This window comes from Balaenoptera ricei, chromosome 3, assembly GCF_028023285.1.
Source record: "Balaenoptera ricei isolate mBalRic1 chromosome 3, mBalRic1.hap2, whole genome shotgun sequence".
Taxonomy (NCBI): domain Eukaryota; kingdom Metazoa; phylum Chordata; class Mammalia; order Artiodactyla; family Balaenopteridae; genus Balaenoptera; species Balaenoptera ricei.
Genome location: NC_082641.1, coordinates 167,841,191 through 167,985,369, shown reverse-complemented (window position 1 = coordinate 167,985,369; position 144,179 = coordinate 167,841,191). Strand labels below are relative to the sequence as shown.

Genomic DNA, 144,179 nt, shown 5'->3' with positions numbered 1-144,179 from the left:
CACTTTCTTCTCAAGTGCTCATGGAACATTCTCCAGGATAGATCATATCTTGGGTCACAAATCAAGCCTTGGTAAATTTAAGAAAATTGAAATCGTATCAAGTATCTTTTCCGACTACAACGCTATGAGACTACATATCGATTACAGGAAAAAATCTGTAAAAAAATACAAACACATGGAAGCTAAACAATACACTATTAAATAACCAAGACATCACTGAAGAAATCAAAGAGGAAATCAAAAAATACCTAGAAACAAATGACAATGAATACACGATGACCCAAAACCTATGGGATGTAGCAAAAGCGGTTCTAAGAGGGAAGTTTATAGCAGTACAATCCTACCTTAAGAAACAAGAAACATCTCAAATAAACAACCTAACCTTACACCTAAAGCAATTGGAGAAAGAAGAACAAAAACCCCCAAAGTTAGAAGGAAAGGAATCATAAAGATCAGATCGGAAACAAATGAAAAAGAAATGAAGGAAACGATAGCAAAGATCAATAAAACTTAAAGCTGGTTCTTTGAGAAGATAAACAAAATTGATAAACCATTAGCCAGACTCATCAAGAAAAAAATGGAGAAGACTCAAATCAATAGAATTAGAAATGAAAAAGGAGAAGTAACAACTGACACTGAAGAAATACAAAGGATCATGAGAGATTACTGCAAGCAACTATATGCCAATAAAATGGAAAACCTGGTAGAAATGGACAAATTCTTAGAAAAGCACAATGTTCCGAGACTGAACCAGGAAGGAATAGAAGACATAAACAGACAAGTCACAAGCACTGAAATTGAAACTGTGATTAAAAATCTTCCAACAGGGACTTCCCTGGTGGCTCATTGGTTAAGAATCCGCCTGCCAATGTAGGGGACATGGGTTCAAGCCCTGGTCCAGGAAGATCCCACATGCCACGGAACAGCTAAGCCTGTGCGCCATAGCTGCTGAGCCTGTGCTCTAGAGCCCGTGAGCCACGGTAGCTGAGCCCATGTGCCACAACTGCTGAGGCCCACATGCCTAGAGTCCATGCTCCGCAGCAGGAGAGGCCACTGCAGTGAGAGGCCTGCGCACTGCAGCGAAGAGTGGGCCACGCTCGCCACAACTAGAGAAAGCCCACGCAGCAACAAAGACCCAATGCAGCCAAAAATAAATAAATTAATTAATTAAAAAAAAATCTTCCAACAAACAAAAGCCCAGGACCAGATGGCTTCACAGGCGAATTCTATCAAATATTTAGAGAAGAGATAACACCTATCCTTCTCAAATTCTTCCAAAATATAGCAGAGGGAGGAACACCCCCAAACTCATTCTACGAGGCCAGCATCATCCTGATACCAAAACCAGACAAAGATGTCACAAAGAAAGAAAACTACAGGCCAATATCACTGATGAACATAGATGCAAAAATCCTCAACAGAGCACTAGCAAATAGAATCCAACAGCACATTAAAAGGATCATACACCATGATCAAGTGGGGTTTATCCCAGGAATGCAAGGATTCTTCAATATATGCAAATCAATGTGATAAACCATATTAAGAAAAGGAAGGAGAAAAACCATATGATTGTCTCAATAGATGCAGAAAAAGCTTTTGACAAAATTCAACACCATTTATGATAAAAACCCTCCAGAAAGTAGGCATAGAGGGAACTTACCTCAACATAATAAAGGCCATATATGACAAACACACAGCCAACATCATCCTCAATGGTGAAAAACTGAAACCATTTCCACTAAGATCAGGAACAAGACAAGATTTGCCCACTCTCACTACTATTATACAAAATAGTTTTGGAAATTTTAGCCACAGCAATCAGAGAAGAAAAAGAAATAAAAGGGATCCAAATTGGAAAAGAAGAACTAAAGCTGTCATTGTTTGCCGATGACATGGTAATATACATAGAGAATCCTAAAGATGCTACCAGAAAACTACTAGAGCTAATCAATGAATTTGGTAAAGTAGCAGGATACAAAATTAATGCTCAGAAATCCCTTGCATTCCTATACACTGATGATGAAAAATCTGAAAGAGAAATTAAGGAAACACTCCCATTTACCACTGAAACAAAAAGAATAAAATACCTGGGAATAAACCTACCTAAGGACATAAAAAACCTGTACGCAGAAAACTATGACACTGATGAACGAAATTAAAAATGATACGAACACATGGAGAGATATACCATGTTCTTGGATTGGAAGAATCAACATTGTGAAAATGACTGTACTACCCAAAGCAATCTACAGATTCATTGCAATCCCTATCAAACTACCACTGGCATTTTTCACAGAACTAGAACAAAAAAATTTCACAATTTGTATGGAAACACAAAAGACCCTGAATAGCCAAAGCAATCTTGAGAAAGAAAAATGAAGCTGGAGCAATCAGGCTCCCTGACTTCAGACTATACTACAAAGCTACTGTAATCAAGAGAGTATGGTACTGGCACAAAACAGGAATATAGATCAATGGAATAGGATAGAAAGCCCAGAGATAAACCCACACACATATGGTCACCTTATCTTTGATAAAGGAGGCAAGAATATACAATGGAGAAAAGACAGCCTCTTCAATAAGTGGTGCTGGGAAAACTGGACAGCTACATGTAAAAAAATGAAATTAGACCACTCCTTAACACCATACACAAAAATAAAGTCAAAATGGATTAAAGCCCTAAAGGTAAGGCCAGACACTATCAAACTCTTAGAGGAAAACCTAGGCAGAACACTCTATGACATAAATCACAGTAAGATCCTTTTTGACCCGTCTCCAAGAGAAATGGAAATAAAAACAAAAATAAGCAAATGGGACCTAATGAAACTTAAAAGCTTTTGCATAGCAAAAGAAACCATAAACAAGACAAAAAGACAAACCTCAGAATCGAGAAAATATTTGCTAATGAAGCATCTGACAAAGGATTAATCTCCAAAATATACAAACAGCTCATGCAGCTCAATATCAAAAAATTAAACAACCTAATCCAAAAATGGGCAGAAGACCTAAATAGACATTTCTCCAAAGAAGATATACACATTGCCAATAAACACATGAAAGGATGCCCAACATCACTAATCATTACAGAAATGCAAATCAAAACTACAATGAGGTATCACCCCACACCAGTCAGAATCCCCATCATCAAAATATCTACAAGCAATAAATGTGAAAGTGAGTGTGGAGAAAAGGGAACCCCCTTGCACTATTAGTGGGAATGTAAATTGATACAGCCATTATGGAGAACATTATGGAGGTTTCTCAAAAAACTAAAAATAGAACTAACATATGACCCAGCAATCCCACTACTGGTCATATACCCTGAGAAAACCATAATTCAAAAAGAGTCATGTACCACAATGTCCATTGCAGCTCTATTTACAATAGCCAGGACATGGAAGCAACCTAAGTGTCCATCAACTAATGAATGGTTAAAGATGTGGCACATATGTACAATGGAATATTACTCAACCATAAAAAGAAATGAAATTGAGTTATTTGTAGTGAGGTGGATGGACCTAGAGACTGTCATACAGAATGAAGTAAGTCAGAAAGAGAAAAACAATACCATATGCTAACACATATATATAGAATCTAAAAAAAAAATAAAGGTTCTGAAGAACCTAGGAGCAGGACAGTATAAAGACGCAGACATAGAGAATGGACTTGAGGACAGGGGGAGGGGGAAGGGTAAGCTGGGATGAAGTGAGAAGTGGCATGGACATATATACACTACCAAGTGTAAAATAGATAGCTAGTGGGAAGCAGCCACATAGCTCAGGGAGATCAACTTGGGGGAGATCAGCTTGGTGCTTTGTGACCACCTAGAGGAGTGGGATAGGGAGGGTAGGAGGGAGATGCAAGAGGGAGGAGATATGGGGATATATGTATATGTATAGCTGATTCACTTTGTTATACAGCAGAAACTAACACACACACACCATTGGAAAGCAATTATACTCCAATAAAAATGTTAAAAAATACCAATTAAATCATCTGTTCTACTGTGTCATTTAAAGCTTGTGTTTCCTTATTAATTTTCTGTCTTGATGATCTGTACATTGGTGAAAGTGAGGGTTAAAGTCCCCCACTATTATTGTGTTACTGTCGATTTCCTCTTTTATAGCTGTTAGCATTTGCCTTATGTATTGAGGTACTCCTATGTTGGGTGCATATATATTTATAATTGTTATATCTTCTTCTTGGATTGATCCTTGTTCATTATGTAGTGTCCTTCCTTTTCTCTTGTAACATTCTTCATTTTAAAGTCTATTTTATCTGAAATGAGTATTTCTAATCCAGCTTTCTTTTGATTTCCATCTGCATGAAATATTTTTTCCATCCTCTCACTTTCAGTCTGTATGTGTTCCTAGGTCTGAAGTTGGTGCCTTGTAGACAGCATATATATGAGTCTTGTTTTTATATCCATTCAGCAAACCTATGTCTTTTGGTTGGAGCCTTTAATCCATTCACATTTAAGGTAATTATCAATATGCATGTTTCTATTACCATTTTCTTAATTGTTTTGGGTTTGTTTTTGTAGGTCCTTTTCTTCTCTGTGTTTCCCGCCTATAGAATTCCTTTAGAATTTGTTGTAGAGCTGGTTTGGTGGCTTTTAGTTTTTGCTTGTCTGTAAAGCTTTTGATTTCTTTGTCAAATCTGAATGAGATCCTTGCCGGGTAGAGTAGTCTTGGTTGTAGGTTCTTCCCTTTCATCACTTTAAATATATTGTGCCACTCCCTTCTGGCTTGTAGAGTTTCTGCTGAGAAATTAGCTGTTAACTTTATGGGAGTTCCCTTGTATGGTATTTGTTGCTTTTCCCTTGTTGATTTTAAGAATTTCTCTTTGTCTTTAAGTTTTGTCAGTTTGATTACTATATGTCTCAGTGTGTTTCTCCTTGGGTTTATCCTGCCTGGGTCTCTCTGCGTTTTCTGGACTTGGGTGGCTATTTTCTTTCCCATGTTAGGGAAGTTTTCAACTATAATCTCTTCAAATATTTTCTCAGGTCCTTTCTCTCTCTCTTCTCCTTCTGGGATCCCTATAATGTGAATGTTGTTGCGTTTAATGTTGTCCCAGAGGTCTCTTAGGCTGTCTTCATTTCTTTTCATTCTTTCTTCTTTATTCTGTTCTGTGGCAGTGAATTCTACGATTCTGTCTTCCAGGTCACTTATCCTTTCTTCTGCCTCAGTTTTTCTGCCATTGATTCCTTCTAGTGTATTTTTCATTTCAGTTATTGTATTGTTCATCTCTGTTTGTTTGTTCTTTAATCCTTCTAGGTGTTTGTTCTTTAATTCTTCTAGATCTTTGTTAATCATTTCTTGTATCTTCTTGATCTTTGCCTCCATTCTTTTTCTGAGGTCCTGGATCATTTTCACTATCATTATTCTGAATTCTTTTTCTGGAAGGTTGCTTATCTCCACTTCATTTAGTTTTTCTGGGCTTTTATCTTGTTCCTTCATCTGCTACATAGTCCTCTGTCTTTTCATTTTGTTTATCTTTCTGTGAATGTGGTTTTTATTCCACAGGCTGCAGGATTGCAGTTCTTGTTTCTACTGTCTGCTCTCTGGTGGATGAGGCTCTCTAAGAGGTTTGTGCAAGCTTCTTGATGGGCGGGACTGGTGGTGGGTAGAGCTGGGTGTTGCTCTGGTAGACAGAGCTCCGTAAAACTTTAATCCACTTTTCTGCTGATGGGAGGGGCTGAGTTCCCTCCCTCTTGGTTGTTTGGCCTGAGGCAACCCAGCACTGGAACCCACAGGCTCCTCAGTGGGGCTAATGGCAGACTCCAGGAGGGCTCACACCAAGGAGTACTTCCCAGCACTTCCGCTGCCAGTGTCCTTGTGCCTGTGGTGAGCCACAGCCGCCCCCGCCCACCTCTGCAGAAGACCCTCCAACACTAGCAGGTAAGTCCGGTTCAGTCTCCTATGGGGTCACTGCTCCTTCCCCCTGGGTCCTGAGGTGCACACTACTTTGTGTGTGCCATCCAAGAGTGGAGTCTCTGTTTCCCCTAGTCCTGTCAAAGTCCTGCAATCAAATCCCACTAGCCTTCAAAATCTGATTCTCTGGGAATTCCTCCTCCTATTGCTGGACCCACAGGTTGGGAAGCCTGATGTGAGGCTCAGAACCTTCACTCCAGTGGGTGGACTTCTGTGGTATAATTTTTCTCCAGTTTGTGAGTCACCCATCCAGCAGATATGATATTTGATTTTAAGGTGATTCTGCCCCTCCTACCATCTCATTGTGGCTTCTCCTTTTATAATAACATATAATGGAAAATAACCTGAAAAAATATGTATAAAACCAAATCACTTTGTTATACACCTGAAACTAATACAATGTTGAAAATCAACTATACTTCAATTGAAAAAAAGCTAAAAAAATGCACAAAATATAAATCTTTAATGTTCTCACCATAACAACAACAAAATTGTAAATATGTGAGGTGCATGATTTGTTGACTTACCTTATTGAGGTAAACATTTTGCAATATATATGTGTATCAAATTATCATATTGTACACATTAAATACACACAATGTTATATGTCAATTATATCTCAATAATGCTTGAAAAAATATTATTGAATACACTTAAAACACTAATGTACACGTATATAGCAATGCTGGGGACACTGTTAATTTTTCCATAATACAGATTTTTATTATAACATTCCCCCCCAAACGTCGTGTTCTTCTCCCAAAATTTCTTCTGGGGATCCTTCTAATTATCTAGAATATTTTTTACTCATTCTTTATAGTAGCTGTGCAGTTTCCATGATATGGATGTACCACAATTTATTCAGTCATTATCACATTTGTTGTTGCTAATCTTTGAGAAAATAATTCCACAAAAAACATGAAAGCACATATTTTAAGTTTTGATACTTTTATTTCATTTATTTTGGAAAGTTCCTAAAAGGAGAATTCCTGAAAAGAACACAATTTAATTTTAATAAATTGGATTCCAAAAAAGCCATAACAGTGCACATTTATACCTGCGAAGCACATAAATGCCCTTTTCTACACATCATACCCACCAATAGATTTTAGAGTGCTTTTTGGCTTCTGATGAGCTGAAGGTTGTTAAATAATATATATCACAATTTAATTTTTTTCTTTGTGGGGCATAACTGGTTATTGTTGACACTGGATTTTGCAATTTATTTCAATCACAAAGTTTTATTATGATTCATATGGCGTGCTATCAAGGACAATTTCCTTAGTCACAGAAAACTAAATAAAATCTTTCTACATCAAGAGAATCTTGACTTGGACCTTATTACTGAGACTCACAATTCCAACAAAACTTTATCCTCTTTTGTCATGTGAAATGTGGGATTGCCCCAGATGGCACTTTCACAATGTCAGAGAAGAGCCTTACCTGGATGCCTTTCACAGCCCTTGTTCTCTGTAGCAGCTGGTCAGCCTTCCTGCTTGTATTCTGTGTTCTAAGCAATAGAGGCATCATCCACTCTGGCCTTAGGTGGCCATCTGGGTTTGCATGTGTTTCCACATGCAGTCATGGATCTCCTCTTGGGAGTCCAATACAACACCTCTCTAATATTCGTATAACAAACTGTGAAATGTTGTTTATCTCTATTGGTTACTTCAGCCTTATTCATAGTTCAATCTGTTTCATTTTTTGATGAACCTTATAATTACTTTACATAGACTACCAAACTCAAAAACACTCCAATTATTTTTATCTCTGTGCATCAAATTTCACCATTTATGCATTCATTATAGATAAATGACAGTGACTCCTAAGAGCTTAAAAGTATCCCATAAGGAAAAAGACAGCTATGAATATGCATTGATTCCAGAGAATCTGGGGAATATTTGGCATGGGCAGAGGGTACCTTCTCTAAATAGGTGACAGGTAGATGTAGCTTTTTGAGACCCTTATTTCCACTTTCTATCTTGAGTTACCAGTGCACTTACTGGATGAAGGATCTGAAGCTAGACCAAAAAAAGCTTCTATCCAAGACAGGCAGGGAGAATAGAGCCTAGTTTCTCTAGGGTATTTAAGAGAAAAAAATATTGTTTTTATTGTCCATGATAAAACCAATTCTTTTTTTACATTGTCAGTCACATATGTCTTTCACAGGAACTTGGTACTTCTAACAGTGGAAATTAACAAGACTGGAAGCACCAATAATACCAAATAAAGCTGAGCCTCAAGGACACTGAAAAATGTCTAAATATTTCAGATATAAAAAGAGAAGATTGGAACTTTGTGTTTATGAACTGGTTTGATGAATAGCAATTGAAATGATCCATTTTGAAAACACATTATTAGAAACTGATTGAGAAAAAGCTCCTTACAAACTATTTATGATTGAATTAATATTGCCAATCGAATTCAACCATGTGGTTTGCCTATAGGGCTACAGCAAAATACCTCATGCTGGAAAATGCGAATGTGATGCTCCTGGAGTCTTTGTTCTTGTCCCTCTAGATAACTGTTTTCCACCTTGATATGTATGTGTTCCATTTAGAGACTGGATGTTTCCTCAGGACCTTCTGGAAAGCTCCTAACACATCTTTGTTTCTCAAGCTGTAGATGAGTGAATTGAGCATGGGTGTGAGGACAGTACAAAATACAGACACAGCCTGCTTCTGATCAGGGGTATGAGAGGAACCAGTTGTCATGTACATATAAACATATGGTCCTAGATAAAAGCTTACCACTGTTAAGATGGGAGAAGCAGGTGGCCAAGGCTTTGTTCCTGCCTTGGGGGGATTTCATATGCAGGACAGTGAGGAAGATGAAGGTGTATGAAGCCATAATAAATCCAAAAGGGATGATGATAAATGTGATGCCCATCACAGAGACCACTACTTCATAGGTGGAAGTGTCTTTGCATGAGATCTTCATGATTGCTGGGATCTCACAGAAGAAATGGTGGATTTCTCTGGAGCCACAGATAGGCAGATTCATAGTATAGAATGTGTGGGCTGTAGAAGCTAAAATGCCCCCAGTCCAAGACACTATGACCATTTGCACAGACCCCTTGGTTTGTAATGACTGCATATCTCAAGGGGTTACAAACAGCTACATATCAGTCATAGGCCATGAGGGTCAAGAGGATATATTCAGCACCCCCAAGAGTAAAAAAGAAAAATAGCTGGGTTCCACAGCCAACACGAGTGATGTCCTTCCTTCCAGAGAAAAAGTTTACCATCATCTTTGCAACAGTGCCGCTGATGAGGGCCAGGTCTATGAGAGAATGGTGGCTGAGCAGAAAGTGCATTGGAGTGTGGAGCCTCAAGTCCTTCCATATCAGGAGGAGCAGGATGAAGTTCCCAATTACTGCAGCAAGGTAGATCAGGATGATAAGGTAGATAAGAATACTGACATACTTCATATTGGGGAAGAGTCCTGAGAGAACAACACCTGTTGTTAATGTCTCATTTTCTTCCTCAATGGCTATGACTGATCTGGTTGAACCAAAAGAAGAAGGAAAGGGGAACAAAAGTCAAATTAAATGCTTTAAATCCTTTAAAAATATTTTTACGGGTCAAGTATTGCTGCAATAATGTGAGATAAAAAATGACTCCACAAATGTCAATGGCTTATGACAATAAACATGTATTTTCTTGCTGCCATGTCTGTAAGTCAGGTGGAGCATTTTGCTTTAGGTTGCCAATCAAGTACAGATATATTCCACCAATACTTCTCTCATTCTGGGGCTTGCTCTTCTTAAGGAAGATGGCAGAAACCAAAAATGGGCAAGAAAAACTACATGATTCCCCCTAATGCCTGAACTTAGAACTGACTCTGTTACTTGCTACCACATTCCCCTGACTAAAGCAAGTCACACGTAGAAGCCCAACATCAATGTGGTGGGGAAATAAACTCCACCCACAGTGAACCACAAAAGGATGAGGCATGAAGAGAGAAACGGAAACAACTAACATGATCTACTATATTTCTCATAGTTCCTACCTCCACCATCATCAATTTCATGATTTTGATGCTGGGTTTTCAGATGTTTCATAATTTAATTTTTAGTCTTCTGTTTAATGTGTTCTGTTAAGCCTCAGTAATAAAGATCTATGGGTTTCCTATGATCACAAACTATTTTCACTATGGAGAATGCCTTGAGATCATAGGCAGCCATTTCTTATAGCCACGGCTAGATATGCAACAGGTAAACACACAAACTTTTTTTCTTAGCAGTCCCCTACCTATGGATCTGGTTACATAAATCCATGAAAGAAACCATAGATAAATGTGAAATAGAGTGCAGCAAAATGAATCTGTTGTCCTTGTACTTGAATCTAGGAGGTCATTTTCTAAAACAACACACATCAGCCAAGGAATGAACCGATATAGTCAGTGGTGTGTTTTCCTTTAGATTTATTCATAGAAACTTACATAAACCACATCAGGATAAATTCAGAAATAATAACTAAATCAGATTTCATAAGCTCTAAATGAGAAATAAGATTGTGCCTGCATTCAAGAGGAAACATATTCCTCCCTAAAAGTTTGTGGAAATAGAAATGGAGAATTTTCTACTCTAAGCAGCTTGAAACAGGCTAGAAGCAACTAAGCATGAAATGTAATTTTTATGACCATGTCACTAGTTACGCAGATTGTATTTAGGCATTAAGAAAACGTCAATCTACAACAAATCTGTAGGGTAGGAAAATACAGTTAAGGGGTGGGGTAAGGGACAAATTTCAAAAGGAAAACTCTGATTGGTACATGAAAAGTTCATTAAAATTTCCCGCTTTCCCAACCAACATTGCCAAGTGGTACCACCTGGTGGCAACAGTGGTGATGTGTAAATTCCCACTGAAAAATGAAGATGACACTGAGGATTTACTCTTAATGCTGCTTCATTGATGTTTACTAGGTTTACTTACTTCTGGGACCCAATAATTATGTTTTCCCATGAGCTGACTACTAAATTTCCAGATAGAGGTTATGGAAAGCTCTTAAGAACAGTGGGACAAGGAGGTGAAAGTTGAAGAAAGAACCAGATCCAAAAGGTGATTTAATTTAGTAAAAATGTTCTTAACATTTGTCCTGTATCCTTAAAGTTGCACCAGGTTAATTGAACTAAATATTCCCCCTTGGCTTTTCAAGTTGCTACAAAGGACTCTATTAAGGGGAAATATTACCCCGAAGAGAGGCAAAACAGTAGATATAATTATTGGAAGCCAGGCCAGTCTCTTCATCATTTTACCTGCGCTTGTTTACCTATACACACTGGATTTTCCTCAAAAAAACATGCTTTCCCAAAGTAGTGATGTTCCTGGTTGCTTCCTGAAGAAGGCTTGGTGTTAGGAGACTGGAGCATTTTGTTTTCCACCTGCAAGTGGTATTTCTGAGATCATATAGACAATTACATGTACACATGACAACAGCAAGTGCCCCAGAGGATCCTTGAGGCAAATAGGAAACCACAGAGGGAGTGAGTCCTTAGATACCCATTAAGTGATATGTTTTTCTCTATTGCATTGGGTTTTCCTTAAAACAAGACTCTGGGGTGGGGAGGATTACCGTGTTTATCCGGGATTTTATTCTCCTGTGTTGCTTAAATACGTCCCACATTTTGGCTTCTCATGAAGCCTCATTTATTTGGGATGGATTTTCTGACTCATCAACAAGAAATTATGTTCTGGTAAATCATTACTGAATTTACCTGAAGATGGTAAATTTTACTTTCTCCAGTAGCAGTCACATACAGAAGGGATTTTTCTCTCTCGCAGATTCAAAACACGTTGTCGCTCAGGACAAACATAGCTCTTCATCATCATGAAAACTGGCCATCTTCGCTTTCAAATAATTTCTTTCCTAATGGTTTTCCACAAGTAATATATAAATATATTATCAGTGATAAAGCTTTTTAAAAATACACAGTTATAAGAAGTAACTAGTGAAATCTACTTATTCTCCTATCTCTTCCCATACCCTCCCTGGAGGTAGTTATTGATAACAAATTGTTGTGCATCTTTCCAACCATATATGAGATTTCTCTCTGTTTCATTTCTAGCTTTTTAAAATAAATTTTTATTTTGAAATGATTTTAGATTTACAGAAAAGATGCAAGAATAATACAGAGAGTTCCCATATACCAGCTTCACTTAATGTTAATGTGTTTGTTAAAACTAAGAAATTAACATTGGTATATTACTATTAACTAAACTCCAGACCTCATTTGGGTTTCACCAATTTTTCCACTAATGTTATCTTTTTCCCTTCCAGGATTCAATCCACGATACCATGTTTCATTTAGTCATCATGCTTCCTCATCACCTCCTATCTGTGACATTTTCTGTGTTCCCATTTTTAAAGACTTTGAAAATTTAAAGAGTATTGGTCAGATATTATGTACAATATCCCTCAATTTGAGTTTCTCAGATGTTTTGCTATGACTAGATTAGAGTTATGTCTTTAGAGAAGATTATCACATAGATAATATTATGTCTTATCAGGGGATACGTGACGTCAACATGAGTTATTGGTGGCTTGTTAACATTCATCACTTAGTTAAGGTAGTGTTAGCCAGGACGTTTCCATTTTAAAGCTACTATTTTTCCCCTTCTGTACTCTATTTTTGGAAGTGAATCTTTTAAATCCAGTTCACACTTAAGACTTAAGCTCCACTTTCAGGGAGTGAGTATCCACATATTTATTACTTGGAATCTTGTAAGGAAGTTTTATCCCTTCTTCCCCATTTGTTTATTAAACCATTTATTTTTATCAGTATGCTCTCACGTATATGTATATTCAACTTTGTGTTATAATCCAACACCATGTTATTTATTATTCACTGTGTAAATACCTAGAAGGAGAATTGTTGGCTTTTAGCAAGTCTGTATTTAACTTGATAAACATTTGTGAAAATGCTTTTGAAAGTGCTGTACCATTTTGTATTCCCACTCTGGCCAGCAGTTGGTATTGTCAGTTATTTGAATTTTAGCTGTTCTAACAGATACGTAGGGCTATGCTATGTGATTTAAATGTCATTTGTATTACTAACAGATTTGATCATCTTTTAATTGATTTTGGGTAAAGTTTCAGGTCAAATCTTTTATATATATATTCTAATTATTGATAATTCAGAGTTTAAAATTTTTTATAATTTTTAAATTTTGATTTATTTATTTATTTGGCTGTGCTGCAGAGCTTGCAGGATTTTTTTTTTCCTTAACTTTTTTTTTTTTAACATCTATATTGGAGTATAACTGCTTTACAATGGTGTGTTAGTTTCTGCTTTATAGCAAAGTGAATCAGTTATACATATACATATGTCCCCATATCTCTTCCCTCTTCCTTCTCCCTTCCTCCCACACTCCCTATCCCACCCCTCTAGGTGGTCACAAAGCACCGAGCTGATATCCCTGTGCTATGTGGCTGCTTCCCACTAGCTATCTATTTTACGTTTGGTAGTGTATACATGTCCATGCCACTCTCTCACTTTGTCCCAGCTTACACTTCCCCCTCCCTGTATCCTCAAGTCCATTCTCTAGTAGGTCTGTGTCTTTATTCCCATCTTCTGCCTAGGTTTGTCATGACCTTTTTTTTTTTTTTTTTTTAGATTCCATATATATGTGTTAGCATACAGTGTTTGCTTTTCTCTTTCTGACTTACTTCACTCTGTATGACAGTCTCTAGGTCCATCCACCTCACTACAAATAACTCAATTCCATTTCCTTTTATGGCTGAGTAATATTCCATTGTATATATGTGCCAAATCTTCTTTATCTATTCATCTGTTGATGGACACTTAGGTTGCTTCCATGTCCTGGCTATTGTAAATAGTGCTGCAATGAACATTGTGGTACATGACTCTTTTTGAATTATGGTTTTCTCAGGGTATATGCCCAGTAGTGAGATTGCTGGGTCGTATGGTAGTTCTAGTTTTAGTTTTTTAAGGAACCTCCATAGTGTTCTCCATAGTGGCTGTATCAATTTACATTCCCACCAACAGTGCAAGAGGGTTCCCTTTTCTCCACACCCTCTCCAGAATTTATTGTTTGTAGATCTTTTGATGATGGACATTCTGACTGGTGTGAGATGATATCTCATTGCAGTTTTGATTTGCATTTCTCTAATGATTAATGATGTTGAGCATTCTTTCATGTGCTAGTTGGTAATGTGTATATCTTCTTTGGAGAAATGTCTGTTTAGGTCTTCTGCCCATTTTTGGATTGGGTTGCTTGTTTTTTTGTTATTGAGGTGCATAAGCTGCTTGTAAATTTTGGAGATTAATCCTTTGTCAGTTGCTTCATTTGCAAATATTTTCTCCCATTCTGAGGGTTGTCTTTTCATCTTGTTTATGGTTTCCTTTGCTCTGCAAAAGCTATTAAGTTTCATTAGGTCCCATTTGTTTATTTATTTTTTATTTCCATTTCTCTAGGAGGTGGGTCAAAAAGGATCTTGCTGTGATTTATGTAATAGAGTGTTCTGCCTAGGTTTTCCTCTAAGAGTTTTATAGTGTCTGACCTTACATTTAGGTCTTTAATCCATTTTGAGTTTATTTTTGTGTATGGTGTAAGGGAGTGTTCTAATTTCATTCTTTTACATGTAGCTGTCCAGTTTTCCCAGCACCATTTATTGAAGAGGCTGTCTTTTCTCCATTGTATATTCTTGCCTCCTTTATCAAAGATAAGGTGACCATAGGTGCATGAGTTTATCTCTGGGGTTTCTATCCTGTTCCATTGATCTATATTTCTGTTTTTTGCCAGTAGCATGCTGTCTTGATTACTGTAGCTTTGTAGTATAGTCTGAAGTCAGGGAGCCTGATTGCTCCAGCCCCGTTTTTCTTTCTCAAGATCGCTTTGGGTATTTGGGGTCTTTTGTGTTTCCATACAAATTGTGAAATTTTTTGTTCTAGTTCTGTGAAAAATGTCAGTGGTAATTTGATAGGGATTGCATTGAAGCTGTAGATTGCTTTGGGTAGTGTAGTCATTTTCACAATTTTGATTCTTCCAATCCAAGAAAATGGTATATTTCTCCATCTATTTGTATCATCTTTAATTTCTTTCATCAGTGTCTTATAATTGTCTGCATACAGGTCTTTGTCCCCTTAGGTAGGTTTATTCCTAGATATTTTATTCTTTTTGTTGCAATGGTAAATGGGAGTGTTTTCTTAATTTCTCTTTCAGATTTTTCATCATTAGTGTATAGGAATGCAAGAGATTTCTGTACATTAATTTTGTATCCTGCTACTTTACCAAATTCATTGATTAGCTCTAGTAGTTTTCTGGTAGCATATTTAGGATTCTCTATGTATAGTATCATGTCATCTGCAAACAGTGACAGCTTTACTTCTTCTTTTCTGATTTGGATTCCTTTTATTTCTTTTTCTTCTCTGATTGCTGTGGCTAAAACTTCCAAAACTATGTTGAATCATAGTGGTGAGAGTGGGCAACTTTGTCTTGTTCCTGATCTTAGTGGAAATGGTTTCAGTTTTTCATCATTGAGGATGATGTTGGCTGTGGGTTTGTCATATATGGTCTTTATTAGGTTGAGGTAAGTTCCCTCTATGCCTACTTTCTGGAGTGTGTTTATCATAAATGGGTGTTGAATTTTGTCAAAAGCTTTTTCTGCATCTATTGAGGTGATCATATGGTTTTTCTCCTTCAGTTTGTTAATATGGTGTATCACATTGATTGATTTGCATTTATTGAAGAATCCTTGCATTCTTGGGATAAACCCCACTTGATCAAGGTGTATGATCCTTTTAATGTGCTGTTGGATTCTGTTTGCTAGTATTTTGTTGAGGATTTTTGCATCTATGTTCATCAGTGATATTGGCCTGTAGTTTTCCTTCTTTGTGACATCTCTGTCTGGTTTTGGTATCAGGATGATGATGGCCTCGTAGAATGAGTTTGGGAGTGTTCCTCCTTCTGCTATATTTTGGAAGAGTTTGAGAAGGATAGGTGTTATCTCTTCTCTAAATGTTTGATAGAATTCGCCTGTGAAGCCATCTGGTCCTGGGCTTTTGTTTGTTGGAAGGTTTTTAAACACAGTTTCAATTTCAGTGCTTGTGATTGGTCTGTTCATATTTTCTATTTCTTCCTGGTTCACTCTCGGAAGGTTGTGCATTTCTAAGAATTTGTCCATTCCTCCAGGTTTTCCATTTTATTGGCATATAGTTGCTTGTAGTAATCTCTCATGAGCCTTTGTATTTTTGCAGTGTCAGTTGTTATTTCTCCTTTTTCATTTCTAATTCTATTGATTTGAGTCTTCTCCCTTTTTTTCTTGATGAGTCTGGCTAATGGTTTATCAATTTTGTTTATCTTCTCAAAGAACCAGCTTTTAGTTTTATTGATCTTTACTATCGTTTCCTTCATTTATTTTTCATTTATTTCTGCTCTGATCTTTATGATTTCTTTCCTTCTGCTAACTTTGGGGTTTTTTGTTCTTCTTTCTCTAATTGCTTTAGGTGTAAGGTTAGGTTGTTTATTTGAGATGTTTCTTGTTTCTTAAGGTAGGATTGTACTGTTATAAGCTTCCCTCTTAGAACTGCTTTTGCTGCATCCCATAGGTTTTGGGTCATCATGTTTTCATTGTCATTTGTTTCTAGGTATTTTTTGATTTCCTCTTTGATTTCTTCAATGATGTCTTGGTTATTTAGTAGTGTATTGTTTGACCTCCATGTGTTTGTGGGTTTTTTTACAGATTTTTTCCTGTAATTGATATCTAGTCTCATAGCGTTAGGGTCAGAAAAGGTATTTGACAAGATTTCAATTTTCTTAAATCTACCAAGGCTTGATTTGTGACCCAAGATATGATCTATCCTGGAGAATGTTCCATGAGCACTTGAGAAGAAAGTGTATTCTGTTGCTTTTGGATGGAATGTCCTATAAATATCAATTAAGTCCCTCTTGTTTAAGGTATCATTTAGAGCTTGTGTTTCCTTATTTATTTTCATTTTAGATGATCTGTCCATTGGTGAAAGTGGGGTGTTAAAGTCCCCTACTATGATTGTGTTACTGTTTATTTCCCCTTTAATGGCTGTTAGCATTTGCCTTATGTATTGAGGTGCTCCTATGTTGGGTGCATAAATATTTACAATTGTTATATCTTCTTCTTGGATTGATCCCTTGATCATTATGTAGTGTCCTTCTTTGTCTCTTGTAATAGTCTTTATTTTAAAGTCTATTTTGTCTGTTATGAGAATTGCTACTCCAGCTTTCTTTTGATTTCCATTTGCATGGAATATCTTTTTCCATCCCCTCAATTTCAGTCTGTATGTGTCCCTAGGTCTGAAGTGGGTCTCTTGTAGACAGCATATATATGGGTCTTGTTTTTGTATCCATTCAGCCAGTGTCTGTCTTTTGGTTGGAGCATTTAATCCATTTACATTTAAAGTAATTATCGATATGTATGTTCCTATTACCATTTTCTTAATTTGGGGGGCTTTGTTATGGTAGGTCTTTTCCTTCTCTTGTGTTTCCTGCCTAGAGAAGTTCCTTTAACATTTGTTGTAAAGCTGGTTTGGTGGTGCTGAATTCTTTTAGCTTTTGCTTGTCTGTAAAGGTTTTAATTTCTCTGTCAAATCTGAATAAGATCCTTGCTGGGTAGAGTAATCTTGGTTGTAGGTATTCCCCTTCATCACTTTAAATATGTCCAGCTTGCAGGATCTTAGTTCCCCAGCCAGGGAGCGAACCTAGGCCCCAGCAATGAATGCACTGAGTCCTAACCACTGGAACACCAGGGAATAACCTTTTATATGTTTTCTGCATACAAGTTCTTTATCAGCTATATGTTTTGAAATACAGTTTTCCCAGTTTATGGCTTGTAATTTTCTTAATCATGAATTTTAAAAAACATTTTTATAGATATATAATTCAAATATTGTAAATTCACCTATGTAAAATATATACAATTAAATTGTTTTTAGTAATTTAGAGTTGTACAACTATCATCACAATCTAATGTTAGAGCATTTCATCATTGCAAAAAGAAACACTATACCGAGTAATAGTCAATCTTCATCCTCCCTTTCCCCAGCCATAAGCCCTCACTAATTTACTTTGTTTCCATACATTTGCCTAATCTGGAAAATTCATAGAAATTAAATCATATAATGTGCGGTTTTTTGTAGTTTGCTTTTTTCACTTAGCACAATGTTTTCAGCGTTTATGTATGTTATAGCACAAATCAGTACTTCATTCCTTTTTAATGCTAAATAATAATCTATTTTATTGATATAATAGTTTGTTATACATTCATCAGATTATGTGTATTTGGTTTTCATTTTTGTCTATTATAAATAATTTGTTATGAAAAAATTTGTGCTCAAGTTTTTGTGTGGACATATAAGTCTATTTATCTCAGGTATATAACTAAAAGTAAAATTGCTTGATCGAATGATAACTCTATGTTAAACATTTTGAGAAAGTGATACACACTTTTTAAAAGTGACCACACCATTTTACACTCCCACCAGCAATGTATGAGGGTTATAATTACTCTACATCTTTGCATACACTTGTTGTCTGTTTTTTCTGTCTTAGACACCCTAGCAGGCATGAAGTAATATTTTATTGTGGTTTTGATTTGCATTTCCGTAATGACTACTGATGTCAACCATCATTTCAGTGCTTGTGTAGCCTTTGTATATCTTCTTTAGAGAAATGTCTATTCAAATCCTGTGCACATTTCAATGGGGTTTTTCATCTTTTTATTATTATTTTCCAGGTTTAATGAGGAATAATTGGCAAATATAATCATATATATTTAAAGTGCACAATGTGATGATTTGTTTAACATATAGATTATGAAAATATTATCAAGATCAAGATAATTAACATGCCCATCACCTCACATAGTTAAATCCTGTGTGTGTGTGTTTTGTGTGTGTATGTTCATATGTGTGTGTGTGGTGATAATGCTTAATATCTACTCTCAGCAATTTTCAAATATTCAGTTCCATATTATTAACTATAATCGCTATGCTGTACACTGTCCTCAGAATGAGTCGTCTCAAACTCTTCCCAGAGGAAGAAACACTCCCATACTCATTCTATGAGGCCACCATCACCCTGATACTAAAACCAGACAAAGATATCACAAAAAAAGAAAATTACAGACCAATATCACTGATGAATATAGACACAAAAATCCTCAACAAAATACTAGCAAACAGAATTCAACAACAAATTAAAAGGATCATACACCATGATCAAGAGGGATTTATCCCAGGGATGCAAGGATTCTTTGATATATGCAAATCATTCAATGGGATATACCATATTAACAAACTGAAGAATAAAAAACAAATGATCATCTCAAATGATGCAGAAAAAGCTTTTGAGAAAATTCAACACCAATTTAGGATAAAAAGTCTCCAGAAAGTGGGCAGAGAGGGAACCTACCTCAACATAATAAAGGCCATATGTGACAAACTCACAGCAAACATCATTCTCAATGGTGGAAAACTGAAACCATTTCCTCTAAGATCAGGAACAAGACGAGGATGCCCACTCTCACCACTATTATTCAACATAGTTTTGGAAGTCCTGGCCACAGCAATCAGAGAAGAAATAGAAATAAAAGGAATCAAAATTGGAAAAGAAGAAGTAAAGCTGTCACTGTTTGCAGATGACATGATACTATACATAGAAAATCCTAAAGATGCCACCAGAAAACTACTAGAGCTAATCAACGAATCTGGTAAAGTTGCAGGATACAAAATTAATGCACAGAAATCTCTTGCATTTCTATACACTAACAACGAAAGATTAGAAAGAGAAATTAAGGAAACACTCCCATTTACCACTGCAACAAAAAGAATAAAATACCTAGGAGTAAACCTACCTAAGGAGGCAAAAGACCTGTACTCAGAAAACTATAAGACACTAATAAAAGAAATCAAAGATGACACAAACAGATGAAGAGATATACCATGTTCTTGGATTGGAAGAATCAATATTGTGAAAATGATTATACTATCCAAAGCAATCTACAGATTCAATGCAGTCCCTATCAAATTACCAATGGCATTTTCCACAGAACTAGAACAAAATATCTTAACATTTGTATAGAGACAATAAGACCATGAATAACCAAAGCAATCTTGAGGAAAAAAAAAATAACAACAAAAAAAATGGAGTTGGAGAAAACAGGCTCCCTGACTTCAGACTATACTACAAAGGTACAGTAATCAAGAAACTATGGTACTGGCACAAAAACAGAAATATAGATGAATGGAACAGGATAGAAAGCCCAGAGATATATTCACGCACCCATGCACCTATGGTCAACTAATCTATGAAAAAGTAGACAAGAATATACAATGGAGAAAAGACGGTCTCTTTAATAAGTTGTGCTGGGAAAACTGGACAGCTACATGTAAAAGAATGATATTAGAACACTCCCTAACTCCATACACAAAAATAAACTCAAAATGGATGAAAGACCTAAATGTAAGATTGGACACTATAAAACTGTTAGAGGAAAACATAAGAAGAACACTCTTTGACATAAATCACAACAAGATCTTTTTTGACCCACCTCCTAGAGTAATGGAAATAAAAACAAAAATAAACAAATGGGACATAATGAAACTTAAAAGCTTTTGCACAACAAAGGAAACCATAAACAAGATGAAAAGACATCTCTCAAAATGGAAGAGAATATTTGCCAACAAAGCAACTGACAAAGGATTAATCTCCAAAATATACAAAGAGCTCAGTCAGCTCAACATCAAAAAACCAAACAACCCAATAAAAAATGGGCAGAAGACCTAAATACACATTTCTCCAAAGGAGATATACACATGGTCAACAAACATGTGAAAAGATGCTCAATAACACTAATTATTAGAGAATTGCAAATCAAAACTACAATGAGGTATCACCTTACACTGGTCAGAATGGCCATCATCAAAAATTCTACAAACAATAAATGCTGGACAGGGTGTGAAGAAAAGGGAACCCTCTTGCACTGTTGGTGGGAATGTAAATTGATACAGCCACTATGGAGAACAGTATGGAGGTTCCTTAAAAAACTAAAAATAGAACTACTATATGACCCTTCAATCCCACCAATGGGCACATACCCAGAGAAAACCATAATTCAAAATGACACATGCACCCCAATGTTCATTGCAGCACTATTTACAGTAGCCAGGTCATGGAAGCAACCTAAATGCCCATTGACAGACGAATGGATAAAGAACATGTGGTACATATATACAATGGAATATTACTCAGCCATAAAAAGGAATGAAATTAGCTCATTTTTAGGGACGTGGATGGACTTATAGACTGTCATACAGAGTGAAGTAAGTCAGAAAGAGAAAAACAAATATCATATATTAACACATATGTGTGGAATGTAGAAAAATGGTACAGATGAACCTGTCTGCAAGGCAGAAATAGGGACACAGACTTAGAGAACAAACATATGGACACCAAGGCAGGAAAGAGAGGCTGGGATGAATTGGGAGATTGGGGTTGACATATAAACACTAATATGTATAAAATAGGTAACTAATGAAAACCTGCTGTATAGCACAGGGAACTCTACTTCACTTCGCTATACTGTAGAAATTAACACAACATTGTAAACAACTATACCTCCCCCCTCCCAAAAGAACTAGTTTATCTTATAACTGAAAGTTTTTGTGCTTTGTCCTACATCTCCCCATTTTCCCTACCCACAGCCCCTCACTATTATACACCTTGTTTTCATAAAATCAGCTTTTTAAATTACTTTTAAGTAACATCAAATAGCATTTGTCATTCTCTTTCTGGCTTATTTCACTTAGCATAATGCCCTCCATATTCATCAATGTTGTCACAAATGACAAGATTTTCTTCTTTTTTGAATAATATTTCTCTGTGTGTGTTTGTATGTATCATCACATTTTCTTTATCCATTCATGTGTTGAAGAGCACTTCACCTTTGAACACTTTAAACCACTTTTTTAACCCATTTCAATTTTTTCCCCGTATCTTAGCTATGTGAAAAATGCCACAATGAACATGGGATTACAGATATTTCTTCAAGATACTGATTTTGTTTCCTTTGGACAATACCAGGAGTGGGATTGCTTGATCATATGATAGTTCTAATTTTAATTTTTTAAAGGAACATATGTATCAATATATTGCCATAATGGTTTTACTGACACAGTCCCACCAAGAGTCCGCAAGTATTCTCTTTTCTTCACATTCTCTCCAATACTTTTTATCTCTTGTCAGTTTGACAAGAGATATCCTAACATATGTGGGTTGATACCTCATTGAGGTTTTAACTTGCAGTTCCCTGACAGTTAGTAAAATTGAGCATTTTTTCAAGTACTGGTTGGATATTTGGATTTCTATTTTAGAAAAACGTCTATTCAAGTCCTTTGCCCATTTTTAGTTGGATTATGTTGGTGGTTGCTATTGGGTTATATATGTTCTTTATATTTTTTGATATTAACCTGTTATCAGATATATGGTTTGAAAATATTTTCATCCATTCTGTAGGTTACCTTTTCAATTTGTTGGTTGTTTTCTTTGCTGTACAGAAGCTTTTTAGTTTGATGAATTCCCACTTGTTTATTTTAGTTATTGTTGTCTGTACTTAGGGCATCCTATCAAAAAAAATTTATTGCCAAGACCAATGTCAAAGAGATTTTTTCCCTGTGTTTTCTTCTAGGAGTTTTACAATTTCTGGTCTTATATTTAAGTCCTTAATCCATTTCGAGTTAACTTTTCTGAGTTATGTAAGATAGGGGTCTAGTTTTATTCATTTGCATGTGGATATCCAATTTTTCAACATCATTTATTAAAGGGGATATCATTTCGCCATTGAGTGTTTTTTGAACCACTGTCAAAGATTAGCTGAACATGTATGTGTAGGTTTACTGCTGGGCTCTCAATCTGTTCCATAGGTCTAAGTGTCTGCTTTTATTCCAGTACCATACTGTTTTGATTACTATAGCTTTCTAATACAGTTTGAAAAAGGGAATTGTGATGTCTCCAGTTTTGTTCTTCTTGCTTAAGATGGCTTTACCTATTTGTATTCTTTTGTGCTTTCATACAAATTTTAAGATAGTTTTTTTTCTATTTCTGTTTAAAATGCCATTGGGATTTTGATAGGAATTTTACTGAACCTGTGGATTGCTTCGGGTAGTATGAACATTTTAGCAATATTAATTCTTCCAACCCAAGAATGTGGGATTTTTTTTCCATTTGTCTTTGTCCCCTTCAATTTCTTTTGTAAAAGTCTTATAGTTTTGGTGTACAGATCTTTCAACTCCTTGGTTAAATTCATTTCTATATATCTTAATGTTTTGATGCAATTGTAAATGGTATTGATTTTTAAATTTCTCTTTCAGATAGTTCATTGTTAGTTTACAGAAATGCAACTGCTTTTTGTATATTGATTTTTTTTCCTGCCACTTTACTGAATTCATTTTTTAGTCCTAAGAGTTTTTTTGGTGAAGTCTTTAGTATTTTCTAGATACAAGATCATGTCATCTACAAAGACAATTTTACTTCTTCCTCTCGAGTGTGAATGTCTTTTATTTCTTTTTCTTGGCTGATTATTCTGGCTAGGACATCGAGTACTATGCTGAATAGAAGTGGTAAGAGTAAGCATTCTTATTTCTGACCTAAGAGAAAAAGTTTATAATCCTTCATCACTGAGTATGATATTAGCAGTCAGTTTGTCATATATGACCTTTATTATGTTTAGTTATGTTTCTTCTATACTCAATTTATTGAGAGTTTTGTAATAAAAGGGTGTTAAATATTGTCAAATACTTTTTCTGCACCTACTGAGATGATCATATGAATTTATCCTTTATTCTGTTAATGATGTATATCACAACTTGATTTTTGTGTATTGAAGCCTCACTGCATTTGAAGCATAAATCTCAATTGATCATGGTGTATAATGCATTTAATATGCTCTTGAATTAGGTTTTCTAGTATTTTGTTGAAGATTTTAGCATCTCTTGTCATCAGGGAATAAATATTGGCCTATAATTTTACTTCTTATGTGTCCTTATCTAGTTTTGCATCCGGATAATATTGACCTTATAAAATAAGTTTGGAACTGCCTCCACCTTCAAGTTTGTGGAAAAGTTTCAGAAGGAATACATTTTCCATCCCTTCACTTTCAGCAGATGTGTGTCCGTAAATCTTATGTGAGTGTCTTGTAGACAATAGATAATTGAATCTTTTTTTTTTCTATTCACCATTCTATGTCTCTTGAGAAATTTAAACTATTTCCATTTAGAGTAATTATTGATAAGTAAGGGTTTACAATTACCATTTTTAAATTGTTTTCTGATTATTTTTTAGTTGGCTTTGTCCTTTTTATTCACTCTTGCTGATCTTCCAATGAAGATCTCTTTTAGTTGAGTCTGTTTGGGGATCTTTGAGCTTCATGTACATGGATATCCATATATCACCGAAGATTTTTGAAGTTTTCCACATTAGTTCTTAAATAAGCTTTCTGCCTCTTCTCCCTCTCTCCCTTCTCCTTCCGGGACTCCCATAATGCAAACATTATTTCACTTACTGATGTCCCACAATTCACATAGACTGTCTCCACTTTTCTCATTCTTATTTCGTTTTTCTCCTCTGACTAGATAATTTCAAAAGATCTGTATTCAAGTTCACAGATTCTGCATGAGTAAGCCTGCTGTTAAATCTCCTTACTGTATTTTTCATTTCAATATATTGTTTTCCTGAGTTATTGAGTTGTCTGTGTTTTCTTGAATCTCATTGCACCTCCTTAATATAATCATTTGGAATTTTTTTTTTTTTTTTAGGTAACTCACAGATCTAAATTTCTTTGGGGTTGTTTACTTAAAAATTATTCTGTTCCTTTGGTGATGTCATGTTTCCTTGTTTTTTCATGTTTCTAATGCCTTTGCATTGATATCTGTGCATTTGAGTGAGCAGTCACCTCTTACAGTATTTATGGACTGACTTCAGTTTGGAAAGACCTTCAGTTGAAGGTGGCTGTGAGGGCACCTGTGAGGTGGGGTGTAACATCTCTGGTTCCAGGGAGGGTGCAATGTTATGGTCTCCTTGAATCTCCATCAGCTGAGGTCAACTTTGGGAAAGACTCTAGGGTTCCATGGTGACCAAGACTAAGGTAATACTGCAGGTGTGTGTGGTGACAGTGGAGGCTAAATCTATTGAGGTTGTCAGTGCAAAAAGCTACTGGGGTCCTCTTGTTCTCCTTTTTGCCCATTGGGAAAGTTCCAGCTGAGTAAATTCCTCTTAGTACCAGGTCTGGGACACAGGTACTCAGAACATCAGCAGATTCATGTCCTGGACTCAAGGTTTTGCAGAGCTATAGTGACACCTGGGACCTGTGGCACAGGAGCACTTGCTGTGGTAGTGGTGGTGGTGTGTGAAATGTAGACATGTGAAAGTCACTATGGAATGAGAGTCTGAGTTACTGGAGCTCGTAGTAGTGACTCGGTCCTTGGGGGGAAGCAGGATGAAGCAGCATGGGACCAGGGATTAAAAGGCATAGCAATGGCCTGGACCAGCTGTGGGGTGCAAAGGAAGCATGCCCTGGGGATGGTAGGTCAGAGTCCTGAATCAGGCCCCAGGGTGTAGGACACAGAGCAACAACATTATAGCTCAGTGATGGTGGCTTAAAGACCCAACTCAGGACCCTGCGGGCAGGGCATAGAGAAACAATAGTGTGGCTTCTGTGATAGTGGGTCGAAGCTGTAACTTAGAACACTGGGGGCAGTGTGAAGCACAGTGGCAAGGCATTTTGGCATCCAAATAACTAAGAGAGAGGTGCATCAGGAACTTGGATCCCTGGAGCCATATCCAGCCCCAGAGAAGAGACAGGGCAGAGGCAGTGTCATGATAAGCAGGGTTTCCACACAAGAAGGACATTCTCAGGAGGTACATGCAGTACCCCTGGAAACAAAGAGTTTACAATGTTAGGGCACCTCAAAAAGGCATGTATTAGTCAATCAGGTTAACAAGGCTCCCAGTGTGGTCTCCTATCCTAGGGAGTTCTACCCTGGGGTGGTCAGTGCAGCCTGAATAAATTAGTTTAGTCCTTAGTTTCTCAGGGCCTGATCAAGGCAGTTAGATTCAAATGATATTGTTTGTCTATGACATCAGTTTATCCTTCTCATGAGTGTGGGTGATATCCAGAGATGTTTTGGGTAGAAAGTGCAGGAGCTCAAGGCTTCCTGTGCTGTCTCATAGTCAATAATGTCTGGTATGTCTCAGTTATTAATTAAAACTTTACATTTTCTAAGGCATTGCTTATTTTTATTCAGATCTTTTATCCAAAAAGGTTGTATGCAAGGAAAAAAAGTTTTATTTAACCTAACCAGAAACACACATTGTGTTTAAGAATTGGTTAGCATAAAATCTTGAATTTTTAAACGATTTTTAAATGAATTTACATAATCTCCCACCCATTGATGATTAATAGCCATCTTAACTTTTCATCTTTTCAAGCCTTTGGAAAAGAGGTTGATGATGATGGAAGGCCTTTTCAGGGTACCCCATGGAGACAGAAGTATCAATGAATATGAGAAGAATGTACAGTTGAAGGAAATGAAGATAAACTTGCGTACCTTACAATGCCCTGTTCAGCAAAATTATTTTTATAAAGAGGATACTGGTACATGACACGTTTGGACAATGGTAACTAATATTATCAGAGAATATCACACACTGTAGGAAAATTGAATTTCTAAAATGTTTGCCTATCTAACAAAGTTGCTTCTTAGTTCTGTTAAAATGAGCACTCTTCTTATATGCAACACATTTCTCTGTTGCCCAAACAGAAGAAGGTAAGGAAGTATGCGACTTGTTCTGACCAATCAAAGACCTCATTGTTTTCTCAACAGTGACCAGATCAATAGTGTGCTCCTGACCAGAATAGGGCAGACCTTGATGACCACATGAGTCTTTTTGCTAAAATTATTAAGATGGATTCTTTGCTGATGGCATTCCCTGACCACCTGTAGGGTGAGTGTCTTAAGTGTGTGACACATAACGTTCCTCTAAAAAGTCAGTTCAGCTAAGCTGGTTTCTATTATAACTGGAAAAAAACATCTTAAAGCACAAGCTTGGCTGATATAGTTCTTTAGAAGATAAGTTCTTTGAAAACATTATATCTGTGACTTTAGTGTTACTGGTTAGAAGAGTGGCAAGAGAGAGACTTTTTCAGGAGGATACAAGACAAGGCAATGCCTGGATTCAATCAGCCTTAGAGCTGGGGCCCTGGACTAATATCCAGAACTATCTAAAAAGCACAAGTCACCAGTTCCACTCAGAAACAGCCCTAGTGTAGAAGTGATGTCACCAAGATGATAAAGTAGGAAACCCCAACCTCTATCTCTCCACAAAGGTCAGCAATTAGACGGCTATCCATAAGCAAAACAGCTCTGGGAGAGCTCAGGACTCCACTTAAGAAAGTTCAGCAACACAGTGAAACAAACAAACAAAAAAAAACCCTGGGAATAACTGTATAAAAATAGAAAGAACAGTTTTATTTTGCCTGCATCATCCCAACCCCAGACTGGCACTGCTCATTGCCAAGAGAAAACTCCTCATCTGGAAAGAGTTTCTTTCACTGACAAGGGAAGAGTGGAGGAAGCAACCAGCTTCCCAAGCTGGCACCACATTAGGTCTCACTTAGGTTACATCCCACCCACAGAATGACAAAGTTGAGATGTATAAGGATGGCTAGAAACAAGAATGAATATCAGGGATACCAATAACAGCCATTCAACAAGAGTAACCACAATTCCTAGGGACCTGCTCTGCAGAGAAACCCATCAACTTTTGCCACTGAAGAAACCAATGGCCAGCAGAGCTGCTGTGGTCCACCTTCAGATTTAACTGGCTTTCACCCCACAAATACCAGTCACTGAGTCTCTTCCCACTCTCTCTCCCACACCCACACCCAACAGTTGCTTGTAGGCCTGGATCTGGCTCTGTCTCCTGTCACTGGTCTGCACCACAGGGCTCACCTGCATCTAGCATCTTCAGCTGTATATCTGCATGATCAGGTTCAACTTCAGTCACTGACACCCACTGCCATGCACACATGGCAAGAACTTGCAGTCACAGGAATGCACGCTGACAGCTAGGGCCCCCACAACTGCCAGTGTGCCCACAGTTGGACCAGGCCCTTGTTATTGGCCACTGCCTACCACTATGTGTACATTAGAAGTCGGCCACTGTTACTCATAGGCACTTAGAGCTGGCATCCACAAATGAGTATGTGCACACCACTATTCTGACAACCACTGCCTACTCTGGTCCTAGCCACTAGACTGGGAGCAAAGTTGAGGATCACAAACACCCTTGCAGCCACTGCAGACCCCTGGCAGTGCTTGCCAAGGACCACAGAGTTGTTGATGCTGTGGATCACAGCAGCCTGACCCAACAAAATATTACACACGTCCCAGACTCAGAGCCACAACACACCAAACTGCACTTGGTGATGTGCACCACTAAACCTAGGGTCACTGGTTGCTCCAGCATGTTCCAACATGCAGGTAAAAGTTTTTCATCACAGAAATAAGTCCATAAATTCAGAGGTGACTGCTTTGTCAAATACGTAGGTAACTATACAAGGTGACAAGAAGTTTAAAAATCAGAGAAAATGACACCATAAAAGGAACACAGTAAACTTACAATAACTGACCCAAAGAAATGGAGGTACATAAATAGCCCAACAAAGTATTCAAAATAATTTTTCTAAAGATGTTCAGAAAGCTACAAGAAAACACAGATGCACAAGTTAACAAAGTCAGGAAAACAATACAAAAACAAACTGAGAAGTCAATAATGAGATAGAAAACATTAAAAAGCACTAAAAAGAAATTTTGGAGCTGAAGAATACAATGACTGGCTTGGAGAATTTAATAGAGTGATTCAACATCAGATAGGACAAAGCAGAAGGAAGAATAAGTCAGCTGATGCTTTTGAAATTATCCAGTCAGAGAAGCAAAAAGAAAAATGAAAACAAATGAAAAAAGTCTATAGGACTTATGGGACACCATTAGTACAACTAATCTAGGTATCCGTGGAATCCCAGAAGGAGCAGAGAGGGAGATTAATAATTTAAAGAAATAATGGTGGAAAACTTCGCAAACCTAGGGAGAGATCTGAACATCAAAGTTTGTAAACTAATAAGTGACCCCAAAATACAATCCCAAACAATATTCTCAGGTGACTTCAGCATCATGTTGGTATGTGTCATTCCTCTTTTCTCTCCCCTTTGATTAACAACTAAATGAAGATCCATAACCAAACATAAATGCCTCTACACATTACACCAGGGCACCTGGAAGATTTCTATCCCCCTGTGCAACCTAAAGTGGGAGGATAGGACCTTGGTGGGAGCTACAGAACCAAGGGAGTTGGTGAGCCTGCCCCACTCCCACTTGCTGCAATCAGAAAAAAGGGAAGCTAGAGAGTACAAAATTGGGTGAATACCTACAGGCAATAGAGAATTCGTAGAGGTCCAGCCTGCCTGAGAGGAGAATTTGGCATGCCATCAGAGCAGAATAGAGATAAGTTTGGAGGCAGAGGAGAGGGTGGACACTTGCCAAGTGTCACCCAGGGTGACACTGCAAGGGGCTAAGCTTTTAGCAGCAGCTTCTCCAGCAGAGGTGGTGGGAAGCAGCAGCCTCTCCTACAGAGCAAGAAGAAAGCAAAATTGGTGAGCTGCAACAGTTGTGTGAGTTGCAGGTAGAAGGACCTATTTTTCTCCAGCAGCACCCATATTTCTGAGGAAAAAATTCCGTGGCTGAGGGGAGTGAGAGAAAAAGAAGGAAAGCAGATAAAAATAGCAAAGGATATTGAAGGAAGACATTTCCTTCAGATGCATTTCCTCCTGTCTGCTTTGGGACTTCAACAGGAGGTCTGCCCATGGACTTCTAGATTTGCCCCACTCAACGATCCCCCCACCAGTCCATGTGCACCCACAAAGCTTCAGGTTCTAAGCCCACACCTCCCCACACTCTGCTGCTGGCTCTGTGTGTGCGCTCAAGGGCATCCACAAGAGCCAGTTCTGGAAAAAGGAACAACAAACTTGCACATATAGCACCACCACCTGGAATAGAAAAGAAAAGTCTCTAATAGCCAATCTGTTGAATTGTAAGAACAAAAGAAGACATTAAAAAATCTTAAGGAGTTGTCTACTACTTCACTTGTGAAAGCAGAAGGACATACCTTCAAAAAGAATTTTTAAAATCAAGGAAACATGGTATCACAAAAGGAAAATGATCATTCTCCAGCAACCAAACTCAAGGCATGAAATATTTTGATCTAACTGATAAAGAATTCAAAATAGCCATTATGAAGAAATTCAGTGAGCTACAAGAAAACTCAGAAAGACATTTTAGTAAACTCAGGAATAAAATTAATAAAATTAATGAAGGGGAGTTTTACTAAAGGTATTGAAATTATTAAGAAAAAAAAAAAAGGACCAAACAGAAATTCTGAAGCTGAAGAATTCAATGCTGAGATAAAGATTGAAATAGAGAATATTGCTAACAGGGCAGAACAGATCAAACAAAGAATAAGTGAGTTGGAGGATAGGAATATAGAAATAATTCAATTATAAGAGGAGAGAAAACTCAGATTTTTAAAAAGTAAAGAAATTCTGTGAGAGCTATTGGATTTAATCAGAAGAGCAAATATAAGAATAATTGGTGTACCAGAAGAGAAGTAGAAAGAGACAGAAAGTTTATTTAAAGAAATAATAGCTGAGAACTTCCCAAACATGGAGAAGGACTTGGATATCCAAGCCCATGAAGCTAATAGAACACCTTATTATCTCAATGCAAAAAGATCTTCTCCAAGGCATATTATAATAAAACTGTCAAAAATCAATGATTAAGAAAGGATCTTTACCCAGAAATTCTAGTTCTGGGTATTTATCCGAAGAAAACAAAAACACTAGCTCAAAAAGATATATGCACCCCCATGTTCACTGCAGCATCATTTACAATAATCAAACCATGAAAACCTAAATTTCCATTTGACAGATGAATGGGTAAGGAAAATGTGATACATAGACATATAGACATAAATATTTTTCAGCCATTTAAAAAGATGAAATCTTGTCATTTGTGGCAACATGGATAGACCTCAAGGACATTATGCTAAGTGAAATAAGTCAAACAAACAGAGAAAGACAAAACCATATGATTTCTCTTATATGTGGAGTTTAAAAAAAAAAACTCATAGATACAGAAAACAGATAGGTAATTGCCATAAGCTAGAGTAGGGGAGTAGTATGGGGGAGGGAATTGATGAAAGGAATCAAAAGGTTAAAAAAAAGAAAAAGAATCTTAAATGCAGTGAAAGAAAAAAAGAAAGTAACTGACAAAGGAATTCCCATTAGGCTATCAGTGGATTTCTCAACAGAAATCCTACAAGCCAGGAGAGAGTGAAATGACATATTCAGAGTGTTAAAAGATAAAAATTTCCTGTCAAGAATATTTTATCCAGAAAAGTTATCCTTCAGATATGAAAAAGAAATAAAGGCTTCCCATATAAACAAAAGTTGAGGGAGTTCACCACCACTAGATATGCCTTGAAAGAAATGCTAAAAGGAGTTCTATAAGCTGAAGTGAAAAGACATCAATCAGCAACATAAAGACATATGACAGTACAAAACACTCTGGTAATGGTGAAAATAGACAGTCATAATTAGAAAACTATAACTCTCTATTAGAATGGCATGTCAACCACCTACTTATAGTATAAATGTTAAATGATAAGATCATTATAAATAACTATGAATACTATAATTTGTTAATGAATACACAGTATAAAACGAGGTAAATTTTTACATCAAAAATATATAAGGGGAGCAGTAAAAGGGTGGAACCTTTATTAGATAAACAAATATATGTTGCTATCAGCATAAAATGGGCAGTTTTATGTATGAGATGTTTTATGTAAGCCTTATGGTAACCACAAAGCAAAATTCTAGAGTAGATTCACTAGACATAAAAAAGAGGAGATAGAGTGTACCATCATAGAAAACCACCAATTTACAAAGGTAGGCAGAAACACAGGGGGAAAAAAAAACCACTGGAGATACAAAACAAAGGAGAAGGCAAACAATAAGATGGCAGTGGTAGGTCCTTACATATCAATAATTACTCTAAGTGAAAATGGATTTAATTCAATCCAAAGGCACAGAGTGGCTGGATGGATAAGAAAAGCAAGACCCAAGTATGTATTGCCTACAGGAGACCTATTTCATCTGGGGAAATGAGTTGATAATATTTCCCAAAAAAGGGATGGAAGATAATATTCCAAATAAGTGGCAACCAAAAATGGTGACAAGAGACAAAGAAGGTCATTATATAATGATAAATGGGTCAATACATCAAAAAGATACAAGAGTTATGAATATATACACACCCTATCTGAAGGGAGAAATGGACAATACAGTAATAGCAGGGGGTTTCAATACCCCACTATCAACAATGGATAGAACATGAGACAGAAAATCAACAAGGAAACATTGGAATTGAACTCTCCTTTGGACGAAATAGGATCAACAGACATATACAGAATATTCCATCCAACAGCAATAGAATATACATTCTTATCAAGTCCACATGGAATATTCTCCAGGATAGATTGTATGACAGGACATAAAACAAGACTCAGCAAATTTAAGAAAATTGAAGTCATACCAACAATCTTTTCTGACCACAATAGTATGAAGCTAGACATCAAAAACAAGAGGAAAGATGGAAAAATCTACAAATATATGGAAATTAAACAGCACAATATTGAACAACGTATGAGTCAAAGAAGAATTCAAACAGAAAAATTTTAAACATCTTGGAAAAACACAAAGGAAGCACAATATACCAAAATATATGGGATGCAGCAAAAGCAATTCTAAGAGGAAAGTTCATAGTGATAAAGATCTTCCTTAAGAAAAAAGAAAGATCTCAAATAACCTAACTTTACACTTCAAGGAACTAGAAAAAGAAGAAAAAGTAAGACCAAAGTTAGCTTAAGGAAAGAGATAACAAAGATCAAAGCAGAAATAAATGAAAAGAGGGGAGAAAGCAATAGAAAATATCAATCTAATTATGAGTTGGGGTTTTTTGAAAAGAAAGTATCAGAACTTAGCTAGACTTACCAAGAAGAAAAAAGAGAGAGAGAGAAGACTCAAATGAAATCAGAAACGAGAGAGGAGACATTCCAACTGATACCAAAGAAATACAAAGGATCACAAGAAACTACTATAAACAATTATACACCAACAACAGGACAACCTAGAAGAACTGGATAAATTCCTAGAATCATACAACCTACCAAGACGTAAGCATGATTTTTAAAGTTGGGTATTCATAAACAGACACAGCATAGTTAATAGGAACACCAATGTTTAGAGAAAAAATGAATTTAGGCAAAACAGAGGGAAGCAAGCTACCTAAAAAAATATCATGAGTTTCAGTACAATTTACAAAATCTCTAATGGAAGCCAAGAGAAAAGAAAATATTATCTTAAAACTTTAAGAAATTTTAAACATAAAACTATATATAGCAAACCTCTTTAACTGTGTATTCATATTTGTAGTTTTACTTATTAAAATTTATTTGTAACCCCCAAAACAATATTCACAGTATTTCCATAATGATTCAGAAATGTGCATAGAAAAGCAAAAAACTTGAGCTATCTGATATGCACATTCCCCACAAAAGTCAACAAGGCAATGCTCCATCTTCTTGTTTCAGCTTTTATACAGTAAACAAGGTCATTTTTGTGAAATATTTAGAGCCACAATTTTGCGTTTTGGTGATTTTCCTGTTTAAGATCGCCCCCAAGTGTAGTGCTGATGTGCTGCTGTCTAGTGTGACTAAGCATGGATGTCTGTGATGTGCCTTACCAAAAACATTATATGTTACACTCACCTTGAGGCATGAGTTACAGTGCTGTTGGCCATGAGTTCAATGTTAATTAATAATAAATATTAAATAATAAATAAAAATAAATACAAAAAAATAAACATATTAAAGACAATAAATTGTCTTTAAACAGAAATACACATAAAACACGATTATGTATTAATCAATTGATAAAAATGTTGTGACCCCAGGGCCACATTAACCTAACCTTGCATTTCTTCTATGAACAATGAATCAGTATCTGCTAATTCAGTGTTTTAAAGAACATTGTAGAACATAACTCCCACAAATAATGAGAATCAAATATACTTTTTGACTTTAAGAAATCAAGAAAAGGGACTTCCCTGGAGGTCCAGTGTTTAAGACTCTGCACTTTCACTGCAGGGGGCACGGGCTCAACCCCTGGTTGGGGAAATAAGCTCCTGCATGTTGCAGTTCCCCATGCTGTGTGGCATGGACAAACAAACGAAAAAACAAAACAAGAAAAGTTAGACACTTTAGATCAAGAGGGAGCATTTATCTATAATCAATGTTTAATAAAATACTTTCCAATAATTTAATTGAAGAAAAAGACAAAGATTCCAGAAGTCTAGTCTGAGATGCAAAAACGAATGGAAAGCAAAAAATTAAAAGCTTATAGATATAACTGGTGTGTACAATTGACTCAAATGTATTTGCCAACAACATTACAAAGGTTAATATAACAAATACAACAGAGAATTTGTAATAACTCTCAATGAATTTATTCAGAAAAATAACCTGTAAAATTATTTGGAGACTGTCAAATTATATTAGTTGTAAATTTCCATTAATTTTTTTTGAACTTTATTACTTCTTCCCCCAAAGACTTTGCACAATCTTTTTTTTTAATTTTATTTTTTTATACAGCTGGTTCTTATTAGTCATCAATTTTATACACATCAGTGTATACATGTCAATCCCAATCGCCCAATTCATCACACACACCCCCTGTGGCTTTCCCCTCTTGGTGTCCATACGTTTGTTCTCTACATCTGTGTCTCAATTTCTGCCCTGAAAACCGGTTCATCTGTACCATTTTTCTAGGTTCCACATATATGCGTTAATATATGATATTTATTTTTCTCTTTCTGGCTTACTTCAGTCTGTATGACAGTCTCTAGATCCATCCACGTCTCAAAAAAAGACCCAATTTCATTCCTTTTTATGGCTGAGTAATATTCCATTGCATATATGTACCACATCTTCTTTATCCATTCGTCTGTCGATGGGCATTTAGGTTGCTTCCATGACCTGGCTATTGTAAATAATGTTGCAATGAACATTTGGGTGCATGTGTCTTTTTGAATTGTGGTTTTCTCTGGGTATATGCCCAGCAGTGGGATTGCTGGATCATGTGGTAATTCTATTGTTCATTTTTTAAGGAACCTCCATACTGTTCTCCATAGTGGCTGTATCAGTTTACATTCCCACCAACAGTGCAAGAGGGTTCCCTTTTCTCCACACCTTCTCCAGCATTTGTTGTTTGTAGATTTTCTGATGAAGCCCATTCTAACTGGTGTGAGGTGATACCTCATTGTAGTTTTGATCTGTATTTCTCTAATAATTAGTAATGTTGAGCAGCTTTTCATGTGTTTCTTGGCCATCTGTATGTCTTCTTTGGAGAAATGTCTATTTAGGTCTTCTGTCCATTTTCGGATTGGGTTGTTTGTTTTTTTAATATTGAGCTGCATGAGCTGTTAATATATTTTGGAGATTAATCCTTTTTCCATTGATTCGCTTGTAAATATTTTCTCCCATTCTGAGGGTTGCCTTTTCATTTTGTTTATGGTTTCCTTTGCTGTGTAAAAGCTTTTAAGTGTCATTAGGTCCCATTTGTTTATTTTTGTTTTTATTTCCATTACTCTATGAGGTAAGTCAAAAAAGATCTTGCTGGGATTTATGTCAAAGAGTGTTCTTCCTATGTTTCCTCTAAGAGTTTTATAGTGTCCAGTCTTACATTTAGGTCTCGAATCCATTTTGAGTTTATTTTTGTGTATGGTGTTAGGGAGTGTTCTAATTTCATTCTTTTACATGTAGCTGTCCAGTTTTCCCAGCACCACTTATTGAAGAGACTGTCTTTTCTCCATTGTATATCTTTGCCTCCTTTGTCATAGATTAGTTGACCATAGGTGTGTGGGTTTACCTCTGGGCTTTCTATCTTGTTCCATTGATCTATTTCTGTTTCTGTGCCAGTACCATATTGTCTTGATTACTGTAGCTTTGTAGTATAGTCTGAAGTCAGGGAGTCTGATTCCTCCAGCTCCGTTTTTTTCCCTCAAGACTGCTTTGGCTATTCAGGGTATTTCGTGTCTCCATACAGATTTTAAGATTTTTTGTCCTAGTTCTGTAAAAAATGCCATTGGTAATTTGATAGGGATTGCATTGAATCTGTAGATTGCTTTGGGTAGTATAGTCATTTTCACAATATTGATTCTTCCAATCCAAGAACATGGTATATCTCTCCATCTGTTGGTATCATCTTTAATTTCTTTCATCAGTGTCTTATAGTTTTCTGCATACAGGTCTTTTGTCTCCCTAGGTAGGTTTATTCCTAGGTATTTTATTCTTTTTGTTGCAATGGTAAATGGGAGTGTTTCCATAATTTCTCTTTCAGATTTTTCATCATTAGTGTATAGGAATGCAAGAGATTTCTGTGCATTAATTTTGTATCCTGCAACTTTACCAGATTCATTGATTAGCTCTAGTAGTTTTCTGGTGGCATCTTTAGGATTTTCTATGTATAGTATCATGTCATCTGCAAACAGTGACAGCTTTACTTCTTCTTTTCCAATTTTGATTCCTTTTATTTCTATTTCTTCTCTGATTGCTGTGGCCAGGACTTCCAAAACTATGTTGAATAATAGTGGTGAGAGTGGACATCCTTGTCTTGTTCCTGATCTTAGAGGAAATGGTTTCAGTTTTCCGCCATTGAGAATGATGTTTGCTATGGGTTTGTGGTATATGGCCTTTATTATGTTGAGGTAGGTTCCCTCTATGTCCACTTTCAGGGGAGTTTTTATGATAAATGTGTGTTGAATTTTGTCAAAAGCTTTTTCTGCATCTATTGAGATGATCATATAGTTTTTATTCTTCAATTTGTTAATATGGTGTATCACATTGATTGATTTATGTATATTGAAGAATCCTTGTATCCCTGGGATAAATCCCACTTTCTCATGGTGTATGATCCTTTTAATGTGCTGTTGGATTCTGTTTGCTAGTATTTTGTTGAGGATTTTTGCATCTATATTCATCAGTGATATTGGTCTGTAATTTTCTTTTTTTGTAGTATCTTTGTCTGGTTTTGGTATCAGGGTGATGGTGGCCTCATAGAATGAGTTTGGGAGTGTTCCTTCCTCTGCAATTTTTTGGAAGAGTTTGAGAAGGATAGGTGTTAGCTCTTCTCTAAATGTTTGATAGAATTCACCTGTGAAGCCATCTGGTCCTGGACTTTTGTTTGTTGGAAGATTTTTAATCACAACTTCAATTTCATTACTTGTGATTGGTCTGTTCATATTTTCTATTTCTTCCTGGTTCCATCTTGGAAGGTTATACCTTTCTAAGAATTTGTCCATTTCTTCCAGGTTGTCCATTTTATTGGCATAGAGTTGCTTGCAGTAGTCTCTTAGGATGCTTTGTATTTCTGTGGTGTCTGTTGTAACTTCTCCTTTTTCATTTCTAATTTTAGTGATTTGAGTCCTCTCCCTCTTTTTCTTGATGAGTCTGGCTAATGGTTTATCAATTTTGTTTATCTTCTCAAAGAACCAACTTTTAGTTTTATTGATATTTGCTATTTTTTTTTGTTTCTATTTCATTTATTTCTGCTCTGATCTTTATGATTTCTTTCCTTCTGCTAACTTTGGGTTTTGTTTGTTCTTCTTTCTTTAGTTCCTTTAGGTGTAAGGTTTGATTGTTTATTTGAGATTTTTCTTGTTTCTTTAGGTAGGCTTGTATAGCTATAAACTTCCCTCTTAGAACTGCTTTAGCTGCATCCCATAGGTTTTGGGTCATCGTGTTTTCATTGTCATTTGTCTCTATGTATTTTTTGATTCTTCTTTGATTTCCTCAGTGATCTCTTGTGTATTTAGTAACGTAGAGTTTAGCTTCCATGTGTTTGTGTTTTTTACATTTTCCCCCTGTAATTCATTTCTAATCTCAGAGCGTTGTGGTCAGAAAAGATGCTTGATATGATTTCAATTTTCTTAAATTTACTGAGGCTTGATTTGTAACCCAAGATGTGATCTATCCTGGAAAATGTTCCATGCGCACTTGAGAAGAAAGCGTAATCTGCAGTTTTTGGATGGAATGTCCTGTAAATATCAGTTAAATCTATCTAGTCTATTGTGCCATTTAAAGCTTCTGTTTCCTTATGTATTTTCATTTTGGATGATCTCTCCATTGGTGTAAGTGAGGTGTTAACGTCCCCCACTATTATTGTGTTACTGTCGATTTCCTCTTTTACAGCTATTAGCAGTTGCCTTATGTATTGAGGTGCTCCTATGTTGGGTGCATATATATTTATAATTGTTATATCTTCTTCTTGGATTGATCCCTCGATCATTATGTAGTGTCCTTCCTTGTCTCTTGTAACATTCTTTATTTTAAAGTCTATATTATGTGATATGAGTATTGCTACTCCAGCTTCCTTTTGATTTCCATTTGCATGGAATATCTTTTTCCATCCCCTCACTTTCAGTCTGTATGTGTCCCTAGGTCTGAAGTGGGTCTCTTGTAGACAACATATATATGGGTCTTGTTTTGGTGTCCATTCAGCAAGCCTATGTCTTTTGGTTGGAGCATTTAATCCATTCACGTTTAAAGTAATTATCAATATGTATGTTCCTATGACCATTTTCTTAATTGTTTTGGGTTTGTTTTGTAGGTCTTTTTCTTCTCTTGTGTTTCCCACTTAGAGAAGTTCTTTCAGCATTTGTTGTAGAGCTGGTTTGGTGGTGCTGAATTCTCTTAGCTTTTGCTTGTCTGTAAAGCCTTTGATTTCTCCATCGAATCTGAATGAGATCCTTGCCGGGTAGAGTAATCTTGGTTGTAGGTTCTTCCCCTTCATCACTTTAAGTATATCATGCCACTCCATTCTGACTTGTAGAGTTTCTGCTGAGAAATCTGCTGTTAACCTTATGGGAGTTCCCTTGTATGTTATTTGTCATTTTTCCCTTATTGCTTTCAATAATTTTTCTTTGTCCTTAATTTTTGCCAATTTGATTACTATGTGTCTCAGTGTGTTTCTCCTTGGGTTTATCCTGTGTGGAACTCGCTGTGCTTCCTGGACTTGGGTGGCTATTTTCTTTCCCATGTTAGGGAAGTTTTCGACTATAACCTGTGCAAATATTTTCTCTGGTCCTTTCTCTCTCTCTTCTCCTTCTGGGACCCTTATAATGCGAATGTTGTTGCATTTAATGTTGTCCCAGGAGTCTCTTAGGCTGTCTTCATTTCTTTTCCATTTGTTTTCTTTATTCTGTTCTGCAGCAGTGAATTCCACCCTTCTGTCTTCCAGGTCACTTATCCATTCTTCTGCCTCAGTTATTCTGCTATTGATTCCTTCAAGTGTAGTTTTCATTTTCGTTATTGTATTGTTCATCTCTGTTTGTTTGTTCTTTAATTCTTCTAGGTCTTTGTTAAACATTTCTTGCATCTTCTCTATTGTTTCCTCCATTCATTTTCCGAGGTCCTGTATCATCTTCACTATCATTATTCTGAATTCTTTTTCTGGAAGGTTGCCTATCTCCACTTCATTTAGTTGTTTTTCTGTGGTTTTATCTTGTTCCTTCATCTGGTACATAGCCCTCTGCCTTTTCATCTTGTCTATCTTTATGTGAATCTGCACAATCTTGAATATTTGCTTATCTGCATGGATTAGCACCAAAGGACAAACTGTGGCATAGTTATTGACCCCAATAATCTGGAACCACACCAATAGAGGGTTACTTCTCCATGTCACAACTACTGATAATGAGAAGGTAAAGTCCACCCAGTATATGAAGACAAAACAAGTCACCACCAGCAAGGTGGTCTGGGAAGCCCTTTTCAGTGGTGAGACTCTTGGGAAGAGACTGGTGCTATAAAAGTGCTGGGAGAATCTCTTATGTCTCTGCAAAATAATCACTATGTAGCCACTAGAGAGGACAATTAGCCCTATGAAGTAACATCTTTCAATGTCATTAGTGTGAAAAATAAGTTTCTGTGCATATAGCTCATGGGCTAAACAGAACAGTGGTCGGCAATAAACAGAAGACTGGCTTCAGTCCCATTAGGAGTGACCACAGTAGAGTAGAAGGTTACTTACTGACAGACAGGTTGAGAACCCATGAGAAGATGCAGAATCCTAGGGGGTGATTTGGAGAAATATGTTTGAACTTTGCCAAGGAGGAACTGTTGGGGCTGATGATGATGGCCTGGAGCATGCTCAGGAAGCAGGTTGTACAAATGGAGAGACCCCTCAGCACCTTGTTTAAAAAGACAATTATACCTTACATCATTCTGAATATTCTGTGACCCAAACAAGTCTGAGGACACCAGTATTGTCATGGTGAAGAGCAGCAGTATGTGGATCAAGGACACGTGACTAATTGTCATGTCAAGGTGCTTAAACCTGTGAGTAAAAACAATGGTGAGGATGTGGAAGAGAAGAAGAAAAATGTTTGCTGAGATTCCACAGCTGGCTTGTGAATAAAAGGAGTTTCTCATGACAATGTAACTAGGAAGTTTGGTCATCTTCATAAAATATTTAAATGATATCTGTGGAGAAAAACAAGAGATCTGATGATAATAACATTATTTCTGCATGTTCCAAATTATCATCAACAATGTTCAACAATCTCTGTGATCTGGAGTCAGCAGTTTCTATACCTAAAAATATACATTGAAAATATCTATTCATTTTTACTGAACAGTAATTATTGACAATAGGATAGCGACTTCTCACATATATCTTGGCACTTAGCCTATATGGATTCTGAAGTAAAACAACAAAACCTTAAGATCTGAAAACAACTAAAGCTTTCAGATTCAAATTTGGGCACTCATTTTAGTAAATGAAGCCTGGACTTCAAGATGATGGTGAATGTTGCAGGAATATGCCCCAGTGTTCACCAAGGTCCCACCTTGATGGGAGCAATCAGCCCTTGTCTTCATGGCAAACCATTTACCCAATTCTGGACACCAGAGTTGGTCCTCAATCATGTCCAATCATGTGATTCAGAAGCTAGTAAGTCGTTCTGCTTCATTGGGAAGGGGAAATAAAGGAAGAAAAGGAAGGGGTATAAAGTAAAATATATCCACTCAGCAGTTCCAGGGTGAGTTTGACAGAGGTGATTGTGTTGGGACATCAAGAAAAGCAAGGAAATGAGTTGTGTGCATCTGTGTCCACAGTTGTAAAATTAGAAAATAAGAATATCCCTAGAGTCCTAGTACAGTATGAAATATATAAATTATATAATGCATGTAAGTCAGTGTCAGAATAAAGAGATAAATCACATTAACCATGAAGTAACAGACTATTTTCTCATTATCCTTTTGGTCTATATCATCATCATTTTGTTATTTACACTATTATCTATGGGAAAAACTCTTGTTCAACAAAATAATGAGTACAAAGGTCTAAAGAATATTTGAGAGATAAAAGTAACAGTGTGAGAAGAGGGTTATAGTGCCTCAGGGAAATAAGTGGTGTGTACTTCCTCAAAACAAGAAAAGCATGGAGGGAATTATTTTAAAAATCCCTGTGGCATGTGTGGAGAAGGTAAAGCTGTGCTAATTTGTTTGTGAAATATTCAACTGCAATGCACTACCAATAAATGAATGAAATCTAATTCTCAAAACCATGGCACAGGTTTTGATAATTGAATTGAATGCAAGGTTTAGTTCATAGTTCTCTCCTGTTACTAAGATGTTTACAATCCCAAGGCATCTATATTATTGTGGAGAAAAAGTAGGAAAACAGAGACAGGGAAAAAGAAATCAGAGGAGTTCCACCACAAATAGAAAATAACACTAATGGAAAACCTACATTCTAGTTTTGCTTATGTTTTCCTAAACACTACAAAACTTACAAATTTTACAAAAATTACTGTGAAAGCAAAGTGTGATATCTTTTGTCAAACCATTTGCATAGTCGTATGCCCTCATTTTCTTTGCTCACAAGTGTATTAAAATGGCATAGAGTATAATCACTTTTTCATATTAGGGCCTTGAAAGTCAGCTGAAGGAAAACAAAAGATTTTAAATCTATAATTCAGAACCAGTCAAACTCAATCTTTCCTCTCTTCTTAATGAGATCAGCTGGCATGTACACTAGCAGAGAAAGAGAAAAGAATTTTCCACCTTGAATCAGTTTAAGAACTAATGAATCTTAAAATCTTTTGCACAGCAAAGGAAACCATAAACAAGACAAAAAGACAACCGTCAGAATGGGAGAAAATATTTGCAAATGAAGCAACTGACAAAGGATTAATCTCTAAAATTTACAAGCAGCTCATGCAGCTCAATATCAAAAAAACAAACAACCCAATCCAAAAATGGGCAGAAGACCTAAATAGACATTTCTCCAAAGAAGACATACAGATCACCAACAAACACATAAAAAGATGCTCAACATCACTAATCATTAGAGAAATGCAAATCAAAACTACAGTGAGGTATCACCTCACACCAGTCAGAATGGCCATCATCAAAAAATCTACAAACAATGAATGCTGGAGAGGGCGTGGAGAAAAGGGAACCCTCTTGCACTGTTGGTGGGAACGTAAATTGATACAGCCACTATGGAGAACAGTATGGAGGTTCCTTAAAAAAGTAAAACTAGAACTACCATACGACCCAGCAATCCCACTACTGGGCATATACCCTGAGAAAACCATAATTCAAAAAGTGTCATGAACCACAATGTTCATTGCAGCTGTATTTACAATATCCAGGACATGGAAGCAACCTAAGTTGCTTGGTTACAGGAACCTAAGTTCCATTCATCCACCGACAGATGAGTGGATAAAGAAGGTGTGGCACGTATATACAATGGAATATTACTCAGCCATAAAAAGAAATGAAATTGAGTTATTTGTAGTGAGGTGGATGGACCTAGAGTCTGTCATGCAGAGTGAAGTAAGTCAGAAAGAGAAAGACAAATACCATATGCTAACACATATATATGGAATCTAAAAAAAAAAAAAAAAAGGTTCTGATGAACCTAGGGGCAGGACAGGAATAAAGACGCAGACATAGAGAATGGACTTGAGGACATGGGGAGGGGTAAGGGTAAGCTGGGACGAAGTGAAAGAGTATCATTGACATATATACACAACCAAATGTAAAATAGATAGCTAGTGGGAAGCAGCTGCATAACACAGGGAGATCAACTCAGTGTTTTTTGACCACCTAGAGGGGTGGGATAGGGAGGGTGGGAGGGAGACACAAGAGGGAGGGGATATGGGGATATATGTATACATATATACATACAGCAGAAACTAACACAACATTGTAAAGCAGTTATACTCTAATAAAGATGTTTTAAAAAAAAAAGAACAACTGGAAATTTTCTTATTGTATGCCCTTAAATGTTAAGTTTTCTTTTATGTGAGTTCTATGATATTTTGTCATTTATTTTTCAGAGCCAAGAAGGAAAATTTTTTGCTATACCAAATCTGTCTATTTATTCACCATATTTGTGGACAAGTTGCAATTTTCTTCTCCTTTGGAAGCATAAAATATAAAGGATACATAGTATTTAGTTAATTGTGGATGACTAAAATTGACATTTGTGATAAATCACCTGATTTTATGAATAATATTTTGATAATTAAATTACAATCTGAGTTTGAAGTACATTAAAATTTATCAATAAATAAAATATTTTGAACAAGAGAAAGGAAATTTACCTAATTATTTTGACTTACTTTTATCCATTAATTGTGAAAACAAACTGAAATATAAAAAGTAATGGAAAGTACTTTTTCAGTCATACCTTAGAGCTTTACATAATTTAAATAGTAAAATTAAAATGTTTCATTAAAATCTGTGGTTGATATTTTATGCTCTTTTCTAATTAAATATGAATTACTTTTCTAACTGTGCAATCAACTATATCACCAGAAAGAAGATACCTCAAGTTATATGTCATAAGCAATAAGAATTTGTTCACTAATTACAGTGATTTAAAAAATAAAAATATGATCACCTGTTAAAATCATATTATACCATGAATTTTTAAAAATATGAAACACTATTTTGCCACATAAGTAAAATAATTCTACCACTTTCCTCCCCTTTCACAACATCTTTGGGACATTTCAAATCGAATATAATGCTCTAAAATTTTAAATAATTAAGCGAGAAGGAAGGGACACATATATAGGTCTTAGAATTTGAGGAAGTAAACATTTTTTTTTAATTATGAAATTCACCATATTCTTCTACTCTCAAACATTTTGGATTTTTTTTTATTTTATAAATTTATTTATTTATTTATTTTTGGCTGAGTTGGATCTTTGTTGCTGCACGAGGGCTTTCTCTAGTTGCGGAGATGGGGGCTTCTCTTCGTTGTGGTGCACAGGTTTCTCCTTGCAGTGGCTTCTCTTGCTGCAGAGCATGGGCTGTAGACACGTGGGCTTCAGTACTTGTGGCACGCGGGCTTCAGTAGTTGCGGCTCGCAGGTTCTAGAGTGCAGGCTCAGTAGTTGTGGCACACGGGCTTATTTGCTCTGCGGCATGTGGGATCTTCCTGGACCAGGGCTCGAACCCATGTCCCCTGCATTGGCAGGCGGATCCTTAACCACTCCACCACCAGGGAAGCCCGGAAGTAAACATTTTAAAGAAACATAATGGCCTACATTTAGTATAACCAGATTCTACAAAAGATACCAGAAATAAGTACTCAAAAAGAATTAAAGTCAAACGTTGTTTTTAAAGTAGCATAAAAAGAGTATAAGATTTCATTCATATAAATAAATAGAAATTTAGAAATTAATGGTTTCTAAAAAGTTTTTGCTTAAGTGAGCCTTTCATCTAAAGTATACCAAATTTATTCTGAGTATTCTCATAAGTCATTCTAAACCTTAAGATAAAATCCTGCCCCCTACATTTGCCTGGGTAGGCGCTGGAGAGCAAATCACTGAAATCAAAAACTTGGATCTAAGTTTCTTTTCCCCTGCCTCCTCCTCACTGTTTCCCAGACTGGGAAATAAAGTGACACTTACCAAGCGGTCCTTGAGGATGTGTCTGTCTTGAAAAAGGAGAGTTAAGCTGCAGTTACATGGAAAGGATATCATTACCTCATTTTTTCCCAATGAGCAATTTTCATGTTACCTTTAAAGCATAGCAATGTCTGTTTGTTTTGGAAAAAAGGAGTTTCAAAAGGGGGAAAATACTTCGTTTTCAAAGTAGAGCAAGGTAAGTAGGGACACCTCAGTTGAAAACTTTTTAATGTTGTAACCCACAATGTACAAACCTGGGATGTTCATGTGGCTATATCATGGCAAGCAAAACAAAATCCCCACACTTTGATTCTACTTTCTACATGGATATAATGTAAGATAAACTCGAACACATTGAGAACTGGAAATAGCAATATGAAATCATAGATTTTGACATATATTACCTAGCTTTTCTCACTGAAGTAGCTGAAAGTAAAGAGACAAGAACAATGAGCATGCTCCACAGCCCGATTTTTATTGCTAAATATCCATTTCCCTGTAAGACTAACCATAAATCCTTGAGTAAGGAATGCACAAAGTACACTCTTATCAAAAATGAATAAATTATGCCAACACCAGTGAGATTGTTCCAAAAAAAGACAGGAAAGAATTCCAGCAGAGAGCACGGCGAGAAGTGGATCACGGCCTTCTACCCTGGGGCCCTCCAGGCCCTCTGGCCTCCGGTGGGCAGGTGATCTGGAGGGACCCCTGGGACAGGCTCGGGCTGTGTCTTGTGGAGCCCTAGAGCCCTCGCCGCAGCTGCCCACGGGCAGGGCCCAAGCCTGGAAGCAGCAACGAACCTCTCCCCCACCCCCACCTCCACAACCTAATGGCGGCGGCCCCTCAGAGCCCCGATCCCGTCCACCACCAGGTGTCTTGACTCAACGCTGCAGGGCTTATGCAAAACCTCTGCCAGGCCACAAAGGACGTGGTACCTTTGGGCGTTGGGAGTGGCAGGGTGAGAAGAATGGCAGCCACTCGAACGACGCGGAGGGCCCGGGAAGGCGGATCTACATGGACACCAGCTCGGCCACCCTTAGGCCTTGGAGCCCACACGGATCCAGGACCTGAGGTGAACTCTCTGTCCCAGTTGGACGAGACCTCACCTCATCCGGACAATGATGGACAAAGGCCTTAATGGGCCCAGAAGGTGAGCAGGGCCCCGGTTGACGACGGGCAGAATATTAGTGTGTCATCGGGAGGTTGGTCATCGTTCTACCAAGACCTTGATGTCGGGAGATAGAAATGGTAGAATAATGTACCACATGTGGCCAATAGGAAGTGCCCACCACCCTTTGGGAAGATTTACTGGCCGTTTATAGAAGGCCTATGTATATAGTATGAAAAAGCTGCTCTCAGCTTTCCCCCCAACCTTTCAAAAGAAAACTTTCACTACATCTAGGCTTTCTAGATGTAAAGAGGTTGCCTACGTATGATAGAGTTAGAAAGTCACATGTCTTGTAAATGCCCATTTGATTTTTTTAAAAAACCATAGAAAAGAAATGTCTTCTGGAAATGACTTTTCAAAATGGAGTTGTTTGACCACCTCTAGAAGCTACATCAGGAGCTACAGAGGTCCACATTTATTCAGTGGGTTAGAGGACATGGAATTGAAGATGTTGAGGAGGAAGAAAAGAAGGTTCTATGCCAGACTGGTCACACTTAGAATACATTTCCATATTAGAACCATTGTTTTGTGTGTGCATTTTACTCCTCCCTACTGTATATATAGTTGACAATAAGTACTTTTTTGAAATATCTAGTCTTTCTAGATGTTCTGAAGTGTCTGATATATGTTCAAAATAGAGGTAGTAAAAAGACATTTTGTGAATATCTTTTTGTTAAAGTTCGTAAGAAATGTTGTTTTGGTGGAGGGAGTTGGCCAAACCACCTTTTTGAACAGTACGCATTCTGTTTGTTTGTGCAGTGGTTCAAGGTCGGGGGGAGGAGAAGGAAAGTGCAAAGATTGACTTTATGGAGCCAATAAAGACCCTTGGAAAAATCGGCCTGGTGCCTTGGTTACAGGGTTCCCAGCAGCCTTACCAGGTGAGTAAGGAAGGTCATTTCCTGGCAGGTGCAGAAACCTCAGGATATTTGGGGGAACTAGAGAAGAGAGAAATTCACCCAAATTTATACTTATTGTAGGCGAAATCTGATGACAAGTCCTTGGCTTGGCTTCTTATCTTCAAGAGCCTTTTGAAAGTTCAAGTTAAGATTCTGTATGAAAAGTTTCAGCAAACCCAAAGTACAAGAGCCTGTATGGTCAATTGCTATTCTTTCTGCACTTATGTAGATATCAGGCCAAATTTATTGAAATGACTTGATTTACAAACAAATTAGTCTTACTATGGTTATCTTTGATAGAAATTGGAGTGATTCTAAAGAGAAATATTATGTGTTTTCTGGAAATTATAATACACACTTGTGGATATTACATTCTAGTTCTGCTAATTGCCTTCGAGATTTTGTTTTCTATCTGTAAACTGAATTGGATCCTGAATTCTTTTAGTTTCTCCAATATTTGGCTACAACTCTCCATACTAATATTTTCAATTTTTATTCCACCATTCTGCCTTGGAATCATTGAGAAGCAAACCTTCCCTTTTTCCAAAGCCATACAAGCTAAAGTTGAACAACTTGATGTAAACTTAAGAGAAATTACTACAACAACCTATGTATAACCAATTTTCATGCCTGTTGCTATATGGGCCACTCAGAAAGATCACTCAAGACATTCAAACTGCAAACCTGGAAAATCTGTCATATTGCCACTATTTTCCCTCACTCTATTTGCAGATGCTTTGAGCCTCACATCTAGAAATCTTCTTGACCAGCTACCCTCAGAACTCAGAAACTGGTTTATAATTTGTTCCAATCACTAACTATTATTTTTTCTTTTTTTTTCCATAGAAAGCACTTATTAAGTTCCAAGCTTCTTGCACAACACAGGCCTAACTTTGGGAGTTGTCTCCTGAAATTACATATAACTGTTTAACTGGACTGACTTATTCTCTGGACCAAGAGACTGATTCAGTGAGATGTGGAGCAATCTATCAACTTAGCTTCTAAAAAAGGAACTGATGGGGTTCAGGGAAGGCCACTGCAAAACATGACACTTTGGCATATTAATTGTTTTGAATTAAAGTTACTTAAGAAACAAGTGAAGAAGGACACTCTGACTCTACTTTGTCCCCCTGAAAGAAGAAAATAAATTTCCCACATGAAGGGTACCCTCCCGGCACCTGGAAGATTGAGAGAATTCTTATTGCCAGAGATAGGAAATTCAGGGCCAGAAAGGCTGTGTAAGTATACCTCATTTTATTGTGCTTTCCTTTGTTGCAAAATGCAGATAAAACATTTCTTTCTTTTTCTTTTTTTGCAGATTGAAGGTTTGTGGCTACCCTGCATTGTCAGATAATTGTTATCATTTTTTAGCAAGAAAACATTTTTAAGTTCATGTATGTACATTTTATTTTTAGACATAATGCTATCACAGACTTAATAGACTACAGTATAGTGTAAACATAACTTTTATATGCGCTGGGAAACAAACACGTTTGTGTGACTTGCTTTATTGTGATATTCCCTATACTGTAGTGGTCTGGAATGGAATCTGCAATATCACTGAGGTATGCCTGTATAAACAAACATTTTTACCTCTTCATTAATTTGGTACTCCAAGCCCAAACCCCTCTGTCTTGTCAGTTCTTTACAAATATATTATTCCTTTGTGTAAAAGGTATAAAAGCTACCTGCTTTGGTCACTTCTTCGGGTCACATATCTTTGGGACCCCTACCCATACATAATTAAATTTGTTTTTCTCCTGGTAGTCTTTCTTTTATTAGAGAGGTGTCTCAGCCAAGAACCTAGAAGGGTAAAGGGAAAATCATCTTTCCTATTCTAATCAATAAAACTGGGGAAAAAAATAAAAGGGCGTTCCTTTTTAGGCATACCCCATCTTACTTCCAACAGAAACCATTCTATAGACACTTTCACACCTTCTTGCCTCTGTAACCACAAGCATGCTCACAGATGCACCTCCTACTCTCCTGCCCAGAGTGCAATGGTTTTCCCTCTTCACATGGCCCATACCCACCCTCCTAATGTTTTTCAAGACTCTCTACACCCTTATATCATCACTTTGATGAATTTTCCTCCTCTCTATGACATTTTTTAAACAACTTTTTTGTTTTTCAGGAAGATGTACATGCATTTTATTTTTCAAAATGCCACTCTGCCAAGATATGCACAGCTGGTAAAAAGTTATTTATGACACATTTTAAAGACAGTAACAAACAGTATTCAAGGGCCATCATCACAATAGGTATAGAGAGGAGCTGCTACAGTGAGGTTTTGTAGTGGAGGAGAGGAATTAGGCTCAATTCCAAATACAATAAGGAAAAGTGAGGATTTATAGTCAAGGAGCAGGGCTTGGGGGTGGGGGGTGGGCTGTCGGTGGATGGAAAATTAGTAAGAGAAAACATCAGGAATAAGGAGGATTCTGGTCAAGCTAAGCTAACAGGATCCTTGCTTAAGGCAGGCTCAGGTGATCAGATATTGCCTGAGTTATACTGGGGAATGAGGAACCTACTCAGATAGTGAGGGTGATCTCAAGGGTGGGAATTCTGGTCAAACTGACTTAGCAATGCTTAAATTGGACTTACTAAAATTAGACAATGAAGAGATGAACACAGAACTTCAAAAGGCAGGCCTAGTTGAAAAAGAGTTCAGAGGAGACTGAGTAGAGTTTGGATGAGGAGAGAATTGTCAGGAAAATTGAAAATTTCCTCTACCATTTTATGTTCTTCTGTCTGTCTAAGAATTAAATTGACATGAGACAGATTAGCAGGAGAAAATCAAACAAAATCTAATAACATGTACACAAGGGAGAGAACCAGAAAACTGAGTAACTCACCACAGTGCCTGAAGCCCTCACCTTAAATACTATCCCTTAAAACAGAACAAGGGAGGGTGGAATGTCAATTATGGAAGGTTACCAGGAAAAGCACAGTAAACAAGGGTAAGGTTGTTATGCAAATATAAGTCATTGCCTTCTCCATTGATGAGAGTTTCTAGAGATTTGGCCATCCCCTTCTGGTACAGCAAGGGAGACCCCCCACCAAATGGAGATTTCCCTAATATATGTAAATGTCTCTTACAAAAGGGCAACTTTTACTCAGTTTTCAGAGCTTCTATATTTGCAGTTTCTTTAAAATAACCAATATAAGATAATCCCAATAAAATAAAATTTATATTTTATAAGACAAAAATTTAAACATAAAACTTTTCTACGCCAACTTAGGCCTCTTTCCTCCCCTTTGGTGTGTATTGTGCATCTGCATTAATCAGCCCTCCATAGGAGAAAACATTCCTTCTTAATTCAGTAAGGGGTCACAATGACCCACTACTCACTTTGTAGTGCAAATCTGGATTGTGTAAACTGTCAATACAGTGTTTAATATATAACCCTTTGTATCAAAAAACGTATAAAACTGTTCTTTGACCTCTAATGGGTGGAACAGGCCTCAGAGCTTTCTGAAAGACTGTTCCTTGGTTATAATCCTCAGGTTGGCTAAATAAAATTTGCCATTTCTATCTTAGATTGACTATTATATTGATTAAATATTTGGTCTACATTTGCATGGCAGAGCCAGCAGGATATCAAAGACACCCAGCAAAGAACATCTAGAGTCTACCCTGAACTGGTACTTGGTACCAGCATGGGCCCTTTGAGCCCCACCAGCTTCTCGGTACCCCTTAGGTGTTCTGATGAGTTCCCCTGATATCTGAATTTCATTTTTTTTAAATGATGATCTTAAAATTTTTATTTGAGCTGTTTTTACTTGAGTCTTGGAGTCTCACGGGCCACCGATGCATTTCCTAGGCAGGGACCTAGGGAGATCTGGGTAGGAGGCCCAGGGAAACAGAGGTGGCTGGGTTTTTTTAAAATTTGGCTTAAATTGGAAAACAAAATGTTGAATTATAGTCTGAACAAACCGTTTACTAGTGAAATGAGAGACTGAATTATTCAGCCCCAAAGAATAAGGGACATTTGCTCCTTCCAGCCACAAGTTGTCCACAGGTGACTGAGAACCTAGTGGAAGTGTCTGAGGATCAATCTTTTTGACATGGAGCCGTCCCACCAGGTACCCCACTACAACCATTAAGTAAATACTCCTCTTTCAGGGATACACAATAGAGGTTGATCACCTAGTACTCCAAGCACTCACAGTGGTTTTAGACTGTCAGAGGGAGACGCGGAAACATGTAAAAGAGTCTAGTGGACCCAAGGGTGATTCCTTGGGGAGCTAGACTCAGAAGCAACACAGGTTTGATCTACCACACTGTCCTCAGAAAGTTTTTCAGATCATATCTCATATCTGAATTAGACTACCAAATTAATACTGGGAAATTTTGCCTCAAAGGCCAAATAGCTCCCTGATGGACAGCCACCTATGAGGATACCAGCTGGATTTATGTATAACATAGAACTGATAATTGCAAGTACTTAATTGGGAATTAAAGTAAATCCTGTCCTGAAATGGCTGAGATAGGGGGTCCTTTGACATTTCAAAACTGATTTTTGTGTGTACAGTTAGAGAAAGCCAGCAGAAGGTAAGACTTCTTACCATGTCAGTCAGTCTCCTGGATCCCTGCCTGCAGGGTCTATTGGAAACAAGAGTGGTAAGAGTTTTTTCTCTTTTCAAAAATTAGATTAGCAGGAGAAGATATTTGTAGGACTAACTCCTTGGATACTTTGAATTGGAATGACAGTTGTTAAAATTTTACAGCGCTCTTATCTTAAACTACTGTACCCATTTGAATTGGTATGCAGAAGTCTCCAAAAGCCTCCAAAATTTCAAAATTATCTCATTGAAGGATTTGTTGTAGAAGGCTAATCAAAGATTAATGATATAAAATGTACCTAAAACAAAAAACTATAAGACTGATGTAACTACTGCTCCCCTCTATCTTCCTTTATTTGAGTACTCATTCTACTAATCGTCTGTCTGAATTGCCTTTCCACTCTGAAAAGACGATTAAAAAGTTATCTATAGAAATGGGACCATGTGAGGCTGTAGGTGATCCTATTTAGGACAAGGCCAAACTGAGGGGCATAGTTAAAGAATTTCATAAACCCAGGGAGGATCCTCAAAACTTTTTGTGAATGGATTACAAAATGGGATGCCACAGGTCAAACTAAAGTCATGACCATAGCTAATATTCAGAGCATGATAGAAATTGTTTTTTGGCCTTCATCCCTAAGCTAAATGAGGGAAAGAAAAACATTCCATCATAGGTTGATGGGCATGTCAGTCCTATGATATTATTGGGGTGGCCATCCAATTCTTTGAGGAATCAAAAACAGCTATCCTTGTTTTACAAATCTAGTCATTACAGGACAAGAGGTGTGGCTCCAGAAAAAATTCAAAGCCCACTAACTTTTTGTAACACTCCCAAAACCAAAACCTCCTCTGTTTACCAATTTTTTTTTTTTTTTTTTTTGGCTGTGCAGTACAGCTTGTGAGATCTTAGTTACCTGACCAGGGATCAAGCCCAGGAACTTAGCAGTGAAAGAGCAGATTCCTAACCACTGGACCTCTAGGGAATTTCCTAGGCTATCTTTTTAAAATGCAAATTTCAGGAAGGTAAAACAAAAAGGGGGTAGGTCATATGGAATTTGACTTGTCAAGGACAAATAAAAATCTTAAGTGACTTCCCTTTAAATATCAGCAAAAAGAGTTTCGCCATCTAAACAGGTGATGTTGATTTGTTCTATCTGCCAGAAACCAAATTTGAATTCAACCTCTTTCGTAACTAATGGGTTTTCTATTATTGTACCTGATTCATGGCTGAAAATTTGAAATGAGAACTATGAGGTCTCTGGGTCTGTTTGTGTGTTTTTATACATGTATGTATCTATCTATATCTATGTCTATATCTATATCTATCTATATATGTATGTGTGTGTGTTATATAGATGTGTGGTATTGCCAGAAGTGATTTGTAAAAGAGCTTTATTTAATTGGCTTAAAGGAAATTAAGTGCTTATATAAATACTCAGAAATATAAAAGAAACTGACCAAAATGAATTTCAGGATTCTGTGTTCTAGGACTAATTTTTAATGAATAAAAAAATTTGTTTGGTAGTCTAAATATTATAGACATGACTTTAGAGTCATTATTATAATTTCATTGTACCAAGGTTTACTAAAAGTCAAATCAGATCTTATTATTTCATTACAAAATTTGTCAGCAAGAAAAATAACTTGGTATAATAAAATGTTTTATAAGTAAATTAAATGTAAGTGGGTTAAGAGTTTTTAGGTAAACCCTTTAAGAAAAATTATGTTTTATGATGTGTCTACTTAAAAATAGTTTGCAGTACTAAAATTGAATTAGTAATTAAAAACTCCCAACAAACAAAACACCAGGACCAGATGGCTTCACAGGTGAATTCTACCAAACATTTACAGAAAAGTTAACACCTAACCTTCTGAAACTATTCCAAAAATTTGCAGAGGAAGGAACACTTCTGAACTCATTTTATGAGTTCACCATCACCCTGATACAAAAACCAAAGATACCACAAAAAAAAAAAAAAAAAAAAATGAGAGAGATAATTACAGGCCAATATCACTGATGTACATAGATGCAAAACCATCAACAAAATACTAGCAATCCAAATCCAACAATACATTAAAAGGATCATACACCATAATCAAGTGAGATTTATCCCAGGGATGCAAGGATTTTTTTCAATATCCACAAATCAATCAATGTAATACACCACATCAACAAATTAAAGAATAAAAACCATATGATCACCTCAATAGATACAGAAAAAGCTTTTGACAAATTCAACATCCATGTATGATAATAACTATTCAGAAAGTGGGTGTAGAGGGAACATACCACAACATAATAAAGGCCATATATGAGAAACCCACAGTTAACATTGTACTCCAAGGTGAAAAGCTTAAAGGATTTCCTCTAAGATCAGGAACAAGACAAGGATGTCCACTTTCACCACTTTTATTCAATATAGTTTTGGAAGTCCTAGCCACAGTAATCAGTGAAGAAAAAGAATAAAAGGAATCCAAACTGGAAAAGAAGTATAACTGTCATTGTTTGCAGATGACATGATTCTATACAAAGAAAATCATAAAGATGCCACCAGAAAATTACTAGAGTTCATCAATGAATTTAGCAAAGTTACTGGATACAGCATTAATATACAGAAATCTGTTGTATTTCTATACACTAACAACAAAAGTTCAGAAAGAGAAATTAAGAATACAATCCCATTTACCATTGTATCAAAAAGGATAAAATACAGAGGAATGGACCTACCTAAGGAGGCAAAAACCTGTACTAGGAAAACTATAAGACACTAATGAAAGAAATCAAAGATGACACAAACAGATGGAAAGATATACCACATTCTTGGAATGGAAGAATCAATATAGTTAAAATGACCCAAAGCAATCTACAGAATCAATGCAATCCCTATCAAATTACCAATGGCATTTTTTTATAGAACTAGAACAACAAATTTAAAAATTTGTATGGAAACACAGAAGACCCCAAACAGCCAAAACAATCTTGAGAAAGAAAAACAGACCTGAAGGAATCATGCTCCCTGACTTCAGACTATACTACAAAACTACAGTAATCAAAACAGTATGGTACTGGCACAGAAACAGACGTTATATCAATGGAACAGAATAGAAAGCCCAGAAATAAAACCATATATGTATGGTCAATATACAATGGAGAAAATATGGTCTCTTCAATAAGTGGTGCTGGGAAAACTGGACAGCTACATGTAAAAGAAGAAATTAGAACATTCTATAACATCATATACAAAACTAAATTCAAAATGGATTAAAGATCTAGAAGTAATACCAGATACTATAAAACTAATAGATGAAAACATAGGCAGAACACTTTGACATAAATTACAGCAATATATTTTTCATAGATCTCACTCCTAGAGTAATAGAAATAAAAACAAAAACAAACAATGGGACCTAATTAAACTTAAAAGCTTTTGCACAGCAAAGGAAACCATAAACAAAACAAAAAGACAACCTATGGACTAAAGCAAAATACTTTCAAACATTGCTATCGACAAGGGATTAATTTCCAAAATACACAAACAGCTCACACAGTTTAATATTAAAAAACCAAAAAATCCAATAAAAAAATTGGCAGAAGACCTAAACAGACATTTCTCAAAAGAAGACATACAGATGACCAGCAGGCACATGAAAAAATGCTTAATATCGATAATTATTAGAGAAACGCAAATTAAAACTACCATGAGATATCACCTCACACCAGTCAAAATGGCATTCTTCAAAAAGTCTACAAACAAGAAATGCAGGAGAAGGTGTGGAGTAAAGGGAACCCTTCTACAGTGTTGGTGGGAATGGAAATTGGTGCAGCCACTATAGAGAACAGTATGGAGGTTCCTTAGAAAACTAAAAATAGAGTTACCATATGATCCTGCAATGTCACTCCTGGGCATATATCTGGAAAACACTATAATTCAAAAAGATACATGCACCTGAATGTTCATAGCAGCACTATTTACAGTAGTTAAGACATGGAAGCAACCTAAATGTCTATCGACAAATGAATGGATAAAGAAGATGTGGTGTACATATATATATAATGGAATATTACTCAGCCATAAAAAAGAATGAAATAATACCATTTGCAGCAACATTGTTGGACTTAGAGATTATTCTATTAAATGAAGTAAATCAAAGACAAATACTATACAATATCACTTATATATGGAATCTAAAACAATGATACAGATGAACTTATTTACAAAACAGAAATAGACTCACAGACATAGAAAACAAACTTATGGTTACCAAAGGGAACAGTGGGGGCATGGAGGGAGAGACAAATTAGGAGTATGGGATTAACATATACACACTAATATATATAAAATAGATAAACAACAAAGAACTACTGTATAACACAGGGAACTATATTCAATATCTTGTAGTAACCTATAGTGGAAAAGAATCTGAAAAAGAATATATAACTTAATCATTTTGCTGTACACCTGAAACTAACACAACATTGTAAATTACCTATTCTTCAATTTTTAAAGTGGCAAAAAAAATAGTTTCCAGAATTTTGGTAGCTTGAAACTTTGTTTTGCTAAGTTAAGTTAAAGATGGAGGTACTGGAGGTTCCCTGGTGGCCTAGTGGCTAGGATTCTGGGCTTTCACTGCCATGGCCCATGTTAAATCCCTGGTTGGGGAACTGAGATCCCACAAGCTCTGTGGTGTAGCTGAAAAAAAAAAAAGATGGAAGTCCTCTTGGCCAAATCAGAGTGTTATTTTCTTTAGTTCCCAATTAGTAAATACTTGCAAGTATTAGTTCAGTAAGTGTTATACATAAACCCAGCTCGTGTTCCCCATAAGCTGCTGTCCATCAGGGAGCTGTTTGGCCTTTGTTTCAAAAATGTATATAACTGTGCCTCTGACTTCTAACAGGTGGAACTGTTCTCAAAGAGGCTCTCAAAGAGGCTTTTTAAACTCAAGCAGGAAAACTATGAGGTCTCTGTCTGTGTCTATCTGGATGGATGCATACCTGTATGTATGTTATAAATATGATATGTCCCTACCTCCAAATGGTATTATCAAAATTAATTTGTAAAAGAACTGTATTTAACTGACTTAAAAGTAAAAGTTTAAAAATCAAATATTTCTAAATGTAACTTAAACTAACCCCAATTTTTAACGGATTATGTGATCTAGAATTAACTTTAATGAATAAAAACAAGTTTAAATTGGTGATTTACTTAATATAAACATCTTTAGAGTCATCAAAAATTAAGTATAATACTTGTATTGTACCTAGGTTTACTGAAAGTCAATAAGCTCATATTATCTATGTCATAAAATTTGTCAACAAGATAATTAATGGTAAGATGATATTTTCATAAGTAATAAAATAGAGATAAATGGGATGAAAGCTTTAGGGTGAACTCTTTAAGAATAATTATTTTTTGTGGTATGTCCACCTAAAAACAGTTTCTCCCAGTTTTTGGTAACTTGAAACTTTAGAGTTCTGCTAAATTAAGTTAAATAATGGAAATTTATTAAAAGTCTAGATCATTTTCAATAAGATTAAATACTGAAATATTAATTGCTAAAGAAATCTATGTTTACCTACTTTAAAAAATATATATATTTATTTATTTATTTGGTTGTGCAGTGTCCTAGTTACAGCATGCATGATCTCCATTGCCATGGGCAGGATCTTTGTTGTGGCACTCAGGATATTCGTTGCAGCATGCAAGATCTTTAATTGCAGTATGAAGGATTTTTAGTTGCAGCATGTGGGACCTAGCTCCCTGACCAGGGATTGAACACGGGACCCCTGCATTGGGAGCACAGAGTCTAAGCCACTGGACCACCAGGGAAGTCCCCATGTTTACCTACTTTTGACCTTTTATTATAGAGACACTAAATATATTTGAAAGTATTAATAAATATATTTTATGCTTTCTTGAAAGATTATAGTATGAAATGATATATATTTCTAGAAATTAGTTTTTAAAATAGAATCTTGAGAAAAGAATTTTATTCATGGTCAAGACTAAGAATAGATTGAATTTAATTAAGTAAATACATTTTAAATATTAAGTGAAATTCTGTAGAACTAGAATTATGTAGAATTTTGGTTATTTTCTCTGTTAAGAGACAAAGTTTTCTTGAAATGTTAATCTAATTTTCATAACAGATTGTGAAGTTTCTTTACTAGTAACTTTCTGCACTTGCCTTTGAAATCTTTTATTGTCATTTTGGTTATGTGAATAAATATTGTTTCACAGTGACTTATGATCCTACTCGGCCAACCATTTAAAACATTTTGATACCTTTGACAGACTTTCTAAAATCAAATTTTAAAAGAAGTTTTTTTGACCTCAAGCTAACTTTGGAATGTTTCAGAGAGTCACTGGATGTCTCAAAGAAATGCATTAAACTAATTAGGCTTAGCTGGTATATTAAATTACATGGGAAATATTGTTGAGTGAATAATGATAAACTTTCTCAAGTTATATTGTATGGGTAAATATTATCAATACAAACATTTTAGAAATTATATAAAATAAAATTTGAAATGCCCAGGTATGTTATCAGTCATAATACTAGTTATTATCTTAAAATGTTGTATGTCAAGAAATAGCCAAATTTCCTTGACAAGTGCATTATAATCAAGTCTTTATCAAGCTTTTTAAGTCCTTTGTCATTTATAGAGAGTTATTGTCTTACTCTGATGCTTTTACAAAATGCTTATAGATAATTTGCTTTTATGCTCCAAAATTAATTAGACTTGGTAACAAAAGGACATCCACCTTATAGGAGGGCAATTTCAGCAATGGCTTTTCTTATGTAAGGCTACTACAGAAATAGTAATAGAGTCTCCTTGAACTATTTATGTCCCACACTCAGTTGAATCTCTTCTAAACTCTCACCACACTCAACACTCTTCTGTTAGCTGTAACTTCTTATGAGGTATTTTTGCTTTCTTCACCTAATACTTCCTTGACTCCATGTAATAACCTTAACCTCACAACTTTGCTTCCAGCACAACAGAAAGGAAACAACCATGACTGTATTTTGTTAACAGATTAACTTCTTGCTCCCAGGAATGACTTACAAAAGTCCATATTGATAAGATTGACCTAATTTTAAATACAGATGGTTTCTACTTAAGGGATGAGAAAAGCCATTACCCAGCTGGATATACAATAACATTCACAGTGGACATAATTGAAACCTCTTACTTACCAGAAGCAAAATGAGCACAACAATCCAAATTAATTGCCTTAACCTGAGCTTGTCAACTAGCTAAAGACCAGATAACATTTATACTGACGAGCACTATGCCTCTGGAGTGGCACACAAATTTGGAATGCTACGAAAGCAATGAAGTTTTTAACCTCTACAGGATAACCTATTTAAAAAAATAGAAAATAGGTTGCAGAGTCATTAATTGTTATATAACTGCCAAAACAGCAGTAATTAAAACACCAGGGCATTCCAAATCTGATGTTATGGAAGCTTAAGGAGTTTAAATCTCTTCTTCTGAATTTGTTATTGTTGTTGGCTATATTAATTGTGTCATATTATTTATAGAATAATAATCTCTTGTGCCTCTCCATATAGATTCAAAACACTAACTGAAATAATGATATCTAAGTGACTTGAAACTTTGATAATATATATAGTTCTATATAAAATAATGGGCATACACAATGCACATACAGGGTAAAATTGGCATAAGTCCTATTGGACAACCTAGAATTGACTATCAGTCCCTACCAAACATTCTATTAGCCTAACGCCCTAAAAGGAAACAAAGAACTGGGCTACTAAGACCTGACATCAAGAGACATAATGGATCGAGGGCAGGCAAGCAACCATCCTGGCATTGGATTACCAAATATTTGATCACCTAATGCTATCAAAAGATTAATGATCAAAAAGGGGAAATGATGAAACAAAATTTGTATGTTAATGCAGGACAAGAAAAAATTAAACATAAAATTCTCTCTTTGCCTTTGTTTGGGCCTCCTCTCTCTTTCCCTAATGTGCATGGTGCATCTCTATTACAAATTAACTAGAGCTCCACAAAGATGGGATTGCCTGCTCTACCATAAAGATCATTTCTTTTTCCTTTCTTCTGATGCTAGCAGTGTAAAGTCTTAAAAGAATAGTGTTTTTTTTCAAGCTCTGTAGGAGGTCATAGTGACTTGCTGCTCACTTTGTAGTGCTTACCTGGACAGGTGTCATTCATGAACTTTATGTAAAATATCAGTATGTCATTTTGATGTATGATCCTTTGTCTAGAAAATGTATATAATTGTGCTTTTGACTTCTAACAGGCAGAACAGTTCTCAGAGCTTACTGAGAATCTTCTTCCTGGTTATAATCCTAAATTTGGCTCACAGAAAATTCTTTTTTTTTTCTTCTTGATAGTTAATTCAATTTTCATCAACACAATGAAAAAATTTTTTCCGTAAAATAGCACGTTTTTTAGAAACCATAAATAGTATTTATTAGTTTACAAATCTCAGAATGCTAATGTAAAACACAGTCTATAATTGATTACTTCTCAATTTTTGCTAGAAAGTAAGGTTTTTAAGTTAAGAGTTGTAGGGACTTCCTTGGTGGCTCAGTGGTTAAGAATCCTCCTGCCAATGCAGGGAACACAGGTTCAATCCCTGGTCTGGGAATATCCCACATGCCGTGGAGCAACTAAGCTTGTGCACCAAAACTACTGAGCCTGCACTCTAGAGCCCATGAGCCACAACTACAGAGCCCGCATGCCACAACTACTGAAGCCCATGTGCCTAGAGCCCATGCTCCACAACAAGAGAAGCCACCACAATAAGAAGCCTGCGTACTGCAACAAAGAGTAGCCCCCACTCGCTGCAACTAGAGAAAGCCCATGCATAGCAATGAAGACCCAACGCAGCCAAAAATAAATAAATAAAATTTTTAAAAAGTTAAGAATTATAATTAAAATAGGAAATTAAAGCAACTAAAAATTGATAAGAAAAATATCTTTGTATGAAAGGTGGGAGAAGGCATAAGGAATGGAAATGCATTTTGTTAAGGGAAAAGAAAGTAATTTTGTCCTAAAGCCAGTTATTTCTAAATGGGATAGAAAATAAGGGACAAATTAATATGAATACAGAAAGTTGTAGAAGGCTTGTGAGGGAAAAAAACAATCTTATAAAGGAATTCTATGTGTGATCAGGATTGGCTAAGATTAGAATAAATTTAATAAAGTAAATTAATTTTAATATACAAGGTTACATGATGCAAAACCTGAATTTGGTTTCTTTCTCTGTTAAGGGGGCAAAGTTTTCTTACAATATTGATTTGCTTTTGATGATAGATTGTAAAATTTCTTTACCTTTTAATTAATGTGTTGTAACTTTCTATGTTTGTCTTTGAAATATTTTGTCACTTTGGTTAAGTGAATAAGTATTTTTTCACAGTGACCTGTGACCCTATTTGACCAAGTGTTTTTAAATGCTTCACCTTCAGGAAGACTCATAGAAAGGACATTTTGACAAGTACAGGTTTCTGATAACTTTCAGATCATACTGACAAACTAGGTAAGAAATTAAAGAATTCTTCTTTTTTTTTTTTTGGCCTCACCATGCAGCATGTGGGATCTTAGTTCTCTGACCAGGGATCAAACCTGTGCCCCATGCAGTGAAAGCACAGAGTCTTAACCACGGGTCCACAGGGAAGTCCCAGAAATTAAAGACTTCTAATAGAAAACCTGATAGCTTCATAACTTCTAACAAAAGAGCAAAAAGAATTAGTTACACAAAGCTGTTTATTTTTGTTTTCCAGATATAAGGAAAAATTTCCCCTCAAGCTAATTATGACTTAACCTTTGTGAAAAGAATTGAAAGATTTATCTTTTCTCTCTACCTGATCCATCCAGAAATTGGAAACTCTTTCCCAGCATCCTTATCAGATGAATAAAGAAAGTTACCTCCTGGCAGGTGCTGGAATCTCAAGATATTCGTGGGACCTCAAGAAGAGAGGAATTTACTTAAATCTATAGATAGCACAGGCAGAATCTGAAGGCAAGCCTTTGGAATGGCTTTCCTGGCCTTGAGAGGCCTTTTAAAAGTTCAATTTGAGATACCATATAAAAAGTTCCAGGGACTTCCCTAGAGGTCCAGTGGTTAAGACTCCACACTTCCACTGCAGGGAATGCAGGTTCAATCCCTGGTCAGGGAACTAAGATCCCACATGTTGCACAGCATGGCCAAAAGAAAGAAAGAAAAAAAAAATTCCAGCACAGCCAACTTAAAAGAGCCTGTATGATTTATTACACTTATGTAAGCAATCAGGCCAAGTTCATTGAAACCAGACTTATTTTGCAAACAAATTAATCTTAATTTGGCTATATTTGGTAGAAATGGGATAATTTTAAAATGAAAAAATATGTAGTAAATATTAATTTCTGTCATTGTATTTGAGGTTTTTGTATTTACTGCCTAAGACTCACTTCCCAGATGGCTCCTTGTTGCTATGTTACATTATTGTAAAGTTTAATTAAATTATTAGAAGGACATTCTAAGTTTGTTTCTGAAGCTTATCCCAGCAATTTTTCTTTGGATGGAGATGTCCCATGACTGACAATGAGGAGATTATACATACTGGAAAAGAAATCAGATAAATGATTCTTCATAGCCACGTTGAAAGGGATGATATCAGACCTCCTTTCATGAATGCAACTCCTGTTTCTGACACCCAACTTCAACTAATACCAGCGCCACCAGACCAGGATGAGAATAAGATGACATCTGACCCAAGATGCCAGACCAGGCCTGTACACTAATTACTTTGATGATTGCTTATGCTTTTCTTATGAACCAAATATATTTCTTTTTTGGGCTCAGTCATATACAAGTTTCAAAAATCAATCCAAAATTTCTGGATTTGTGGCCAATTACTCATGTCTAGTACTCCTGGGTTACCTTGGTGGATTTCTCCTCTCCAAAGTTTTAATTAGATGACAGAAATTTTATAAGAAAGAAACTCTAGTACCATGCATGCTACCATCAATATCACTAAGTAGAACCATCTTATCTTGCCAATGAATGACACCAGTTCTGAACCTGGCCATAAATACTCCTTTTCACCAGATGTTAAATATTGGGTAGCTCCTAATGGGACCCAGTAGATTTATAGAACAAGTTTATAGCCTTGACTCTCCACAGGTTGGTTAGGAAGTTGCACAGTTGGTTTCCCTTGGGCTCAAGGTCACCTATGGGTAGCCTTGGAAACAGCTCCTGCCAATCTGACTTTAATGTGAGCACTCTGGGTTCAATCAGTTTTCCAATGTCATGACCCTTTGGCTGCAATATTTGTTCCTTCACCTGGAATAGAAGATATCATTACTTACACAGAGGCTTTAACAAAATTTACTCAACAAGCTTTGAATGATAGCAATCAAGCCACTAGCTTGCTCAATTCAGTAATCTCCATGATGAGAAAAGTGTTCCTACAGAATCTCATGGCCTTTGGTATACTAACTGCTTCCCAAGGGGTAACTTGTGCTAAAAAAACACATGCTGAATGTTGTGTTTTTATACCTGATGAGTATTCTAATGTAACTCATCTGATGACACATATAAAGAATCAGATATCTGTTCTGAATGATCCTCTTCCCAGTTTGAGAAAATACTAGGAAAATAGTTTGATTTAGGAGGATCTCAGCTTAAATCTTTATTAATAACATTGTTACTCCTATTAGCAATTCTCATTACAGTTTGTGTAACCTATAAAGCGATAGTTTCTTGCCTTTTGCACTGTGTATCTCCTACTCCTACTAAGAGGATATCAAAACAACTTGAAACTATTGATCACATCTATAGTTATTTATAAATTAAAGAACATGCACAATGCACATGCAAGGCAAAATTGACATAAGACCTATTGGACAATTTGGAATTGACCTTTAGTCTTTTCCAAACATCTTACAACCCCTAAAAGGAAAGAAAGAACCAGGCTACTAAATTGCGGGACATGATGGACCCAGGGCAGGTAAGCAACCACCCTGGCATTGAAGGACCATATATTTGATCCCTTAATGCTTACTATTGAAAGATTAATAATTGAAAGAGAAAATTTGATAAAATAAAACTCATATTTTATGGCAAGACAAGAAAAATTTGAGCATAAAATTTTCCCCTGCCTATATGAGCCTCTTCCAATCCCTCTAGTGTATATTGGTCATATGCATTAACCAGACTGCCTAAGGAGATAACATTCCTTCTTAATCCTGTAAAGGATCACAGTGACCAAGTACTCACTTAATATGGGCAAATCTGGATTGTGTAAACTGTAAATGTATCATTTAATGTATAACCATTTGTCTCAAAAACATATATAACTCTGCTTTGACCTCTAATGTGTGGAACAGGTTCCAGAGCTTTGTGATAGTCTGTCTCCCTGGTTATAATCCTTAGTTTAGCTTGAATTAAATTTTCTACTTCTCTCTTAAATTGACTGTTGTTTATTTTTTTCATCAATAATACCTACCCCAAAAAGGCATATTGTGGGGTGGCAAATTTCACTCCCCTACAGAATCCTTGTCACAATGCAAGATAGTGAGTAGGATGAGTTTATTGAACATATTTATTAAGCATCTACAATATCCAGGACCTGTAGGCTTTGATGCTGCAAAAGTGAGTGACAGAAACATGGCACTCTTAATGAACAAAATTCAAATGAGAACATATTAAAGATATTATTAGCTTTATTCAGTGGTTTGTGAATCAGGTAGCATCCAATCCAACAGTTCAAAGGAGCTTCGAATACAAAATGACAATGTACAAATGTACAAAATGACAGACTTTTATAGGTAGAAGGGAACAGGAACAGGGCAGTCATACCAGGCAAAAATGGATTGCTTTTTGCAAGTTTTCTTTCCTTATAGAGGATGGCAGTGGTTTCTCAGGCAGAGTACCTAACTAATGCTTATCAGGTGATTTCTGATTGGCTGGTTTAAGATTCTGTTTCTGGGAGAGCCAAAAGTGTAATTAAGTCTCAGTTAGGTGATGTGGGGAATAGCATAAGCGACTTCATTTTGGGCCCATTGTCTTGTCTTTAACAGGGTTCATAGTAATTACAGCATGGAATTGAACAGCAAGGACTTCAAAATGAATGCAGGACATTCTCTCCAAAAACTACAGACTTGTTCTGTTTCATGAATATAGCACTTCTGATTCTTCATTTCTTCACAGACCACTTTCATGATACTGCCATTTTCTGATACCCTATATAAAAAGCATTTAACATAAATCCAGATTTATTAAGGAGAGACTTTATTCAAAAAGATTATTTCAAGGGCTGGGGTAATGAACAATGGCATTAGGGAGAATATTCTCATCATGAGATATGCCAGCACCTCAGAGGTCAGACAGAAAGGGGCTTTTCTCCTACAGGGAGGAGCGAATAAAGACTAAAAATAACCTGACTGTGGAAGTGGGATGAAAGTGTAGCCTGAGGGGACAGTTGATCAGAGAATGTTTTACCCTAAGGCTAGACTATTTTCAGGAGAAGGCTCTGCTGGCTCAGCCTGAGGGAGGGTCGAAATTCCAGGGAAGGAAGAAATTTAATGAAAGACTGATTCACAAGGATTTTGTGCTGAATAATCAGTGAAGGCAAACACTTCATCTAATCCTTTATGGGACAAAGAATGTGAATTTTGAAGGTTCATGTCTGACTTTATCCTAGGTAAACTAGGGTGCATACACAGATCTTCTCTAAGTCATATGCAGAAGGGTTTCTTTGTTGGAAGCCATTTCCAGAAAACAAAGCATGGGGGAATTTCTTCAACCCTCACTAACAGGGCTGAGGAAAGATTCAATATGCTCAACTATGATGCTTAATGTTTTTCTTTAAAACTTTTAGTTAAGTTATTTAAAGAAAACTTCACAACACTAGTGCAAAAAGAAAGCTTCATATCACTAGCATAATTTGCCATAAAAAAGAGTGCCTGAGGATGAGCTCAAAGAAAACAAAACAGTGTTATTAAACAGTAAATAATACTGCTTCTGCCTAGGATTATGATTTTGTCTTTATTAAATAATGGGAGATTACAAAGTGTCATAGAAACAATAAAGACATCCTATAATTGAAGGTAGGTTTTCTTTGTGGTATAATGAGAAGGATTGATTTTTTAAATAAAAAGAGTAATTTCAGTTAATGATTTGATGTTTTTAATGCTAAGTAACTTTGATACTTTATTCAGATTTACTTAGTTTTTTTCTAATTCCCTTTTTCTGTCCTAGGATCCCTCCAGGACTCCACATGCCATTCAGTTATCAGTATGGAAAAAGAAAATTCAAAATGGAATTGGTATTGCTAAGAGAGCTCTTTATTATTCCTCAATAATTTTGACCAATTATTGTCTAAATGCAGGCATCCAGAACATATGCCAGAAACTCAAGATATTTATCAGACCATCACCCTAAATAACTCATGACAGCCTATCTACTTATCACACCCTTACCCTAAATAACTCATGACAGTATATCCCTTAAGGACAAATGTTTCCCTTATTGCATCAATCATAATTCTTGCCAGACAACTCTAACAGGCATGTGACTATTGCCTTTATAAGCCCCTTACTTTCTCTCTCTCTTCCACACAGCACTCTCAGTTTTACCTAAAGCTGTCTCCTGAATTGCAATTCCTAAGAACCCCAAATAAACTATTTTCTTATTTGTAGCCTTCTGTGTTTTTGGGGGGGAGGGGTCAACATTACATGGTGTCAGAAGTGAGATACAGAGCAACCTGCCCCCTCCTCCAGCAACACCACTGATTTGAGTAAGGTACTTATAAGAGTTCATTGATAAAATATTATAGCGAGTCTCCTCAGTGATCCTGGGTCATAGTGGTGACCCCTCCTGTACCTAAGCCTCCTGCCTTGGTAGAGGTTCTAGTTTCTTTTGGTGTACTCTGTGGTGGTTTATGTTCTTGGGACTTTATCTCCTGTGTTGTCTTGGTGAGTAATTACTTTTGGAATAATGTAATGGTAAGTTCACTCTATAAGGGGAAGGCTGCAAAGCAGCTTCTTTCTGGAACTCCTGCTAGTTTTAGGTACAAGAACTATGGGCACTCATACTGCAAGTATTTATCTCACTAAACTATAATTACCTGAGATGATTTACAGTTAAAGTGGCCACCTTGGGGTTCATTTGAGAGTGCTGAATTAGTTTATTTGTGCACTCAATAGAATAAGACAACAAGAATGGGAGGCATTTTTTAAATTGAAGTACAATTGGTCTACAACCAGGTGCACAAAATAATGTGTTGATATTTCTATACATTACAAATGATCACCATGGGAAGCATTATTTCAGTTGCCATTTTGAGGTCTCCAAATGTAATAATAAATCCATTATTGCTTCCCTTGGAGAAAGCAATAACTCACAATTATCTCAAAGGATTTCCAAATTGGAAAAATCCTGAAGCTTCTGAGAACTCTCTCTCTCTCTTTCTAGCTCCCTCTACTCCTTCCTCTTCCTCTGAATGTCCACCACAATGCTCTTCTCCTTGATACTCATCTCTCTCTGAACTTCCTTTCTGTAATGCCAAGATTGATCCTCCACAGAAGGCTAGCCATACTGCCCCTCCTGTAATGCCCCTCCTTTTAAAATTAGGCATAATGTAGTTGGAAGGGTGGATCAACATATGATGTCATTTAAGTTACATATTACAAATCTTTTCAAGACTGGAAATGCAGCTCTAGAGGCAATTCAAATTCCATTTATTTCTTTTTATCCAAAACCTCCCTTATTTATCTCCAAAGTTTTATAAACTCTCTGGGAACTCTTATCTCAACCATCTCCAATTCATAAGACTGATGGGAGGGAGGGGGGAAAAAGTCTTTTAAAACACAAACTACTAAAAGAACTCTCTTGCCCAAACAGCATCCTTAAAATTGCTTGGCAAGGACAAATACATATCTTTAAAATCTCCACAAATAATAAAAGACTTTAGCCATCTGAGCAAGTAGATTTAGTTTATTCCAACTGTTATTTATAAGATAGTGAATTCTGTATCATACCTGACTCTTGAGGGATTTTAGTTCCCCAACCAGGGATTGAACCCAGACCCTCAGCAGTGTGAGCACAGAATCCTAACCACTGGGCTGCTGGGGAATTCCCCTCATGACTACAGTTTTAAAATGAAAACAGATCTCTGTCTGTGTTTATCTGTACGTATGTATACTGTAGATATCGTATTTTTCTACCTCCAGATGGTGTTACCAAAATTAATTTGTAAAAACAAAAAGTGTTGTATAAATTGAATATACTCTCAGAAATATAATAAAAACTAACCCAAATGAATTTCAGGTTCACGTGACCTGGGGAAATATTTGGTATTAAAGACAGCTTAAGTTTGTTGATTTAATTAATATGGACATATCTTTAGAGTTATCAACATTAAGTATAATAGTTTGAGTGTACTTAGGTTTACTAAAAGTCAAATAAGTTCACTGTATCTCTGTTATAAAATTTGTCAGCAAGAAAACTAACATGGTATGATGAAACTTTCATGAGTCAATTAAATGTAATTGGTATAAGAGTTTTTAGGTGAACTCTTTAAGAATAGTTATGTTTTATGATATGTCTACTGAAAAATAGCTTCCAAAATCTTTTGGTAACTTGAAATTTTAGACTTTTGCTAAATTAAATAATGGGAATTCATTGAATGGCTAGATCATTTCCAAATAAGAAAAATACTGAAATATTAATTGCTAAACAAGTCTAAGTTGACTTTGTCTTCTTATAACAGAAAAATTGAAGATGTTTGTGTCCCTAAGAAACATGTCTTGTAACACATTGTAAAAAAAAAATATATGCTATGAGGAAATGTGTGTTTTTAGAATTTTAAAATGTATTCACAAGTTTGCCAATCCAACAAAATACTAGCATAACAGTTCACAATTGTTTACTTCTTAGTTTTTACTAGAAATTAAGGTTTCTAAGGGTTAAAAATCTTAATTAATATATATAATTAAAACTAATAAGGACAATATCTTTGTAATCAAGGAATTTTTTTTAAAGGGATAAGGAAAAGAAATGAATTTTGTTAAGGGGGAAAAAAAGGGATTTTGTCCTAAAGCTGGTTATTTCTAAAAACAAGGTACAAATAAAATGGATATAAAAAGATATATAAAATCTTGTAAAAGATTTGTGGAAAAAAACCCCAGAATCTTTAGAAAGGAATTGTATGTGTCATCAGGACTGGCTAGAGCTGGAATAAATTTAATTAAGTAAATGAATTTTAATATCAAAAGTAAGCTGGTGTAAAATTAAAATCTGGTTTTTCTCTCTGTTAAAAGAAAAAACAATTTTCTTAGACAAATACATATCTTTACCTTTAAGTAATATGCCTAGGGGGAAAAAAGTTCTTATGTTTTGTCAAAATACTCATGTTCTATGTTGTTTCATCAGGTCTTTGATTACCTAAGTAAATCTAGTTCTCTTGATATTAAAAGAGTTAATTTTTTTCTCAGAACTATATAACCTTCTATATTTGCTTATGAAGTCTGTCATTTTGGTTAAATGGATAACTAAGCATTGTTTCACAGTGACCTATGATCCTATTTGGCTAAGTGTTTTTAAAATTTTTTTAAAGATTTTTCCATGACATTGATGAAAAAGACTTTGACACTCTAAAGTACAGGTTTCTGAAACTAACATAACATTGTAAATCAACTATATTCCAATAAAAATTTTTTTTAATTTTTTGATATTTTTGAAAATTTTCTCAAAATCTAATTTTCCAAAATCTGAATTCTAAGTGAAGACTTTTTGACTTAGAAATAACTTTTAGATATGAGAGATTTCAGAGGGTCCTGCTATATCTCAAAGATCTGTTCCTCTCCTTATAAAACAAAAGATGTTGGAATAATTAGGCTTATTTTATCTGTTAAATCACATGGGATGCATTATCAAATAGAAGTAAACAAGTTTTCTTTATGTTGTGTCTGTATAGGTATATGTTATAAGTATTTCAGAAAGTATGTGCAATTCCTGAAAATCTGATATGTCCTGGTATGTTATTATTCATAATTCTAGTTATTATCTTAAAATTTTGTGTGCCACAGAAATAACCAAATTTCCTTGTCAATTCCATTATAATAAACTCTCAGGTATTCAGTGTCAGAAATTTTTAAGTTTTTGTCATTTATAGAGAGTTATTATTTAACTCTGATGCTTTTACAAATGTTTTCTCTTCAGTAAGATTCATGAAAAAGACTCTGGCACTCTAAACTACAGGTTTCTGGTAAACTTTTGGATAATACCATTAAACTGATTAAGAATTTATAGAACTCAAAGAAACTGATGGCTTCATAAAACTGCTAATAAAAGATCAAGATCAAGAATTAATTACATGAAACTGAATGAACTAATGAAGATGATTGTAAATTTTATGACTTCTTGTTTTAAACATTGCTGGTTCTTTTGCATTTTGCTCTCCCAGATTTAAGGAAATGGTTTCTCTCAAGCTATGACATGAAGCAATTTGATAAAGCATATCTTTGTAAACAAATATAAAACATTTATCTTTTTCTCCCTGCCTGACTCCTCCAGAATTTGGAAACTTTTAGTGCGTATTTTTATTTTCATGGCAATATAGTTATTTGTATTAGTTCAATAAGAACCTGTTCTTACAACAGAACACAATTGGAAACATTGGGTATATTACCAAGGCTTTGACTGGAATGTCATATTTGACCAAGACATGCCTTGACTCAGATATGACCAGACAGCTTTAAGGAAATAAGACTGACTTTATGAAGCCAATAAAGACCCTTGAAAAGTTGGCCTGGTACTTTGCTTACAGGGTTCCCAGCAGCCTAACAGTGTAAGTGAAGAAGGTCACTTTATGCCAGGTCCAGGAACATCAAGATCTTTGTGAACCTAAAGAAGAAAGGAATTCTCCTAAATCTATAGGTATTGCAGGTGAAGTCTGAAGGTAATCATTGGCTTGTCTTTCCTGGCCTTGAGAGGCCTTTAAAAGTTCAATCTGAGATTCTTTATGAAAAGTTCCCATTAAGCAGATTTAAAAGAGCCTATATGATAAATCACTATTCTTGGTACACTTATGTAAATAATCAGGCCAATTTTATTGAAACTAGACTTATTTTGAAATCAAATTAGTCTTAATTTGGCTATATTTGGTAGAAATAGGGTAATTTTAGAGAGAAAATTTTATATTTCAGTATTATCCACATTTGTGGATATTACATTCTAGTGCTGTTATTGTCTTTGAGGTTTTGGTATTTACCTGTAAGCTGGAAGAGGTCCTGAATACTTCTAGTTTTCTCCACTATCTGGCTATGACTATCCAAATGAATGTCTCCAGTTTTTCTCCCATTCTTTTGACTTGGAATCATTAAGAACTAAGACTGCTTTTTTTCTGAAGCCATTTAAGCTAAAATTGGATAATGTGATATAAACTTCAGAGAAATCACCATAACAGCTCATGTACAGACAATCTTCATGCCTAAAGCTGTATGAGTCACTCAGAAAGTTTACCTAAACACACAGTGACATAATCAGAGATATTTCAAACTGCAAAAGATGCTTCGATCCTGGAAATCTTCTTCAGTTGCTGTTCTCTGGACCTGGTGTCTTATTGTGATCTGGATTGCAACTAGTTATACTGACTATTTAAAAAATTTGTTCTCTATTTGCTGCTTTTAAACTATTTATGCTTTGTATGTCTCACTGCTGTACTAGGACACACTCCATAGCAATAATGATAGTGGACATCTGGAGATGATTGAGCACTTCTATAAAGTTCCTCCTTATGAAGATTCATTAACTCCTCCTATTTCTTTTTTTTTATAATTTATTTATTTATTTTTTGCTGTGTCGGGTCTTCATTGCTGCATGCAGGCTTTTCTCTAGTTGTGGCGAGCTGGGGCTGCTCTTTGTTGTGGTGCATGGGCTTCTCAATGCAGTGGCTTCTCTTGTTGCAGAGCAAGGGCTCTAGGTATGCAGGCTTTAGTAGTTTTGGCACGTGGGTTCAGTAGTTGTGGCTAGAGGGCTCTAGAGCGCAGCCTCAGTAGTTGTGGCACATGGGCTTAGTTGTTCCATGGCAGGTGGTATCTTCCTGGACCAGGGCTCAAACCCATGTCCCCTGCATTGGCAGGCGGATTCTTAACCACTGCACCACCAGGGAAGTCCATCTCCTCCTATTTCGAATACCACCTAAGACTTACTTCTTAGATGGCTGCTTGTTGCTCTAATGTGGCCAAAAACTCTCTAAGAGCACAACCTCTTGCACACCACCTCTTTCTCTCCTCCATGGTACATGACTCTCTGGGAATGAGCATTCCCAGGGCCAAAGAAGTAGATGCCAGTGACAAATAACAAAATGGTTGATCATCAATACTTTCCATAAAGAAAGATCTATATCAAAAGTGAGAATGTGAAAGGAAAACCAAAATGGGGTCAGTATTGCTAAGAGAGCTGTTTAAAATAGAGCTAGGAGGCCACTGAGGAAGTGTGATTTATGCACATATCATCTCAGAGGGACTCTGAACTTTGACCACTGATTGTCTTAATGTAGGCATCTGCCGGAAGCCCAAACTACTTATTGGATGCTTACCCGAAATGACTCATGACACTTTATCTTTAAAAGACAAATATTTTCTTTCTTTTTTAAACTTTTTATTTTATATTAGAGTATAGTTGATTAACAATGTTGTGATAGTTTCAGGTGTACAGCAAAGTGATTCAGTTACACATATACATGTATCTATTCTTAGTCAAATTTTTTCCCATCTGGTTGTTACATAATATTGAGCAGAGCTCCCTGTGCTATACAGTAGGTTCTTGTTGGTTATCCATTTTAAATATAGCGGTGTGTACATGTCAATCCCAAACTCCTTAACTATCCCTTCCCCCCACCTTTCCAACCTGGTATCCATAAATTCGTTCTCTAAGGCAGTGAGTCTCTTTCTATTTTGTAAATAAGATCATTTGAATCATTTCTTTTTTACATTCTGCATATAAGGAGTATCGTATGATATTTCTTTTTCTCTGTCTGACTTGCTTCACTCAGTATGATAATCTCTAGGTCCATCTATGTTGCTGCAAATGGCATTATTTCAATGTTTTTTATAGCTGAGTAATATTCCATTGTATATATGTATCACATCATCTTTATCCATTCCTCTGTTGATGGACATTTAGGTTGCTTCCATGTCTTGGCTATTGTAAACAGTGCTGCAATGAACACTGGGGTGCATGTATACTTTCAGACCATGTTCTTCTCCAGATATATGCCCAGGAGTGGGATTGCTGAGTCATATGGTAGTTCTATTTTTAGTTTTTTAAGGAACCTCCATACTGTTCTCCATAGTGGCTTTACCAATTTACATTCCCACAGTGCAAGAGGGTTCCCTTTTCTCCACATCCTCTCCAATATTTATTGTTTGTGGATTTTTTGATGATCACCATTTTGACTGATGTGAGGTGCTATCTCGTTGTAGTTTTGACTTGCATTTCTTTAATAATTAGTGATGTTGAACATCATTTCACGTGCCTGTTGGCCATCTGTATGTCTTCTTTAGAGAAATGTTTATTTAAGCCTTCTTCCCATTTTTTCACTGGGTTGTTTGTTTTCATGATATTAAGCTGCATGGGCTGTTTGTAAATTTTGGAGACTAATCCCTTGTCGGTCACATCTTTTGAAAATATTTTCTCACAATCTGTGGGTTGTCTTTTCATTTTGTTTATGGTTTCCTTTGCTGTGCAAAAGCTTTTAAGTTTAACTAAGTCCCATTTTGTTATTTTTGTTTTTATTTCCATTACTCTAGGAGACAGATTGAAAAAGATATTGCTGAGATTTATGTCAGAGAGAGTTCTGCTTATGTAAAACTCTTTTTCTAAGAATTTTATAGTGTTCAGTCTCATGTTTAGGTCTTTAATCCATTTTGAGCTTATTTTTGTGTATGGTGATAAAGAATGTTCTAATTTCATTTTTTTTTTTTACATGTAGCTGTCCAGTTTTCCCAGCACCATTTGTTGAAGAGACTGCCTTTCCGCCATTGTATAGTCTTGCCTCCTTTGTTGTAGATTAATTGACCATAGGTGTATGGATATATTTCTGGGCTTTCTATCCTGTTCCATTGATCTATATGTCTGTTTTTGTACCAGTACCATACTGTTTTGATGACTATAGCTTCGTAGTATAGTCTGAAGTCATGGAGCCTGATTCCTTCAGCTCCATTTTTCTTTCTCAAGATTGCTTTGACTACTCGGGGTCTTTTGTGCCTCCATACAAATTTTAAGATTTTTGGTTCTAGTTCCGTGAAACATGCCATTGGTAATTTGATAGGCACTGCATTGAATCTGTAGATTGCCTTCTGTAGTATGTATAGTCATTTAAAATTTTTATTTATTTATTTTTGGCTGCATTGGGTCTTTGTTGCTGTGCACAGGCTTTCTCTAGTTGTGGCGAGTGGGGGCTATTCTTCATTGCAGTGAGCGGACTTCTCATTACGGTGGCTTCTCTTGTTGCGGAGCATGGGATCTAGGCATGCGGGCTCAGTAGTTGTGGCTCACAGGCCCTAGAGCACAGGCTCAGTAGTTGTGGTGCATGGGCTTAGTTGCTCCGCGGCATGTGAGATCTTCCCGGACCAGGGATCAAACCTGTGTCTCCTGCATTGGCAGGCAGATTCTTAACCACTGCATCACCAGGGAAGTCCCAGTATAGTCATTTTGACAATATTGATTCTTCCAAGCCAAGAACGTGGTATATCTTTCCATCTGTTTGTGTCTTCTTCAATTTCTTTCATCAGCATCTTATTGTTTTCAGAGCACATGTCTTTTGTCTCCTTAGGTAGGTTTATTCCCAGGTATTTTTTTTTTTGATACAATGGTAAATGGGATTGTTTCTTGAATTTCTCTTTCTGATCTTTCTTTGTTAGTGTATAGACATGCAACAGATATCTGCATATTAATTTTGTAATTTGCAACTTTACCAAATTCACTGATGAGCTCAAGTAGTTTTCTGGTAGTGCCTTTAGGATTTTCCATGTATAGTATCATGTCATCTACAGACAGTGACAGTTTTACTTCTTTTCCATCTTGGATTCCTTTTATTTCTTTTTCTTCTCTGATTGCCATAGCTAGGACTTCCAAAACTGTGTTGAATACAGGTGTCAAGAGTGGACATCCTTGTATTGTTCCTGATCTTAGAGGAAATGTTTTCATCTTTTCACCATTGAGTATGATGTTGGCTATATGTTTGTTGTATATGGCCTTTATTATTTTGAGGTATCTTCCCTCTATGCCCACTATCTGGAGAGTTTTTATCACAAATGGATGTTGAATTTTGTCAAAAGCTTTTTCTGCATCTATTAAGATGCTCATACGGCTTTTATCCTTCACTTTGTTGATGTGGTGTATCACATGGATTGTTCTGTGAATATTGAGAAATCCTTGCATCCCTGGGATAAATCCCACTTGATCATGGTTTATGATCCTTTTAATGTACTATTGGATTTTCATTGCTAGTACTTTGTTGGGGATTTTTGCATCTATGTTCATCAGTGATATTGGTCTGTAATTTTCTTTTTTGTGGTATCTTTCTCTGCTTTTGTTATCAGGGTGATGGTAGCCTCATAGAATGAGTTTGGGAGTTTCCCTTCCTCTGCAATTTTTTGGAACAGTTTCAGAATGATATGTGTTAGCTTTTCTCTAAATGTTTGACAGAATTTGCCTGTGAAGCCATCAGGTCCTGGACTTTTGTTTGTTGGGAGTTTTAAAATCACAGTTTCAATTTCATTGCCTGTGTTTGGTCTGTTCATATTTTCTATATCTTCCTTGTTCAGCCTTGGAAGATTGTACCTTTCTAAGAATTTGTCCATTTCTTCTAGGTTGTCCATTTTCTTGGCATATAGTTGCTTGTAGTAGTCTCTTATGATCCTTTGTATTTCTGTGGTGTCTGTTGTAATTTTTCCTTTTTCATTTCTAATTTTATTGATTTGAGCCCTCTTCCTTTTTTACTTGATGAGTCTGGCTAAAGGTTTATCAATTTTGTTTATCTCTTCAAAGAACCAACTTTTATATATTGTATTTTTTAATATTTATTTATTTATTTTATTTATTCATTCATTTATTTATTTAATTTGGTTGCACTGAGTCTTAGTTGTAGCATGCAGGATTTTTGGTTGCAGCATGCGGGATCTTTTTTTTTTTTTTAGTTACAGAGTGTGGACTTCTTAGTTGCAACCTGTGGACTTCTTAGTTGCAGCATGTGGACTCTTATTTGTGGCATGCATGCAAGATATAGTTCCCTGACCAGGGACCAAACCTGGGGCCCCTGCATTGGGAGCGCAGAGTCTTACCCACTGGACCACTAGGGAAGTCCTTCAAAGAACCAGCTTTTACTTTCATTGATTTTTGTTATTGATTTCTTTGTCACTATATTGTTTATTTCTTCTCTGACCTTTATGATTTCTTTCCTTCTACTAACTTTGGGGTTTGTTTGTTCTTCTTTCTCTAGTTGCTTTAGGTTTAAGGTTTGGTTGTTTATTTGAGTTTTTCTTGTTTCTTGAGGTAAGATTGTATTGCTATAAACTTCGCTCTTAGAACTTCTTTTGCTGCATTCCATAGGTTTTGGATTGTTTTGCTTTCATTTTCATTTGTCTCTAGGTATTTTTTGATTTCCTCTTTGATTTCTTTAGTGATCCATTGGTTATTTAGTAGCATATTGTTTAGCCTCCACTTGTTTGTGTTTTTTACAGGTTTTTTTTTTCCTTGTAGTTTATTTCTAATCCCACAGTGTTGTGGTCAGAAAAAAAAAACATGATATGATTTCAATTTTCTTAAATTCACCGAGGCTCACTTTGTGGCCCAACAGGTGGTCAACCCTAGAGAATGTTCTGTGTGCACTTGAGAAGAATGTGTAGTCTGCTGCTTTTGTTTGGTTTTGTTTTTTTGTTTGTTTTGTTTTTTGTTTCTTGGTCCCATCACGTGGCATGCAGGATCTTAGTTCCCCTACCAGGGATCAAACCTGTGTCCCCTGCAGTGGAAGCACAGAGTCCTAGCCACTGGACTACCAGGGAACTCCCCTTGCTGCTTTTGGATGGAATGCTCTATAAATATCAATTAAGTCCTTCTGGTCTAATGTGTCATTTAAGACTTGTGTTTCCTTATTGATTTTTTGTCTGGAAGATTTGTCCATTGATGAAAGTGGGATGTTAAAGTCCCCCACTATTATTGTGTTACTCTCGATTTCTCCCTTTATGGGTGTTTGTATCTGCCTTACATATAGAGGTGTTCCTATGTTGGGTGCATATATATTTACAATTGTTATATCTTCTTCTTGGACTGACACCTTGATCATTATGTAGTGTCCTTCTTTGTCTCTTATAATAGTCCTTATTTTAAAGTCCATTTTATCTGATATGAGTATTGCTACTCCAGATTTCTTTTGATTTTCATTTGCATGGAATACCTTCTTCCATCCCCTCACTTTCAGTCTGTATGTGTCTTTGGGTCTGAAGTGGGTCTCTTGTAGACAGCATATATACGGGTCTTGTTTTTGTGTCTGTTCAGCCAGTCTATGTCTTTTGGTTGGAGTATTTAATTGAGTTACATTTAAGGTAATTATCAATATGTACATTCCTATTACCATTTTCTTAATTGTTTAGGGTTTGTTTTTTGTATGTCTTTTTTCTTCCTTTCCTCTTTTGTTCTCTTCCCTTTGGGCTTGGTGATCATCTTTAGTGTTTTGTTTTTTATTTTTTATGTGTGTGTCTATTGTAGTTTATGGGTTTACTGTTCCCATGAGGTTTTGATATAGCAGTCTATATATGTACAAGGTTGTTTTATGTTGCTGGCCTCTTTCCTGCCTTGAGGAGTTTCTTTAGCATTTGTTGCAAAGCTGGTCTGGTGGTGCTGAATTCTCTTAGCTTTTGCTTGTCTGTAAAGCTTTTGATTTCTCTGTTGAATCTGAATGAGATCCCTGCTGGGTAGAGTAATCTTGGTTGTAGGTTCTTTCCTTTCATCACTTTAAATATATCCTGCCACTCCCTTCTAGGCTGCAGAGTTTCTGCTGAATAATCAGCTGATAACCTTATGGGAGTTCCCTTGTATGTTATTTGTTGTTTTTCCCTTGTTGCTTTTAATATTTTTTCTTTGTCTTTAATTTTTGTCAATTTGATTACTATGTATCTCAGTGTGTTCCTTCTTGGCTTTATCATGACTGGGACTCTCTGGGTGACTGTTTCCTTTCCCATATTAGGGAAGTTTTCAGCTATTATTTCTTCAAATATTTTCTCAGGTCCTTTCTCTCTCTCTTCTCCTTCTGGGACCCCTATAATGTGAATGTTGGTTCATTTAATGTTGTCCCAGAGGTCTCTTAGACTGTCTTCATTTCTTTTATTCTTTTGTCTTTATTCTGTTCAATGGCAGTGTTTTCCACCATTCTGTCTTCCAGGTCACTTATCTGTTCTTCTGCCTCAGTTATTCTGCTATTGATTCCTTCTAGTGTAGTTTTCATTTCAGTTATTGTATTGTTCATCTCTGTTTGTTTGTTCTTTAATTCTTCTAGGTCTTTGTTAAACATTTTTTGCATCTTCTTAATCCTTGCCTCCATTCTTTTTCTGAGATACTGGCTCATCTTCATTATCATTATTCTTAATTCTTTTTCCAGAAAGTTGCCTATCTTCACTTCACTTAGTTCTTTTTCTGGGGTTTAATCTTGTTCCTTCATCTGGGACATAACCTTCTGCTGTTTCATTTTGTCTAAACGTCTGTGATTGTGGTTTTCATTCCACAGACTGCAGGATTGTAGTTCTTACTTCTGGTGTCCACCCTTTGGAGGATGTGGCTATCTAAGAAGCCTGTGCAAGCTTCCTGATGAGAGGGACTAGTGGTGGGTAGAGCTGGGTCTTGTCCCTCTGGTGGGCAAGGCCATGCTCAGTGAAGCATTAATCTACTTCTCTGATGATGGGTGGGGCTGTGTTCCCTCCCTGTTGGTTGTTTGACCTAAGGCTACATAGCTCTGGAGCCTATAGGCTGTTTTGTGGGGCTAATGGCAGTCTCCAGGAAGGCTCACACCAATGAGTACTTCCCAGAACTGCTGTTCCCAGTGTCTTTGTCCCTGCAGTGAGCCACAGCCCCCCCGCTCCGCCTGCCTCTGCAGGAGACCCTCCAATACTAGCAGGTAGGTCTGACCAGTCACTTGTGGGGTCACTGCTTTTTTCCCCTGGGTCCTAGTGCACACAAGACTTTGTGTGTGCCCCCCAAGAGTGGAGTTTTTGTCTCCCCCAGTCCTATGGAAGTCCTGCAAATGAATCCCACTGGCCTTCAAAACCAGATTCTCTGGGGATTCCTCCTCCCATTGCCAGACCCCCAGGCTGGGAAGCCTGACATGGGGCTCAGAACTTCCACTCTAGTGGGAGAATTTCTGTTGTATAATTGTTTTCCAGTCTGTGTGTCACCCACCTGGCGGGTATGTGATTTGATTTTATCATGATTGTGCCCCTCCTACCACTTCATTGTGGCTTCTCCTTTGTCTTTGGATGTAGGGTGTCTTTTTTGGTGGGTTCCAGTGGTTTTTTTTTTTTTTTTTTTGATGGTTGTTCTGCCATTAGTTGTGATTCTGGTGTTTTCATAAGAGGGGGTGAGCACATGTCCTTTTACTCCACCATCTTTAGCTAACCCATCAAATATTTTCTTTCTTGTATCAGAGTTAATCATAATTCTTGCCAGACAACTTTAACAGCTCTGTGGCTTTTGCCTTTATAAGCCACTGACTCTTTCTTTCCCAGAAAACTCTTTGGATTTTACCTGAATCTGTCTCCTGAATTGCAATTTCCAAGACTCCAAATAAACTCTTTTCTAATTTGCAGCCTTCTGCATTTTTCTTGGTTGATGGTATGGACTGAGGCTTTTAAATATAGATGTTTCCTAGGACTCTCCATCCAGGGTCTCTTGCCCTTATGTGTTTTCTCCCATAGCCATCTCATTTACTCTCACACCTTTAATTACAGTGACAAGTGTTTCCCCTGCAGCCTGAAGTTCTCCCTGATTTCCAGATGTGCATATCCCGCTGCCCCTCCCTGTGGCTACCCTGAAACTCAGCAAGTCTCACACTGAACTCATGTGGAAATATTCCTTCCTCCTCAAAATATCACCCTTCTGTTCAAGTCAGATACTGGGAAGTTCTCCCCTGCTTACTTCCCACATATTTCTTCATTCATTCTTTTTTTTTTTTTTTAATTTATTTTATTTATTTTTTTATGGCTGTGTTGGGTCTTCGTTTCTGTGCGAGGGCTTTCTCTAGTTGCGGCAAGTGGGGGCCACTCTTCATCGCAGTGTGTGGGCCTCTCATTACCACGGCCTCTCTTGTTGCAGAGCACAGGCTCCAGACCCGCAGGCTCAGTAACTGTGGCTCATGGGCCTAGTTGCTCCGCGGCATGTGGGATCTTCCCAGACCAGGGCTCAAACCCGTATCCCCTGCATTGGCAGGCAGATTCTCAACCACTGCGCCACCAGGGAAGTCCTCCCACATATTTCTTAGATCTCTCTACTTCTCTGCACCTCTATTGCTGTTAGCAGCTCCTGATTGGTATCTCAGTTGCCCTAGCTCAACAGCTTTGAAACTCACCTCCCCCAAATCCCCAGCCCGTTTCCCCTGACTTCACTGTCCCTACCCTAAAACTCACTGCCCCTACAATGTACCCCACTGCCCCTCCTCTGCACCCCACTGTTTCTCTCCTAAAACTCATTGCCACTCCTCTGCACCCCTAAATCTCACTGCTCTTCTTGTGTACTGTACTGCCTTACACTGAACTGCACTGACCCTCCCCTATACCCCATTATCTCCCCTGTACCTGCTGCCCCTCTCCAGTAGCCCCAGTACTCCTTCCCTTTCACCCCACTGCAGCAGAAACATCTTAGAAAACACAAAATTAGATATGTCACATCCTTGTCCAAATGCACTCTCAAGGTAAAGTACAAGGTCTGTTGTCACTCTGGCCTATTCCCCTCTGTCCTACCAGATGTGGAAATTCCTGTCCCCTCCCTTTTTCCTGCTACTTTTTATTCATCTGCCACATCTCACTTTCAAAGTTACTTCTCATGGAAGCCTTCCCTGACCTCATAGACTAAGGAATACCTCCTTGTATCTTCTCTCTGCATTTCTTGTCTGTAGCCTTTATCACAACAGTAATTTAAAAATCATTTGTGGAATTTATTGCTTAATGCCTTAGTGAGCAGTAACTCAGCACACTATGAAAAGCCCAGACTACCCATACAGGCTGCCTGAATTGGAATCTTGGGTCAGTTGTGTGTCCCTAATCAAATTCCTTAACCACTCCATGCCTCATCCATAAAATGAGGGTAATAATTGTGCCTATTTTGCTAAATAATTGTGAAGATTAAATGAGTTAACATGGGCAAAGCCCTTCCAAGCTCTTCCAATTGCCATAAGAGGTAAATACACAAGTTTCTTCCAGTTATAGGGAAATTCCTGAGCCTTTTTTCCTGCTTCTTGGGTTACCATCTACCAAAGGGAGGGGCATGTCGAGGTTCACATAAAATCTTGCACAACTTATGTGTGTACCTTTCCCTTTCTAGCTCAGATGATGCAGGGCTGAGCTCAGGTTACAAGCTAGGCAGGCACAGCTGTGCCTCTGCCCATGCAGGCCAAGGGGACTGTCACTGAGCAGACTCCTGAGGCTCAGAGCAGTTAAAAGACTCCCAGGAAAATGCTCAGGGCTATGCAGAATGGTGCGACCAGAATCCAGTCAGGTCTCCTGCCTAGGTCTCTCTGTTGCACTCACATGCCTTTCTGGAAAACAGACAGACAAGACAAAAAGACAGACGGAGGTTAGGGAGGGGCAGGAGATTATAGTTGGGAGAGCTGAGTACCCCCAAGATATCAGTGTTTCCATGACCGTTGGAGGTTTGACCTGATTATCAAGACAAAAGTGCACTGGGATACACAATACCCAGAAATGGACCACCCCTGCCTCCCACCCCACCCCACCATGGAGCTTCTGCTGTAGCCTTGTTGGAATAAACCAGTCCCCAAAGTGATACTTTGGGGTCCCAAAGAGAGTTGCCCCTCTGAGGAATAGATAGGTGGCACCCAAGAGTTAATGTCATCTATTGCCCACAGCTGCCAAGCCAAAAGCGTCTGGACTTTTATAAGTCCCTCACAGCCACCAAGGGAGCAAAGGAGAGGGATGAGCAGTGAAGGCAACTCCTAGGTGTTTCCAGGTAAAACAAGTCCTCTTCTCATGAAGTCTCTTCCCCATGTTCTAGGAAAAATGGGGCACAAGAGAATGGTCATGTCCCAGGTCTCGAGTGAGTCCCTGGGACGGGTCGCCAAGCGAGAGTCCTTGGCTTCACACAGGAAAGAATTCAGGAGGGAGCCAAAGTAAAGTTAAAGCAGGTTTATTTAGAGAGATACACACTCCATCGACAGAGTATGGGCCACCTCAGAAGACAAGAGAGGTGACCCCAGGGCATGAGGTCAGGGTCCTGGAAAGTGAGAGTGGCCCCAAGGTGTGGGAGTGGTTAGCTTTTATGAGTTGGGTAATTTCATAGGCTAACGAGTTGGAGGATTGTTCCAACTATTTTGGGGAAAGGGCAGAGATTTCCAGGAACTGGGCCACCGCCCACGTTTCGGCCTTTTATGGTTAGCCTTGGAACTGTCATGGCACCTGTGGGTGTGTCATTTAGATGTTAATGTATTACAATGAGCGTATAATGAGGCTCAAGGTCTACTGGAAGTTGAATCTTCTGCTGTCTTGGACCTAGTAAGTTCTAACCAGTTTTTGTGGTATCCTGTTCTTCTTAATGGTTGTGTCGTTCTTTTAATGGTTGTGCCCTGCCCCCTTCCTTTATGTGTCACCCTTAACCTATTTCAAAGCCGACCAGGGCCTTTTCATTAAAAATGATTTTTTTTTCTTCCCTGGATTTATCATGACTTTGTTACTGAACAAAGTTTGTGTGCCTGATGCACACTGTTGCCAAATAAAATGAAACATCAGAGTTTGGAGCAGAGAAAGGTGTATTGCAGGGTCAAGCAAAGAGAATGGGTAGCCTATGCTCAAAAACCCTGAGCTCCTCAATGGTTTAGGAGGAAAAGCTGTTTTGTCTTTTTTTGTTTCCTGTTTTTTTGGGGGGAGAGGGATGCTTTCATAGGCAAAATTTGGGGTGAGGGCTGCAGGGTGTGTGACTTTCTTCTGATTGTTTGGTGCTGAGGAAACTGGGCAGTATTCCAGGAATCTTGTGCTCAGCATGAACTTACCATCCTCCACCTGGGTTGGGGCCTTAGTTCCAGCAGAAGAACTCAAAGATATTGTTATGTATATTCCTTGAGGAGGAACTAGAACCCTGCCCCAACACTGCCCTATTGTTTATTGACAGCTTCTTCCTTGTTTCAGCATTCTCTCCCTTCCCTGATTAGCAACTGTTTGGATCTACCCTTTTGACTCAGGGAAGGTCAGGGAGGCTGAATGAAGCCTATTTCCTACAAACAAGAAACGGGGGACACAGAAAGGCTTTTGTGCCCAGGAGGGCCCCACAGGGTCCTGCTGAGTTTCAACTTCACCTTTGTTATCCAGAGCCTGAAACTCAGCCAGGGCTGTGGTTCTGTCTTCTTCAGCCACATCTTGTGACCCAAACATGGGTGGGGGAGGGGTGTGGAGCACATGGGCTAGAGCACTGATATCCCCTGGAGGGCCCTTTCTCAAGGCCGAAGGAGATCAGCTCAGGTTTAGGGAGAAAGAGGCTGTCTGGCTGCAGACAATCTTTTGTCTCAGACTTCTCTTTCCCAAGTGACCATGAAAAGTTGCAAAAAAGGAATTTGCTTTCTTCTGCCACTTAAAACCCAGCTCAGAAAAATCTCACCTTCACCCAAAAGAGTAACAAAACCCAAAATCATGTGTTCCATATTCTCAGATTGTCCGTCCTAGTGGGAGAGTGACTGCATTTATTACTGCTAATCACAAAAACAGACACCTCAAGTTAATGATTTTAGCACTTTTCTCTGTAAGGGAAGATGCAAGAATCTGGGCTCATTGAAATTATTCCTTAGATAAGCATCTTAACTCTATAGGGCCAGTATCCAAAGCACATAATGCTTCCTGTTTTTCTCTATCCTTGGCATGTGGGATCTTAGCTCCCCAACCAGGGATCGAACCCACAACCCCTGTGTTGGAAGTGCGGAGTCTTAACCACTGGACCGCCAGCGAAGTCCCTGTCTTTCTCTATCCTGTATTCTCCTCAGGGCGCACAGTCGAGGAGGGAGGGGCAGGGCTGCCGTGGCCGATGGCTTGATCCTTGTTTACTGGAATGACAGGCAACATTCCCTGCCCACAGTGGACACCCAGTTGGTGTCAGAGAATTGGCGTTATGATAGCAGCAGGCTCTTCTCAGCACCCGGAAAAGCTGGTTTCCAAGCTCCTGCTCCAATAGGAGTCCAGTCTCTCTTGGGAGGGCAGAATTGACAAGGTGCACCTTATACGGCACATTATCAATATCCCATTTTGATTCAGATACTGAGCTGACAATGTAAACAGATAAACACAATGAGGTCTCAGTTCTTGGTGGGTGATTAGCAGTGGAGAAAACATTGAGAGAATATACCAGGTATCTGTCCCATCTCTTCTCAGAGCACACAGACACTTTCAAAGGTGATCCAGCTTGATTTGGGTGGGATTGATTTACCCCAACTATTAAATCTGCACCTTTTCTGACCTGCAACGTTTTCAGGGCAGGTATCCTGGCCCCTTTACATTTTGACAAGATGTAGCAAGACCTGTACATAATAGGCTAGTACAGACATGTCTTGTACCAAACCGTTTTTTAGCGGGTGATGGGAAAAGGGCAATCCCCTGCCATTTATTTGTGTGCTGAGGAGACAGCCCTTTGTCTTGAGGAGGTTACCAATCTGCTTGTGATCTCCTTGGCTATAGCCAAGATACACGAGTGAAGACTGGCCCTTCCCATTAATGTGTGAATCTGTTCTTCCATTTCTTAAGAGAGTTCTGCATTTTATGGAGAATTGATAATACTGCAGTGGACTTTGGTGATTATATGCACTTTAATCACGGTGCTCTGGTTGTCGGCTATGGTTTAGAGGGAGGATAAAATTCCTAATCTGTATGGGATGGTCAAAAGGTATGGATGGAACCCCAGGGCTTTGCCCTTGATGAACTTATGATCCCTAATAACCAGCCTGCAGATGCTGGGTGCCTTAGGTGTGGGGCAGGGCTGCAGGAGAGCCTGGTCATCCAGTCTTCCTCCCAATGCTCCTTTGCCAGCTAAGCTGCCTTCTTATGCATGTTACCTAATCTGTAGACTTGTTTGCATTGGAGCACTGGTAGGCACTGACCATTCCTTATAAGACAAAACAGTATCAACTTTTGTTACTAATAGAAAATGCACCTGGGTTTATTTGATGGAACTGGGGAGGTGACAAAAATGTCATCAAATTCCCTCCATTATGCTGCAAGCAGAAGTGTTTGTGCCTGATCAAAACTCTGCTTTTGGTAGAGAAGGGAAACTATCTCATAGGAGAAAAGCAACCAGGACCAATCTCCAAGTCCAAGGGAGGCACAGACTTGTGCCTTCTCTTCCACTTGTGTCATGATTTGACTTAAGAATAGCAAGGGACCTTCCCACCACTGGCTTTATCTTTGTTTTTCCCAGCTGTGGCAAGAGGTCAGGAGACAGAGGCTATATGAAAATGGCAGAGGTTGGGTGAAACAGCTATGGTGTTACCAGGAGTTCATCCCATCCCTGGTGTAAAGAAGCAGTTACTTCCTCTCTCCTGTACAGAAGTCAGATCAGGTGACCAGAACTATCTATCTGAGACCCAGAAGTTTCACAAGGTGATGCCTGACATCCAGAGGGCCATTTTCAGCATCCTCCCGCCTCAACTTCTGTCAGGCCAACTGACCATCTCTCTGAGCTGTGCTACTTGTTACTTTTTTAACTAAAATGAAAAGTCAAACGCAAATATTAATTCAGTGAGTCGAATTTTTATTATGCACCTGTGAATTTATGGGAACAGTGCCAAGGGGTCAGATGATCAGGGAGGACAGATGTTCTTCAGATGTGGGGTCTCTGAACATCCTTGGCAAGGTAGAAACACAGCTCACCTGTCTGCCCAGCTACCCAGGGTGGGGAGGGACTAAGTCGGTCAGTTCTCCTATCTTCTGGAGGAGCTTTCTCCACAGCAGGTAACCGCATTGGTTCTTCTGCATGGAAAGAACCTGGGATTTGAGTTGCATCACCCAGTAGGGTTTCTGAATCCAGGGGGAAGGTAACCTTCTGATTAGCTAAGTACCTTGGTCAGGTCTGCGTAAGTGAATGGGGGACTCCCTCACAATATTTGGTGGGTACTGAACAGATGCACAGCGTCCCCATAGGTTTCAATTCTGTCACATTCCCTTACTTTCTTATGATTTTCAGATAAAATACACTAAGTAGAGGAGTGTTCCTCTTGGGTTCATAACCTCCCCTCTTAATGGAATCCTTGGGCAAGAGTGCACAGGTGGGCAGGGTAAATGTACACGGAATCTGGGTTCTATTTGGAATTTTCCCCTCCCTTGGCCTTCAAGATTCATATTTTTCCCTTTTCCTGGCAGATCAATCCAAGAGGCAAACTATGTAGAAAACAAAGAGCCTCAATAGTTTATTTCTTGTTCAGGGTACGACCAAATTATTTTATTGCATTTACTGTTCCTGGGTATGTAGATGAATCTACACAGGCACAGTAATCATAACTATAAAACCTTGTAACTCTTTCACTGAGTTTGTGGCAGCAGGGTCTCTCAACGTGACAGTGAAGTGGCTGACAAGGAACAAACGGCCTTGCATTCATTTGCTCAGCCTTCCTACCTGCTAATGGGACCTGACATACAAATACAAAACGCATGCCTGGTGACTGGCTTTCTGATTTAGTCACTGGTACTCTATAGCCTCTGTGCTTTCTCATATTGAGCTGAGCCAACCTGGCCAGTCTGCCAGGAACAAGACCATGGTTTTCATTGCTTGCGGTTTCACTACCAGTGGTCACTCCCAGTCCAGAACCCCAGGCAATGAAATTTAAAGGCTATATGCAGAGGACATCCACCCTGGGAGCAGAAGCTTGGATCTGAATCCTGCTTCCAATAGAACTGAGAGCAAGCTAACTCAAGTTTGTATTGACTCACCTGTGAATCAGCAATGACAGCAGAACCTCAGGATTATCTGGTTTTATGGGTTAAATTGTGTCTCCCCGTCCCCCCCAAATTCATGTTGAAGTTCTAACCCCAGTACCTCAGAATGTGACCTTATTTGGAAATAGGGTCATTGCAGATACAATTAATTAAGATGGGAACATACTGGAAACACTAGGATAGGCCCTAATCCTATATGACTAGTGTCTTTATAAAAAGGGGAAATTTGGAGACAGACACATACACAGGAACACCATGTAAAGATGAAGGTCGAGATGGGGTGATGCTTCAACAAGACAAAGAATACCAACAGTTGTCAGTAACCATCAAAGCTAATGGAGAGGCATGGAGCAGATCCTTCCTTTACAAGAAACCAACCCTGCTGACACCCTGATCTTGGACTTCCGGCCTCCAGAACTGAGACGATGAATTTCTGTTGTTCTAAGCCATCCAGTTTTTGGTACTTTATTACAGCAGCCCTAATGAACTAATACAACTGGCACACTAAGTTAATATATACGTAGAGAATGACTTCACCAAAGGTTCTGTTGTTTCGCCTGCTCAGCTCACCCAGCCAAAGAACCTCTCATTCACCGGAGCTGAGCTCCCCTTTCCTAGACACGACCCACTGGGAAAGGAAACTTAAGTGCCTTTCAAATGATGATGACTTCACTTCTAACCCACAAGCATATACCAAGGACCTTCAGGGTACAAAGAAAGGACACTTCGGGGAGTGTGTGCCATGCCAACATACAATTTAAGATGTGGGCTTTGCCTTAAGTGAGCTCACAATCCCTAATAACCAGCCACCATCACAAATAAAAGGTTTCCATTTGGCAAGAAGCTATAAAGCCCCCCACCAAGGCTTCTGAGCCTGAAAGGGTCATCTCATAATTTTGAGGTGTTCTTGTGGACCAGATGGTGACCAGGACTCAGACTTCTGATGACATGACATGGTTTGGTGTGCTTGGCCCTACTGCCCTTGTGCCCACGGGTCCCACCCCGCCTTCCTGCCTTCCTCCTAACCCATCACCTCATCTGCAGCTTCTTGCTGTCAGGTAAAAGTACAGTTACCTCCAGACCTCAGGATGGGGTGGGCATTCAGACAGCACAGGATGGGAGTATACTGAAAGTTGGTTGGTAAGGGACAGATGCCCCCCTACCAAGGGGTCACTGCGGTAGGGGGCGCCCCAGTCCCTCCACCGCTTGGGAAGCACTGGACAGGGTTCTCCTAGACCCGAAAACACTGGGCAGGTCAGAGCTGGTGGTGACACGCCCTCCCGGCTTCTGGCACAGCAGAGACAGAACAAATGCTCCACTGGCCACGATCTCATTTCTACCTGAGAGTAAAGGTCAGGAGGATGTGGTCTCTGTCCTGGGGAGGAGTCTGGAACCAGTCAGGACCGAGCATGAGCGGGAGGTGCTCTACCCAGGCTGGAGCTGCACCCAACAACGTGTGCGCCCTTGACTCAGTAGGAGTTCAGCGCCTGCTTGGACCGGCGCTTCATGTGCAGGCGCTGGTGGCGGAGAAGGTCAGAGTTCTGGGAAAAGCTTTTGACGCAGTACCGGCACTGAAAGGGCCGGGACTTGTCCACGTGAGTGCTACTGCGGTGCCGGGCCAGGTGGTCGGGACGCTGGAACACCTTCCCGCAGTCACAGCACTGGAAGCGCAGCTTGGCCTTGCCCTTCGCCAGTAGGGCGTCGGAATCCCCGCCCATCGTCCCCGATGCCTCCTGCTCTCTCTTCTTCAGTAGCTCGAGTCTGTCTGGCTGCAAGTGTATCCGCCTGTGGGAGAGCAGGTGGGAGTTGAGGCGGAAGCTCTTCCCACAGGCACCGCACCTAAAAGGTTTCTGGACCTCGTGGGTCTCCAGGTGCCCGTCTAGGTCCTCGCTGTCACTGAACAGCTCCCCGCACACCGAGCACTCGTGGGGCTTCTCCTGCTCCCTGCGACTCCGCAGGTGCCGGATGAAGTTGACCCTCCAGCGGAAGATTTTGCCACAGTTCGGGCACACATAGGACTTTTTGGAGGAGGTCTGCACCTCACCCCCTGACTCAGGGCCGCTCCGGTGGGAGGTAGGGAGGCTGTGCTGTTTCTCCGTGGGGCTCTGCAGCTCGTCTGTGCAGTAGGGGCCGAGCTGGGAGTCCTCGTCCCCAGAGCTGGATAGAACAATCTCGATGGTCACCTCCTCATCCAGGCTGTTGTCGGGAAATGGTGCGTCACCTCCAGCTACCAGAAAGCAACATGGGGGTCAGTGGTGCTGCCCAGGCCACACCCTAGCCCCTACGAACCCTACCCAGGAAGGTTCAGCGTGGGTCCAGAAATCCTCATTTTTGCAAGGGATCTTCCGGTTGCAGATACCTCTGGTGTATCTAGTGGCAAGGAAACCCTTAGCCACACTGTGCCAACATATCCTGGGTACCTCTTCCTCCTCTCTCCCCCTTCCCTACCCTTTTCTCCTAAGCCCCCAGACCCAATCTTTTTTTTTTTTTTTTCTAGCCACTGAGACCCCTCCAAGCTCTAAGAGTTTGTATCTATCCGTGTTAACTCTTGACCATTTACACATCACTTAACCTTGACTTCCTTAACCAGGCGTGGGGAAAAATCTGTCAGGGTACATTAAAAGCCTTGAGAGAGAGGAAGACCCTATATTCTATAAACAGACTGCCAAGAAGCTGCCAGCTACCATACTCTGAGCACTTAAATGCCCCAGGGATTGTGCAAGACTTCTGATGTGCACAGTCCCATTTGCTCCTGGACACACCCAGTGATACCTTATTTGCCACATTATAAACATAGGCAAATTCCGGTGATGTGCCCAAGGGCTCAGGGCTGAAGTGGAGTTGAGCCCTGCTGTGATGTCAGGGCTGTTCAATGGTCCCAGACTGCCCAAGATCATCTCTGCCTCTCAGTGTCGTATCAGAGGCCCAGCAACAGCCACTAGTGGTGACGCGTAGAGATGTCCTGGACTTCATAAACTGACTAGAAGAAGCTCGTTCAATGGATCCCAAGCCTGTGATGTTGGAAAGCTGTACCGTGGGGAGGAAGTGGGTGGGCAGTGGGGAACCCGGTATGAAGTCCTGGCCTGCAACCCAGAGCCCACTGTGCAGCTCTCCTCAGGACTGTTTCCTCACTTTTGTGAAATGTGGGGCTCAGGTCTAAAACAGGGGTGGGGGGCAGTGGTGCCAGGCCCTTCAAGACATTAGTAGGAATATGGTTATTCTGGACTTAATTGCTGGAGAGAGGAGAGTTCTGGCAGCTTAGGAAAAGTAAGAGCAGGTGAAACCGGACAGAGCATAGCAGGAAGACCCAAAGCCACAGAGAGCAGGAGAGACAATGGGAGGGGCAGCGTCCATGGGGGTATCTGTCCATACATCACAAGACAAGTGTGAGGGGGACTGGGTAGAACGTGAGACTGGGGAGTGGGAAGGGAAGACTTGAAGATTTAGAAAATTTTCAGCCTACCTATACTGCAAAAAATGAGAAAGTATATTCTGGGTGTGGCAGGACAACCTTGGATCCAATCAACCTCTCAGAAGCCAGGAATGGAGATGAGATAATCCAGGAATGGTCTGTAGAGGACCCTCTTGTCTGACGGTCTGAACTACTGTAAATTGCATGCGAGGCCAACAGTGTTTCTAAGAATGTTGTATGAGCTGAAACACTGCCATCTTGGAATAAAAAGGAAGGAGGCAGGATGAACTGAAGGAAGGCTCTCAGACTTCTAGAACAAACTAATAGAGCTATCTGGCTGCAAACATGCATCAACCTTGAAGGAAAAGGAAGACCAGCCCCAAAGGCAGTTCAGAGGTTGACAGAACTGCCACTGCATCCACAGGCCCAGAGTGTGGACACAGCACTGAGCCAAAGATGAATCTCAAGCCCTAAAATCTAACGGAATTTGCCCTGCTAGGATTCAGACTTGCTTGGGAGCCATCAGCCTTTCTTCTTTTCAATCTCTCCCTTTTGGAATGAGAGTGTCTACTCTCTGCCTGTCTTACCATTGCATTTTGGAAGCACATAACTTGATGTCTGGATTCACAGGTTCACAGCTGGAAGTGAGTACACCTTGAATTTCACCCAAACCTGATTTAGATTAAATCTTGATGATGCTGGAATAGGTTAAGGAATGTTGGGATAGGGTGAATGTATTTTGCATATGAGAAGCATGAATCATGGGGGAACAGAGGGTGAAGTGTTATAGGCTGAACTGCATCATCCTCTTCCTCTTAAAAATACGTATGTTGAAGTCTTAACCCCTAGCACCTCAGAATGTGACTATATTTGGAGATAAGGTCTTTCAAGAGATAATTAAGTGGGGGCTTCCCTAGTGGCACAGTGGTTAAGAATCTGCCTGCCAACGCGGGGGACATGGGATCTAGCCCTGGTCCGGGAAGATCCCACATGCCGCGCGAGCAACTAAGCCCGTGCGTCACAACTACTGAGCTTGCGCTCTAGAGCCTGTGAGCCAAAACTACTGAGCTCGCGTGCTGCAACAAAGAGTAGCTCCCGCTCTCAGCAAATAGAGAAAACCCGCACGCAGCAGCGAAGACCCAATGCAGCCAAATATTAAATAAATGAATAAATAATTTTTTTAAAAAAAGAGGTAATTAAGTTAAAATGAAGTCAACAGGGCAGACCTAATCCAACAGGTATCCTTGTAAGAAGAGGAGGTTAGGACACAGACATGCAGAGAGATGAGCACGTGGAAACACAGGGAGAAGACAGCTGTCTACAAGCCAAGAAGAGAGGCCTCAGGAGAAACCTACTCTACTGAAACCTTGATCTCAATCTTCTAAGCTGCCAGAATGTTGAGAAAATCAATTTCTGTTGTTCGAGCCTCCCAGTCTGTGGTACTTTATTACAGCTGTCCTAGGAGACTAATACAGTGCATGTAGGATGACATCCCCTTAAATCAGATGAAATGACCAAAAATAGATGCATAGTTTCTAAAAAGGAGGAAATAAATCAACAGTAGTGTTGTGTGCCATTGACACAACAGTGTAAAGAATTCCTAGCAGATGAGATGAAACTCATAGATGTGTTGCCCAAAACACCACAGAGAAAGAGTGTTTCAACACCAGGGATGTCTCAGCTCAGCACTGATGGGTGCAAGGGATGCGGGGGGTGGAGAGGAGGGGAGAGGGAGGCTGAAATGGCTGTTAGGATGATGGTAGAGAAAACAGGGAAGCTATTGGTGTAAGTGCTTTTACATGTATTAAATCATTTAATCCTCAACAATAATAACTCCACAAGGTAGCTATGACTATTATCTCTGTCTTACAGGAGAAAAATTTAAAACCGAGAGATAAAGTAGACCAAGGCTCAGGGGAATTGAGCTCCACTGGGGGTAGGGGGGGGTGGGTGCTACATGCCAAAGCCTCTGGCTATGATGTTCCATGGCCAGGGAACAACCAGGATGCTGTGTTTTCAGGGGGAAAAAGCCCATGACCAGGTGGATGGCTAACTCCTCAAGAAGGGCAATCTGTGGCCTGGGAATGAATCATTCCCTGTCAGCTGGGGGTGCTAAGGAGAGAAGCAGGGAGGACAGGAAGCTAGATTTTAAAAAATAAACAAATAAAGGCATTATAACTAATATATTCTTATAATGTTAGGATGGGGAGGCTTTCTTCAGCAAGACACAAAATCAAAAAAGAGATGAAGGGCTTCCCTGGTGGCGCAGTGGTTAAGAATCTGCCTGCCAATACAGGGGACACGGGTTCGAGCCCTGGTCTGGGAAGATCCCACATGCCGCAGAGCAGCTGGGCCTGTGAGCCACAATTACTGAACCTGCGCGTCTGGAGCCTGTGCTCCGCAACAAGAGAGGCCGCGATAGTGAGAGTCCCGCGCACCGCGATGAAGAGTGGTCCCCGCTTGCCGCAGCTAGAGAAAGCCCTCGCACAGAAACGAAGACCCAACACAGCCATAAATAAATAAATAAACAAATACTTAAAAAAAAAAAGAGAGATGAATAACTGCATTTACATATTAAAAACGCTTTTAGAAAACCATTTATGTCCTAAAAGACACATAAACAAAGTTAAAAAACAGGAGGAATTATGTACAAATACTAAGAGGCAACAGATTGAGACCCACAATTTTGAGTTTCTACTAATTCGTGGAAAAGGCAGGCGAATGTGGAATTAAGAGCACGGGTCTGGAGCCCTGTAACGTGGGTTCAGATCCTCAGTCTGATACAGCCTGTGAGTGCCAGATGCTGCCTGGGCAAGAAACTTCAGCTTGGGGGTCCCAGCTGCAGAATGGAGACATCATAGTACCTGTTATGGGCCAAGAGTTTGTGTCCCCACCCCAGAATTTGTATGTCGAAGCACTAACTCCCAATGTGATGGTATGGGAGGTGGGGTCTTTGGGAGGTAATTAGGTTTATATGAGATCTTGAAGGCGGGACCTTTGTGATGGGATTAGTACCTTTATAAGGAGAGGAAGAGACAAGAGCTCTGTCTCCATGAGCATGCACCAAGGAAAGGTCATACAAGCACATAGGGAGAAGGCAGTCAACTACAACCCAGGAAGAGAGCCCTCACCATACAATGAATCTGCTGTTGACTTGATCTCAGACTTCTCAATTTCCAGGACTGTGAGAAATAAACTTCTATTGTTTAATAGAAAATACCTCTATGGTATTTTGCTATAGTAGCCTGTGCTGGCTGAGACGGTATCTATCTCAGAAGGTGAAGTAAGGATATAATGCACAAATCATGTAAAGACCTTACACTGGTGCAGTGCTTTGGACATAAAGACATAGAGCTTACCAAATGTGAAGGGAAAAGGGGCAAAAAAGAAAAAAAGGACTAAAGAATATTAACTAGGCAATTCACAGAGAAAACACAATAAACAAGAAAAGATATTCTGGGCTTCCTGGTGGCGCAGTGGTTAAGAATCCACCTGCCAATGCAGGGGACATGGGTTCGAGCCCTCCGGGAAGATCCCACATGCCACGGAGCAACTAAGCCGGTGAGCCACAACTACTGAGCCCGTGTGCCACAACTACTGAAGCCCGTGCGCCTAGAGCCCGTGCTCTGCAACAAGAGAAGCCACTGCAGTGAGAAGCCCGCACACCAAAATGAAGAGTAGCCCCCGCTCGCCTCAACTAGAGAAAGCCCGCGCACAGCAACGAAGACCCAACGCAGTCCCCCCCTCCAAAAAAAAGAATAAATAAAATAAATAAATTTAAAAAAAGATATTCCATCGCAGTGGCAGCATTATAATGTGCTGGTTGGACTGACACAAATGGAACCGGTTGGGAGGATCCCTCATGAGCGTGGATGGGGGGATGTGTACCCTTCACCTGCTGTCAGAAGTGTGGGAAAGGCTACCAAAATAAAAACGGTGCCTATTCTTTGCAATCTATCATCTCTCACTGATCTCAGATAGCAACCCTTAGCTTCTTGCCATTTCAAAGTATATTCTGTGTCAGAGCCCAGCAAAGGGAGAGTGGAGCTAAAAAACTCCCCTGGGGATTAATGACTATCCACATTCTATAAGGGGGCTACCAGGGCTGAGACATGCTGTGGGCAGGAAGAAGCTGGAGAGGATGCAAAATGTATCTCGAGCATCAAGCTTTTCATCAGGCAGCACTGAGAATGGGCTACACATGAATAATCATCCTCAGCATACAGAAGCAAGCTCCTTAGAAAACCAGGGGTGAGCACCCAAGCTTGTGGGGAGGGAGTACTGTCCATCTAGATCTACTGTAGATTTACATAAACATAAAATCCCTTTTGTCTACATGGGATAGGGGGTGAACACAAATGGTCGTGAACCCTGCATGGTGGTAGGTGGAAATACCAAAATATCATGCAAATCTTGCCTCCAAAAGGCATCACAGATTGTGCATGAGTCAGTCTTCATAGCTGCAAAAAGTCCTCCATGACACAGTGGGTTTAAGTAAGGACCGGAGACGTGGGTGTGATATTTGGAAGAATGGCTGAACACTGAGGACATTAAATATGGCGGGATTTTAGTCTTCGCCTCTGGAGGTGGCAACTTTTATCAGCATTACTCGGAGTCTAAATGCTGCTGAGAGCAGTTGGAGCACTTTCTCCAGAGGTCCCCCTTTCAGCATTCTGCAAACCTGTTCTTTAATTCCAACACTTTGTCCAGGGAGTCTGGTCTTCCTTGCTCAGGGAAGAAATACACAAACTAGGTGGTCAACAGCACTACATCAGCACCCTGACTCAACCCACAAGAGAAAGGAAAGGAGGGGAGGGTCTCAGGTTGCGAGTGAGCTGGAAGAGAACCTAGCAAAACAAAACTAGGGCAGGCAGTTGGCAAGGAACCGTCAGCAGGAATTTCAGAAAGTTCAGCTCCTGAACCTACCACCAGCACAAATGTATACACATACACAACACGCATGCACGCATACATTCACACACAGATATTTATATACACATGCACACACCACACACATACCACGTACATAAATACCACACACTCACACGTGTATGCTCACACACATGCAGACATGCTCACATGCATACCACACAATGCCACATACCATACACACCACACATGTACGCTCACACACGCAACACACCAGACACACTATACATACATCACACATGCCATCACCACATGCCATATCACAGCCCCACGCTACCTGCACACACAGCTCACATACACACCACACACCATGTACACACATATATGCACACTCAAGCCACACATCACACATCCAGGGGCACACTCCTCCACACCCTCAGGCATTCCTTTACCTGGGCAGGTGCTTTGAGGGAGCACTGTCTGCTGGCAGATTTGGAACTCTGGCACCTGCGGCTCATCCCATTTTCTTCTTTCTTCTGTCTGGAATGGCTGGAGACTTGGAAAGTCTTTCCAGAGAAGAAAATGAAAACATTGATTTTCCCTGCAGCTGCAGCACCACCTGGGGGGGGTGCATCTTAACAGATGCCAGGCTGTGATCCAAGAGTAGGCCTAGGCTTCCTCTCAGGGCAGCCACTCAGTAAATGTCTGTTGAGCAAATGAATCTGCAGGCAAAATGGGCCAACACCACGAACGTGGGTTTTGAAGCTAGATAGAAGGAATGTGGATCCTGGTTCTGCCCCTTCCACTTGACTGTGGACAAGTAACTGCCATCCCTGCTGTCATTTCCATTTTCTGTGGTGGGATTTCCAGTACTCCACGCAGACGCTGCATAAATGCAGCCTGGACAGGGCCTGCTGGGGTAGAGATGGGATGGGAAGCTAGCCACACCAGAGGCCCTGGATGCTTGTTCCAGGTGGGGATAATGAGTGAAATACAGATCTGCTCTGTGCCAGCTTTAGGTCCCAAAGGGGAAGGGGTCAAGGGCCTGCTGACGACACCGTACAGAACTTTTTCCCCTGAAGGAGCAGACACCTTGAGGCATTACAGCACAGTGGTTACAAACACAAGCTCTGGTGACACAGAAGGCTGGGGGTGGGGAGGGGGCTGGGAAATGCTGCTGCTGAACTGTGTCATGTCAACCAAGCCCCAGCACCACCCCCTGCCTCACTCCCCTCACACTACCTGCAGTATGTGGCTGGAAGGAGCAGACAGGTGAAGCGGCCAGAGGCACTGTGCCCAGTGCCCGGCCAAGAGGTGGCACACCCTCCTCCTCCCCTACCTGACCTCTGGAGAGCATCTGACCTCACTGGTAGAGGGGCCACTGGGTTGTCAGCACAAGCCAGGTGTCACTTATAGCAGAGGAGAAAGATATTCCTATTACATCCTAGTTCCTGGTTGATGAAGTGCAATCCCCACACCTGGCAAAATTAAAATCCCCATATCCTTTCTGTAAGGAATGAGGGATGAGGCAAGACTTGTCCTACCAAGACATGGTCCAGTGGTGACAGAGGGCTGCAGAAAATTGGCAGAGGGAGCAGGTCTGCCTCTGGCTGGCAGCGGCCTTCCATCCCGCTCTATTCACCGAGTTCTGGTATCATTACTCACCTGAGTAGGAGACCTGGGACACATCCTTCCCCTGGAGGTCCTGCAACTCTGGAACACGGGGCTCATTCTCCTCTCCTTGGGAGAGATCCAGCTGGGCAGCTGGGTCATCTATTCACAGAAAAGGGAAGGATACACATTCATCAGTGATCTCTTCCCATAGGAAACCAGGGTGGGAGGAGACAGAAGTTGCCTGTCCCAGGCAACTCTGGGACAGGTAGAGAAGAGAGAAGTTGGAGGGACACACGACGGGCCATGACACCAACAGGGGCCACACAGGGCCACAGAGAAGTGGAAAGAGCAGAGCAAGCAGGGAGAGGGCGGGGGAGGGAGGACACTAAAGGGGAAGCTGTGGGCCTGGGGCAACTCTTTCAGGCCTATCAGTTAGAAAAACAGCAATGAAGAGATCCGTAGGACAAGAAAGATAGAAGAAAAGCAAATGCAAGGGACACAAGTTATATTCGGTTTTGTATGCAAAACAGCCAGCTAACAAGCCTAACTTACATGTCACAGCAGCAGGCAATGGTCAATCTGCAAAGTGGCCTTGGGGCCACCGTGTACACGTGACCTCCCATCAGGGTTTAGGGGTGAACAGTGAGGTCAGATATGGGACCCCTAGATCCCTGGTCTCAGGAGAGAGGAGAGTTAAGTCTTACTTGGAGGCAGTGAGACTCCGCAGTCCTCCCCAATGATGAACTCTCCGTAGAAGCCAGTCTGGGCAGGGTCTAGAAGGGACCAGTCCTCTTCTGAGAAGCAGAAGATCATATCCTTGAAAGAAGAAACCCGGTTCTGAAACCACAGGAGAACAGGGACACCTGAATCCAGGGACAAGCTAGGGGAGGGATGCTACAAACAAGTGGGAAGGGAGACGGGGTTGAGGCAGAGCCCCCAGCAACACGTGCAGGTGCGAGAAAGAAAAAGCAGACAGGCTGCTCCGGAGCTCACACTGATTCCCTAGTTCTAGCCTGAGATCCACCTTGGATGCATCTGGTTTGGCAGAATCCAAACAGTGGATGCCTCACAGGGTGGCCAAGGATGTACAGAACAGGCCTTGCTACACAGTGCTGGGGAGGCTGCAACCCACAACTCCCAGGCAGGCAAATGTCCACCAGATTCCCCACGTGTTCACCCTTTGATGCAGAGATTCCATCTCTATAGTGTATTTTGCACATGTGCAGCATGAGGTCTGTATGAGCTCCTTCGCTGCAGCACTGATGATAATAGATAATAGTTAAAGCTGAAAACAAGGTCTATGCTCATCAACAAAGAACTGTTTAAGTAAGCTACAGGACATCCTACAAGGCCTGATCACACCCCCGTTAGAAAGAATAAGGGCTTCTCTGTACCGCGTAGGAAGCCCTCCAAGGTGTACTGTTACATGAAAAAGGCACCCGCGCAGAGGTTGTCTAGATTGTCCCTGTGTGCCCAGCACCTAAAAGTCTTGACCGTCGCTGCTTCTGCAAAAAGTGCTAGGACCCCCAGGGTTATGTGCAGGAGGGAGACTTTTCTTACACTTTGTGTTATAAACCATGAGAATGTGTCAAAAATTAATTTTAATTTCTGAAAGGATGGCATATCCACATAATACCGGGAGTCCATAAAAATAAAGAAGTCATTTACAAAATGGAAATGTAATTCTTAGCCAGTTAGAGCATGAAGCTAGGTTCTCAAATTTCCTCTAAATACTAATATGACAATTGACAGTAAATGTAAATGTCATTGAAAAATTATTTGTTTTGTTTTTAATAATCTGGAACCTTGATCATTTGATAGACTATTTGGGAGAAGTAAAATGTGAAAGATGAACAACTACTGGTCTAGTTGACATTTCTGTTTGTACCTTCTAATCCCAGAAGAACAGAAATACATACATGTATTATTTCTGCTAAGCATGTCATTATATATTGGCTTAACAAGCACATGTTTTCTGCAAAGTGTTTCAATCACAAAGCATTTAAAATAAAATTCCATTTGGGGTTTTTTTTTTTTTTTAAAAAAGCCCTTTATACAGTTAATTGAAAAGGACTTCAAAATAAAATTTGGGGGTAAAAATGCAACCCACAGTACTTCTGTATAATATACTAACATCTGTTTTTTTTTTTTTTAAAAAAAAGAAAAAGAATTCACAATATTTTAAACACATGTCCTTGCATCTAAATCTCTGGAATATTACCAGTTACTGCCATACGGTTGCCCGGGGGCCAGGTGCCAGGTGCGGGGGTTGGCGGGTAGAGGGATGGGCGGGGACCTGGGTAAGGAGAATTTTCAATGCATCTCCTCTGGTACCTCTGGACCCTTCCTCCCCCACATATGCGCTTTTTAATTTTTAAAATTAAACCTAGAGTAATACAATGAACATGAAGGATACACCACTGTTCAACTAGAGTCAATAAATGAACGTTTGGCCCCTTTGTCACATTTCCCCCTCTCACATATATGGTGATTGGGTATGTTCACTTGTTCTCCTGGATCCCTGGGGAGTTGCAGGTACCACAGGTCGTTACCCCAACATGTGACAGAGTGTATCTCCTAAGAAAGATGTTACTCTCCTGCATCAGCACAATTCTTTTAGCACAGTGGCTCTCAACCAAGCGGATTGATTCTGCACCCAGAGGATATCGGGCAATGTCTGGAGGCATTTTTGTCAGCACTGAGGGGTGGGCACTACTGGCATCGAGCGGGTGGAGGCCAAGGATGCTGCTCAACACACCCTTTGGCCCAACTCGACAAAGAACTATCCAGCCACAATGTCAACAGAGCCATGGTCAAGAAGCTGCTCTACAAGGCAAAGAATATACTAGTCAATTTTCACTGCAAAGGAAAGGAGCTGTTACAGTGGAGGACTACTGGACTGAATGTTAATATTATGACATAGTCTGAGTGTGTTTCGTGTTTGGTAATTGCAATCATTGTTGCTTTTGTTGTGGTCATCCATTTACAATGCTTGGTGTCAGTTTATTTATCGCTTGTAAAAATAAAATACAGTGTGTGTGTGTAAAAATAAAAAAAAATAATAGTACTGCTAACTGATAATAATAGTAATAGATGGTATTATTGTGAGGGCTAAGAGATAATGTATGTTGAATGCCCAACACAATACCTGGCACAGAACAGATTTCAATAAATGTTTCTTAAATGAATAAATAAATGAATATATGAAAAAAAATAAAATAAAATAAACTGCACAACAGAGAAATTTAATACTGGTTCAGTAATATCACCTAGTGCCTTCTGAATTATAAAATAGCATTACCCTTTCAAGGAAAAATATTTTGAAGAGTTTCACGGGTGACTGTGACAAGAGGTCAAGATTGGGAATTGCTGGGTTAAAGCTTTCTAATGGGCCCCTAGAAATCTTGCTAAACATACACTGCCTTAAAATGTCAGTCATCTGGGATATAAATAAAATTCAACAGTCTTATGTTTATGTTACCACAGGCATATGTTTACAATTACTTATTTATACTTTTTTTTGCCCAAGTCTATTCGATCAGGAAAGATTAAAAGTGTGATACTCCCCTGGGTACTTAGGGATGTAGGAAAACAGGCCTTTATACACTGTTGGAAATAACTGCACATTTCTGAACAATATTTGGGAGAATGTAGCAGAAGTATACACTGTGATCCAGTAATTCTATTTCTAGGAAATGTTCCTAAGGAAATCATTAGAGATGTATGCAAAAATGTGTGTAAAGAACGTAGAACACAATGTTTTGCAGAATCATATGTGAGGTTTCTTTTCGTCTTTATGCTTTTCTCTAGTGTCTGAAGACCTACCTAGGCATGTATCATTTATATTTTAACATGATTAAAAACTGGGGAATTCCCTGGTGGTCCAGTGGTTAGGACCTCAGCGCTTTCACTGCGGTGGCCCAGAGTCAATCCCTGGTCGGGGAACTAAGATCCTGCAACCTGAGTGGTACGGCCAAAAAAACAACAAAAAAAAACTGAACTAAAATACCCATGTACCCACTACTAAGATGTATAAACTATTAATAGGTAACAGTCTTTGCTTCAGGTTTTCTTTGGAAGGGTGTGGTGGGATTATGGTCTCCTCTGAGCTTCTCCTGATCCCAGCTCCACCCCTAGACCTTCCTAGAGGGAAGCTGCACTCTGGATTTGGTGTTTAATATGCTATGCATGGCTTTTAAACTCCCACTACATCTGAATATAGCCTGAAATGACAGCACTGTTTTGTAAGTATTTAAATGTTAAACTTGCCTTATATGCACCATTCTAGTTAAGATTTATTCACGTTGATAAACGTAGGTCTAGTTCATTGACTTTAATGTATACAATTTCATAGAATTATTCTTCTGTCATAATGTTTAGGTCTTTCCCAGCTCAGTGAACTCTCTCTGTCACCCCATCCATGTGTAAGAGTGTCTCCAGAGTAGATGTATAGAGGGAACATTGGGAACATGCATCTTGACCGACATTAAGTATTTCCACATCTTTCTTCAAGTGGAGTACCTAAAGTACACTCCCACTGGCAATCCATTGGCACATCTATTTCCAAACACTTTTGCCAACAACACTGGGTACTGTCAAATATCTAAGGTTCTAGCAACACTGTGGGTATGAAGCAATCACAGCAGTGTAACTCCCTTTACCTTGATGAACATCTCTTCATGAATTTATTGGCCAGTTGGGTTTTGTCTTCTTTAAGATGCTCACTTATTTTCTTTGCCTATTTTTCTATTTTCTAATGAGTTGCTCTCCCTATTTTTTTTTAAACCAGCTTGTTATCAACTGTGGATATACTTCACTATCATAAAAGAAAAGATAACACTATATCAATTTAAAAAAAATCTAAGTGTTTCAATCACTTTATGGTGATATGAGTAATTAGTAATATTAATGACATATAAAGAACTGTAAGAAAATGTTTAACAAATTAGTAAGGTGACCATTTTAGAAAAGAGCTTCAAAATCAGAAATGCGGCTTTGGAACAAAAACAGGCCAACACAGAAGAGAAGAAAAAGTCCAGAAACAAAATTTGGTATACCTAAAACTTTAATCTACAGGAAAAAACACAACCCTAATCAATGGGGAAAAAGAAAGATGACTTTCATCTGACATGCCTGATATAGTTGGCTAATTACTTAGAAATAAAACTAGATTCTGATCCTTGATCATAAAGAACATAAAAATAAAAAATTTGAAGCCTCCCCACCCCCACAAAGGCTTTCAGGCACTAAAAATAGAGAGGCCATATGAAGAAGTAATTGGCAGATACTCCACATAAAAATTATAAATATCCATAGTAATGAAAAAGCGTGAATGAAGTTAAAAGACAAATGACAAACTGGGAATAAAGGCACACCATTTATGAAAGGCACAGAGCACTTAAAATATATGGAGCCCTTACAACACAATTGGAAAAGCTTTCCATCCCAATAAAAAAAGGTGAGGGAACCAAGAAAGTAAATATTTTAAAACATATGAAAAAAAGTTCACCTTTACTAATACATGAAAAAAATGTATATAAAATACTATTATCAATCTTCACTTTGGGGACTTCCCTGGTGGTGCAGTGGTTGAGAATCCACCTGCCAATGCAGGGGACACGGGTTCGATCCCTGGTCAGGGAAGATCCCACGTGCCGCGGAGCAACTAAGCCCGCGCACCTAGAGCCCGTGCTCCGCAACAGGAGAAGCCACAACTCGCTGTAACTAGAGAAAGCCCATGCACAGCAACGAAGACCCAACGCAGCCAAAAAAAAAAAAAAAAAAAAGAACCAAAGGGACTTTCCTGGCGGTCCAGTGGTTAAGACCCCGTGCTTCCACTGCAGGGGCTCGGGTTTGATCCCTGGTTGCAGAACAGAGATCCCACATGCTACGCTGCACAACCGAAAAAACAAAAAAGAACCAAAGACCTAAATGTAAAACCTAGAACTATAAAACACACAGTAGGAAAATCTTTGTGGCCTTGGGGTAGACAAAGATTTGTTAGACAGGACACAAAAAGCATTAAATGATAAAAGAAAAAATTGATAAATTCAATCTCATTAAAATTGAAGATATCCAATCTTCAAAAGACATCATTAAAACAATGAAAAGGCAAGCTGTAGACTGCTAGAAAATATTCCTAATACATATATCTGACAAAGGACTTTATCCAGAATATATATGTTTTAAAAAGTTCTTAAAACACAATAAGATAAGCAACCCAAAAAGCAGGGACAATGTTGGACACCTCACAAAAGATGTCGAAATGATCCACAAGCACATGAAGACACCCAACTTCATTAGTCAACAGAGAAATGCAAATCAAAACCATATTGAGATATCCACCTCAATAGCCAAAATATGTTTTTTAAAATAACAATGCCAGGATATGGTGAAGATGTGTAAAAACTGAAACTTTCATTCATTGCAGGTAGGAGTCTAAGTGGTTAAATCATTATAGAAAACAGCCAATTCTCCTATAATTAATTATATACACTTCCCCATGACAATTTCACTCCTAGGTAATTGCCCAAGAGAAAGGAAAACATACATCCACAAAAAGACTTGTATATGAATGCTCATACAAGCTTCATTCATAACAGCCAAAAGTGGAAGTGACCCAAATATTCACCAACAGGTCAATGGATAAACCAACTGTGTGTGTGTGTGTGTGTGTGTGTGTGTGTTTTGGCCGCACTGCGTGACTTACGGGATTTTAATTCCCTGACCAGGGATTGAAGCCAGCCCTCGGCAGTGAGAGCATGGAGCCCTAACCACTGGACCACCAGGCAACTGCCCTGCATAAACCAACTGTGACGTAGTTATACAATGGAATATTACTCAGCAATAAAAAGGGACAAACTACTGATACTGGGCTGAGTAAGAGCAGCCTGACACCAAGGACCACATACTATACGATCCCACTTATGTAAAATTTTAAAACAAGAACAAATCTATTGTGACAAAAAGGAGATCAGTGCTGACCTGGGCAGGAGAGCACAGCTTTATTGCAAAAGGGCACAAGGGAACTTCTGGGGTGATGGAGATGTTTTGTGTCTTGACTGGATAATGGTTACATGTGTAGACACTTGTCAAAAACTCTCTAAACTTTGCACTTAAAATAGGTATATGCAAATTATAGCTCAAAAAACAGATTAAAAAAAGTAAAAATATAGACACCATTTTTGGTCATCATTATGGTGAAGATTAAAAAAACAATGTTAATATAAAAAATAAACAAATATGGAACAATTATACATAACTTATATATGTATATATGTCATATTAAAATACCACCTGAGAGGGACTTCCCTAGTAGCGCAGTGGTTAAGAATCCGCCTACCAATGCAGGGGACGCGGATTCGAGCCCACATGCCACGGAGCAACTAAGCCCATGCGCCACAACTACTCAGCCCGTGAGCCACAACTACTGAGCCCATGTGCCACAACTACTGAAGCCCGTGTGCCTAGAGCCCATGCTCCTCAACAAGAGAAGCCACTGCAATGAGAAGCCCGCGTACCGCAACGAAGAGTAGCCCCCGCTCGCTGCAACTAGAGAATGCTCTCGTGCAGCAATGAAGACCCAATGCAGCCAAAAATAAATAAATAAATTTATTTTTTTAAGAAAACAAAAAAAACCCCACCTGAGACCCTTACCCCAGAGATCAGAGCTGACATGACCCATATGGGGAACACCATTTCAGTGCCCTCGACACGCCACATGGGGAAAGACAACCCAGCCTGGCACTCCCACCAAAACGTTTAACCTGAATCTCATCGTGAGTTAGAACCTATCTGAGCAGAGTCTGCCACTACAACTAGTCTTCACTCTTCAGAACTACTGATGCTGTGACAAACATTGAAATTCCAAGGAGAAAATGTTGGACATAGGACAACTAATAATTGGGAAGCATGATGCTCTATGATTATTATTTTAATGTTGAATTTCCAGAATGTAGTAACTGTATTATGGTTATGTAAGCAACTGCCCTTGCTTTTAGGAAATATGCCCCCTCGGCATGAACAAAGAGATAAAAGGGGAAGAATGTCTGCATATAACTCCCTAAAGATTCAGGAAAAAAAAAATGGGGGGGGGCGTTGGGGCTGAGACCGAGGCAGAGTAAGAGAGAGAGAGGGAGGAGGGAGAGGGAGAGAGATAGTGACAGAGAATGGGGGAATTAAAGTGAAGAGTATTTGCAAGTCTTTTCTATTCTGGCAGTCTTCCCCAAGCTTGATATTAATGCCAAAGCAAAAGTTAAAAATAAAAATAAATATAATATGTTAAAAATTTCTAAAGATGAATCCGTTTGGAACTGGGCTTTTCAAATTTGGATGAACATATCAATCACTCAAGCATCCTGGTAAAAATGCACATTATGCCCCTGCAGGTCTGGGGTGGAGCCTGAGAGCCTACAGTTATCAGCCCTTAAGTGGCTTTACTGCTAGCCAGAGGCCAGTATGGGGGAAGCCTGTCCAAGACAAGTTCCACAGAGTGGAAGACAAGCCTCAGAAAGCCACAGGCTCTCCTCACAAGGGCGTGCAGCAAAGAACTTGATGTTGGTCTTGAAGCGGGTAAGAATACACCACCCCAAAATATGCCACTTTGGCCCAAGGACTGTTTTGAGCTGTAGGCAATGGAGAAACAGAAAGACTGCAGAAGAAACACCCTCCCCCTACTTGCCTAAAGGCAGGGCGTAAATTTTCCTTTGTGAAGGACTCTTCCCCTCCTACCGGGGAGGGCAATGTGACTCTTAATAACCAGACAGAACCCTAGACTCTTCATCAGCCCAGAGACAGCATAACAAATTTAACTAAATAACCTTTATCTTCCATTAGTTTCCACATATAACTACCTTCCCACAATTCACCAGCCCTTGAAGCTCAAAATCCTCTTTGTCTTGTCGTTTCTCCATAAACGTATTGCCTGTAGTTAAAATGGTATAATTCTCTGGGTCTGACTGCCTTCTAGTTTTCTTTTCATTTCTGTGAGGCATCCCATAGCCATATACTATAAATATTTTTCACCTGTTAATCTGTCTTTTATCAGTTCAATTTGCAGTTCCCCAGCCACTGAACCTTAGAGAGTAGAAGAAAAAGTTTTTTTTCCTCCCTGACAAGTCTCTTAATGAGAAAAAGATGGTAACTGTCACTATTGGTGAAATATGAAAGAAGTCAGTGCTCTAAGACAGCACTGCAGAGGTGTCTGGTTCTGAAGATTCTGAAGAAAAAACTGGCAGTTACGTATTTTTCAAAATAGATATGGATGTTTTTCCCCTGTAAGCCTTGGATAGGTGTCTGTGAATCTACCCCAAACTGCAATAGGAACAAAAGACGGTGGGCACAGATGCTCATGGCATCATGTAAGCAAACCCAAGTCCCAGGGCCCGGTAAATGGATCAATGATACTCCAATCACTGACAATCTGACACAGCCACTTAGCAGGATACCCAGGGAGCTTTTATATCATATGGAGAAATGCTTACATACACACGGGAGACAAAGCATAAAAACAGGACTCAATACAGCATGATCCCAGAAAGGCACAAATAAAACAGCAGAGAAAAGAAGGAAGTTCATCACAACACTCAGAGATCTTCTCAGATAACTGGAAACATGTACTATCCTTTCACTTTCTAAATCTTGCCAATTTTTATAACAAGAATGGGTGGGGGAAATAAATATGTCCATTTAAAATTAAATTTTCAGAGGAGACTTCTGCTGCCTTCTCGAAGATGGAGCAGACATACGTTCCTTTAATTCCCCCCACTAAGTATGACTAAAACCCCAGGAAATTATATATTAAAAAAACACAGCAAACTCTCTCTGAAAGGTGGAGAGAGGAAGGCACACCAGCTAGGGACCTCAGACAACACAGTGAGGAACAACAGAGAGTGGTGAGTACCCTGGTTTTTCTTTCTGCCTCATATAGCAAAACTTGAAGCTGAAGGAGCAAGTGACCCCAAAATACCAACAGACACAGATAAAAATACAACCCTAACAAAAGCCTGTTCTCTCAGCCACAGGACCAGGAAAGTAGCTAGACAGACAATAACCGCTCTAGTCCAGCCAAGCACCACAGAAAAACATGGCCCCCAACCTCGCTCATGCTAGCAGAGAATGAGTGGGAGCCTAGACTTCCACCCTCACCAGGCTGCAATGAAGTGCCCCAACACCTCCACTGGTGGTCTCAGAGAAGGCCAAGGCCAAGCAGAGAGCTGGGACTTCCATCCCTGCTGACTAATAACAGTCCTTCCCCCACACCACCCCAACACACACTGTATCAGTGGAGACCACATGGGGAGCTGGAACTCCCAACCCCCCTCAGAAGCCCAAGACATTTTCAAATGAATCAAAAAAAGGTACATTTGTGGACTTCCCTGATGGCACAGTGGTTAGGAATCCACCTGCCAATGCAGGGGACACGGGTTTGATCCCTGGTCCGGGAAGATCCCACATGCCGCGGAGCAACTAAGCCCGTGCGCCACAGCTACTGAGCCTGCGCTCTGGGGCCCGCGTGCCACAACTACTGAAGCCCGAATGCCTAGAGCCCGTGCTCCGCAACAAGAGAAGCCACCGCAATGAGAAGCCCACGCACCACAACGAAGAGTAGCCCCCGCTCGAGGCAACTAGAGTAAACCCGTGCACAGCAATGAAGACCCAATGCAGCCAAAAAAAAAAAAAAAGGTACATTTGCCACCAGCAGACTTATCCTAGAAGAATGGCTAAAGAAAATTCTCTAAACAGAAAGGAAACAATAAAAGAAGGAACTATGGGACATAAGAAAGGAAGAAAGGAAAAAGTTAAGTCAAAATATGAGCAAAGGCGATAGGCTGTCCTTCTCCCTTTTAAGTTTTCTAAATAAATATTTGATAGTTGAAGCACCAGTTATAACATTGTCTGACATGGTTGTAAATGTCTGACGTGGTTCTAAATGTATGCAGAGAAACTATTTAAATCAATTGTATTATAAAAGGAGGAGGGGGAAGGGATGTAAAGTGTTGTGATAAGTTATGTATATTTAATACCTAGAGCAACTGAGACAGGAAGGAAGGGGGCAGGGCACAACCATTAAAAAAATTACACAACCATTAAGGAGAACAGGATACCACAAAAACTGGTTAGAACCTACTAGGCCCAAGATGGTGGAAGACTCGATTTCCAGTGGACCTTGAGCCTCATTATATGCTCCTTGTAATACATCAGCATATGCTAAATGACACACCCACAGGCACCACAACAGTTCTGAGGCCAATCATAAAAGGCCAAAATATGGGCGGTGGCACAATTCCTGGAAATCTCTTTCCCTTCCCCAAAATAACTGGAATAATCCTCCCACTCGTTAGCCTGTGAAATTACCCACCCCATAAAAACTAACCACCCCATATTTCAGTGCTGCCTCTTGCCTTGTGAGAAGGCCTACACTGTCTGCGGAGTGTGTATCTCTCTAAATAAACCGCTTTCACACTACTATGGCTCGCTCTTGAATTCTTTCCTGTGCGAAGCCAAGGACTCTCACTTAGTGGCTGTCCCAGGAACTCCCCCAAGACCTGGGACATGACCATCCTCTCATGCCCCATTTTTCCTGCAACACAATCACTAAAAAGCTATACTGACAAAGATTCTTTCCTTGACCAAACTTTAGTCAGGCTCCTGAACCTTCCCCTGGGCCCATCTGTGCACTTCCTTGTAAAACTCAATTTCAGCATAAGTCAGTTTAACCAGAACGTCCTGTCTTCCACATCTGATTGGCTTCCTCATCCTAGGTGATGTCTGGTCACCCTGGCCTGTCTGCAGCAAGAATCCTGTTAGGTTGGTCTAGCCAGAATCCCTTCTATCCCTGATGCTTTCTCTTAGCAATTTTCCATCCACTGACCCCACCCTGCTCCTTGGCTATAAGCTATAAGTTCCCATTTGCCCATGCTGTATTTGGAATTAAGCCCCACCTCTCTCCTCCACTGTAAAATTCCGCTACAGTGGTCCCTATACCTGTCGAGGTGGTCCTGAATAAAGTCTGCCTTACCATCTGTAACAAGTGGTATTGAATATTTTTTTTTAACAATATAAAGATATACACTTGACAATACACTAGGCAAACAGAAATGGAATTCTTTGAAATGTTCAAGTAACCCACAGGAAGTCAAGAAAAAGAAAATGAACAAAAAACAGAACAAACAGAAAAAAAACCAGAACAGACTTAAGCCCTAACATGCCAATAATTACATTAAATACAAATGGTCTATGTACATCAGTTAAAAACACAGTGATTGGCAGAATGGATTAAAAAACATGACCCAACTATATGCTACCTGAAAGAAGCTCACTTCAAACCTAATGATACAGACAGGTTGGAAGTGAAAGGGTGGAAAATATTTAATATGCAATTATTATTATTTTTTTAAAGTACATATTTTTTTAAAATTAATTAATTAATTAATTTATTTTTGGCTGTGTTAGGTCTTCGCTTCTGTGTGAGGGCCCTCTCTAGTTGTGGCAAGTGGGGGCCACTCTTCATCACGGTGCGCGGGCCTCTCACTATCGTGGCCTCTCTTGTTGTGGAGCACAGGCTCCAGACGCGCAGGCTCAGTAGTTGTGGCTCACGGGCCCAGTCGCTCCGTGGCATGTGGGATCTTCCCAGACCAGGGCTCGAACCCGTGTCCCCTGCATTGGCAGGCGGACTCTCAACCACTGCGCCACCAGGGAAGCCCTCTATGCAATTATTAATCAAAAGAAAGAGTAGCTACATTTATACCAGATAAGGTACGTCAGAATAAAGAAAATTATCAGAGAGAGGGGGACATTATATATAATAATAAAAGGGTCAATCCAACAAGAAGGCATAGCGATCCTAAGTGTGTATGTCTCAAACAAAAGAGCTGCAAAATATGTGAAGCAAAAACTGACAGAATGGAAAAGAGAAATAGACAAATCAGCTACTATAGTTGACAAATCAGCTACTATATAGTTGGAGACTTCGACATCCCTCTCTCAAAAACTAATACAACAATCAATTAGAAAATAAGCAAGGATACAGAAAAACTCAATAGCACCATCAACAAATAGGAGCCAATCAACATTTATAGAACACTTCACTAGACAACAGCAAAATGTTTTATTATTCAAATGGCCACAGAATATATACCAAGACAGACCATACACTGGGTCATCGAAATCCTGGAAGGAGAGCAGAAACTCCCAACAAATTTGAAGGAGTTGAAATAATACAGTGTGTTCTCTGAAAACAATGGAATCGAACTAGATAGAAATCAATAATAGAAAGGTAACAGGAAAATCTCCAAACCCTTGGAAATTTAACACCACACTTCTAAAGTGTGATGAAGAAGAAGTCTCAAGGGAAATTTAAGAATACATTGAAGTGACTGAAAACAAAAATACATTGTATTATAATCTGTGGGACCCTGTTAAAGCAGTAGGTAGCTAAAGCAGGGAAATTTATAGCACTAAAATGCTTACATCAGAAATGCTTACATTTGAGCCTCAAATCAATTATCTAAGCTCCCACCTCAAGAACCCAGAAAGGGAATAGTAAAACAAACCCAAACATGCTAAATGAAGAAAATAATATGAGAGCAGAAATCAATAAAATTGAAAACAGAAAAATAATAGAGAAAAATCAATGAAATAAAGAGCTAGTTCTTTGAAAATATCAATAAAATTTAAAACCTCTGAAATGATTGACAAAGAAAAATAAAGGCACAAATTTTTAATATCAGAAATGAAACAGGGATATCACAGACCCTGCTGATAACAGAAAGGATGATAAAGGAAAACTACAAATCACTCCACACACAAAAATTTAACAACTTAGATGAAATGAAACAGTTCTTTGAAAAATACATACTACCACAACTCATCCACTATGAAACAGTATGAATAGCCCTATAACCACTAAGGAAGTTTAATATATAATTAAAATATCACACACAACCCACCCCATCCCCAAACCTTCAGGGTCTTATAGTTTCACTAGAGTATCCAACCAAATGTTCAAAGAATGAACACTAATTCTATACAATCTCTTTTTGAAAACAAGAAGAGGGGGCACTTCCCAATTCATCTTCTGAAGCTAGTATTACCCTGAACAAAACTAGGCAAAGACAGTAAAGAAAACAAACAAACAAAAACCAGTGACAGGTATCTCTCATCAACATAGATATAAAAATCCTTAACAAAATAATAGCTAATAAAATTCAGCAATATATAAATAGAATTTTATACCATGACAAGAAGGCGTTTATTCCAGGGAAGCAAGGCTGGTTCAATATTCAAAAGTCAATCAATATAATCCATAATATTAACAGCCTAAAGAAAATTCACAAGATCATATCAACTGAAGTAGAAAAGGTTTTGACAAATTCAACAACCACACATAATAAAAACTCCAGAAAAACAGGAATTAAGAAACTTACTCAACTTGATAATTTATTTAAAATTTACAGCTAACATTATACTTAATTGTGACAGACTGAATGCATTCGCCCTAATATTGGGAACAAGGCAAGGATGAATGTCTGTCCCCGCTGCTGCTATTTAACATTGTGCTGGGAGTTCTAGCCAGTGGGATGAGGCAAGGAAAGGAAATAAAAGCATAACAACTGGAAAGAAAGAAAGAAAACTGCCTTTATTTGCAGATGACATGATTGTCTACACAGAAAATCCAGGAACTGTTTAAAATAAAATAAAAACCCAAAATCCTCCTTAAACTGATGTATGAATCCATCAAGGTCACAGAACACAAAATAAACATACAAAAATCAATTGTGTTTCTTATATTATAAATGGATGTGTTATCAAAATTAAAAATATAATTTATAATTGCTCAAAAAATGAAGTATCTACATATAAATCTAACAAAACACACACAAAATTTATATGCTAAGAACTACATAACAGTGATGAAAGAAACCAAAAATATAAGTAAATGGAGAAGCATTCTGCATTCACAGATTGAAAGATTCAGATGATAAAAATGTCAATGCTCCCCAAATTGATATATAGGTTTAACAAAATTCCTATCAAAATCTCAGTAAGACCTCTTATAGATATGGACAAGATTATTCTAAAATTCACAGAGAAAGGCAAAGGGACTAAAATAGCTAAAATAATTTTGAGAAAAAAAAATAAAAAAGGAGGAATCAATCTACCTAATTTCAAGACTTAGTATATAGGTACAGTAATCAAAATTATGTACTATTAGTAGAGAGAGAGACAAATAGATCAACGGAACAGAACAGAGAACCTGGGAAAAGACCCACACAAATATGCTCAACAGATTTTTGGTAACGGAGCAAAAGCAATTCAGTGGGGGAAAGACAACGTTTTCAACAAATGGTGCTGGAGCAACTGGACGTCCACCGGCAAAAAATATGAACCTTGACCTAAGTCTCACACCTTATACAAAACTTAGAGATCATGGACTTAAATGTAAATGGGTCACAGATCATGGATTAAATATATCATGGACTTAAATGTAAAATGCGTAACTATATAACTTTTAGGAGAAAACAGGAGAAAATCTTTGGGATCTAAGACTAAGCAAAGAGTTCTTAGACTTTACACCAAAAGCATGATCCTTAAAAGGAAAAACTCACAATCCGGACTTAATCCAAATTTAACACTTTTGCTCTGCTTAAAACTCTGTTAAAGGGATGGAAAGACAAGTTCCAGAGTGAGAGGATATATGTGCAAAACACATACCCAACAAAGGACAAGTATCTAGAATATATACTGAGCTCTTGAAACAACAGTGAAAAAGTAAATGGTCCAATTAGAACACAGGCAAAAGTCATGAAGAAACATTTCACATAAGAGGATATTCAGATGGCAGATAAGCACATGAAAAGATGTACAACGTTCTTAGTCACTAGGGAAATGCAAATTTAAACCATAATGAGATATCACTTATCAGAATGGCTAAAATTAAAAAAGTGACAACAAATGGTGGGAGAATGTGAAAAATGTAGATCAGTCATACATTGTTCAAAGGAATGCAAAATGGTACAGTCACTCTGGAAAAGGATGTAGTAGTTCCCTGAAAAACTAAATATGCACTTGCCATTCAACCCAACAACTGAATGCCTGCACATTTACCCCAAAGAAATGAAGACTGATGTTCACACAAAACCTGTACACAAATGTTTACAGCAGCTTTATGCAAAATGGCCCCAAACTGGAAACAACCTAGATGTCCTTCAACAGGTAATGGGTTAAACAAACTGTGCTATATCCATACCAAGGAATTCTACTCAGCACTAAAAAAGGAATGGACTACTGATACATGTAAAACCCTGGCTGAAGCGCCACAGAATTATGCTGACAGTCAATTCCCAAATGTTACATATTGTATAAATCCATTTATATAATTTTTTTGAGATGACAACATTACAGAGATGTAAAACAGATTAGCGGTTGTCAGAGAAGGATGAGAGCATGGGGTAAAAGAGAAGTGGGTTTGGCTATAAAAGGCAACACGAAGGATCCTCCAGTGAAGCAAATGATCTTTATCCTATTTGTATCAATGTCAATATGCTAGTTGTGATACTGTATTACATTTTTACAAGATGTTACCATTTAGTGTAAAAGTACAAGGGATGGGCTTCCCTGGTGGCGCAGTGGTTGAGAATCTGCCTGCCAATGCAGGGGACGCGGGTTCGAGCCCTGGTCTGGGAAGATCCCACATGCCACGGAGCAGCTGGGCCCGTGAGCCACAACTACTGAGCCTGCGCGTCTGGAGCCTGTGCTCCGCAACAAGAGAGGCCGTGACAGTGAGAGGCCCGCGCACCGCGATGAAGAGTGGCCCCCACTTGCCGCAATTAGAGAAAGCCCTCGCGCAGAAACGAAGACCCAACTCAGCCATAAATAAATAAATTAATTAATTAATTAAAAAAAAAATCCAACACCCTTTAAAAAAAATAAAAAATAAAAGTACAAGGGATCTCTTATTTCTTACAACTACATATGAATCTACAATTGTGTAAAAAAATAAAAAATATATAAACTTTATGTGCACCCATGATCATAGCAGCACTATTTATAACAGCCAAAAGGTGTGTCCATCAATGAATGAACAGATAAACAAAATGCATTACATACATACCATGGAATATTATTCGGCCTTAAAAAGGAAGGAGATTCTGACACGTTACATCATAGATGAACCTTGAGGACATTACGCTAGATGAAATAAGACAGTCAGAAAAAGACAAATACCGTGGGCTTCCACTTATATGAGCTATCTAGCGTAGTCAAATCATAGAAAAAGTAGAATGGTGGTTTCAAGAGGCTGGGGATATGAGGGAATGGAGGGAATTAATTACTTAATTTGTGAGGAATTTCAACTTGGGAAAATGAAAAAATACTGGAGATGGGCTACACAACAATGTGAATATGTTTAACATTACTGAACACTTAAAAACACTACTGTACATTAGAAATGGTTAAGATACTAAATTTTATGTTATGCACATTCTACCACAAATGAATTTTTTTAAAAAACTAAAAAAAAAAAAAAAAAAGACCTTCACAATGGTGATTTCTAGTGCACTAGGCAGAAACTATCCTCAATAGAGTGATAAAACAGCATTGATTTATCAAAATCTATATTTTCCTTTCACAAGATGAATACCAAAGCTCATGAGATATTAAATTCACAGTATCTCCGTGTGTGTCATACCGGTCAAAGGTATCAAGTTTTAATAAGAAATATGAGTTTCATCTCCTTTGGGTCATTTGTGTTCAACAACTATCACAGTACGTAGTAGATGCTGAAACACGTGTGCTGAGCACTAGGGCGCCTGAGTACAGCGCTGAGGGAATAGCGACACCCCATCCCATGTACCCTGGTTAATTCCTTCCTATCCTGAGCCCTCTCCACTCCCCAAGTTTAAAGTCGTATCGAATGCATTGCGCGGACAGCAAACTTGAGATGTGTTTCCTGTGCATCTACTGTTCTTCAGTCTTCCAGCTGCCAGGGAACCAGAAACAAAACAAAGTCCATACCTTCACACAGCCCATTCTTGTGGGAGGAGGTGACTCTGTGGTACAGTAACTAAATTTTATGCCAGCCAAGGAAAAGCGTTAGAAATAAAAATGAAGGGGTATGGTGGGAAACCAAGGCCAAAGGCAGAAACTGGGCTGAAAAGAGGCGGGTGACAGCACCTGGCAGACCAACACCAGCCCCTATCCTATGAGGACACCTGAGAAAGTAAGCCTCGTGAGGGAACATGGAAGGGGAAAATGCAGAGGAGATTCCCTAACAACTCACTGCACCGTTGTGTGACGGTGCTGAAATAATCTGTGCTTTTTTCCTCCATCTCCTAATATTTCTGAAATAGTTATTACCATGATTATTATTAAATTAAAAAAATACCCTATGAAGTAAAAGAGTGAAAAGGTCTCTCTTTTTTCACAGGAAAGGAACTCTAAGATGCCAAGAGGACAACAGATGAGGACTCCAGGGCATTTGTTTTCCACCATCATTGTCTGCACAAAGGCTCCCGAAGGTGACAAACAGCCAGCATGGTGAACAGCCGGGACTACACAGGCAGGAGAGATGCAAAAGAGCATCTTACAAACTCACGCCCTTCCTGTATTAGTTTTTCTCTGCTAGGGCTGAACAACCTGTGGGGCAGACAACAAGCTGGCTGGGGTCCTGGAAAAGCTGCCATGCAGCTTACAGAGAGGCAAATATGGGGTTCTCAAAGACCCTTGAAGAAATCACTCACCGGGGGCAGCTGGAGGGCAGTCACCTGCTGTGCGTCCCTCAAACTCGCTTCCTGAAGAAGGGAAGTGTCTTGCAGGACTGAAAGAGATCAGAAATGGATAGCTCATAAAATCCTGGGTCTCTTTTTTTCACCTGTAGAAAGAGGATTACCAGATGATGCACATAAAAAGCACCTGCGGGACTTCCCTCGTGGCGCGGTGGTTAAGAATCCGCCTGCCAATGCAGGGGACACGGGTTCGATCCCTGGTCCAGGAAGATCCCACATGCTGCGGGGCAACTAAGCCCGTGCACCACAACTACTGAGCCTGCACTCTAGAGCCCATGAGCCACAACTAACGAAGCCCGCGCGCCTAGGGCCCACACACCGCGACTACCGAGCCCGCGCACCTAGAGCCTGTGCTCCGCAATAAGAGAAGCCACCACAAATCACAACGAAGAGTAGCCCCCGCTCGCTGCAACTAGAGAAAGACCGCGCGCGGCAACAAAGACCCAACATAGCCAATGAATAAATAAATAAATAATTTAAGTTTTTTTTAAAAAAAAAAAGCACTTGCAAAATAAAGATTTCTGTCACTTTGCTTTCAGACATGTCAGTGGGGGCATTAACAGGGAATGCCTGGGTTCCAGTTGGCTCTGCCACCAACTAGCTATGTGACTCCCTGCAGGTCCAGGGACCTCAGCTGTATCATCCACAATACAAGGGAAATGAAGGTTACAGCTCCATGGAGTAAAAGGGGTCAGTAAGAGCTGTTAGCAATTAAGATTATTGTCGGACTCCAGTGTCATACAAATTTATACATTTATAAGTTTATAAATTGCAAAGCTCTTTAAGAAAGACTATTATCTCTAGCAGATGCTCCTGGAAGAGCACTTCCCACAGTGCCCAACCACCATCACTCAAAATGTGTACACAGTGTAGTACTGGGATCATCTCACTCTCCCTTATTTGGGCTACCAAGGGCCTCTGCTACATTGTCATGTGATTTCTCTCCCCTGACCAGCACACACCCAGGCTTCTGCAAGAAGTGAGCCACATACCCGGCCCACGGTGCAGCCACGTCAAAATGAACTGTGTTTCAAAAGGTACTCCTTTCACAGAATAAGCTGCACTATCATCTCTCAGTTTGGAGAAAATCTGGGAGGTTAACCGCAGCTCATAATGTGAAATCAGTGTCAAAGCTAACATTAGAAGCCAGTGTTCCTCAGCTTTCACACCTGGGACATGAGGCTTTCGGCAAACAGCAGGGGCAGGTGTGGCTCTCTGGAACAACAGCCTGAGACGGGAGCCAGCTCAGCCAGCAGTGACATCTGGGTGGGGGTGTGTGAGGAGAATTCCCCACGGAAGGCAGCCTCACCACTCTGCTGCCAGAAGCTCAGGCTAGGTGGGCATGGATTTGAGGAAGGCAGGTTTTAATTCTGCTCTCACACCTACCACCTTCTGGGGTATAATACACAGCCCTACCCTATCTTTCACCATGATAAATGAGCACATCGACGCCTTAAAGATTACTTTGGACAGCTTTCAGCCTCTAAACAAAATCTGTATTTTGGGGAAAAGCTTCAAGATTAGGAACTATATGGCTTTTACTGGAAGTGCTTCCCAATGATAAATCACCTGAATGTTTAAGGTGTTCTTAAGAGCTAAGTCTCATCATGCCTACGTTGTCCATGCATTATTGATCAAGGAAACGGAAGCGCTGACCCTTTTGACCCAAAGCCCATCCATGGTAGCTGGATCATCTCAGAACTTCACCAGGAAGTGAGTAGGCTGCTACAGTTCCCGAAGCGCCTCCTCCTCCTGCGGGTCCTGTCATGGCCACCATCAACCTGCATAACCCAGGCTGCTTGCACATGCATTGTTTATTTGGGCAAATGGTTGTTTCTCAAGCCTGTGGTTATGGGCTGAATTGGCATCCCTGCCAAATTCATATGTTGAAGTCCCAACCCCCCGTACCTCAGAATGGGACTAGATTTGGACATAGGGCTTTTCAAGAGATAATGAAGTTACAATGAGGTAATTGGGGTGAGCCCTAATCCAATATGCCTGATGCTCTTATAATAAGAGGAGATTAGGACACAGACACACAGAGGGAAGACCACGTGAGGAAACAGGGAGAAGATGGCTGTCTAGAAGCCAAGGAGAATCAGGTCTCAGGAGAAACCAACTCTGCTGATACCTTGATCTAGGACTTCCAGCCTTCAGAACTGTGAGACAATAAATTTCTGTTGTTTAAGCTGCCCAGTCTGTGGGACTTTATTATGGCAGCCCAAACAAACGAGCACATCTGTCTTGACTTTTAACCAAGGAGAGGCTGGAGAGTTAATTTGATTTGTACAGAAATCAGTATAGTTTCACACGTAAAGAAATGTAATATGTAACTTTTAAAAACTGAAAACCTTATTACAATGACAAGGACAACTTCTGTGAATCATAAGAATGCATTCCTGGTCTCCTCATACTTTCTTTTCCCATCTATAACTGTAGCACAACTGTAGCACAAGTCTGCCCAAACTAACCCTCACACCCTACAGGTCACTTCCTTCAAGGTGAGAGCACCACTTCTTTCCATGATGATTAATTACTTCAACTAGAAATCATGGGCAGGAATTTCCTGGTTGTCCAATGGTTAGGACTCCATGATTCCACTGCAGGGGGTACGAGTTTGATCCCTGGTCAGGGAACTAAGATCCCGCGTGCTGCACGGCGCAGCAAAAAAAACAAATCATGGGCAGCTCAGGCCCCCTGTTCAGTATTTTATGGGTATCCAGGCATACCTCATTTTATTGCACTCTGCAGATATTACTTTTTTAAAAAACTGAAGGTTTGTGGCAACCTTGCATCAAACAAGCCTAGAGGCACCATTTTCCCAGCAGCATTTGGTCACTTCATGTTTCTGTGTCACATTTTGGTAATTCCTATAATATTTCAAACTTTTCCATTATTGTATTTGTTACGGTGATCTGTGATCAGTGATCTTTAATGGTACTATTGTAATTGTTTTGGGGTGCCGTAAACCATGCCCATATAAGACAACAAACTTAACTGATAAATGTTGTGTGTGTTCCAATGGCTCCCACATTTCTCTCCCTCTCCTCGGGCCTCTCTATTCTGTGAGACACAACAACACTGAAATTAGGCCAATTAATAACCCTACAATAGCCTCTAAGTGTTCAAATGAAAGGAAGAGCCGCATACCTCTCACTTTAAATCAAAAGACAGAAATAATTAAGCTTAGTGAGGAAGGCATGTCAAAAGCTGAGACAGGCTGAAAGCTCGGCCTCTTGCACCAAACAGCCAAGCTGCAAATGCAAACAAAAAGTTATTGAAATTAAAAGTGCTACTCCAATGAACACACAAGAAAGCGAAACAGTCTGATTGCTGATATGGTGAAAGTTTTAGTGGTCTGGAGAGATCAAACCAGCCACAACATTCCCTTAAGCGAAAACCTAATCCAGAACAAGGCCCTAGTTCTCTTCCATCTATTAAGGCTGAGAGAGGTGAGGAAGCTGCAAAAGAAAAGTTTGAAGCTAGCAGAGGTTGGTTCACGAGGTTTAAGGGAAAAAGCCGGTCTCCATAACATAAAAGTCCAAGGTAAAGCAGCCAGTCATCCAGAAGATTTAGCCAAGATCATTAAATGAAGGTGGCTACACCGCACAACAGACTTTCGGTTTAGACAAAATAGCCTTATATTGGAAGAAGGTACCACCTAGGACCATCATTGCTAGAGAGAAGGCAATGCCTGGCTTCAAAGCTTCAAAGGTCAGGTTGACTCTCTTGTTAGGTGCTAATGCATTTGGTGACTGTAAGTTGAAACCAGTGCTCATTTACAATTCCAAAACTCCTAAAACTTCCCTTAAGAATTATGCTAAATCTACTCTGCCTGTGCTCTATAAATGGAACAAAGCCTAGATGACAGCACATCTGGTTACAACATGGTTTACTGAATATTTTAAGCCCACTGTTGAGATCTACTGCTCAGAAAAAAAGATTCCTTTCAAAATAGTACTGCTTTTTGACTAGTCACCCAAGAGCTCCCTGATGAGATGTACGAGATTAACATTGTTTTCATGCCTGCTAACATAACATCCATTCTGAAGCCCATAGTTCAAAGAGTAGTTTCAAATTTCAAGTCTTATCATTTAAGACATACATTTCACATGGCAATAGCTGCCATACACAGTGATTTCTTCTGATGGATCTGGACAAAGTAAACTGAAAATCTCCTGGAAAGGATTCACCGTTCTAGATGCCAGTAAGAACATTCACGGGAATTCCCTGGCAGTCCACTGGTTAGGACTCGGTGCTTTCACTGCCAGGGCCCAGGTTCAATCTCTGGTTGGGGAACTAAGATCCCACAAGCTGCGTGGCACAGCCAGATAAAAAAGAAAAAAAAAAAAGAACATTCATGGGAAGAGATCAAAATATCAACATTAACAGAAGTTTGAAAGAAGGTGATACCAATCCTCATGGATAACTTTGAGAGGTTCAAGACTTGAGTGGAGGAAGAAACTGCAGATGTGGTGGAAGCAGCAAAGAGAACCAGAATTGGAAGTGGAGCTTGAAGATGTGACTGAATTGCGACAATCTCATGATAAAACTTGAATGGATGAGGAGTTGCTTCTTATGGATGAGTAAAGAAAGTGGTTTCTTGAGATGGAATCTACTCCTGGTGAAGAAGCTGTGAAGACTACTGAAATGACAACAAAGGATTCAGAATATTATATGAACTTAGTTGATAAAGCAATGGCAGAGTTTCAGAGGACTGACTCCAATTTTAAAAGGAAAGAAGTTCCGTGGGTAAAATGCTATAAAACAGCATTACGTGCTACAGAGAAATTGTTCGTGAAAGGAACGATTCAATCAATGAGGCAAACTTCACTGTGGTCTTATTTTAAGAAATTGCCAGTCACCCCAACCTTCAGCAACCACCACCCTGATCAGTCAGCAGCCATCAGCATGGAGGCGAGACCCTTCACCAGCAAAAAGATCTCATCGTGCTGAAGGCTCATGTGATAGTCAGCAATAAAATATTTTCAATTAAAGTATGTACATTGATTTTTCAGACATAATGCTTATGGACATAATGGACACTTAATAGACTACAGTGTAAACACAAATTTTATATGTACTGGGAAACCAAAATTTCATGTGACTCACTTTATTGGGATTATCTCCACTGGACAGACCAGGAAACTGAGGCTTGCAGAGTTTAGAAGCATGCCCCGGGGGTCATACCTGGAGGATTCAAAGCCAAGTGTATCTGCTGCCAAAGCCACCTGCCCGTGGCCATTAGTGCACTTTGTACAGATATTCAGACATGTCTAGCCAACATCCATGCTCGAAGTCCTGGAGATATCACCCTATCCCCTAGGAAGCATTTTTATATTTCTTTGCAATATTATAACAATCCTGAGAGCAGAAGTTGTTTGGCTGGGGAAAGAGAGGTTCAGAGAGACAAGAGGACATGGCCATGCTCAGCTCCCCACACAGGCCCTAGTGGGACAGCAACGGTGCCCAGCTGTCCCCGGACCAGCAAAGCCCAGAGGTGCGCCCTCAAAGAGACAAGATGATGCAGCCTCAAAAACACCCACCCATAGTAGAGGTCCCTCTGGGCCGACCTGGCACCCATGAAGAGGATACTCTCATGAGATTCTGATTGAATTGCTCTAGGGAAGAACCAGACGCTGAAAATGGTTCCAGGCTACTTAGGGGGAAGGAGAGAACTAAAAATGTCAAGAGCTACTCCCAAGTGCACAGGACTAGGTACAAATACCCCTTCCCCACTCCCTTGGGCTCCCTACCTGGGTCCCCGCTGAGCTGGCCCGAGAGTCTGCTTGGAAGCCCGGGGCCCTGAGCCAGGGCCATGGGCTGGGCGTCCTGGCTCTTTGCAAGGTCACTCTGGGGTTCTGCTGGCAGCCGCTCCTGCTCCTGGTCTGGAGGGCTGTCCCCATCGTCAATCACCACGGGGTCTTCACAGTGCTTGAGCTGCAATCCCAGAGAGGGCTTTTCAGAGCTCGGTGGAGAGGTCCCTGGCCAGATGAGGACCAGCAACTGTGCCAGGGACTGGGCAAACCCCTCCCTCCCTGGGCCTGCTGACTGTTGACTCTACCACTAGCAGCTCAGTCCCAGCCTTGTACAGGGCTATAAAGGGGGGTAACATAACCATGCCACCAATTAGGGCCTTTAGGGAATGGAATCTGCTTTTTTAGGAAACCAAACTTCAATGTGGGCATAACCGAAGCACATAGCTCTAGATGGAATTCCTCATCCCTGGCCAGGGGACGTGTGACCCCACCAAACCATCAAAGCACAAGGTGGCCACCCTTTCCACACCTGCTGCCCAGCCCCACTCTCTCCCTCTCCCTTCCCATCCTCCCAGCCAGCCCAGCCCAGCCCCCTCTGCTCACCCATTGCCAGGGTCTCCCCGGCTCTCGTTCCAGTGCCTCCACAGCAGCCACAGCCTGATCGCCACTCTCAGGTTCCTGGGCCCGCACCCAGCCCTGGATCTCCCGGGGCAGGATGGCCAGAAACTGCTCCAGCACCAGCAGCTCCAGAATTTGCTCCTTGGTGTGCCTTTCAGGCCGCAGCCAGCCCCGGCACAGGTCCCAGAGGCGGTGCAGGGCCTCCCGGGGGCCCGCCGCCTCCTGGTAGCAGAAACGTCGGAAGAGGCGGCGGGAGGACTCGGGGCTGGGAAGCTCACCCTGGGGGCTAGGGTTCTCTCCCGGTGGGCTCCTCATTTTCCTGGGCTCCTCACTTTCCTTCGGAGCCAAGACTCGGGGGCACAGGGCTGTGGGCATGATGGGATTTGATGGGGGTCAGCAGCAGAAGACGACCCTATTTCCAAACAGAAATCACTGGCTTCAATGTTCTGGTCTCCTGCAGTAGTTTTTTGGGGGTGGTGGTGGGAAAAGTGAAAAAGCCCACAGAGACCAGCCCTTGGGAGAAGCCCGGGGACATGTGAGACGTGTCAGTGTGGATGATCCTTACACAAAGGGAGAGAAGGAATGACCCCATTCCCAAAAGCATCATTTTGTGATTCCCCTAACTGGGTGACTGGACAAACAAGGCAGGGAGTCCAGGAGAAAATCAGTGGCATTTCAACGTGGCACTGGTGTTCCAAGCATCCCAGGAGACCAACAGGGCGGCATGCAGGAGAGAGATGTAATTAACGCTCTGTGGTACCTTCGGTGTCCAGGTCCTCCTGGAAAGGACCTGAAATGGACGAGCTGAGAACGCCGCTATCTTGAGGCTTCAGAGCCAAAGTCACCGTCTTTGCCCTTGAGACCTTTACAAAATGAGCTAGAAGGACAAAGACAGACATGCACAGGAAAAGTCTTCAAAGCTGATCCAGGAAATTCATCCTGCTGGTGGCTAGGTCTGACAATCAGTGCTAGACCAACACAGACTGAGAATCGGCCTTGCTCAGTGGAATATGCACTGGGAAGCAGGGAATAAAGCAGACAGCCGAGAAGATCCCCAGACAAGAGATGGACAAAGTCAAAAGAGGCAGCCACATCCTGAGTTTCTTACAGAAAAATAACATTATGTAATTAAAAACATCAGGGCTTTCAGATGAACCTCCACCCAACTCACTAAAGTCTGAATAGTAAACTTTAGCATATATTTAACGATGTCTGGACCTTCCACCTGGCCTCCACCCATCTTGCCTTCTCTTCTCTTCTCTTCAAACCACAATGAAGAAAACCACACACACCTCACAGACCTTTCTCAGGCAGAACAGAGGTTGGGAACTCAGGGCACAGCCTCCACATCTGCCGGGTGGGGCTCAGGGGCCCCTCCACCTCCCCAGTGAACACATACAGAGCGAAATCAGAGAGTAGCGGCCACTACTCAAAACTATGAGACCCAGGGAAAATGAATGGCACATGGGGTCGCACACAGTCCTCCCCCAGCCACCATAAGGCCTCTGAGATCCTTGGACGTGGTCACTTGCCCTCCTGACCGGGTTTATGAGGCTCTCCAGCATGCCAGCACCTTAATCTCAACAGCTCAGTGTCCCCACCCCCCAAGGGTTCCATGCAAAACGCAGGCCTCAGTCCCATTTCACAGGAAGACAAGTGTTCTTCACAGAAGAACAACAAAGCCACTGAATGGCAATCCGAAAACCCCAGATCTCTCTACCTCTTTGCTTTCCAACATAAAAACAAATACAGACTGGCATAAAAGGACTCTGAGGGTATCTGGCTGGACACACTACAGCTTGCCCCGCCTCCGGATTTCCTCCAGTGTCTGCTCCTGCATCTGACACCCAATCTCAGCCTTACTCACTTGCCACGTTCCATGAACTCAGCCATCACACACCTGCAGGGCCTCTAGGTTCCTCAGGTCTGCACCCAACCTGTGCCCCACCCTCAGTCAGTACTCAGATGCCTGCTCTGGGGCATCTGGCTCTAGGCTCTGCCCATCATCCCTAACCAGACAGCCGTGTTCCTGTCACCCTAGCACCTGGCACATAGGAGGCTCAGAAATGATGTGTGATGAATGAATTAACGCTGGTCCCAAGAGGATCCCACAGGGGGGCGGGGCATGCTTAAAGAAGCTCTAGGCGGAGGAACAGAGCTGCATCAGCAGAAAGAGGAGGGGATGGGCATTTTATGCCAGGAAAAAGGGCAAGCTTTTCCTCGCTCCGGATCTCTCTCCCTTTTCCCTCTCTCCCTTTCCCTCCCCACACATACACACATCCACCTCCACTTTAACCAGTTCCCGGCTCCTCACCTCACAGCCTGGAACTCCTTCCCTGTGTCTAACTCAAATCTCTCCTGCGGCGGAAGTCTGCGGCAGCAGCTCCTCATCCTTCCAGCCCGGTCCCCCGGGTGTGCTTCCTGAGGCGGGTTCTCTGCAGAGGCCACTCTGTCCCTGGCTAGCCGAGCCCCCGTCTCCTGCTCATCCAGAAAACCACGGCTCCGCTTAGGAGGGAAGAAATGGTAGCAAATGGAGGCGCCTGAAAAACAACATTTGTGTTGTCTTATCCCCCTCCCCGGAGACTCACCGCACAGATCCTGGAAGCGAGGCAGGGCGCGCGGGCCACAGAAGCCTGGGCCGCCTGGGCCGCACTCACCGCCGCGCCGCGCCCCAGTTGGCGGGCCGTGCAGGCCTGACCGCCTCCGGAGCCCGCCGGACGCGGAGGAAAGGAAAGGCCGAAGCCCTCCGGCTCCCTCCCCTGGGACACTTCCTGCTCCGCTCTAGGACCGGGGAGGTCTCCGCATCTCAGTGGTTCGCTCCTCCGCCCCCCGGCCGAGGTGTGCGCTGGGGGTGACATCCGACACCCCCGGCCCGGCCCGGCCCGGCCGGCGCGCCCCGCCCTGCCACGCCCCGCTCCGCTCGCGCCCCGGCCTAGGAGCTCGGCCGGGGGCTTTGTGGGTCAACCACACCGCCTCTGCCCTGCCTCCCCGCGGGCTGGCGCGGGGGGCGCGCGTCGAGGCGGGGCGGGAGGCCGGGGCGTCGAAGGCTCAGCTGGGACCGCGCCTGGAGGCGGGTGGCAGAGCGGGGGGGCGGGGGCAGAGAACACGGTCAGCAGGAGGGCTCGCGCGGGTGCGCCCTGCCGTGGACGGCCGCCGGTGTGGGAAGGTTGGCCTGGGGGCTCCTCTCTTCGCTGTTCTGCCCCTTCGGACTCCCACACTCCGGGCTTGGGGACGCCCGGAAGGGACGATCCTGGAGCCGAGGCTGAATGCTGGAATTGGGAGGGGGAGCGGAGGAAGAAGGCGGCCGCGCACAGTGGGCCACTACATTTCAGAATCCCGGTGTGACCACCCCGCATCCCGCGCCCTGGCAGGCCCAACCCCCTTCCAGCCAAAACCCCTCCTCTAGGTCCGGCCCGCGGCCGCTGAAGAGGCGAGGAGGACTGGAGAAAGTAAGACTCACCTCCCCGATTCGTCTCTATCGGATGCCCAAGGTGTCAGCTCCGGCTTCTGGGGGGGTTTGCGGACTTTCACAGCTGCCGTTACACATCCCTTCTGAGCATCAGGACAGCTCTGGGGAGTGCGTAGAGGGACTTTGGTCAATCCTGGCCCCTAGTGGGTGGTCGGAGTGCTTATTGCTCCCTTAGGTGTAGGGTGTAGCTAGCTGTTCACACTGTGGCCGAGGGACAGGTTAAGGGACTTTGACTTGAAGTCGAGGGGCCGTGAGGGGCAAGAATTAGGGCCTCTGGACCTCTAGATAGGGCTCCTTGCCACTGCCCTCTGCTGAACATAGCTCAAAGGCTCAGAGGGGTCTTTCTGGGGTCATCCTTAATCTTCCAGGTTCTTGGGTTTGGGAGCAAGCATGTACCGGGCCTCTGAGCAGGCCTGATTCCTACCAACCCTTCTCTTCATCTGCCTGGCACTGAAGTTGGACTCTCCCACGGAAGAAGGCCAAGAAATGTCTACATCTACTAGAGGTGATACACTACTGCAGATAAATGACTTTTCTCAGATCAAGTAGGACAATACCAGTTCCCTGAAAGAAAGTGGCCTGGTTGAGCAGGTGGGAAAGAGGTGGATGGACTGAGGAACGGGATTTCTTAGCAGTGTTGCTTTCCTTATTCCTTGGACTTGGGAGCCTTTTGTTTCTTCCTTTCCATTATGAATAATCACTCCCGAGTAGGGGAGTTACTGGGAGCCACCATTTGCCGTATGCTTGGATTCTGTGACTTTTGCAGGAGACGGATCAAAGCAAAGGAGTAAAGCTCATTTTTGTGAACAGTGATTGTTCCCCCAAATACAGCCAGATGCAGGCAGGGCCACCCAGAGTTCTTACCTGGAACCTGCAGATACAAGTGGGAACCACCCCCTTCAGACTTAACTGGACTCAGCGTTAACAGGGTTCATGTACACCCCCTTCTCAGGAGCACCAGCCAGGCACCATGGCCTGGAGGAGAAGCTGGGGAAGAACCAAGTATTCGCCAAGGCAGGTCCGACTAAGGTACTTTGGCAAATAGCGCAGCCTGCTCTAAAAGTCCAGATCCTCTGCCTGGGTTCCCAACCCTGTGACTGGGTGGGGAACTACCTGTTGAGTGTTGGGAATTTGTGCTCACAGTTCTGCCCACTGCAGTCGTAAAGCAGATAAAATGCAGGGCCCAGAAATTCCTAGCACACAGCATCAGATCAATTCTCCCTGCCCTGTCCAGTTCCTTCCCCTGACCTGACACCTCCCTGTACACGGTTATCTGTTTGAAGCTTTGTGCTTATATGGCATTTATGAGTCAGAGCACCTGGGTTAAAACCTGCCTCATCAATTCCTAACCAGGTGATCTCGGGTATACTTAACCTTTCTGCACCTCAGTTTCCTCATCCAGAAAAAGGATGATGCTGTCTACCTCGTTAAATGTGCGGGGCCATTCGATCATTCAACAAATGTGTACTGAGTACCTACCAGGCATTCATTATGCTAGGCTCCATTCCAGGTTCTCAGGGTGCATCTGTGAACACAATTGGCTGAGGGGATGGGTGAGAGGGGCAGGGCGGGCAGTTAGGAAAATCAATAACGTGATCTGCTATGTTTGATCCATGCTGCAGAGGAAAAAGAAAGTGGAGCGGCGTCAGGTAACAGGGGTGCTGGGGATGAGGTGGTGACAGTCACAGTATTAAAGAAGAGGTCAGGGCAGGTTCCATTGTGAGTGTGACATCTGAGATGAGGGAGTTGATCAAGCCCAAGCCTGGGTGAGATCAGGGTCCCAGGTGGAAGCCACCATGAGAGCGAAGGCCCTAAAGTTGTGGAAGCACAGTGAGGCAGCCAGTGAGCAAGTGCAGCGGGGTGTCAGCTCAGGGTGGAGGTGGGGAGGCAACTGGAGGCCATGGGAAGGAGTTTTCCTTGACACGAGATGGGATTGTGACAGATACCACTAGTGAAGCAACAGAAAGAGAACCCTGAATGTCAATGCTGCTCAAGGACCATCGAGCCATCTCACACTTAATGTATACATTTCATTTGGTTTATATTATGTTGCTGATTGTGTATATTCTTATGAAAGGCTTGCTGTGTGCCACCATTTGTTTCAACCTTGGGGAGACCATAGTGGACAGAAGATCCTGGCTTTTAGAAGCTGGAAGGGGAATCAGATGATAGATGACATGAAAAAAATAAAACAGGCTAAGAAAGATCCTGCTGGGGCAGTCAGGTAGGACCTTCCTGAGAAGGTAACATTTGAGGAGAGAGCAGGTGGAGGGCAAACTGAACAGAGGTGTGCAGAAAGAACATTCCAGCAGAGGGAACAGCATGTGCAAAGGCCATAAAGCAGGAGGCTTGTCCCCCGCCTGGAGAAATGGGAGGCTGGAATGGAGTGACTGTGGATTTTACACTTAGAGGGTTTCAAGTGAGGGCACGGCCTGATGGGACTTTGATTTTACGTGATCACTGTGCAGAACAGATTGGAGCTGGATGGAGGAGGCAGAGGCCGTGTTGGAAGCAGCCACAGAAATGCAGGCAGGACATGGTCCATTCCAGAATCAGCTGGTGAACAGTGGTGATTTCCGCCATGGTGTGCTGCTGGGTGTCAAAGGAGTGAGAAACGGCTGTAGTTTTGGCCCCAGTTGGGTGATTGGAGGGTCTGCCTAGGAGACTGCAAAGCAGGTTTCTGGGAAGGGGTTAGGAGACAAAGATGAGTTTTGGACTTGCTGGGTCTGAAATGCTCAAAAGACAAATAGTTATGACTGTCCAGGGAGAAAGCCAAGGCTGGAGGTGGAAATCTGTTGTCACAGCACGGAGCAGGAATTGAGACCCTGGGATGGACAAGTGCAGGCTGAGAAGCTGCCTTGGAGAGGGTGGACCAGCTTTGGAGACTAGGAAGAGAGGAGGGAGATCCAGAGGGGGAGGCGAAGAAGAAAGGGGGAAGGGGGGAAAGGGGAAGGAGAAGGAGCAGCCACTATGAGCTGGAGAGAAATCTGGGCAGTGCCGAGCCTTGCAATCCCAGGCAGGCAAATGTGTTTCAAGAAAGAGGGATAGTCCGTGAAGATAAGTGCTGCTGGAAGAACAAATTAGATGAGGAAAAACACCGATAAGAATACTGACCCTAGTATTTGGTATAGAGGGCCCCTGAGCAGAGCAGAGGTAGTAGAGCTGCTGGGATGGAGTAGTTTGGAGAGAGAAAGGAGGTGAGGGAGTGGAGACAATTGGGCAAGAAAAAGTGGCAGTGGCCAAGGGAGCATGGGTCCCATCTTAAGGATGGGAGAATTACAGTGTGTGGCTTAAAAGAAGGAGGGGCCGGGCAGGAGCCAAGGGGAGCAGTGAAGGGAGAGGAAAAGGCAAAGTGATCTCTGGGCCCTGAGGCTGACAGGGAGCAGGTGAGTGGAAGTCCACGGTGGACTTCTGAATACTCAGACACTTTGGTAAAATAAGAAACAGGGTGTGATGATTTATTTTATGCATCAACTTCACAAGGTCAGTGTGCCCAGGTATTTGATAAACACTAGTCTAGATTTGCTGTGAAGATATTTTTTTGATGAGATTAACATTTAAATTAGTAGACTTTGGGACATCCCTTCTGGTGCAGTGGTTAAGAATCCGCCTGCCAATGCAGGGGACGTGGGTTCGAGCCCTGGCCCGGGAAGATCCCACATGCTGCAGAGCAACTAAGCTCGTGTGCCACAACTACTGAGCCTGAGCTCTAGAACCCATGAGCCACAACTACTGAGCCTGTGTGCCACAACTACTGAAGCCCACGCGTGTAGAGCCCATGCCCCACAATAAGAGAAGCCAGCTCAGTGAGAAGCCCGCGCACCATAACGAAGAGTAGCCCCCACTTGCTGCAACTAGAGAAAGCCCATGTGCAGCGACGAAGACCCAATGCAGCCATAAATAAATCAATTTAAAAATAAATAAATTTAAAAATAAATAAATTAGTAGACTTTAAGTAAAGCAGATTATCCTCCATAATGTTGGTGGGCCTCAACCAATCAATCTTTAAGGGTAAAGACTGAGGTTTACACACACACACACACACACACACACACACATCCTATTTGTTTTGTTTTCCTGGAGAACCCTGACTGATACATGGGGCCCTTGGCTAACAGGGAGGAGCAGGAAATGGTAGAGGTGTGAGAGCAGGAAGGAGAAGACATGACACGCTCACTTTGCAGAGTGGAAAGGTGAATGGGCTGTAGGAAAGGAAACCATAAATTATGCCAAACATGGAAAGTCAACTGTGCACCATGAAGTACCATGTGTAGCTTTCCTAAAACCTAGTATCTACATATGGAAGGGCAGCAATTACATCTTCCCCTGGGGAGGAGGTCATCATTCCACAGAATATGCTTGTGGACCGATGACAAATACAGGTATATAAGATGTGCCACGTCACCATCTGGTTCCTGGACCAGCCACATCTGCCTTACCTGGGAACTCATTAGAAATAGAACCCTCAGGCCCCAAACACAGCCTGCCATGGTTAGCCAGATACAAGGGGACTCTCTAGCTCTTTGAAGTTTTGGGGGTTTTTTGCCACGCCTCATAGCATGTGGGATCTTAGTTCCCCGACCAGGAATCAGACCTATGCCCCCTGCAATGGAAGCACAGAGTCTTAACTACTGGACCGCCAGGGAAGTCCAAGCTCTTTGCAGTTTCGAGAAGCTCTGTTGTAAAGGGGTCAGCATGGTTCGGGGCATAGTAGATGCTAAATAAACTGTAGCTTGACTAGCAGTTCTAAGAATAACAGTGCTGAATATTACTGTGACTTATTCACAGGCTTCCAGGAAGCAAGGACAGCAGGGCTCTGACCTGGTCCCCAATATCCAGCAGAGGCTATGGCTGGTAAAAAGGGCTCAGTGAGAATCCATTGAGTGAAGGAATTTGGCTTGATTAATTTTTTCACAGTACAGGCCTCCCAGCTGTCACATGAAGTCTGCTCATCTATTTTCATATTTTGTTTTGTTCTTTTGCTGAAGTCAAAAAGACTGAGAACTACACAAAGACCAACATAACCAACTACTTAAGGGCTCCAATGAAAGCACCTAAAATGACCCAGTTGTTCCCTGGAAAAAGGTGCCATCCCTTTCCTCGAAGTCACATGTGGGTGCTGTGGTCAAGGAAACAAAGCCAAAACACCAAACATCAGTTTTGGAGGGCTGTTCATGAGCATTGGGGTGTTAATACTGACTCATCCAGACCACCAGGGACCAAGCTGTAGTTTGGCAAATTCAGTTAACTGAAACAACCAGATTTATTGTACTGGTGCCATGAGGGAGGGGGCATAGAGGATGCTGGAGTGAGGCTTGATAAAGGAAGAAGGAAAGTGTCTTCTTAAGGTCTGTTTGCAGCTGAAGGTTGGAGGAGGAGGAGGACGGTACCAGGGAAGTGGAGTCACTTCTGCTTTGCATGCTATTTAGAGGTGGGCTCAGGAGGGGTGGGGTTAACTGGGGGTCAGGGGTTGTCAGGAGGTGAGGGCAACTTAGCCGTGGAGTCATAGATGAGTGTAGCAAGCAGATGTGGGGTGTCAGTGGTAAGAAAATAAGAGTCACTCCAAGACGGGTGCATTGTGGCATTTCACAGCTGCTACAAAACCTTAGGGAAGGCACATTTCCTGTGGACACACAGCTGCTTTACTGTGTGTCTTCTTTCCTGCCTGTTCTTTTCTCTCTCCTCACTGATTTTCACAGTTTTGCTCCTGGACAGGCTTTGACTCTTTTAGGAGGGAAACAACCCTGGTCATTCAAGTTAACTTAGATTCTAGGAGGCAGTGGGTAAGTTTCTCCACTCATGATAGGATGATACAATACCTGGCTCACATGGATCAAACAAAATTTTTTACATAAGTACCCCAGCACAGAGCCAGAGATACTTAACAGGTACTTATGCATCATAGTTCCCTTTGCCTCCTCAATTAGCTGCACATGAACTTTTAAACTTTTTAGTGTTTGACACCTCCTATTACAGTGTATCTCAGTTTGCTTTTCTGCTATTGAACACCTGGATGGCACCACATATTTTTGCTCTAGACACAAAGAATTCTAAATTACTCCTTGTTCCTCAAACACTCCAAGTACTTACGCTGAATCTTTTAAACATAGCATGACCTATTTCAGGAATTTCTTGACCCTAACTACTGGCCCTCCCATTTTTGCCAGTCTCCCTTCAGCCCCATTCCCTCAAGCTCGGTTTACTTCATGTGCAGATAGGGATGGCAGTGAGGGTCCTGTAATGGGTAGAAATGTGTCCCACAGCATGGTATATCTAAGTCCTAATCGTTTATTACTGTGAAATTAACCTTATTTGGAAATAGGGTCTTTGCAGTTGTGAACAAGTTAAAACAAGGTCATACTGAATTAGAGTGAGCCCAAAATCTGATGATGGGTGTCCTTATAAGTAGGCCATGTGAAGATAGACACACAGGATGAAGGCCATGTGACAACAAAGCCAGAGATGGGAGTGGTAGGTCTACAAGGCCAGGAACACCATGGATTGCTTATAATCACTAGCAGCTAGGAGAAGGCAAGAAAGGATTCTTCCATAGAGCATGGTCTTACTGATGCGTAGTTTTCACATTCTGGCCTCTAGGACTGTCAGAGAATAAATTCCTGTTGTTTCAGGTTAACCCGTTTGTGCAATTTGTTATGGCAGCCCTAAGAAACTAACACAGGTCTGGATACACCCACCCACACACACCCACTAACTTGGCCTGCAGCATTAGGAAACTTGTTGCAGTCTTACTTCTCTGCTTATTTTATTATTATTTCCAGTTTCCTGTTCCTAGTCTCTTACAGATAAATTTGAGACCCTTCAATGAAACATGAAAGTTGTCACCTTCAGCTTTTCCCTGCCTGTTATCTCTCAGATCTAACTGGTTAAAATAGACAAAGTCCTCCATCCATCTTCTCTTTGGCATTCTGGTTGTCTTTTTTGAAGTCATCTCCCTGGAATATTGAGATAATTGCCAACAGATCTGCTGTCCTAATCTCTCTCTTCTTTGAGTTAATTTAATTTAACATTTACTGGGTATCAACTCAGAGCAGCCCAGCTCAAGGCTGAGCAAGTGGGGCTTATCCTGGAAGACGGGAAAATCTCACTGGTACAACATGAAGATGAAATAAGTGAACGAATGACCATGATGCAAAACACTTGCTATTTGGAGGGAACTGTGTGACAAACCTGCAGATGAGGTAAGAGGTCCTCATACACCAGGCTAAAGAACTTGGATTTCACTCTGTAGGCTAGTGTTTCTCATGCTTTTTTGCCTGCAGCCCAGAGAAAGACCCACAAATCATGATTCACTCTGATAATTTCTGCTTTACTCTATTCTGCAGGAAAAAGGCTGGGCTGTTGTTGGCAGATTCTCTTCTCAGCCAAAGTGTCATCAGGTTTCCCTGATCATTTTTCAACTAGACCTGACTTTTGGGCTTCCATTCTTGCTCTGCATTGTCCAGTTTTAGCAAGAATCCTGCTAAGTCAGTTTAACCAGAAGTCCCCACCCTAGAGATTTCTGATTACCCTTGAGATCGCTGATCAGGTTCGTCATCCCCCCACCATCCCTCAGGTGATATCTGATCACCCTGGCCTGCCTTCAGCAAGGATGCCCTCAGGTCAGGTCACTTTAGCCTGAATGCCCCTTTACCCCTAATGTTTCCCCTTAGTAATATTCTATCCACTGACTCTCCCACCCTGCTCCTTGGCTATGAATTCCCACGCTTCCTTGTTGTATCTGGAGTTGAGCCCAATCACTCTTCCCCCGTTGCAAAACCCTGTTTCAGTGGTCCATACACCTGTCCCAATAGTTCCCTGAATAAAGATTGCCTTGAGGCAGGAGATAGATGGGCTCCAGGCTAGACATTTACAACTGGCCTCCTGTTCACACTTCCTGGGGTGAGAAGAAGATGGGCTCCAGGCCAGACATTCATTACCAGCCCCCTGTTTACATTGCCTGAAGCAAGAGACAAACGGGCTCCAGGACTACATATTTATGACCGGACTCCTGTCTATATTTCGAGATCTGCACCTCGATATAAAAACCAGCAAGAGAAATAGGGTAAATAACTGGACACTGGACATTTTTATGGCAGGGACAGAGTGGGACTAAACCCTGTTAAAAGATCAAGAGGTCATACATTTCTCCATCCTTGGGGCAAGGGAAACATTGCACATGCGCAGAAAGGCTCCTTGCGGGTCAAAAAGGAGGGGGCACCACCCCATAATATGTGATGCTAAGGCCATCCCATAGGCCTCTGGGCTGTAGTCCATCTTGGAAAAAAGTTGTGCACGCATGTTGGGGAGGGGCCTAAGGCAGGTCAGGTGTGGAAAAAGAAACCAGATAATTGGTCAAAGGTAAACAAAGACCCGGAAGAAGTGGCCTATATAAATGACTTAACCACCACTTTACTGCACTCCTCCTCATTAGGGAGGACGCCCACACCTTTTCTCTCGGGGTGCGTATCTCTGCCTTGCTTCTGTCTTAACTAAACAAACTTTCTCTGTTTGCTCTCCCACTTATGGTTGTGCTATGTCTCTAATAATAAACTCTGTACCTGTTTTTACAGTTTTTGCCTCCGTGAGAAATGCATTTTTCACTGGGGGCAAGAGCCAGGGGGTGTGGTGGCTAGGATTCCTGGTTTTCATCCAGGCTACCCAGGTTCAGTTCTTGGGCAGGGAATTAAGATCTCGCTTCATGCCACCAGTCACCGCTGCCTCTCCAAGATCAGCCTTATTGTGCTTTAACTAGTGTCATGAATAATTTTTCTTTAACACTATCATAAGCTGTTATGGGTCTTTTAACAAAATGGAGTGTTGATGAACGGTTCTCATTAGGCTAAGGGGATCTTGACAGGTACTAGAGTTCAGTTAGTATTTTGGGTAAACCCAGGAGAGAGATGTGTGGGCTGCTGGCTTACTGACTTGACAAGAAAGTAGACAGTTAATAGTGAGTACAGGAGTTGAAGGCTGGAAAGTCGGCTGCCCCATAACTGTGATTGAATCCAGTCGCTGAAGGGGGCTCTTGTATGTCTCAGTCACCATTAGGCTGTGGAAAGACATTGCCAGGTAAAAATTCTCTCCCAGATCTGTGGAATGTCTGGAAACCAAAACCTCTTGGCTTGTAGTAGCTTGCTGAGAAAGAGCATCCTAAAGCCTGTGTTGTGGGCTTTGGAAATAAGAAAGGTCTGGCTCCTAAACCTCATCCTGAATGGTAAGAGCCAGAATTCTGAACTGTAAGGTGGGCCCTGGGCCTGGCTCATGCTGGTAGCCTTCCTAGGGACTCCCCAACTCTGCCACGAGGAAGGCTAATGGGACTTAACAAATGAGACAGATGTACCATCTAAAACCAACTTGATGTGAACACAGCTATCTTCCCTGTGGCTTGGATGATGCAGATTTCCCACTTTAAGAGTAGATCATGTAAATGTTACTTTGTGTTCCTATTTTCTTTCTTTACATTATCTATTCTAGTTGAAAGGTTATCATCTACTTCTATCCTTAGCCTCACTTCCAAAAACATCTGCCTTTACCCCCCCACACACAACTACTTGGTATAATTTCTTTAAAAAGGTTGTTTGTTTGTTTGTTTTTGTTAAGAAAATTTCCGTGGTTTGTTTGTATCATGAGGCATTGAAACATCTGAACAAATCAGTACATCTGGGCAGCGAGGCAGCAGCTTTCTCCTTCACTTCTTTGGGTTACTAAAACAACTTGTCAGTAGATTTAAAAAAAAAAAAAAAAAAAAAAGACAACCTTTTGCATTAACTTGTCTTTCCAAGGCATGCGCTGGTACAGCACAAACTTCTCCTGTCAGATGCAAGTAGTCTAGCGTCCAAACATCATGCACAATACCTCAGTAGCAGCAGCGTACTGCGCTCACTCGCACCGCGGCCCTGCTCATTCGTGTATGATATTCGGAGCATCTGGAGGAGTGCGAATAGTATCGGGAGGAGGAGGGACCAGGAAACAGCATGAGTGCCTGGCTGGGAGAACGTTAGCCCAAGGTGTGCAGGGCAAGCCTGAACCTGTCATTGGTGCAAACCCAAGCATCAGTTGATCTTCTTTAATAGGAACATCTGGTGGAACCCCGTGGTGGGGTCTTCACTTGCGTTGAGCTGGCTACAACCACGCTGATGTTGCAGCTATCTGGCGTGGGCTGATGGTGCTGAGCCGTGACGCTGTGCTGGATTTTGCGGAATGGAAGCTAGACAATTTCTCCACGACGGCAGCTTTCCCCTGAAACTGCTGTCCTTTCCAGGTAAGGCATGGCGCGTCAATATAAATTGCGCCTCGTTGGGTTCTGTCGTTATCAAATAACTGGTAGTAATGTTGAGTGAAGCTGGATCCAATCTGCTCCCAAACTGGCTTGTCTCCCATTCTGGAGCATCACCGGTCTTGTTGAGACCCAAGGGGCTGCAACGATGGCGACAGCAACCCAGCGCCGTCTGTCTGTTCGTTTGTTTTAAAATTTACTTACTCTAGTAGCACAGAGCTAATACCCTGATAAATCCTCAGAAATTATCCAGCATCAAACTCCTTAACTGAGTTGAAAAAGCCTGGAAAAGTTAACAGCCGCATTCGAGGAATTTCTAGGGACACTACAAGTACATCTGACCCCTGATTTCCGGGACTCTTTACAGGGACCATTGCCTGGTCTCTCTGTTATTACAGAGCCTTCCCATTGCTGGAAGCCGGACACTCCAAGCCCTTGGACTTCTCCCTTGCTTTCTCCACTGAACCCTCCCGCCTTGCGTAATTCCCCCTACTCCCACCCCATCTCCACCGATGGCCCCCGCCCGGGCTCCAGGAGTTTCTGGGGGTCAGCCCCGTCAGTGCCACGTTCTCTGACGCAGGTGGTCGCGCCTTACAAAGGCCCTGAAGCCTAGGGAGGGGTGGGCTGGCCGCAAGGGAGGGTCTAGGACAGTGGCCTCTCTGCCGTCGCTCTTCGGGCTGGGAAGGCGAGGGTCGGGGAGGTGTGCATCCTGCCAAGTACAAAGGCGCCCGCGCGAGAATTTCTAAGGGTGGGCGCTGTATCTCAAACAGGCTACTCCGGCAGACGGCTGGACCCAGGAGCCTCCCGCCACTGTCGGTAACCACCGGTCACCAACTTTGGTTCCGGGACACCGCGGTAAGAAGGGCTCGCGCTGGCCCTATCACCCTTGGAGGGGTGACATTGCGGAGTCTTAGGTAGTTCCTCCCCTCTCCCATAGATGAATGGGAGAGGCCTTGGGGATGAACGTTTATTCCCAAATTGCCATGCAGATATTTGAAATCAGAATTAACCAGAATTTCAGTTCTCCCATTTCTAGGTCGAAAGGTTGTTCAGAGAAATTTAAAAGCAAATCATTTTCCTAGGGAATCTTCTGAAAAAAGGAAGCGAACATGTTTTTGCCTCTCGATTGTTTCGATGCGTCGTTGATGACAAATTGAATAAGCGAGAAGAAAAGGTGTGGCACCGCGCTGGCTTTCCTGCACCGCGGCTGTTGCGCGCCTGCGGGGATTCCTCACATTCGCAAATGAAAAGCTGGTCTCCGGGAGTTGAGAACCACTGCCGAAGGGCAAATTCCCCCCGGGTCTGAGCTTCCATCTTCTCCTCCGACTACAGCTCCTCACCAGGTTTTGCGAATTTGCCTTCCCTCTCCTTACACTTCCACCGACATCTCTGATACCCAGCGCATTTTGCACTCGTCTTTCCTACTGGGGGCTTTAAAAAAAAAAAAAAAAAAAAAAAGATCTGCGAGCTCAGTTTCTTTGGATTGTTGTCCGTCCAGGTCCTGGGGGCCCAGTGAATGCCACTCAGAACGAGAACAGGGAGCCCTTTAAACCTGGAACCTCGCAACAAATCCTTTCCCAACAGGTCTTAGACTGGTGTGTTTCACCCTGTGAGTTGTGCATGGCTTAATCAACGTAGTGGTCCAGTATTATTATTTTTTTAATGGAAGAGACTAGTGGAGATTAGATGCCAGAGCACATTGTTCTAGTTTTGGAAATGAGTCCATAGACTCTGGTATGTCTGAAATAGGGCTTTTGTTTTCTCAAGATCTGCGAGAAGTAAGAATGAGGGGAGTATCCACCAGCAAAAAACCACTGGTTACTTCATTACAGTTCCTATCTCCACAAGTTTATGGGTTCTTTTAGAGAACAAAAGGAGACAGCCCCATGTCCCAAATACTTCTGGTTTGGGGATCAGCCCTGGGAGTCTGGGAAGTCCTCAAAAGTAAACTCACAATCTATGTTTGAAAACCCATTCAAGCACATGTTTTTGAAATCTACCCTAAATAACCATAGATAAAGTGAAATTTGCACTTGAAAAGGGATCCAAATATACATTTAAAAGAGGAATCAGAGGAGTCCCGGCTTTATTGGGAACAACAAAGGGAAGCAGGACCTTGAGTGAGGAAAATGAAAGGAATTTTTTTGTTGTGTTACTTTAACTTTTAGAACACTTGACAAAATTCTGATTATAGAGGGGGCTGCTTTTTCTTATCAGTCTATGTCAGGGTAAGTATTGTTCCCTAAATTTTGTTCCCATTTTATACATACATGCATATTTACATACACATAAATACATATGTACTAGATACAATGTTAAATGTATTTCTTTGGCTTTCAATTTTAAAAAGTGTGAGAGACAGTAACCATATTATTAGATTATGCGTTCTTAAAGAGCTGCCTTTGAAACTGTGTGTGTAATGAAAATCCTGATTCCTGGGTCCCTCCAAAACCTTCCAAATGGTAAGTACTAGGTGAAAGTCTTTCCAATCTGCATTTTAGCACCACTGGTCTGTCAGTATTTCTCAAAGAAGAGTGGAAGCCCACCTACATCAAAACTACCTGGGGTATATGTATACATTGTGAAGTAAGTTTAGTTAATACAATTTTAGTTAAATCCATCACCACACAAAGTTACAGTTGTGTGTGTGAACTTTTTAAAAAACTTATTTATCTTATTTTATTTTTGGCTGCATTGGGTCTTCATTTGGGGCTTTCTCTAGTTGCAGTGAGAGGGGGCTACTCTTCCTTGGCAGGCCCGAGCAGCTTCTCTTGTTGCGGAGCACAAACTCTAGGTGGACAGTCTTCAGTAGTTGTGGCTTGTGGGTTCTAGAGCGCAGACTCAGTAGTTGTGGCACGCGGGCTCAGTAGTTGTGGCTCACGGGCTGTAGAGCGTAGGCTCAGTAGTTGTGGCGCATGGGCTTAGTTGCTCCGCGGCATGTGGGATCTTCCCGGACCAGGGCTCGAACCCGTGTGCCCTGCATTGGCAGGCGGATTCTCTACCACTGCGCCACCAGGGAAGCCCGTGTGTGTGAACTTTTAAGATCTACTTTCTAAGCAACTTTCAAATATACGATACGCTGTGGTTAACTACAGTCACCATGATGTACTTTACTACCCCAAGAAGTAAACTTGGAAGTTTGTACCTTTGGACCACCTTCACCCATTTCCCTTCCCTCACCCCCAACCATCGTATTTTAATGTGGAACAAAAGGAAAATTCCCCAGTCAGGGCGGGGCTATAACGCCTGAAGCATCCCTCTCTGCCCAAACTCCAGGGGTGGCTTTAGAGTTTAGCTGGGGCGGGCGCGCCTCCTCTCTCTGCTGGAGAATGGGAAGGCAGAGATGCACCTCGGTACCCCCCGTAGTGGAGTGGGGCGTTTTAAGTTATGAACTTCCTCACCAAGTCTGCTCCTATCGGCAACTCTTCTAAAATTAAAGTGGCTTGCTGGCTCAAAGGCTGAAAAACACTTTGATAAAGTGTACTGCTGAGCGCCGCCTCCCAGGGGAGATCTTGGGGCGCCACCCTTTTGGGGTCTCCCTGGCCTGGGGCTGACGAGTTACCTCCTTGCAGTCAAAGTCAAAACTTGTTCAGGGGAGTCCAGGACACGAGGCCCAGAGCCTGCCGGGAGCACATCCAGAGGTCCTAGAAGACAGGAGTCAATACAGTGACAAAGGCGCGATCCGGCGGATTCCAGGCCTCCGAAGCACCGCGGAGGTGTTCCGAGAACAGCACATTCAAACTGGATCCGTTGGGAACACGCACTTTCGGTGAAATGGTGACCCGTGGAGAGCCACAAGCTCTGGACATTTTAAAATACAAATAGCAAGATCATGCGTTTTCCTTCTCGCGTAGTCATAAATCTATTCCTTGCAACTCCCGAGTTCAGCGGGATTTGAATTTCTCTATCAGTTTCACTTTGCTGTAACCACCAGAGGGCGGAGAAGATGCTTCGGGCGGTTTGCGGGGTTCAAAATCATCCGTTGAGTCCAGCCCGTGGGCTAGAAAATGAGTGGGGGAGTGTTAACACCACGAAACCCGAGCTACCTTCGCAGGGCTAACCCGGCTGGTCGAACGTGTATTGCTGGAAATGCGGAAGCAACTCTCGGGGGAGATGAGCGACAGACGGGCGGGCATCCTTGTCCCGCGCACGCCAGGACCGGCTGAGCTCCCCTTCACGCTCACGCGGGTCCACTTGGGTGCCGCGCGCTCCACACACAGGCCCCTAGACCAGCTCACTGCAGCGCCTGGACAAGGCTTCTTTTTTTTTTTTTTTCCTCTTGTCTTTGTTTGACTTAGAGGTACAGGACTGATTTCAGCTGAGCAAGTCCAAGGCCTCTTTCCTGCCTCTTGTGGAAACAGTTGGCTCTTCTTCACACCCATGTGAAAAGGTCTCATCCCTGACTCTCCCCAGGTGACATTTGCTTTGCAGAAGCAAAGGAATGAAATGAAAAGGGCCTTTCGCCTCTTTCTTTTTCGTCTGCTTTCCCCCTTCTCCTCTCCCATGCTCCCCCCCCTTCTCCCCTTCCTCATATTTCTCTTCCTCCTCCTACTTTTTCTCCTCCTCCCCTTCCTCTTCATCCTTCTCCTCTTCTAACTTCTTCGCACTGAATTTGGGATTTAAAAGCCCTTGGAGAGGAGTTCTGAAGGCCAGGATGGTATCAGTCACGCTGACTTTGTCCAGTTTCATGATTTTTGTTTACAGTTGGTTGTAGCAATATTGTTGGAAGGAAATAAACTACAAAACTTAAGTACGTATTTGTGGTTTTGTATATAATACACACACACCCAAATGTGAATGTTCCCTCATTGTATCGTTCTTCTCTATAATTGAGTATGCAACTTTCTAGATTTATCTTTATCTGTATTCAGATATTTTGGGGCATAGTTTTTATCCAGAATGTCTCTGTTCACAGCCCTGGGGGTTAAGGAGTGAACAAGGTATGCAGATTTCCTGTATTTTTGCTGTTGTGTGTGTGTGTGTTTATCACCTGCATGGGAGATTTAAAAAAAAATTATTTTACTTAAATTAGATCACAAGATACATATATTTGGCATGAAGCTTTCTTCATTTAGCAACATATTATGTGCCCTGTGGATATGATATGAAATAATGATTCCTTATTCATGGGCATTCTGTTCTTTATTCTCTTTGTACAGCAAGCAGTTCTTCCCTGAGTACCCCTGAACATAAATCATGGGAACATAAGTCAGTATTCCTTCAGGGGAGATACCTAGGAAGTGGAGCCACTACTTCAGAGGTTACTGCAAATTGTCCTTTCAATGCACACTTCCAGGATAAGGTGTAAGCACACCCACTTGCCTGCGTTGTGGTCAATGATAGATTATGTCAGGCTTTTAAAGTTCCTGCTAATCTAACAGAGAAATGGGTTCTTTTTGTTATAATTTGCATTACCTAATCACTGGGGGGACAAATATCTTTTTATATGGATAACCATTTTTATGTTAATGAGAGCCAGCATCCAAGATGACCTCTATTCAATCTTCTGCTGCTCACACCCTATGTGGCTCCCTCCCACATCCTACCGGGGTTAGTTTGTGAGACCAACAGCTTCAGGCAGAAGGGATGGTATATCCCTTCCAGGATTAAGTTACAAAAGCTTTCATCTTGGTAGCTCCCTTGCCCACTTGTGCGGTCTCTCCCTCTGTCTATCTCATCACTCTCATAGAAGTTGGGAAGCCAACTTTTATATTGTGAGCAGTCCTAGGGGAAGGGCCTTGTGGCCAGGAATTGAAACCTCTTGCCAGCAGCTGAGTGTCAGCTTGGAAGTGGATCCTGTAAACCCAGGCAAGCCTCAGAGCCTAGCTACTGTCTGAGTCTTTTTTTTTTTTTTTTTTTAATTTATTTTATTTATTTATTTTTTGCTGCGTTGGGTCTTCGTTGCTGTGAGCGGGCTTTCTCTAGTTGCGGCGAGCGGGGGCTGCTCTTCTGCGGGCTTCTCATTGCAGTGGCTTCTCTTGTGGAGCACGGGCTCTAGGCACGCAGGCTTCAGTAGTTGTGGCTCGGCGGGCTCAGTAGTTGTGGCTCTCGGGCTCTAGAGCGCAGGTCAGTGGTTGTGGCGCATGGGCTTAGTTGCTCCGCGGCATGTGGGATCTTCCAGGGCTCAAACCTGTGTCCCCTGCATTGGCAGGGGGATTCTTAACCACTGCGCCACCAGGGAAGCCCCTACTGTCTGAGTCTTAAATGCAGCCTCCGGAGAGACCCTGAGCCAGAACCACCCACCAAACCACGCCCACATCCCTGACCCACAGACACTGAGACTACAATTGTTTGTTGTTTTAAGCAACTTGTTATACACATGGCAACAGATAAATAATAAAGTGTCTTATTTGTTTCTTTATTTTTAAGAGCACTTTACACATTTTGGATATTAATAATTTATCATATAAAATGAGAATCTTGGGTCTACCCTGGTGGTTCAGTGGTTAAGACTCCACGCTCCCAATGCAGGTGGCCTGGGTTCAATCCCTGGGCAGGGAACTCGATCCCACATGTTGCAACTAAAAGATCCTGCATGCCGCAACTAAGACCCAGCACAGCCAAATAAATAAATAAATAAATGAATAAATAAATATAGAAAAATAAAATGAGAATCTTTTCACAAATATATCATTCATCATTTATCTTTTAAAAAAATTTTTTTCCGTTTTAAGTTATTATAAGGTATTGAGTATAGTTCCCTGTGCTCTGCAGTAGGTCATTGTTGGTTATCTACTTTATATATAGTAGTGTGTATATGTTAATCCCAAGCTCCTGATTTATCCCTCCTCCCCCTTTCCCTTTGGTAACCATAGGTTTGTTTTCTATGTCTATGAGTCTGTTTCTGCTTTGTAAATATATTTTTACTATTTTTTAGATTCTACATATAAGTGACATCATAATAGTTGTCTTTCTCTGTCTGACTTACTTCACCTAGTATGATAATCTCTAGGTCCATCCAGGTTGCTGCAAATGGCATTATTTCATTCTTTTTTGTGGCTGAATAATACTCCATTGTATATATATACCTCATCTTCTTTATCCCTTCATTTGTCAAGGGACATTTAGGTTGCTTTCATGTCCTGGCTACTGTAAATAGTGCTGCTGTGAAAGTTGGGGTGCATGTATCTTTTTTAATTAGAGTTTTCTTCTTTTCCAGATATATGCCCAGGAGTGAGATTGCTGGATCATATAGTAACTCTATTTTTAGTTTTCTAAGGAACGTCCATACTGTTTTCCATAATGGCTGCACCTATTTACATTCCCACCAGTAGTGTAGAAGGGTTCCGTTTTCTCCACACCCTCTCCAGCATTTATTATTTGTAGACTTTTTGAAAATAACCATTTTGACTGGAGTGAGTTGACACTTCATTGTAGTTTTGATTTGCATTTCTCTAATAATTAGTGATCTTGAGCATCTTTTCATGTGCTTGTTGGCCATCTGTATGTCTTCTTTGGAGAAATCTCTATTTAGGTCTTCTGCCCATTTTTTGATCGGGTTGTTTGTTTTCTTGTATTGAGTTGTAATAGCTGTTGGTATATTTTGGAAATTAAGTCCTTGTTGGTCACATCATTTGCAAATATTTTCTCCCAGTCTATAGATTTTCTTTTCATTTTGTTCATGGTTTCCTTTGCTGTGCAAAAGCTTATAAATCTGATTAGGTCCCATTTGTTTATTTTTGCTTTTATTTCTATTGCTTTGGAAGACAGACCTAAGAAAACATTGCTATGATATATGTCAGAGAATGTTTTGCCTATGTTCTCTTCTAGGAGTTTCATGGTGTCATATCTTATATTTAAGTCTGTAAGCCATTTTGAGTTTATTTTTGTATATGGTATGAGAGAATGTTCTAACTTCCTTGATTTACAAGGGGCAGTCCAGCTTTCCCAACACCACTTGCTGAAGAGACTGTCTTTTCTCCATTGTATACTCTTGCCTCCTTTGTCAAAGATTAATTGATCATAGGTGTGTGGGTTAATTTCTGGGCTCCCTCTTCTGTTCCATTGAGCTATATGTTGTTTTTGTGCCAGTACCATGCTGTTTTGATTACTGTAGCTTTGTAGTATTGTCTGAAGTCTGAAAGGGTTATGTGTCCAGTTTTGTTCTTTTTTCTCAGGATTGCTTTGGCAATTCTGGGTCTTTTCTGGTTTCACACAAATTTTAGGATTGCTTGTTCTAGTTCTGTGAAAAATGTCATGGGTAATTTCACAGGGATTGCATTAAGCCTGTAGATTGCTTTGGGTAGTATGGCCATTTTAACATTATTAATTCTTCCATTCCAAGAGTGTGGGGTATCTTTCCGTTTCCTTGAATCATCTTCTTTATCAATGTTTTATAGTTCTCAGCGTATAAGTCTTATTTGCTTCTTTATTTTCAGGAGCCCTTTACACATTATGGATAGTAATAATTTATTATATAAAATGAGAATCTTTTCACAAATATATCCTTCATCATTTTTCTTTTAACTTTATATATAGCGTATTTTGTCAA

The 144,179-nt window shown here is 40.4% G+C and overlaps 1 protein-coding gene and 3 pseudogenes across 3 annotated transcripts; all 4 read right to left on the bottom strand.

The window, feature by feature from the left end:
- Positions 1 to 8,449: 8,449 nt before the first annotated feature.
- Positions 8,450 to 26,585, bottom strand: LOC132363456 (olfactory receptor 2T27-like; annotated as a pseudogene).
- Positions 26,586 to 29,554: 2,969 nt separating this feature from the next.
- Positions 29,555 to 41,080, bottom strand: LOC132363455 (vomeronasal type-1 receptor 5-like; annotated as a pseudogene).
- Positions 41,081 to 85,684: 44,604 nt separating this feature from the next.
- Positions 85,685 to 124,830, bottom strand: ZNF496 (zinc finger protein 496). 3 transcript variants are annotated; one of them, XM_059917988.1, is made up of 10 exons: positions 124,601 to 124,830; positions 124,258 to 124,483; positions 122,704 to 122,820; positions 121,929 to 122,355; positions 121,323 to 121,506; positions 115,522 to 115,598; positions 97,486 to 97,618; positions 96,833 to 96,940; positions 95,620 to 95,733; positions 85,685 to 89,113 (listed from the first exon to the last, which is right to left on the bottom strand). In XM_059917988.1, exons 4-10 carry the CDS (start codon positions 122,316 to 122,318, stop codon positions 88,356 to 88,358), a joined length of 1,764 nt encoding a protein of 587 aa, XP_059773971.1. In that variant the 5' UTR covers positions 122,319 to 122,355; positions 122,704 to 122,820; positions 124,258 to 124,483; positions 124,601 to 124,830; the 3' UTR covers positions 85,685 to 88,355. The 3 variants fall into 3 exon arrangements, with proteins under 3 accessions (XP_059773971.1, XP_059773973.1, XP_059773972.1); XM_059917990.1 differs by having other exon boundaries at positions 97,486 to 97,597; XM_059917989.1 differs by having other exon boundaries at positions 124,258 to 124,448; positions 124,532 to 124,610.
- Positions 124,831 to 135,409: 10,579 nt separating this feature from the next.
- LOC132363979 (nuclear transport factor 2-like) lies at positions 135,410 to 135,800 on the bottom strand (annotated as a pseudogene).
- Between the last annotated feature and the right edge of the window lie 8,379 nt (positions 135,801 to 144,179).

Bases quoted from the DNA above. Each gene is read 5' to 3' on its own strand.
- ZNF496 (XM_059917988.1), bottom strand. From the start codon at position 122,318: ATGCCCACAGCCCTGTGCCCCCGAGTCTTGGCTCCGAAGGAAAGTGAG. The intron at 115,599-121,322 runs GTAGGGAGCCCA...GATCTCTTTCAG, and splicing joins CCAGCTCAGCGGGGACCCAG to TCCTGCAAGACACTTCCCTT. The intron at 89,114-95,619 runs GTAAAGGAATGC...GCTTTCTGGTAG, and splicing joins CCCTCAAAGCACCTGCCCAG to CTGGAGGTGACGCACCATTT.